General features: G+C 41.3%; 9 protein-coding genes across 15 annotated transcripts; 1 reads left to right on the forward strand and 8 right to left on the reverse strand.

The window, feature by feature from the left end:
• Window positions 1-6491: 6491 nt before the first annotated feature.
• Window positions 6492-31444, reverse strand: hace1 (HECT domain and ankyrin repeat containing E3 ubiquitin protein ligase 1). Of its 3 annotated transcripts, XM_083917958.1 has the most exons (25): window positions 31202-31444; window positions 29588-29642; window positions 29271-29360; window positions 28841-28945; window positions 27072-27147; window positions 26790-26921; window positions 26057-26139; window positions 25433-25529; window positions 24591-24692; window positions 24383-24489; window positions 23933-24083; window positions 22542-22616; window positions 20764-21044; window positions 19165-19233; window positions 18903-18990; window positions 17264-17375; window positions 15791-15888; window positions 15544-15631; window positions 15296-15445; window positions 14811-15007; window positions 13436-13567; window positions 10772-10870; window positions 10572-10642; window positions 10369-10482; window positions 6492-9176 (listed from the first exon to the last, which is right to left on the reverse strand). In XM_083917958.1, the coding sequence occupies exons 1-25, from the start codon at window positions 31290-31292 to the stop codon at window positions 9074-9076; spliced, it is 2766 nt and encodes a 921-aa protein (XP_083774084.1). In that variant the 5' UTR covers window positions 31293-31444; the 3' UTR covers window positions 6492-9073. The 3 variants fall into 3 exon arrangements, with proteins under 3 accessions (XP_083774084.1, XP_083774085.1, XP_083774086.1); XM_083917959.1 differs by lacking the exon at window positions 22542-22616; XM_083917960.1 differs by lacking the exons at window positions 29588-29642; window positions 31202-31444 and having other exon boundaries at window positions 28841-28961; window positions 29271-29305.
• Window positions 31445-49794: 18350 nt separating this feature from the next.
• On the reverse strand, window positions 49795-59808 carry popdc1 (popeye domain cAMP effector 1). Its single transcript, XM_083917702.1, has 8 exons — window positions 59708-59808; window positions 57126-57372; window positions 55573-55697; window positions 54555-54742; window positions 53198-53306; window positions 52926-53093; window positions 51747-51888; window positions 49795-50857 (listed from the first exon to the last, which is right to left on the reverse strand). Exons 2-8 carry the CDS (start codon window positions 57346-57348, stop codon window positions 50736-50738), a joined length of 1077 nt encoding a protein of 358 aa, XP_083773828.1. The 5' UTR covers window positions 57349-57372; window positions 59708-59808; the 3' UTR covers window positions 49795-50735.
• Window positions 59809-60870: 1062 nt separating this feature from the next.
• Window positions 60871-66600, reverse strand: popdc3 (popeye domain cAMP effector 3). The gene is made up of 3 exons (XM_083918756.1): window positions 65941-66600; window positions 64449-64557; window positions 60871-63677 (listed from the first exon to the last, which is right to left on the reverse strand). Exons 1-3 carry the CDS (start codon window positions 66441-66443, stop codon window positions 63399-63401), a joined length of 891 nt encoding a protein of 296 aa, XP_083774882.1. The 5' UTR covers window positions 66444-66600; the 3' UTR covers window positions 60871-63398.
• A 4455-nt stretch (window positions 66601-71055) lies between these two features.
• Window positions 71056-78872, reverse strand: stx12l (syntaxin 12, like). Its single transcript, XM_083918757.1, has 10 exons — window positions 78856-78872; window positions 77274-77419; window positions 77005-77074; window positions 76785-76884; window positions 73359-73496; window positions 73150-73193; window positions 72493-72592; window positions 72323-72395; window positions 72128-72210; window positions 71056-71182 (listed from the first exon to the last, which is right to left on the reverse strand). Exons 2-10 carry the CDS (start codon window positions 77371-77373, stop codon window positions 71090-71092), a joined length of 801 nt encoding a protein of 266 aa, XP_083774883.1. The 5' UTR covers window positions 77374-77419; window positions 78856-78872; the 3' UTR covers window positions 71056-71089.
• A 1638-nt stretch (window positions 78873-80510) lies between these two features.
• Window positions 80511-83051, reverse strand: pigv (phosphatidylinositol glycan anchor biosynthesis, class V). The gene is made up of 3 exons (XM_083917921.1): window positions 82773-83051; window positions 81388-82554; window positions 80511-81286 (listed from the first exon to the last, which is right to left on the reverse strand). Exons 1-3 carry the CDS (start codon window positions 82833-82835, stop codon window positions 80999-81001), a joined length of 1518 nt encoding a protein of 505 aa, XP_083774047.1. The 5' UTR covers window positions 82836-83051; the 3' UTR covers window positions 80511-80998.
• Window positions 83052-84051: 1000 nt separating this feature from the next.
• Window positions 84052-101659, reverse strand: LOC310950870 (AT-rich interactive domain-containing protein 1A-like). Of its 4 annotated transcripts, none has more exons than XM_083918887.1 (21): window positions 100498-101659; window positions 97843-98061; window positions 96985-97716; window positions 96790-96885; window positions 96298-96351; window positions 95662-95902; window positions 94062-94151; window positions 93800-93970; window positions 92947-93277; window positions 92662-92807; window positions 92486-92571; window positions 92134-92343; window positions 91823-92027; window positions 91494-91647; window positions 91180-91343; window positions 90179-90371; window positions 89158-89283; window positions 88620-88713; window positions 87574-88417; window positions 87311-87441; window positions 84052-87218 (listed from the first exon to the last, which is right to left on the reverse strand). In XM_083918887.1, exons 1-21 carry the CDS (start codon window positions 101428-101430, stop codon window positions 85338-85340), a joined length of 7101 nt encoding a protein of 2366 aa, XP_083775013.1. In that variant the 5' UTR covers window positions 101431-101659; the 3' UTR covers window positions 84052-85337. The 4 variants fall into 4 exon arrangements, with proteins under 4 accessions (XP_083775013.1, XP_083775012.1, XP_083775011.1 ...); XM_083918886.1 differs by having other exon boundaries at window positions 91180-91346; XM_083918885.1 differs by having other exon boundaries at window positions 91180-91349.
• A 3185-nt stretch (window positions 101660-104844) lies between these two features.
• gpn2 (GPN-loop GTPase 2) lies at window positions 104845-109169 on the reverse strand. Of its 2 annotated transcripts, none has more exons than XM_083917947.1 (6): window positions 109108-109169; window positions 107941-108423; window positions 107680-107836; window positions 107423-107583; window positions 105497-105627; window positions 104845-105350 (listed from the first exon to the last, which is right to left on the reverse strand). In XM_083917947.1, exons 2-6 carry the CDS (start codon window positions 108355-108357, stop codon window positions 105278-105280), a joined length of 939 nt encoding a protein of 312 aa, XP_083774073.1. In that variant the 5' UTR covers window positions 108358-108423; window positions 109108-109169; the 3' UTR covers window positions 104845-105277. The 2 variants fall into 2 exon arrangements, with proteins under 2 accessions (XP_083774073.1, XP_083774074.1); XM_083917948.1 differs by having other exon boundaries at window positions 107941-108368; window positions 109108-109151.
• Window positions 109170-109467: 298 nt separating this feature from the next.
• gpatch3 (G patch domain containing 3) lies at window positions 109468-113371 on the reverse strand (the record flags this gene model as incomplete). The annotated part of the gene is made up of 7 exons (XM_083917883.1): window positions 109468-109685; window positions 109806-109933; window positions 110014-110135; window positions 110231-110290; window positions 111489-111663; window positions 111791-112257; window positions 112996-113371. The coding sequence occupies 7 exons, from the start codon at window positions 113369-113371 to the stop codon at window positions 109502-109504; spliced, it is 1512 nt and encodes a 503-aa protein (XP_083774009.1). The 3' UTR covers window positions 109468-109501.
• A 6096-nt stretch (window positions 113372-119467) lies between these two features.
• nr0b2a (nuclear receptor subfamily 0, group B, member 2a) lies at window positions 119468-120361 on the forward strand (the record flags this gene model as incomplete). Its single annotated transcript, XM_083919058.1, has 2 exons — window positions 119468-120002; window positions 120120-120361. The coding sequence occupies 2 exons, from the start codon at window positions 119468-119470 to the stop codon at window positions 120359-120361; spliced, it is 777 nt and encodes a 258-aa protein (XP_083775184.1).
• Between the last annotated feature and the right edge of the window lie 1535 nt (window positions 120362-121896).

Here is a 121896-nt window from a genome sequence, read left to right on the forward strand (position 1 = left end):
AAATATTAAAAATAAGTGTCAAAGGCCTGACTATAACTGAAGCAGCTAATCTAAAGACCAAGGTCAAGAAGATCAGCACCAGTAGGCTTTTTGGGTCTATCTTCAAAAGAGCGTTACCCACTTCCCCCTCCAGTGAGAAGACGAAAAGACAAACTACAAGGATTTGTGTCATTTGAGAGCTCTAATCTTGGATGGAAGGTCTCATTTTGGTTATGTTGTAACTACCAATTGGTAATGTCTATAGGATTTATTATATCTGTCCTGCATTAATAAAATGATCATTAAAGGCATTACAAATGTCATTTATGGAACCAGAATCAGACAGTAACTGAAGGGGAAGAGCTGGGGTGGAATTATTCTTCATTGATTTGATTGTTTTTGATAATGTAGCTGAGCACTCGTATGTAAAGAATTAGGATAATATGCATATGTTTTAGCTCTCCTGATCAAATGCATTAGTATTGCAGTGGGCAGTAGTGGTGTGCTGCAGATGAATCCCAAGAGAAACTTTTTTGTTGAGACCATGACGGACAATAAATAATGACCGTCATCCCTGAGATATTTTGGCAACTGACAGCTTTCAGGTTAAGTTTGTGGCCATGCAAATTACAATGGCTGACTCCAACATAGCACATGATGTGCCCGCTTTGGTCCCTGTGGGGAAAAAGAGACAGAAGATCATCAAGAGACTGTGCATACTGGGCTGACAGTTGTGCAAGAACAAACAGATAACAGATAAAGATTTGATTTAGACCTTATTTGATGATTTGAACCTTGAAGCTTGAGAGATAGATCCAGTCAGCTTGAATATTATCATCCAACTAAGAGAGTTTTACCTTTACCCTACTTTTTTTACAAGCAAAGTAAGGAAACGGCCGTTTGATCACCCGTCTTCCTCACTGTAGCTGACTTGTACATGGAACATTTTGGACATTGCCCTGACAATGGCTTCTACCCACCTGACATCTGGAACTGGTACAGTAAATGGACAACAAACAGCACATTTTCATAGCTTCATACAACCCCCAAGTGTGAAAACGGGGGAGCATAAAGGCCACAAACCCACTCAAACAAACCAATATCTAAATTCTAACTCTATCCACTACTTACAACATTGAAGGCCAGAGGTGGATCCTCCTGCACAGAGCACAATATTTTATCGATGAGGAAGAGGATAGTAAGAGGGTGCATCAGGTCCAAGTGTGTCTCCTTTACATGGATGTACTATGAGAGCATCTAGCATTGAGTCACCAAGTCACAAGGAATCATGACTTACCACAAACCATTCCACACAATGAGTTTTGTGCTGTTACACCCTAAAGACAGTACCCCCACCAGAGAGGAAGACTGGCGTGGTGTGGTCAGTATGATGTAACAGCTGCGAGGAACACTCCATCAGTAAAAGAAATAGGACCCTGGACAAGAGGATGAATGACCAACAACAACAAACAACATCAGCTATCAAAGCAAACCCGGAGTCAGTTGGATAAATATCAAGAAGGAGATTTACGTGTCGTATATAGTTTATGTAATGGAACCAATGCTGCCACAGCAACTGTAACGCGGAGCACTTAATATCATTAAAGTGAATATAAACTGATCAAGCCGACCCTCATTTTACAACATGTGACACCTGTTTTTTATTCTTTTTCTTCATTGCATATTCTGACTTTCATTTTTGTACATCTTGGAAAAACACTATCTCAGTGTAAAACAGTAATTGGAGAGCACTGTATGTAGCTCTACATAGTACATTGGTTCTTTCATTGTTCAGTGTTTCCCATTGTGGCCACTGTAGTCGTGGGATGACCCTGCAACTATGATCAGTGCATGCACATTTAAATCAGACGGAAGTTTCCTACTGACTTTCTTCTCTCATCTTAGCCTCCTTAATGCTTACTAAGCTCCGATGAGTGCAAGCACCTCTGTGTCTTTCACCCATAAACCAATCGAAGGCACCAAACGGACAAGGTGAGTCCTAATACCCATGCATTCTTACCCAGTGGGGACAGAGCTGCCTGCAGTAACAATTTTGTGATGTGAGACTATCAAACCTAGCTATTAATGCATTTTAACATGGCTCTCTATGGGGATTAACTGCCTTTTGGAGCCAACCTCAAGTGGTCACTCGACCAGGTAGGGTCTCACATGTTTTTCCCCAGTTAAAGGGTTCTTTGGGGAGTTTTTCCTTTTCTGAACCGAGGGCATAAGGCAGGCCTATTCAACTAGCGGCCCCTGGGTCGGATACCGTCCTTTTGATTTTTTTCTATGGCCCACAACACTATCTGCAAATCATGCTGATATGCGTGTGTTATGATAAAACTATATTTCTGAGGTATTTCAACTACAGTGGTGGAGTATCAATAGCTCTCATCTGAATTTGATGCGTCTGTATGTCACGTTATGCACCTGATGATCCGTACACATTTGGCTGTGATTGGCTGCAGGAGGATTCACCTGGTCTGCACTTGCACTCTACAGAAACACTGTAAAGCCAATGTGACGAAAAGTGTAGGGGATATGCTGTATACGTATATGCTGTTTCTGTCAAGCTCTTTAAGAAAAAGTTATTTGAAATGTTGAAAAGATCTATATGAATAAAATTGACTGGACTGAACTTGACAATGAAAAACATTGAATACCATCTAGTAATGCCTATATTTCTAATATAAAGCAAACAGGGAGCTACATTAATAACATATTGGGCAAAATACTGAATTCTTTGAGAAAACAATACATGAGAAATGTGTTAATTGAATTTTACTTAATATAATATATGAATGAATATAATAATACAAAAATGTTGACCCTGCAGCTTCAAGCAAGCTTAAAGTGATCTGTATGCGTGTTTGTCTGACTCTCCTGCTGTTAGGTCATTGCCTTTGTGAAATATGCCAAAGTCTTGCTGCTCAGAGGAGGGAGCTGCATCGTACACAACCACATTTGCAGCCTCATTGCTTTGTAGTGTTCCAAGCAAAGGGGCCATACGTGTGCAATGAATATCTGGTGTGAGCGAGACTCGGTGCATGTGTGATGAATATTGAGCATGTGTATGTGTGTCTGTGTGAGCTGCAAAATTGAGGAGGGGCAGCGGAAAGAGAAAGTCAGAAGATAGGGGATGTGGTGAAAGAGGCAGGACAAGGTGTTTTGCAGAATGAAACGAGGTGTTGTACAGGAGAGTAGCAACCCAAGTGTGTTCCTGTGTGTGAGAGCGTTGGGTTGAACAGATATAATCAGTGTGTGTGTGTGTGTGTGTGTGTGTGTGTGCATGCGTGCGCGCGTGTGTGTGTGTGTGTGTGTGTGTGTGTGTGTGTGTTTGTGTGTGTGTTTGTGTGTGGATGCAGAGGTAATAACTCCACAGGGGGAAAGCTGGAGGAGTGAATCTATCTCTGTCATGAAGACATAGAGCAATCAGCAAAAACCTCAGCCAACAGATAAAGAAGCAGGAGTTTAGAGTTCAGGCACAGGGAGTGGATCACCTGTGTGGGATTTACAGCCAGAGAGGAGCAGATGGGCATGGTGAGCACAGTCAAATGATTATACTGTGTATTGTTTAAAAAATGTGGCAAGGATACACAATGTGTTCCACAGAGAAACGCTTCTCTAAAATATGCTAAAAAAAAAATACATGAATGTTCTATTAGTCAATATAAGTCATGTATAAAAACGTAATTAAGGGCCATATTAAGTTAAGTAAATAAATGAGACCAATTATATCAAGAAATATGCATAACATACTGCTTAAATATGTCTACAATTAAGTGACACCCTCTAGTCCATCAAAATCACCAAAACTCTTTTCCTTTGCGAAGACAGTTCATTAGGCTAATGGGGTATGTACAGTACATCTTCCCTTGTGGGTTGCAAATGGTATCAAAGTGGGCTTTAAGTTTGGCCCATGTTAGAAATCATCCTCAAACCCTCTAAGGCCCCCCTTTGGTTTCCTTGGTCCAGACCAGGTTTTTTAAAAAATGATCTGTTATTGTTTAGGTTCTAGTCCTGTTAGTATTCCTACTTACTTTTGGCACGTTAATCTAGAAGAGTAAACATGAAGTCATATTGACTGACAGATTGCAATTGATTGGTGATCATCATCCTGCATCATCACCATGACATGGACTCACGTGGAGAAATTGATTTGGGGACTTACACCATGTTACACATCCATTCAAGGGATATTAATGAGCTATTTGCTGGGGCACATGCAATATCATGGTTACCACCGTCACTAAAACATGTGGTTAGTCTGCTTACACAGCCCATATGAAACTGCACCAGTTCAGTCAGAGGCAAGCAAGGACAACGTTTAAAGCGGTATGGTTATTTGGTTTGCAATTCCTCTATTCAATCGACAGCTTTTACACCACCCTAAGCGAACCAAACCGCCCTTGAAAACACTCCAGAGTTCATTTGAATCACATCAACATGAAGTGTGCTCCCTTATGGTTTATGCTCTGATTTGGCCAAGCTTATGACAGAACCTAGGATGACTACATAGTCAATCAGTCATAATCAGTAAATTGATATACTCTGTCAAACAATCATTACATAGATATGTTGGCTGGGATATGTGTTTCTCAACTGTACATTTTTTTAAAAAGCTTCACTGATTAACATTTTATGTAATAATTTATTTGCTGATTGATTATCTTTGATCAAGTCCCATACACATTATTTTAGCAGGAATTGCGTGAACATATTTCTTTTGTCAGTCGCTATTCAAAAAGTACACTCAGGCAGGGGTATAACATTAAATACAATGTGTCTCATATGACTTGAATATGGGATAATTAGAAAACAAAATGTAAGTGGTAAATTGGGCACAATCTAGAACAGGTACATTATGTGGGGCTAAATACCATGACGCTTAACATCAAATTTCCTTTACCATTTTCCATATGTATACCGTATACGTCTTCCACTGTGCAGTATACCCATCTATAAAGTCAGACAGATGTGTTTCGGATGAGTTGAAGGGCTACACTGTGGAAACAGAAAGAATTTTTGAATTTTATATGACTACATAGAACAGCGCTGTGCTGTTGAACTCTACAGAACACATTACAGTAGGTAGAGAGATTGGTGTATGCCGTAGTAATTGAGTAGAGCTATAAAAGTGGAGGTGAACTATGCTGGCTGTGATACTGTGACAGGGCCTCAAAGCCAATGGTAAATGTCAGACCTCAGTGAAAGCCTGGCTTTTGTGTGTTTTGTCTTTCAGGCCTGCCAGCAGGAAACAGGTAGCACTTAAAAAGCTGTGACCATGACAATACCAGACTAATGTTGTGAGGAAGTTGTTGCCATGGCAAGCATCCTGTGTTTAAAGAAGAGTGCAGTCCATTATTGGTGAGGGGGAAGGGTTGCCATGGGGACCAGGTACTGTGGTGAAGAATAAGGTTAGACCAGAGCAGCCTTTCATCAGAAATCAAATATCATCCGTTTGGTGTCGCCCATGGTGATTCTTGTGTGTGCGGTCACTACGTTGGTCCAAACCTTTGATTCTAGTGATATCATTAGATCATACCACGAGAGAAAACTTGACTTATTTCGGCATGATTATACACTTAAATAGCTTTCAATGGAGAGTTTCTGACCAAAATGCCATAAAGGGACAATCTATTTTAGATTTTTGAGCATGAAGTTACATTACATTAAAAGATACAGTGATTTACAGCATTACAACACCAAAAACATTGCCAAGATTTATTTGCAGCCATTAATAAAACCCCTCAATAAAGGACTATATGATTAAAAAAACATTTATATCATGGTCAACAAAGCAAGTCGTAAAATCTTCAGGTTGTCTTATGAAGTAACATTCTGTCAGTCATGTGATTCAACTGTATATTCTAGCAAAAAGATGAAGAGATTAATTGTTGAATATTTCCATTGGTAAGCCATAAAACATTTCAGAGAGGGAAAATAAACCCACACTACTTCAGCTAGAATCTAGCTGCTAAAAACAATCTAGCTGCTGGATGTTTTTAAAAATAAAATATTTCAATGGTACTTAAATTTCAACATGTTATTAGTACTCGAAGTGTTTTCTTGCAATGCACAGGATAAACCATTCTGTTCCAAGGCACTGATTAGGCTTGTAGTTGATGTTGTTTTCTGGAGTGCCATCAATACTGGGCTTCAAAAAGACAGACTTGTCCGATACTATAACACGGTGAGGAGCGAGGCAGAGGTTGCAGCCAGTGTAATATGCTTTTAGGACAAATCTGCAGCAGATGTCTGACTCACTGAATGCCGGTTAGGGGCCATTTAGCACCAGTAGACCTGCTGCTCTAAACTGGTGACCCAACACAGCACTCACGCTGTGGCCACATATGTTTACTCAGGCAAACACAGCTCCGTGTGCACACACACCAGAGGGCTGCACATCAGCTCCTTCTACCTTCTCCTTACTCTCAATACCTCCTTTTTTTTAATCCCCGCACAAACATGAGACGTTTTGCAGCACGCTGGCAACATTACCAAATCACCTGGATTGTCAAAACAAGTTTTATTGGATAAAATCTCAAAGCACAACATATATTTATGGTAAAATACATAATTTGATACTGTAGACATACAGAAATATCTATAAAGGCTCCTTTTTTCAATAAACATTAACAGCAGATTAAAAAGGCATTTCAGGCGAGGCCTTCAAAACAATACTGATAAATTATCTGAAATATTAAATCAACATGTACACTCCCTTTACAAATAGAAAGAGGAAAATAATCATGGCATGATCCCCATCTCTTTTACAATAAAAACACATTTTCAGCATGTTTGTGTAGAGAAAAATACAAATTAGAGAAGGTTTGTAAAATTATTTCATGTATTTTTTGGCACTGCGAGCCAAACATTTATCATGTACATATATTGTATTGTTCCTTGTGAAAGACTACAGGGGACACATACAGAAACAGAAAGCTATCACTATTCATTTAATGAGCACAAATACAGATGATAGTAAAATACTCACAAAAAAAATTACAAAATGAGAATTTCACCTAGTTAACAACATGCATTTTATGCTACGGAGATGGAGGGGCCGTTCATGCAGCTATGTAGACGAATATAACACTTCAGCCTTAGAGTATTTTCAGTACCTACATCAGTCTATTTAGTTTCATGTTCAATACCTTAATTTGTCCCCGAGGGGTAACTGGTTGTGCGGTAGCAAATGTATTTGGTTTACAGTTTCTCTTCTGCAAACACAAGTCTCATCACAGCTGAATAAATCCAGTTTTAGATACTTTAAACTCCATATTCAATTAAAACAAATTTTTAGCAAAAAAATCAATACATACTTTTTCTTGTTAATAATTCTAATATGTGTAGTTTTTCTCCTGCAATGACAGCATCCACTAAATTGGCATTTGCCAGTGGGCGTTATTAATTTGATTGGTAAACTATATTTTTGAAATAATAAGGTCATGAATTGTTCACCACACCACCCCAACTCACACAAAGCATAAAGGTCTAAATGCTGATTTAAGCCCTTCATCACTCAGGACAAAAAAAAAGGATTTAGTATTTTTCCGCCATATTTTTTGTCCTGTCTATTCAGACTAGAAATACTGGAGTCAACCTATAAAACTTTTCAACCTAATTCCATCACTAGGCAACAGCCTTGGTCCTTGTTAACTTCCTGTCAGTTGATGTTACTCACATTTACTGCAACAGGAAATTAACTAGGGCACATTTAGAATGTTTATGTTTACATCTTTAAAAAAAGGTCCGTAAAGTACCAACCATGTGTTAGTTTGTTTTAATTACAAAGTAAAACTATAGAATAAAATAATAATAATAATAATGAGCAGAATTATTATTTCCAGCTTCACATAATAAGTATGTTAACACGCCGGCCCATATACTTTTTGGTCTGGGTCTGTGGCTCCTTAGTTCCAGTGATGGTAAATATTAATACTACAACATACAATGATAGACAATAGTATTCTTCCAACTTTGTTTCAACAGTTTGTGTTTGGCTCTTTTCCAACATGTACAAAGCCAGCTCCTTTTTTTTCTAGTTTGGTGTAGAATAGCTTGACTGGCCTGCACAGAGCACTGACCTCCACCCCATCAACACCTTTGGGATGAACTGGAACGCTGAATGCAAGGCAGACCTTAGTGCCCACCTTCAGCATTGGACTGCACTTATGCTCTTGTGGTGGAATGGGAGCAAATCCCTGCAGCCTGAATCCAGATGGGTGGAGGCCCATTAATGCCTGTGGTTTTGGAATGACTATCATGCAGGGCTTGCAATGTGGCCATATAGTGCATTGATTTGACTGTTGTTGGGTTTTTTTTGCTAAAGAAAATAAAATAAGTTTTTTCACAGTGAAATAAGGTATGAAAAAAAAGGCATGATACATAATCTCATCTTGAACTTGTGATAGTACCCAGCTCTGATGGTTAGGTTTTAGTAGTGGAGAAGAGGTTCTAGCCATAAACAAAAGGACTGTTCAAATAAGGAGATGGAAACAAAAAAAAGGCTTAAAACATAAAATGAGGCAAAAACTATATTTTGATTTGTTCTATTATATTAGTGTGCTGGTAAAAAAGACCCTTTAGGAAATCTGCACTGTGAAGCTGTGATATGAATATGATGCAGTTGGATTGATTCTATGTTCGAAACAGATCAATTCTACACTGCTTTGATATGTCCTTTAAACAAATGATGTATGGCATTCAGTTAGCATGCATGAATATGTGATTATTATCCTGTTTTAAGAGAATTCATGATAGAAATGTTTATAAATGCTTTTTCTTGAATAAATGTATGCATGAAAATAGCCATGTCTAGAAGATATTAAATTATTCTTTGCATAAATTACCAGATACCAGCTTCAATAAAAAAAATAAAGAGTTCTGGCACAGGTATGGAGATCCAGAACATGTGGTCTCTATTCAGTCTGTTGTGCCTCACCAGCAGCTCATTAATAAGAATCTGGATTTCCCTTTTTTTTTGTCCAGCAAAAGCAGCGCCCAACTACAAAAAGAGTGTCTGTGGAGGAGAGAGTGTTGCATGACACTGCAGAGCCTCACCGCAGCAGGAACTGCGGGTAAACGGTGTTTACGCCATGGTGTAACCGTAGCTTCCACAATGCAGCGCTACAAGCAGCCGGTCTCTCAGGACCTCCTGGCTCGGGTATTCTGGGAGTTTCAGCATGTTGATACTGGAGAGAGGAGAATAAAGGAAGGGGTTAGATATGACGACTCATATCTAACTGGCGGAAGAGTTCCGATTTCTTACACCCTCCTACCTATCGAAAAGAAAGACCTGCAGCGATATGAATTACCTGTTGCACATTCAAGCATGCAGAGATGGTTTTTTTTTTTAAACTGTGCCATCAAAGCACAAGGACGCCACTACCCAGTGCCATCTACACGGAAGAGACATACTGCCCTCTAGTGCTTAGTAATATTTGTCAAATGCCCCTCAGTTAAGGCTTGGAGAGCGTCTTGTGCCATGGGTCAGCATGCCTTTTTATTTCATCTGTAATCATTGAAAGGGTCGGAGGCAGAAAAAGAGTGATCATTACAATGTTTAGTTTCTTCCAGTGAATATTAAAATCACAGCATGCTTGCCAACACAGCTGGATGTACGGAATGGAACTAGGGTTGTGAAACTGAGTCTGAGAGAAGTCCTCTTGTGAGCACTTTGGAGAACCAGTCATGACTAAGTTCAAAAAGACAAAACAAAGTAGTCCTCATTTAATATTCTTCATGCTGTTGTTTATAGTGAGAGTCAACTGTGATAGAACTCAACCTCTTGAACACTGGAACAGGAAACAACTACTGCTGTAGTCTGATAAAATACTGTGTATGCAGAACAGAATCAACTACTTTAACTTAAAGGTTAAACGGTTCATTTCAGGAAAACAATTACATGAAGTAAATATATATATATATATATTTGGGTTCAAGTTGATATTCTATTTTTTCAGTCATCAAAATGTTAACAGTTCTTATAAAGAAGTTCCTCTGGAAATTAACAACTGCTTATGTCAACTTTTCAAAAATAGCCGTCTTAGATGCCAATAATATGTCATTCATAACAAATTAAAATAGTTATTTTAATAAAACTACCAAGGCAATTATTATTGCTGTGATATTTCATACAAAAAACGCAGCACCTGTTACTCTATAAAGATGTTTGAAAATGTAACGTCGACATGGGGGACCAATGGCTGACGGTCTGCTACGAGAGTGTCAAGTGATGGTAGGCAGGAAAAGGCAAAAGCATTATAAGTCAAGGATAAAAGAATAAACACACAAAAAAAATCAAGACCAAGACCTCATGCACTTACCGCATGTTTGAATAGAACTAAGTCAACAGAATGAGTGACAGAGAAATAGAGTCATTACCAGGTACTAGAGGTAGGCAGTAGGTTAGAGGTGAATGGCAATGCAGCAACGGTGAACTTCTGTAAACCACTGCCACCCATCAGGTAGGCAAAGCCACCATGAGGAACCCTAGAGCTGATAGAAAGGGGTGATTTATCACAAATTAATAGACATTCACATATGTTTCTATACCAAGAACTAGAGTTATAATCTGGCAGACAAACCTTCCAGTGACAAACTGAAGAAGAAGAACCCGTTCCTCCTGGGTCAGGCTGTTCACCACCTCCCAGAACCACTGCAAAACAAATGCAGACAGATAAGCTGATGGCAAACAGCAAGAGAAACAGAAACTGGTGAGGTGGCTCTGTTTGTGCAGAAAGAAGTTGTTGCAAGTGACAATACATTTTTTTTTTTAAAAGCCCACCTGGATGACTGGCTCCTGAGGGTCGTAGCCACTGGTGTACTCAGTGTTCCTGCACCAATCCTGCACATCGATCTCTGGCATCCCTGACAGCAGGAGCTCCTGAGACAGACACACACACACACACACAAAATGAAGAAAAACTACAGCTAAAAACACGTTAAGGTTGTTAACAGCATAAATCCCACAGTTTTGCAGTTAATTTACCATGCTGTCCACCTCTGATATGATAGATAAAACGTTGCTGTTTGACTGCTTAACTGGTTATCTAAGATAGCCCTTTATCTGCATTGATTCTTAGGGATGCACAGATCCGATTTTGCCTTCACAATACCAATTTCCTGGTAGAGAACCCGGCCCTTCTCTCTCACCCACCGCATCGAGCGTTTCTTATCCTGGAAGCAACGGAAGCGGACTATTATCACCCTTGGTCGCTCGCCTGGTGTTCTCTGTCTAGCTGCAGGGGCTTTCTCGAAAAATGCTGTCATCCATCACTTTCATCAGGTGCTTGAAAACAAACTTAACGGATGTTTTTCTAGTGCTTTCAGGCACATCGATAATAGGGATATTTTGATGCTGAGAACGATTCTCTAAGTCCTCCACTTTAGCCTTAAAATAAGCGTTTTCAGTCGTAAACTCAGTTAGAGCTGCCTACATTGATGTTATTCTGTCACTGTGATCCGCAAGACAGGCTTTAATGGTTTTCTGAAGTAAGACGAATTGCATCAGTGAAGCTTTAATTGGAGACAGAGAGGTTGACAGTTGAGAGGTCTCTTCTGAGTTTGTTGAGATCGGTGATTAGAAGGGAGGCTGAAACAGGCTCAGCTGCCTTTTTCCTCAGTTGTCAAACAGACCTGTAGCTCTTTAAATCTCTCTGGAATTAACTTCTTCGGTTGTTTTTGCACCATAAATCTGGAGTAGTTCAAGTGTCAATTCCTTTAGACATATGTAGAATCAAATGAAACAATAAATGGTGCTAGGAATTTAAAGGGATAGTTGGCTTTTCTTGAAGGGTTGTATGAGATACTTATCGCCAGTCAGTATATAACCTACAGTAGATGACGGTTAGCACATCACCAGTTTAGAAAAGCAGACAGGAGTACGTGCTGTCCCCGTCCACAGCAGTACATTGCTTAGCTTCCACGTCGGGACTCCTGCCTGCTTCTCTAAATTGTAGGAGTCCTCTGTTGTACACGACTATGGATAAGTACCTCATACAACCACACTTCAAATTAGCCGAACTATCCCTTCAAGTGATTTGTTCAGGCGTGACTTGCATGTCTGCTCTGTCCTACACCCGGTTGCCTTCCACATGATACCGATTTTCTCTCAACGCAGATATCTGCCAACACTGAGTAATGATACCAGTGCTCTATTTTTCTCACATTTCCATCTGTAAACTTCACTGTGTATAACTCATTTGGATTTTTTTGGAAGGCAATCTGAGGCCAGGAATGCTGTGGCTCTGAAAGCTGAATTGGCTGTCTGCTGTGACTTCAGAGTGTTACCACTGAATTTTGGTAATGACTGACTAAAAAACAGTATTTAATGTATTTACAAACCTGAAAAAGTATTGGTATAGACCAAATGTGCTTGTGGGAGAACTGTGGCTTCTTTTGTGAAATTATTAGTCTAGTGTTATTCTTTATCTGTCTTCAACAAAGAATCCCATGTGCAGACCAACACCAACATGTGTTAGCCCATCTCTCAATACTTATTGGCTTCTCTACCTTGTCTGTGGCACTCATGTTCAAGCCTTTTGGTTCCTACTGAAGATGTACCTTTATAAACATCCCACAATATATAATTTAAATATAATCATTATTTTTTTCCTAGAACAGCTAGACAGTGATGCTATTAGCAAAATTACCCAAACAGGAGGAAATACTGCATTTGTTGGGCTCTATTTTCAGCAGCCGATTAATCCACATTTGGTGCTCTGTGAGTATTTGGGGCTGCAGGGTGCTGTGTCTGAGTCTGAGTCAAAATAAACTAGTTTGTGTTTTCATGGTAATGAAGAATGAAACAAATGAAAATAGCATTCACCCAGTGCAACACCGTGGCTCATTGATGTGTTTTAATAGACAACAATGAAGCTCTAAGGTGCAGAGGAATACGATCTATCAGGCTTTGGATTCACACACACTCTTGTTGTAAGTAGGATACATTCATTGTTGGTTTGACTTGGCACATGGTATTTTGTTGTCCATAAGAACAATATAGAATATTCCCATCCTTATCCTTTAAACTCTATATACACTTACAGTGCTGGTAGCAGCTAATTAGCATTAGTGAAACAGCTGTTTTGCTATAAAACAGGCTATTAAGTTTTCAGTTGCCCTGCACTGAAAGCATGACCGAGCCATGTCCAACAAATACAAGTTGGAATAATCATCATGCTACTATTGATCTTTGCTCAAGCGAGGACATGAAATCTGCCGACACACACAAAAAAAAAACCTTCTAATAGAGTTGGAGAAGAGGGCTGGGCTTCAAGGTGACCCTAGAAACCCCCCTCCCCTCCTTTTTCCAGACATGGCTAATCAATCCCTGCGCCAGAGCCGGCAGTCGAGGGGGAAGAAAGAGAAAGCAAACACTAAAAGACGATTGATAACAGGAAGAGAAAAATCAGGAAAAGACAGGGAGGATGGAGGAGAGATAACTAACCAATTCATATTCGTCGAAAAGCTGGATGAGCGAGGGGGGGATAAAGGTGTGGAATCCTTGTAGGAACGCATTTATCTGAGGCTGGATGGCTCGCGTCATCCTCAGCTCTGTCACCAGCTGGACGTACTCGGCCTGAGAGAGGACACACACACATACATCAATCAAGTCCTCAATAAATACTGATGGAAAAGAGAAAGAGACAGAGCTCATACATACATAAGGTGTGCTTCCACTATGGTCGGCTAGCCTGAATGAGGCGGGTCTATTTCGCCAAAAACGCCCCTAATTTGCATGTGAGTTGCTCAGGAGGTTTCCTGGAGGCCACTCTACAGTCGTTATTACAGTAGTGTAGTTATTCTTTCTTTTGGACTGTTTTCTGCTTTACAAGACAGTGTCATCTGCAGGAACACTGCAGTACTGCACTCTTTCTCTCTCTCCCTGGAGGAGAGAGATCAATCGCTCATAGGAGACCAACTATGGATGAATATACGGTAACTTAAACTGGTCATTAATTTTTGTTCTGACTTTATTTTGTCATAAACAACATACATGTCCAAATATTCAAACCAAAACCACCGTCTTTAAAAGCTCTATGATATTCGGAGAATCTCACACATAGCTGGATTAGGAGCGGACCAGTGGGAGTGGGCCAGTGGGGCCAGTGACCCAGGGTCTCAGACTGCCAGGGGACCTCCAAGCCTCAGGCTGCACGTGGTGTGTTGCCCAGGAGGAGTAGAATGCCACAACCCCTTAGTGCACTCTGTGGTGAATCTATAGTTATATATATGATTATATTCTGTTTTCCTTATATAAGTTGTCTGTAAATTATTTTTTCCAAGACGGAATTTGCAACGAAAATAATTATATATATTATTATATATTATAATTAATATTTCTGATTCTGATTCTAATGCACACAGCGCGAGCTGACCACTAGACCCCTGGGTACTTACCAGAGTTGGGCTTACTACTCATATAATTGACTTATTACTCCCTGCCAGCAGTAACTTGTTAGATTGTTCATTATATTACTTTTCCGTTACACCCCACAGAGTTAACGGATTGATTCAAAATTTAGACTTTGTATGTGCACCCTTGTGTGAATGTCAGGGAAGTCGTCGGAAAGCACAGCTAAGGCTTCAAACTAGCCCTTTTTTCCTGCAGCCTATGAATCCATGAAACTTACAGGCCAGATGAAAAGGAAACCTGGCTCCAATTGATAACTGCAATGTTATTACTGATATTGTGTTAGTCATTCGTTACACTCATTAATGGGGAAAGTAATAGTATACTAATAATCCCGGGACAAAAATTACCAGGAACTTCTAGATTGAAACATCGGCTAATGCCTCTGACTGTGTCTATGGTAATTGACCTTGTTGTCCTGGGTGACCAGGATGCTGATACCCCCAGGTTTGAGCGGCACTTCCTCCATCGCCCCAAACACGTCTGTCTCTACAGAGAAGGTGAGCTCCAGACCCAGATCACTGATGTCGTTGTCCAGGATCCACTGCAAGTTCTTTGCATACTCTGGATCGATAGACGACACGTCCTGGTAGTTCACCGGGATACCTGGAAAACCCATACAAACATAGACACACATTAGATATAGTACGGAAAGTATAGGACTTTTTAATTTATTCTTTTTATAATATACTCAAATTTTGACTTTGATATTCACTAGGGCTCAACATTTCTTTTTCTCAAAGATTTTTTTAATATAATCCTAATATGAAAAATGGAGACTGAGACAAGTTAATTTATAGGGTCAACAGAAAATGATCCCATATACTGTATCATATATTATCAATTAACACACTAGCGTGACTCTTATCTGCACATATGCCTGTGTTCTTTTACCCAAAATGTGTTTGTAGAAGGAGCGGGTGAAATAGATATTGACCAGCTGTCGGTGGTAGAGAGCCAGACCCAGGATATGACCTGCGAACTGGAAGTAGTTCAGATGGTCTGGGTTTACGGAGGAGTTACTGTTTGGCTGAAAAGTGGTACCTGTAGATCACATACAGACAAACACACACCTTTATTTCACATGATAGAGTTCTGCCTGTAATACTGAATGTTATCACAGCAAGGAAAACGTAATTTACCATCAGCTGATTGAGTGAACAAAGCATAGTCTGGGTTAATGATCTCATTGGACAGGATGTCAAACCACTCCCGAACCACACCCTGGCCCTGTAACACAGAAACATTCAACACAAACTCGCTGCTGTGGATAATAAGACATGGGGCCGGAGTACTGCTGATCCACCAGCTGACAGCTCAAACAGGCCAACAGAAAGGGGGTTTTATTACTAATAACTCATGCAGCGTCATATGAATTTAGAAACCCACCATCCCCTCCTCGCCATGAAAGCGAACAGCGATGCCCTGTTTGAGTTTCTCATTGGTGGACTTGGAAACCATCTCACAGCTACTCCTGAATATAGACTCTGTTAGTAAGATTCAGAAAAATAGAATTAGCATACTGTAGAAAAATATGTGGAGAACAGATAATATCAGGAAATATGGTTCTTTTGCAGTTGGATCCTACCACCATCCATACTGAATGTTGTTGGAAATCAGTTGCGTGAACAGCACACAGGGTAGTTCTTAAAGTTTACATTTTTCTGAAAGTTTTATCTTTTGAATGTTTGAGGGTTGTCACTCCCTAGGTATTGTGTCTTAGTTACAATCCACAAGCCCTTTGTTATATCAAAAGCCATTTTTGATAACTTTTATGATTGGTATCTTTTCAGCAATGGCCTTTCATTGTATTTATGTTCTGTAATTGCCTCTTTATTTCCTAGTCTTCATTCTTAGTGTCTGCCTTTCCTGAGTGGGATTTAAACTAGTACCCACACATGGCCTTCACAGGAAAGAATTCATACTGGATGTGAAGCAGGTGACAAAAGCTAATGCATTTCAAGACACGCAGAAGACTTCAGTTGTTTCTGTTTTTTCTGACAGGAGCTGCTTAAGGCATTTGCTGCTCCCAGTTGTCAGTGTCATAGTTAACAGACCATTGGAATCTGTTTTATCAAATTGCACTTAACGATACCACCAATAACCACAGGTTTCTCCAAATAAATTAGGACTGAGATCTGAAGAATTACAACTCTAAGGCCTTTGGTTTTGTAAGATCGTCATTTGCAATGCATAAAAAATGCAGTCCACTCATTCATTTTTATTAAACCAATGTCCATTTCTGTTAGGTAACAGCAGTGACAATATTCTATGAGATGTCTGATGAAATGAGAGTTAGAGCGCATTAACCGCTTCACAGGAAGCTGTACACCTGTCCAGTGCTCTCACAATAGGGCAATAATGTAACAGGTGAGACTAAAGTGATAAGATCCAAAGTATTATGAACAGACTGATGAAGGCACACTTGCCATTTGTGTGCTCCATCATACTTTGGATCTTTTCTCCCAAGTCTCTCCTGGTACTATGAGATGTGTTATATTATTATAAACTCATGGTTTAATTACTCAAACTTGCCTTTCTTGATCCCTTTTCATCATCTTACCGGTTCCACACTACTGTGGCCCCTAGCATTGTTTTAAACAGCGCCTAAAATAAAGCATGTCTCAACCTGCTCAGTGCAGCTACAAATCCAACCAACAAGGCTTCTTTCAGGAAGGAATTCTGTTGTCTATGTAAAATTAGAATAAATTATCACGATGGCATATAGCCACCTTCACTTGTTCTGTGTCCATTTTCCAAAAAGCCAGCAAGCAGTAAATAACATTTGTGAATGGATTTTGGTGTGATCTTCTCACCACCATACACTTCCTCTGTTCACGTATAAATAGAAACCTTTTGTACCTCTGTGGATGAGCAGGATGTCGTTCTCGTTGACGGGACGATGAACCATGTCTGAGTCCGGCTGGCCGGCCAGCAGATGCTCATAGAACCACTCACAGCGATCCTTGAAAGGCTGAGGGAGAAAACAACACTTCATCCCACACTGCACAGCACTTTCCTAAACTAATTACCACTTCCCTGTGCTTTCAAATCTCAGACTGTGGATTTTTCTGTCTCAACCGACGGCTCGGAAATCCTTCAGAGCTGAAATACTCATCTGTAATACAGAGATGAGGCTGCGGTCTATTTGCATAATATATGCCTTTGTTCACTAAGCGTTGGAGGTAGAGTGAAGGATGAGCATGGAAGAATGAGAAAGGCTTTTCCCTCTGGGGCTGTGGAGCGTACTGAGAGAGGAATCAGGAGATGAAATCAAATTCACCGGGTTAAAGTCTGTAATTAAAACAAGGGCCTACTCCCAGGTGAGCCATAATCCATGGGTAACGAGGCTAGATGGTGCTGCTCAAATATGAATACTGAAGAGTGAGGGAACAGCATATAACTTGGAGCAGCACTTAAAATTTATGAAGCCATATAAATGGAACTTAAGACAAGTGTTACCACCGTGGTTGTAACACTGTTAAATGATCCTGAAGTGAAGACAGGGGACTTTCAAAGTCACTTTCCATAAAGTCCCTGAAAACACACAAACATAAAAGCACAGGGGGACTTATCTACTCATTAGAGTAGAGAATGAAGAATAAGGTAAATACTTTTTGCAGGAGCCACAGTGTAGTTTGCATACAAGAGAGACAAAACAAGCAATTTGGGTTGATGTTAGACATTTTATGTATTTTACTCAGTTTGAGAGATAATAAATTACGGCTGATTTCACAAGGTCCTGATGGGGTACCTAGGTGAGCACCTTTATTTACAGTGCTGAACATAAGCCAGACCGATAACTTGGAAGATTTGATATTATATTCGTTTTTTCACAGATTCATCAGTATCAGCGCACATGTTGGCCAAAATGTAACAAGAAAGTGGCAAAGGAATGTGAAAAGAGGTAATTCATTACTTTTTAAAAATCTGAATGATATATAAAGTGTCATAAACACATCAAATAAACAAACATTTCTTATAAGTATATCTTGAATTCATTTTGTAAAGAACTGATCATGAAAGCATCCGCTGTTAAGCCACAAATGATAAGGTTTGTGACCAAGTTGAGCCAAAACCAAGCACCGCCCACCAGCCAACATGCAAGACAAACTTTCCAAAAACACTGTTTGCGAGAAATAGCCAATACAGTATAACAGAATCTTGATTCATATTTGATCTGAGCTGCCTAGTTTTGACAGACGGTTTGATCGGAGTTCACGAGCATTCGCTGACACTGCGGCTGGGTGTGACAAAATCTTATTTTTTATAAAGGTTACCTACATCAGCTTTAATAGGTAATACAGAACATTAGCCATTAGATGTAACCCTACTTTGGGATTCTTGGAATGTGCAGGGTGCATATGTTTTGTCATAAATAGGCTGAAATGTACAGTGGTTATTATGGCTAATTATTAAAATCAACATACATATGAGAAAATATTTATTGTTTTAATATAATATTATATAATAATATAGACAATAATTCATCACGTCTTACCTGGCCCTTAATAATATGCATGAAGCGTGACATCAACTCAGGACACTCCAGGAGGAAATGGAAGTGGTTAAAGATGATCTTTGGATTCCTGAAAAAGAGGTGGCGGAGGAATGAACAGGGCGAGAAACAAGACGAGGGGAATGAGAGAACAAAGCGATGAAAGTGGAAATAAATGAAGAAGAAAGACTTTGCTGGATCAATACCCAGTCTCTGGGTACTGTGTGGGGAGGTTGAAGTATGGCAGAGGGCCACATTGACTCACCTGGTTACAAAACACTTGAGCACCTCGTCATGCTTGCAGACAAACTCAATAAAGCGAGGCGATGTCATTCTGGGTGAGAAAAGAGAGGGAGGTGAAGAGTGAGAAAGATGACGTGAGAAGGCAAAAGAGACAGACAGCAATACTGTCTCAGCAACAGCATCTGTTTCACAATCACATCACTCATTTCTGTCAGAAATGGCACAATCCTCTAAACTGAAAATGATGCTGGACCATAATAAAAGACGCCTCTATTGGCTGTTTAATAAGCCTCTTTAATGATCAAATTGCATATAATTATGGATAATGATTTTAGGGTTTAAATAAAGAGAGCGAAATGAGCAAACAGGAAGTAGATGAGGCCTCTCAAGTTCAAGAGAAATAGTGATACTTTGGAATAGCCTGATATAAAGTATATGACTTTGTCTACAGCCTTTTACTATTACATCTAGATGACACTTTTACTGTTATGTGTGGTATTAGTAGTATAAGTAGTAGTAGGAACAGTAATAGTACTAGTAGTTTGCTGCATGAATGCAGAATATAAACAAGATATTTATGCATCCTAGGCATATATCCATCCTTGTTACTTCCTGCAGCTCATCACCACAGAGACTGGGGAGGGGGTCTGCAACCTTTACTATCAAAAGAGCCATTTTGCCCCCTCTTCCACCATATAGAATTTGTCTGGAGCCGCAAAACATATTTGATGTCACAGCTTATAAAGGTTTATATATAGTTACTGTTACTTGGCATTGTTACCTGTCCTAAAATTGTGGTTGTTCACTTATTTCTCACCACAATAGAAGCATACAGGTAAGCCATAATCAGAAGCCTCTTTTAATAAATAAGAAATTCGCTAACTACGTTGTTGGTGCTTCGTTTTATGTGAAATGATACTTATCATGCTACTGTAGAGGTTTGGTGTTGTTGTGAGCAATATTGGTGGTTAAAAAAGCCATTTTAATGCCTTCACCATAATGCCCCGAGCTAATCAGTGTAAGCGACTCCGATTTCTCCGTTGATAGTTGTTACGCAAAAAAAACTGTCTCGATGGCTTATTTGATGTATGCGATTGCCAAAAAAGACCATGGGATGATTTTGCGCTGGAATTAGACTTTAAGTCATTCAGACACTTCAAATGACCTTCATATAAATTCATGAAACAACCTTTACTATAACCTTCTCTCAGCAGCCGCAGTAGCAGTACATGCTAGTTAGTTAAGAGTCCAACCGCAAAACCCAAATACAACATTTAGATAATATTGCAGATCAGTCAACAAGGCGAATATCCACTGATACCAATGATCGATCGATGAATTGGTGTATCCCTAAGCAGTTCAATAGAAGTAGTAGTAGGGATAATTGTACTAGTGTCAGCAGCTGTACAGCAGCAGTAATGACAACATTAGTAGTGGTGGCTATGGTTGTAGCAGTAGTGTGAGCCCTCAAAAGATAAGCATGATTTAACATAGAGTGCATTCAATATCCGCTGTTATCTAAACAGACCTCCAGAGGTTTTACCAATATGCAGTACCACAAATCACATGTTCTTTGTACAGTATATTGATTAGATAAGAAAGATGAAGCCTTAGCACAGACCCTTGTGGCATTTGACAGGAGCAGCACATATAGAAGGCCTGGATCACAGCACTGAGCCGACTGGCTGTCATAGAGATGACGTCCTCCCCGTCCGCATACACTTCTGTTTCTATGACAGTCTGGGGGTCCAGCAAGGAGTGGTCGACCTCCCGTTGTTTGAGGAGAAGAGAGGCTATCTCGCTGCTGGAGGAGGACGAAGACGGGTTCTTCCTGTTCCTGTCGAGCTCTGTGGAAATAAGCACCAGCCACTCGTCCAGGGAGTGCCACAGCAGCTCCAGCGGCTACAAAGAGACAGACGGGATGTGAGAAGCATACAGGAACAAAGAGAATACAAAGGGAGTGATCCATGAAGACATTACAACAGAGAAGTGACTTTGGCCTTCAGGGTGCAGGTTTTATAAAGCTTCATGCAGGCTTTAGCACATTTTAAACTAATTTCTGAGAGTAAAAAAACTCCAGAGAATGACCTTTGTCCAAGCCATGGAATTTCTGACACTAAAGATCATTGTAAGCAAAGTTATGAGGATTTTTAAGGACCTGAGGACACCCTGTCAGTTCCACCAGCATAGAAGTTTGCTTTTACATATACATATAATACATATTTCCTTACTTACCCCTTGTGCTATCTAGCAACAGAATGGTGTTTGATTTAATTATATATAGAGATATTTGTTTCAGATAATTTTTGTCAATACCACAAAAAAAGTCATCAGCAACACCTTGTTTCAGAAACAGTACACCTCACACCTCTGCACAATCCACATTCTGTGTTCTGTCGTTCATTGAACTTTCTATAGAAGAAATAGTGTAGTCCCTATGAAAACTCTTCAGCTTCACTGTATTGGAGGGGCGGAGGCCGAGTCTTAAAGACAGGTTTCTTGAAAGGTTTTTTGTAAGTTTGATGAAAAAAAAGAATCCTGTGTGATTTCAAAGTGTTTTAGGTTTATGCCAGTCCAGAATCCAATAATGTCCTTCAACAGTATTTTTCATCATCAATCATCAAAACAAACTAGTTTTAAGGGATTTCTAGTTTGCTTCCTTTTCTCAATTCAATCAAAATGTTTTGAGTCCTTACAGTTAGCGAATGGATGTGCAGTCATGTGCCTTAGATAGAAAGCCCAAACACTACAGCAGCTGCTTCCTCCTCACACTGTGTTAAAAGGTATTTTAGAAGTGAAATCGGGTAGTGTTAATACAAACAAAACAATCGCACAATCCCAACACCAAGAGGATGAAGACTCTATTTAGGGTTGGGCAATATTAAAATATATGGTATACTATTAAATGTGTCATATTTACAGAGATTTTGCCATACCATCTATAGCCAAGTCACAGTCCTCTTAACAGTTTTTAATGTGTTAGGTGATTGCAGGCAGTGTTGCAAATCACAGAGAAAGCTGCTTTTTTTATTAGTTTTACAAGATTGGAAGGCCCTTGATAGATAAATATTCTGAAATAAATACATAACGTCATAGATAACAATATCATGACACACTGAACTGTATATCTACAGTATATTGCAACATAAAATTACATGTAGAATGAAAAAAGATTTTATGCATATTGCCCAACCCTAACTCCGTCCCAAATAAAGAACAGTGAATATAAGGAAAAAATCAACCAAAGCATTAAAATACCCAGCTACCTTGATGATAGGAAGTAAGAGATTATTATGAGATTGCAGGGCTCCAAAGATTCCCAAATTTCAACATGTCAGTGTATTTGACATGCAGAGGTTTGATGATTCACTGCAAATGATAAAAATGTCCATGGCTCACATCAAAGACAGCAGAACCTGTCCAGGAACATTCATCTTTTTGTTCCGTCTTCACCTCCATCTGTCTCGCACACATCTGCAACCAATGGAGTCAATTCTTATTGGTGTTGTTTTAGTTGAAAGGACATGCAATCAAGTCAGAATGATCATGTGCCAGTGCTACCGACTATCTTCCAAAAAAGAAGTACAGTAGTAACTTCACAATGTTCCACTATTTCTCCCTTGCTGTTTTTGATACTACCGCCAGGACTTGCCAAGCTAGACATTCTCAAACCCAACACATTTATGCTTTAAAGCTGCAGTAATCAATATTTTCAAAGGCTTACATCACTACGTGTTATACGAAAGGGGTCACTTGTAGAGACCAACTGCAAAGAATTATCACCAACTTTGGAGCTTTGTGTAGCTTTTGAAGCTCAAAAATTCACTGTCAGTTAAATTTTCACTATATCAGTAAATCTTTCCCTCGTAAATCAGTATTGGTCTCAAAAATCCCAAATCGTTCAGGCTTTAGAAAGGGCACTGCACTACGATCCATAATAAGCCAATATTGGATGACATGTTGGTTAGACTGATAGACAGCCTCTCCTCAGTAAGATGATTTATGTTGCCTTCAATATATTTGTATGTATAAATAGTTTGTTTAGCTGTATTAAACAGCCCATTTGTTTATCGTATTGTTTAACTCTCAACTGATTGATGATGATTATTATTATTATTATTATATTGTTCCTTACCCGTAGCTGATTGGGCAGTTTTAAGAGTACCTGTTGCCTACTGCCATAGTTTTGAGATACAGTATGTATAAATTACCGTGTTGCTTTGTGCTGTTTTATGCTAAGTGGATATCTTTGACCTATTATTGCACTACGACAATAAAAAATATTGTAGGAGCAAAAAACAGTGTGTAGATTTTTTTTGCCTTGATATATACTGATTTGTGGATGTGCATACTTTTCTTATCAATTTCCCAGAATTAGCATTAACTGAATCATTATTTCAAGAATATAATTGAAGGATGATCAATTTTGATATATAATTACATTGACAAATGATATGCAGCTAGAGATGTTTTGACACCATTTTTATCTTCCTGATACCTATTCCAATACAATTTTTTTTTTTAAATGCAGCTGTATAATACTGACCCTGTATGGATGTTACATGAGTGATATCATTGTGTATGGCCTGCCTCAGGTGAAATTCTTTATAAAGCATGAAAAAATACATACAGAGAATGAATACCACATAACTTCCTTTCATTATGTAGTTAGACTGACAGTCAGTCATAACATAAAAAGAACATCAGTGCATAGACTTGTGTAGCCTACTTGCCAATACCAGCAAATTAGGGATTGTATCAGAACGACTCTATATACAGCGTCCACTAACCTTAAAGACCTGGTTGCGAGGTGTCTTGTTGCCATTGTAACCCATGTCATTGCCATTGTTGGGTGATGAAGGTCCCAGGCGGAACACATGGCAGAAAATACGAACGATTCTCAGCAGACTCTTCATCTGAGCTTCATAACTGCTGGACAGGCTGAGGATGGACAGAGGGGAAATGAGGGACTGTCAAACATAAAATTAAACACAGACAAGACAGCTACGATGTAGAGAGGCGTGACATCAAAATGATTGCCATCTGTGACTGTTTCTGTGTCATAAGTCTGCAGTCAGTGAAGGAGAGGAGTACATGGACAAGCAAGACGTCTCTGTGGCTATCGTTGATCTTTGGAAACTTTCCTGTGAGAAGCTGACGGTCACAGTGTTGTCTAACATAAAGAAATATCTAAGAGGGATAAACGCTACCTACAGTCTATTAGTCATCAACAATTATACCTTAGAAGTTTATGTCCATTGGTGGTAGCCACTTCAGCAAGACTGGTCAAGATCCTCTGGTAATGACTGTCACTCTGCTGAGAGACATGCTCCAGAACCTGCCTGAGCTACGCACACACACGTACACACACACAGTAATTGAAGTGTATACAGTCAATAGAAGTGTATACACGGATTATTAATGACAGTAGTGACAAATTGGTCATACCATGTTCTCTTTTATATCATCATTTTGTGTCATCTGGATGAGGGTCTGAAATAGTCTGCTGTGGTGCTGGATGAGGATCTCACAAGTCTCCCCATATCCACCCTGAACACACACAAGGAGGAACAGTAACCACATAAACTGAACAGCACAACACTAATGCTGTGTTCACAAAGAACTAGGAAAGAGATTACATACAAAGTCACTGCAAAGATGTGAATAGTTTGATCCAGATCTGCATCAGCAAACTGTTGCTGCGGGTAAGACCCAGCGGCCACTGGCCACAGGCCTGCTGGGTCTTGCACTGGCTGAATTTTAATCTGCTAAAGGCGCTAACTGAGGCAGCAAGTACTAGCCAATTACAGCACCGTCGCTGCTGTGGAAAAGTTGGTTGCTTGTCATCTTGCGGACAGACCTGACACAGCAGCATGAATTCAGACTTTTCACAAACCTGCATCAGGATGTAGTTATTCCGGCATATGTTAAATCTGTTTATTGCAATCATATAAAACATAACATTACATCCTTGAGAAGGCAGTGAAATTAATAGCTGTGTGCAATTCAAGATGATGCTATGTATCTAGACACTACGCCATTTTTCCAACTTAGAAAAGCAGCAATAGTGGTTACTTCAGCCATGGTAATGACCGAAAAAAACATTGTTGGTGCCTACAGCTCAGCACCGGCACAAGTAAACAAATAAACGTGAATTATCCCAATATGATCCCACACTCAAACTCATGCAAGTAACAAAGCAGATTTTGCGCCCTATGTGAACACACCATAAGAGGAAAAAGTGTAAAGTGCATAAATAATGATAAATGAAGGAGGTTAAAAAAACGCACCTGCACACAGAGATCCAGAGGAGTTATTCCATTCTTGTCAGCGACGTATTTGGCACCTCGAGAGAGCAGGATCTGTGCTGTGTCTCTTTGGCCATGGCTACAGAATAACACAGTAACAGACTGTCAAATATCTGCACTCCGATATGCAAGATATCCATGAGTATGTTACTGTAGAATATTACAATCCCTAATATTCCAGGTTATTTTCATATTCTGACGTGTGAAAAGCCAACTTCTGTCGGCCAGTTTCTAAATAAAAGGTAGAGTCTGCACCAGGTGTTGAAACTCAACAATATTTAATTATCATATATTTCTGATAAAAGTCTGGCCAATCATTTTATTCTATTTATATTATTATAAAATGATTTGCCGAGCCTCCAGCCTGTCATCCATCGCTCCGTTTCACAACTTTCTCACCGCACACTTCCGGGGATGAGGGAGTGTCAAAGGTTAGGCAGGGTGAAGAGGGTGAGACTTTGGAGCGAGGCGGAGTTGTTCATGTTCAAATTTTTACTAAGTGCTGTGCGACATGCCAGAAAGGTAAGAATTGCTTTAAGAGAGGTGAGTTGAGACCATACTATGAATTATCAGCATTACAAGGGCACTTGTCACTGATGACATCACCTGCAAGCAAAGTAAAGAGGCGTGGCTCCAGAGACGTTCGGCCGGTTGATGTCAGCTCCACTGTCCAGAAGACACAGCACCGTCTAAAATGACACAACACGCAATCATATCACATACTGGGATACACTGTATTTTGAACTGGAATACTAAAGTCAACGAGACTCTGAATAATGATTTCAAGATTTTCAAAAATCAGTCGGATATCATGACAATTATGAAAGGAGGGAATGGATAATATCTCATATATAATTCAAAATTCTGGAGGAGGAACAAGCTTGGACATTTTCTAGGTCCACTAGTGTGTGGACAAAGTGTTCGTGCCTTCCGCTGTGCCTGGCTCGTGCTATAGTCACAGTAGGAACTCAATCCGAAGGCTGCCTCTTTGCAACAGTGTGACAAATGTAATGTATTTAATGGTTATAACAGATTGACATGGATGTGTTGCCTTAGCATTGTGGGGAACCCCTTTCTAAACACATACATCTGTCATGACTTTTCGAGTTGACATCCTGGCAGGAATGCCTAGCTTTACAACACTATCCTGGCAAATTGTACAACCTTAAGTGCTGTAAAGAGTAGCCAGCCAGTCAGAATCACAGCTACAGTCATAGCCAAGTTGCGTTTTATTTCCAAAACTACAGCCACGCACCCGAAAAGAAGAACTTTGAGTCCTATGCTTTAACTTGTGCACGAATATTTTTTCAATGAAAGAGATATTTTCAAATGGGCTCACAGTTTTGTGTCCGTTCTGACAGGCTACATGCAGAGCTGTCTGCCCCATGGCATCCTCCACATCCACGTTAGACACATGCTGGACCAGATCATGGAGGAGCTCCGTCCTCCCATTCACTGCCAACCAGTGGATCTGCAGCAGAGGTTCACATGGACAATCACTATCGTGACTAGAGGAGTTAATTAACCACCAGTCATAGAGAAAAACACTTCAACAATTGAATTAGCAATGATGAATACCATGATTTTATGAAGCACAGCCAGAGGATTATATTGTACTCACAGCAGTCAGTCCCTCATTGTTGCAGATGTTGACATCAGCATTATATTCCAGCAGTTTGCCCATACACTTCTTCTGTCTGAGGGTACAGTGGAGGAAAGCGTGAAGTATTAATATCATCACACACACACAGTCACTCTCTTTCATACCATTTCATACTTCTAATTACCATGACTATACTGAAGGCCTATTGACTACAAGTGACTACATTCGAATAACATCTACAAGTCTGGTAAGCAGACATTATAAAAGAAAAAATCTGAGTAATGGATCCATCCAGTTACATTCTCACTCATGTCAACGGTTTGATAAGGTGATGACAGTAGACTCAAGCAGCAGAAATACAGGAAAGACGTAAATGTTTAAAATGTTATGTTAGCCTTGCCCAGTTTGCTGGAGTTTATGTATGGCTCGGCGGGACTCGACAGGGCCCATCAGGTCAGGCAGGGTTCAGACTAATGGGCTGCACAATATATCGTTTCAGCATTGACAGAGCAAAGTGTTCATGTGCAGTAGTCACAAACCTTGTCTTGTGATGTAAAGTAAGGCAAAGGCAGTGTTGGGCATGACACAAACGGCCTTAGGGTAGAGGCCCTGTCTACCAGATAGAATGTCTACTAGTCTATCTGGTAGCTTCTTCAGGTCCTCAACAGGGAGAAAAGGCTGTTCCTGGGTGGTTGCGATTGATAATAATTCTCTTAGTGTGCACTCACACTTTCCTTTCGTACCATACCCAAGCACGAATGACGGCTAAAGTCTAGTTCGTTTGACCAGTGTGAGTACAACTGTTCTGTGCCCAGGCACAGCACATTCGCAGGCCACTGTCCGGTTAAAAGAGGAGGGCTTTTGTTCGGAGCTCGGATGTACATGTATGGGCACGAGCAAGCTCACATGTATGAGCATGAGCACGAGCATTGACGGCGGTCCTGATGTCTATTTATATACAACGTATTAGCAAGCAGCATATGAGCTAAGGCCTGGATCATTTCAGGTAATGTGAGTGCAAGTGGGCCTGAGCTGTGGAGGAAGAGGGGGTACAATCACGCTAAAGCACGGCACGGATCTTCTGGGCCAAGTGTGAGTGCGCCCTTAGCCTTATTCGTGCAGAACCTGCTGTAAATATCCTTTAGGCATGGCAGAGCACCTATTGTTCAGCCGAATGAACCACTCTTTGCAGGGCCTTGCAAAGAGTGGTTCCTTCCCTGCTTTTTTTCCATAGTCCACTATCATCTCCTTAGTCTTGCTGATGTTTGTAAGCAGGTTGTTGTTGTCCTGACACAAATGATCAAGTCCTCGACTTCTTTTAGGTAGACCCGGGTGAGGCTGGAAGAAGTGCGTCCACCCACCCTCACCACCTGGGCTCTGCCTGTCAAGAAGTCAAGGAACCACACGCACAGTGAGGTGTTTAATCCCAGGTAACTGAGCTTTGTGATGAGCCTGGAGGGAACTATGGTGTATGGTATGGTGTATTGTAATCTGTCAAAGTTCTTAGAATTTGCCACAACCACGGAGAAAGGCCAAACACCATTGATCTAAACACAATGTCCTCATTGCCCTGACACAGACCAGATTAACATGGGTCAAGTATCTTTAAAAAGAAAAATTCACAAAACTGGCTTTGCAAATTATTTATATGGAATGTAACACATGTCATGTCACATCTCAAGGATTCACAAAATATGTCAATCAAATGTTAAGTCACCTGACCAAGTATCATAAGACCTCTAAAAAATTTGAACACACAGAGATTACATGTGATATGAGGCTCATACCCGTTCCTAGCAGCAAGGTGCAGAGGGGTACAGCCTGAGATGTCTTGGTAGTTTGGGTTGGCTCCTCTCTTCAACAGCAGAACCAGACACTCCACTGATCCACAGCTGTACAGAGAGAACACTGAGCAATCAATCTATCAATCAATTTGTCCTAGTAATGGACGTATGGGGTTTGATTTGCTGAAAAGCTGCCTCCATATACGTCATCTGCCACTAGGTCAATTGAAAATTAAATTGCAATAGCCAGGTTTTAACCAGTAGAGGACATATAAATATATATATATATATATATATATATATATATATATATATATATATATATATATATATGTTATAAATATTATATGTTTTATACGGTCTATGGCTAGAAAGGAGGGTCCTGGCATGATTCATGGGTGTGCTTACTCTTAAGTGATAACAATGTACTTACTTGGCAGCGATATGTAGCAGACTTCTCTTCACTCGTCCAAAGGCATAGTTCACATCAAACTTGGAGTTGAGCAGTAACTCTGACACTGACCTTTCAGAGACAGGATGGAACAAGTGAATAATTTCCTCTGGAGACAACAACACAAATTCACTATACCTCAGTCGTAGCAGATTTGAAGAAAATAGTAAAGACAAGATAAGACTTACAAGTATCAAAAGCAAATAAGCATGTCAAAATACATGTGTTGGTCCACAAGAACAAAGATCACTGTGTGCCAACACTTGTACACTTCTCATACAGTCTGGTCTGATGCTTACCTGTGCTGGTCAGCCATGACCATTGGCATAAGTGTGTACACTGCAGTTTCATTGTCTGAGAAACAGAAGAGGAATAAAAAAAACTTCTTGAACTGACAAAACTGGACAAATGTAACACTTCCAAACAGACAATGTCTTACAACTAAGGTTGCTTCAAACATGTTTGCTAGAAGCAGCATCATCCAATACTGATCTAGATCACAGGGTCTATTTGAATCATTCCATGTAGCCTTATTTATTGAAATATTACTATACGGTTTTGTATGTGCATGTTATAATAAACTTAGACAACGCACGTGTATATCAAGTGCTCATATTGAATTATAGCCCAGCCTTATAACGTCGTCTAAATTGACATTCACACTGAACCTCAAGTTATTGATTATTTGAAAGAAAACTGATTGAAAGTAGATGCTATATTGTTTATTGATATTATTACTATGAATACTTAATTTCTTATTATTACTATATTATTATTATTGAGTATTTTATCTTTCCTATTCCGTTAGTTCACCAGCCCCACACCCTCTCCCACCCATCTACACATTGACAGACTGACTGTGTTACACACATACACGACATAAGATAACTAGTCCTGTATTCAATGTTCTTGTTTGTTTTGTTCTGTTTTTGTTGCTCTGTCAATGTTTTGTCTTCTGTCTTACCAAAAAAAATGTTGTTATAAGCAACCTAGTGAAAAACAGAGGTCCATTACATAAGTGTGGGTTGAATTATGCTTTTGTAAGCGCTCCTGCTAAAAGCTATAGCCTAGTTTCTAAAGTTAATGTAGACAAAACGTGTCAAATAGAAAAAGAATATTGATAGCATGCCTATATTTCTTTCATAATTCATGGGTTGATGCTGTTTGTGTATGATACAACATTGGTTTGGCCTAATTGAAAAACCATAGCCATATGTAAGATGTTATACCATTTCAAAACACTAAACTTATGCAAACTAAGATTGGTTTCTATATGTTTATATAAATGCATTCAGTACAGGCCAAATATTCCAGAATAAAATCATCAGTCAAAATAAGACATATGGCAGACTAATATAAAGTAAACAAATCTGCAAACACCTTCTCAGTAACAGCCAAGTAGTACAATTACTAGGGGGTTGACAAACTTTAAACTACAGCAGTGACAATGTGTAAAGTTTGCAGTGACAGTAGGAGACCTGAGCTCCTACTAATGGTGATGAAAGCTGGCTCGAGGGGCCCCCTGTGGATTTTGCCCAGGGCCCCAACAGACTCAAGAATCGCCTCTGATTGCTGCTGTCAAGTCAGACTGAACAAAACACTGAAAGCCCACCTAGCTGCCTGCTACTATATGTATGCTAGGCTGTAAAAGCAACAGTCACAAACTTAAAAAGGTGTACCGTTGTACTGACTAATTTGATGACTAACGTCACAGGCTAACGTTACGGAATAAAATCAGTGTATGACTGACAGTAACAGGCTGGGGCAGGGTGCTGTGACCATAGACATGTAAAGAGTATTCTTTATAGAGCACTCTTTATATGTCTATGGCTGTGACACCCTACTATCATGTGAACGCATTGTTTATGTTACTCGTTAGCTAATTCCTTTAGCACCCTGTATGGTGAAGTTACCTTCCGGGAGTTCCACGGTCCTGGCCCGGCGGAGGGAGCGGGTCAGCCGGCTGAGCTGTACGTTTAGCTGCTCCATCGCCCGTTCCATCATATGTGAACGGTCCGCCGAGATGAACCGGGGGAACAAAGCCTCGCCCGTCGGATTTATTTGTTCCTACCAGGGGTATGTTGTTCTTGGGCGTCGTCCATGGACGCTGGAAAATGGGGAACCGTTTCCCTTCGTCACTGATTTACAGTAACGTATCTTTTCCTGCCACACTGCTGCTCATACACCTACAACGTTACTGCCCAGCCTCACATATTTCCTGTTGTGACGACGTTTAAGCGCTATGCAGTGTGGGGGATGTAGTTTCGAAGGCCATTGTGAAGGGAATGCCATTTGACTCAATATTGAAGGTCCTATATTGTTTTTTAATTTATTTATTATAAAACAGGTTGAAGTGCTATATAAATAATGTGATAGTATCAAAACACTTACTCTGTAGATCAAGAGTGTATTCAGGAACTGCGTTTAAACCAAGCCTCACCCATGGACACAGACTAGGTGCTTGAAGACTGCATTGTTATAAAAAAAAGTTTTAGTTGTTATTGTACAGTTTGATGGCATGTTGCAGGAAAGATTTCAAATTTCTGTCCCTTCGACAGCAGAGCTGGAGCAGCCTGTGTGAGAGGGTGCACCGCTTTCCGACCACTGTGTGATGGAAAGGGTGCTGATCATTGTCTATGATGGCTAACAGTTTATTCAGCTTTCTCCTCTCCACCACAGACTCAAAAGACTCCAGCCTGAGAGTACAGAGCCAGCCTTCTAAATGATTTTATCAAGTCTGTTGGTGTCACTGGCTCAGATGCTGCCGCCCCAACACACAGCAGCAAAGAAAATGGTGCTGGCAACAACCGACTGGTAGAAGATCTCCAACATCTTGCTGCACACGTTGAAGGATCTCTGATTACTTAGAAAATAGAGTCTGCTCATCCCCTTCTTGTACACAGCCTCGGTGTTAGATTTCCAGTCCAGTTTGTTGTCGATCACCACTCCCAAGTATTTGTAGTCCTCCACCTCCTCCACCACCTCCCCCCTGAACCATAGTGGCTGTGAAGGCATCCTCATCTTCCTACCGAGGTCGATCTCCATCTCTCTGGTCTTGATGACGTTCAGCCTTTGGTGATTCTGTTTGGACCACTCTTCAAAGTTGTCTACCAATGTCCTGTACTCACCCTCTTCCCCGCCCCTTACACACCCGACAACAGCTGAGTTGTCAGAAAACTTCTGCTGATGATTAAACACAACAGCGGCTCTCCCTTTCTTTTTCTCCGCTGTTGGTGTATTTCTGTGGCAGTTACAGCACCACATCCAGGCCTGGCATGTGTATGTAGATTAAGCATACTAAAGAAGACGTGTCTCTTTAGAAAAGTTGTTAATTTTGACAAAAAACAACAATAAAATGTACAAATTCTAAAATCACAACATTTTTTTAAGGCATGCAAGAAGTGGTGCCAGTTCTAGACCAGCAAAGAGTTGGTGCCGCTCTGAACCCATTTTCCTGGCCAAGAGCCAGTTCTTTGGCTGTTGAAACAGGAAGAACCAGTTCAAGATTGGGCACCAGCTCTGAAACCGGCCCTCAACATGTCTTGGTCTAAAAGGGATAACAATGCATCCCCCACCATGCAGATGTATATGGGCTTGTTGTAGCAGGTAGATGACAGTCATCGACTCCTCACCTGTGGCCTCAGCTGGGCCACAACCAGTCTCCTCATGACCTTCATCACATGAGATGTTAGAGCGACTGGTCTATAGTCTGTCGGGTCGGATGGCCCTGACTTCTTGGGGAGTAGGACCAAGCAGATCTTCCTCTATTAAGAAGAAAAAATGCGGCCATTCATTCCCATGGAAAGCTGCTCAGTGGCTTAGGCTCCCTTAAGGACGCCGCCATTTTTGGTTGTCGTGAACACGACCAAATACTGCAATGGTAACTGTCAGTCAAACTCCTCTTCAATACTTGTTTTTATGGTGTGATTTGCCGGAGAGGAACAGGCTCAAACACACTCTGGTCTCCTGTAGGATACTGGGCTGGGTCTGACTGACCTGGAAACCTGAGTTCTGGAATTATTTTTGGTTGTTGCGACTACGATCTTGAGACTCTAGATGTCGGTGTTCTGCTCATTCTCCATATTCAACCTTTAAGTGTTTCTCATATTTGCTAAAACTGTCCCTATATGCGATCATTTGATTATTCCATTCAATCATCAAAACAAAAATGAGAAAAAGAGTCAATATTTTGTTTTTGTATGCACCAGAAATTGAAAACTGGTGTTTGTTATCCCCTTTCCAGCTCAAAATTGAAAATCTAATAAACCAAAGAAAACAAAACAAAATAACAAATATAATTTAGTTTTTTTGATATTCGTTTTCCCACTGCCTACAGTGTCATCAGTTTTGATTACAACGACCATATAAAGGATGTAAATGTTTCGGGTATAGTAGCATGTGTGCTCTATTATTTTTTTTCCCGCTTGTCTACAGAACAGTGAAGACTTGTCAGAAAACGATAACGTCTTCAATGCCTGGGAGTGCTAGTGGACCAGGTTATGTTACTGTATGTATAAGTATAAAAAGGTTTTGAAGTTTGAAGGACTTAAGATTGTCAGTGCAATCTGCATTCCACTAATGATTGTTAATTTCTGGATTAGGTTGAACTTCCAGTTTGATTATGAGAAGAGCTCAGCCTGATCAAACAAAGGAAAAGACTCGGCCCAAAGCCTGTTTCTGGCCGCCTACGCCAACGATACATTTATTGAGAATAGTCAATGTCATAATCTGAACATGAGTCAATGCCCTACATTTAATTGGTTCTCCATGTGAGATTTTTTAATAAATTAAAGTTTTTCATTTTTTATAAATTTTTCTTTATTCATTTCCTTTATCAAGTATTTCATTTGATGGTCACACGTTTGATCCAATTAACCTAGAGTACCTACCAGAGTAAAAAGTAAATAGTGAAGATGGCTGTGGATAATGAACAGAGGTAGTTTGAAAGAACTTTGGCCTTGACTCTAAATGACTAGGACTTAGCTTTTGTTTTTTTTTGTTTTTTAAAGGATATGGCAAAAGATGAATTTACCAGTTAGCCCAGCTGGTTGCCAAACGTAGATTTGTCACCTTGTTGCATGCAGTGGTATTCTGATCTGCATGTGTTGGGGCAGCCCCTTGAGTTTTGGAGGTCTGTTGATCGTTTCCAGACCCTACGTCTGGACAGATGTGGGTCTGGATTTCCAAGCTTTAGCTAGTCCCAAAACTATCCCCGCCTCCTCCCCAATTCTTAAAAAAAATTCCATCTGCACAGTATCAACATTTGCTGCGTACACACAAAACCATTGAAACTGACTCAACCTATATGTTGCACTGTAACTCTGCCACAAAAATACACCATAACGAGGAAGAAAAGATGAAGCATGCTCATAAAGCTTACGCACTGTATACAAGCAGTGTTGCCAACTGTAACAAATTGCTGTAAGAAAACAGACAAATTACGACAGTAACATACTATTTACCATTAAAAAGGTATTATACTGTAGAAAACAATGAATTCTGGGCAATATTGGTAGGTAGCTTGCCGTTTCCCATAAAATGCTGTAATAAACCGTAAATAGCATTGCATTCTGGGAGTGATGTTAGAATCAACAGCAGAGAGGCCGCGCAAATACAGAACTCTACTGTATTTCTAGAGGAGACATGCTACAACACATGGGAACAGTTGGAGTCATCAAGCCAACTCTGGTCTTTCCTTTCTTGGAACATCTATTTTAATCCTGCATTTCATGAGCAAATCACAGGGTAAGTTAAACTATATTTTATTTATTTGATGATGTTTGCTTGCTATCATACTATGATTTTATTTTAGTTAAACTGTGATTAATCAGTATATGGTCATCTTAACTTGCCATGCGGTAACTGGACAGCTACAGCAGGGACATTTAGCATGCTATTTTATAGTTCTTTTTGTCAGGAAGGCAGATATCTACATTATTCATTTTGGTTCTTATTTGTTCAGTGAGACCAATGAGAAGCTGTATACAACCTGTTTGATTTCATGTGCTGATGTTAGCCTACAGAGGGAGTTAGCCAACCTTAACGACATAGTGAGGCTGCTTGAACTACTTAGCTCTTTCTTTTAATGTTCGCAGTGCATATTGCATTTCCAAGAATCACACTTAAACATGAGCTTAACCTTTTTTTGGTGTGTGTGTATTGGCATTTTTTTCTTATCACTGTTGGATTTACTGTCAAAATGTTCCCATACCAGAGATGCGCTCATCCTTCTTGCGGACATAAGTGCCTCTTCTTTCTTAATTTTTATTGATTTATTGAATACGAATAAATAATAATATAAATAAAGCTAGTAATACAAATTAATTCAATTTAAAAGTATTCTTTCTCAGACTCATGGACACTGTACATATTAAAAAGTTAAATTACAAAGATAAAAAGGTCAGTAAAAATAAGACCAGAAGTTGAAAAAAGAGTGAAAAAACTCCATTACAGTAGTTCTTACGAAACTGTTCTCACTACGATTAAATTGTCTGTGCCCTACAGTTGTCTGCCGCAGTTGATGACGTCGAGAAGACCCTCACCTTACCGGCAACTCCTCGTCTAATCCTCCTCTGTATGTATTCAGTAAATGGACATACTGTCTATTTCATATCAGATGAGCTTTACGTTGATAAGTGAGTTCTCTGTATCACAACAAAGCATTAATGTTCTTCCAAGTAGAGATATTTATCCAGGATTTTCAATCAATTCTGATATTACTCTTATTTCACGTTTCAGGTGGAAAAGAGCGTGTGAATATTGGACACTGGATGATCAGCCTTGAAGGTCATGCCCTGTGTGAGGGCACCCAGCCCACCTTTGTGACAGGTCTTGCTGCTCTGTTTTCCCTGTACTAACTCTCAACCTGCAATACCAAGATGAGTCTTGAGTTAATTCAAAGGTAAGGCTTGTGTTACCTAACAGTCCTTTTTCAAAGCAGTCATTCTGACATGAAATTGTGAGTGAGCACTCTTTTCGGGTTGTCTTTGGTCAAAGGAATTTTGATTTGATTTTGTCCATATCACCCAGTCCTCTTTATATAGTAGCAGACATTATTGCTATCCCTCTAATCTACTGGTAGAATGCTGGCAACCCCGCTGCCAGTATTTGACTGTGAAATCAAGGAGATACAGGATTGTACTGTAATTCATTATGTGGTTTTTATCACAGTAACATACTGTAAAGTAGATAACAGTAGGTGAACTGTAAAATTAACAGTAGAATGCTGGCAACCCTGCTGCCAGTATTTTACTGTTAATTTACAAGACAATTGTTTACAGTGTAGGCTATGTCACTCAATTTAGGTGTGCGTCCACGCCTGCACGTAATTACGCATGGAGCTGGGAGCTGGCTGGCTGACTCCTTCCAGATTCAAGATGTGGTTCCCTTCATTGTGGCAGATTGTTCCAATCCTCTCTTTAGTCAGTTTGGGCTCCTGGACTCTAGGAGGCGATACAGAGTCCCTCTGGCAACTTAAAATATATTTTCAAAGTCCTTTATCCCCAGTGCCATTGACATTCTGAACAAATGTATGTTGTCAATTCCTTTCTTGTGGACCTTCTGTCCACAAGAAAGGAATTGACAACATACATTTGTTATTGTTCATCCCGGTGGACAATAAACAGCTATTCTATATTATTCTATTCTATTCTATTGAATATAAAAAGGTCACCTCACCCTTGGTCCTCTTAATGGTGGAGTGGTTAGCAAAGCCTTGGCTGAGGACCTCAGGTTGTTGCGGGGCATTATGGTTAAAAGAGAGGTACAATTTGTCATCAGCATAGATGTCAGCATAAAGCTCACATTATGCCTGTGGATGACTTGCCTCAGGGGTAACATGTAAAGAGAGAAGAAGAATGGTCCACGGACAAACCCCTGAGGTACCCAGCAGGTCATCTTTGCAGAGGGTGACCTTGAGTTACCAGTGGATACACTAAAATATCTCTCTTGTAAGTAGGAATAAAGAAACCTTTAAACTGAACCAGAGATGCCATCTCAGTCTTTGAGACACTCCAAATACAATGTTCAACAGTATCAACTGCAGCACATAGATATAACAAAACTAAAACTCCTGAACAGTTCATTCACAAGCAGTACAGTCTGTGTTTTCATTTTATTAATCGACTCAGTGATTCCTCCTTCCTTGCAGGAGGAGGAATGTTCATTTTGATACTACTGACTTTGTTGACGAAGAAGCTAAAAAAATCTTTACATTTCTCAGAGGAGTGGTTTATACTGACACTAGGTGCAGGCTCTCTAGCATGGTTTATTACATAGAACCCTTCAATTGTGTGGGTTCTCTGCAGTAACTTTAGAAAAATACTGGCATTTTTAACATCTGTATTACAATTCCTCATAAGGCTCTGTGTACCACAGGGTTGCTCTTTTGCGCAAAATTTGAAAATGCAAAATAAACAAAAAAGTGCGAAACCTACCTTTAAATGCCTGAGTCTGCGGATATGCATGCTTTTGAAGACCATACCACAGCTTTACACCAGTTCATCCCAGAGAAACCTGATTGTTTTGAGGATCCATCCCACACCAACCTAAATTGAACTGCAAAAGCAAAAAGGGGCTTGCCGCTCATTCAAGCAGCAGCTCGTGCTAGCGAGGCCGGATTGGAGGAAATAGCTACACGGCAAAACTACCATCGCTGCTAACTGGTAAGCTTCCCTACCTAGCCTTATTGCAAGTGTTTGAAAACAGCCCTTATGTATGTTAGTCCTCGCTTTATTTCTCGTCAATTCACTCGAAGGTAGGACTAGTGATAAGTTCAAAGTCATCATTTGTGAATTCATCACAGCACACACAGCCTTGTAAATCTCCAAATTTCATGTTTATTCGTTTAATCATTTAATCAACATCACATTAATTGAGCTTAACTAGGGCATGTCTTTGGACTGTGGGAGGAAACCGGAGCACCCGGAGAAAACCCATGCAAACATGGGGAGAACATGCAAACTCCACACAGAAAAGATCATAGCCATATCAGGCACACGATCTTCTGCTGTGGGGCCACAGTGCTACTCACTGAGCCTCCATGCTGCCCATAAAGGTGTCAGTATGCTTCATAGTGCACCCGCTTCACGCAGGGCAGAGTTACAATGTCAGCATGATTGAACATCTCTCTCAAGCTCAAAGGGAATGTTGGCATCAGCAAGAGCTCCCCTCACCGACTCCAACTGGTGCAGAAGGCACCAAAAAATAAGAACACATTACCCCTGTGCGAGTTAAGACACTTTTCCCACCTGGTAAAAATCACCCGATCTGAGTGATTTGATCACAAGTGGATAGCTCTCAGTCTTTGTTCACACCTGGCAGCAGCCTATCCACATGCACCTGCAGTGACCACTTGTGATGTGACTTCACTTCCCCGCTCTGTATGTAAATCATCACATACATCATTTCCGTTAAAGATATAGTTAACCTATATATTTGAATTAAAAGTCCTTTTCTTAATGTGGTGTGTGAATTACACCTATCATATAAATGGCTATTACAGAAACGTGAGATGACTCATGAAAGCGCATTTTCCTACTTCCGACTTTTCTATCACAAATGGTGGTGTGTGTGTTTGTGTAATGCGTGTGAGGGAGAGCAGAAAGAAAGACATTTTAAAAGTCTATGTATTCAGCTCGCTGGCTGCTGTAATTTCTTGTCATGTTAGGTTACTGAACATGAAGCCCATTTTCTGATTCCACTGCTTCACAATAAAAGTATTTGAATAACAAAACAACTGGGGTCTTTTATTATGAAAAATGTATAGGGAATAAATGTGTTTATGCATTTTACAGCTGCTCCGACTTGTCAATACAACGGTTATAACTCACATTCCTGTTCTCACAACTATTAGAATGTGGACGCATGCGGCCTGAACCACCTCTGAATGTGTTTTTTGACATCCCATCTCAATGTGTCCTCAATGCGTACTGAGAGTGTTTTCACCTGTACTTAGAGCTGTCCACTTGTGATCGGATTACTCAGACTGCATGTTACTGCCAGGTGGGAACTGGGTTTCAATTACACTGGCTGCCCATAATATATTGAATTTAACATTTTAATAATTTAGTAATAAATTAATTTTGAAGCAATACATGGCCTTTCTCTAAATTATATCAGGGATTTGTGCATGGGCATTCAGTGGGTGCAGCTCTGCTGATTGTGCCAAGATCCTTTTGACTAAAGGTTATGGGGCTTTTAATGAGAGTCAGACGGTGGAACTTTATCTTTTAAATCCCTTCTTAAAGTTATTTTATAGAAAGGGTTTGTGAATATTTCATATGTGGCTAGGTTTATCATCACTGGCATTTTATATATATATATTTTAATTTTTTTATCATCCAATGTTTATGTTTTATGTTTTCATAAACCCATTGTCATGACATTGTCATATAATCTAGTTTGAATCCAGCATACTGACACCTATAACTTCACCTTCATAGAAACAATCACATGTCCAAGTGTCCCACTTTGCAACTTCTCCTTCTAATCCAGGAGAGGAAGCGATCAAAGCAGTTCTTTTTCTTCTTCTTCTTCTTCTTGGACTCCCTGTCATCTGTGTCGTCTGGTTGCTTATTGGCCTTTGTGTCCTCAGCCATGGGAGCCGCTGACAACCTTAAATTGACGGACTTCTTATCAGGCGTCTCTTCCAGTGGGCTGCTGTGCTCTGGGGGAGCAGGTTGAACCACGATGATACCTGATGGCAGCACTGTAGAAGTTGGACTGTAACGACAACACATACAGTAAATAACAGGAACTATAGGCAGTTGCCTACAGCCTCATAGCCTTTTCAGACAAGACGCAGTCTTATTGCTGCTCCCATTCGTGCTTTGCATGACGAAGCAAAAAGCAATTGTCAAAGCCCAAAAATAACTGGTTTCAGAGTGCAGTGGTGCTTTAGATACATTGTGTCTGAAAGGGCCTCTAGCCATCCTGCAATTTTCCTATGTAATTTAAGTGATCACGAAACCAATCACTAGCAGTGATTCAGTGGAAAAATGACACCATCTTATCAAACTCAAGGTAACACTTACTTATCTACATTGGTCTTCTCGGACTCCCCCTCATCTGTGTCGTCTGGTTGCTTATTGCCGTTGGTGTCCTCAGTCATGGAAGCCGATGACAAACTTAAACTGACGGACTTCTCATCAGACGTCTCTTCCAGTGAGCTTCTGCGCTCTGGGGGAGCAGGTTGAACCATGATGATGCCTGATGGCAGCACCGTAGAAGTCGGACTGTGTGTTTCACATGTTCTGTTGAATGAATACATATATAGTCAATAACACTATAAGCAGTTGCTAAAGCCTCGTGGCCTTTTCAGACACAACGCAGTTTCATCACTGCGTTCAGTGGCCCCCTGCTCGTGCTTTGCACGACACAGCGAAAAGCTGTTGTCGAAGCCCAAAAATAACTAGTTTCAGAGTGGTGCCGTTGTCACATTGTGTCTGAAAGGGCCTCTAGCCATCCTGCAATTTCCCTATGTGATTTAAGTGATGATGAAACCAATAACTAGCATTGAGTCAGTGGAAACATGACACTGACTTGCCCAGCTTGAGTTGACACTTACTTATCTTCTACATTGGTCCTCATGAGATAGCTGCAGTTGAGGAAGCTCTTTGTAATAAATGGGTGATTGAGAATACCCTTAGGGGTAATCCTCTCCCTCTCATCCCACTCGAGCATTGCCTTCAACAGCTCAATGCACTCCCTCCTCTCATCAGCCTCTCTGGCATTTTTGCTTTCCTCCAAACGGACCTAGTTTAGGAAACAACAACAGGGGTCAAGTCATCTTCCTAAATTACGAAAACACAATCAATAAAAGTCACATTTCAGCAGCTATAACCTACTCAATGACCTACCTTCTTCATTTCGTCCAGAGAACGGTAGGGGTAGTGCCTGTTGTCGTAGATCGTATCCCAGCACTTCCCAGGTGTCTAAAAGAAGGTTGAAAATATTTAAGATACATGTATTTATCAATAAATGTCAGTGATAAACAGAAAATGTTTAAAGTTATCTTTATTTGAAGAGAAAATATAAAAGATCAAACCATCACAAAAGTAAAAGCATGAGTATCGTACCTTGTACGTTGTGAAATATCGCTTTGATTGACTTCCAGCATTGATGACACGGTGTGGTGCTGGACCCAGAATTTCCATCATGTACTGTAGCTAAAGATAAAATAAAACATCATATTAAGACAATCAACTTATTTACTGTTGCACAAAAGGAGCAAAAAGGACTTTGATGTAAGTCAGTTAATAAGCTGCAAACTGAGGTTGATTGTTGAATGAGGTTACATAAGTGCAGCAGTACTTAATCCAGTAGGAAAACAATGGAAAGCAAATTGAAAATTGTGGTAAATTACTTACTAGTTGATGGTTAGTGGTCCCCGGGAAGATCAAATAGCCAAGCACCATTTTCCCCATCACGCAGCCCAGCGACCAAATATCTACAGCCTCGGAAAATGGGTGTTCAAATATGATTTCAGGAGCCCTAAACGAGGAAGAGAAGTGTGAAATGCAATTAAGAACTTTGTCACGGGTTGGCTGGTGGCTGAGAAGTTAGAGCAGTCGACCCATGTAAAGAGGCTGAAGGTTCTCGAGACAGTGGCCACAGGTTCGACTCCAACCCTTTGTAGCATGTCTCCCCCTTTTTCTCTCACCCCATTTCCTGTCTGTCCTATGTAATAAAGGCTTGAAAAACTGCCAAAGAACTTATATTTTGATGATTAGAAACTTAACAAAAAGTTATAGACTGAATAATAGCAACAGTACATTCACATTCATAACATTTTCACAGCAGATAATCACCGCATCGTTCTTACACACGTATGGATAAAGTATCAACTGTAGACACTCCAGCACAGTAATGATCAGTGTTTCTGTAGTCCTCACCTAAAGCAAGGGGTCTGCCTAATCCTAGTGGTCTTGGCTTCAGATGTGAAAATAGCCAAGCCAAAGTCAATCAGCTTCAGCTTGAACGGCTGTCTCACGTGATCCACGAGCATGATGTTGTCCGTCTTCAAATCCGCGTGGATCACTCCAACGGTTTTTAGACCATCCAATGCTGTCGCCAGCTGTGAGTGGAGATAATAACAATGATTGTAACATTAATGTAACACAAAGATCTTTAAATCATAAAAGAACAACAATAATGACATAAAATAAGTATAAGGTCACAAACACAGTTCATATATTGACACCAGTTTAAAGTTGACAGTGTTCACTGCTGATGCCATACCTGCTGGATGACGCTTCTTATGTCTTGTAGAAGCATTGGGCCCCTTTTTTTACAGAGGTAGTCGTACAGGCTGATGTCCAGATTCTCAAACACCAGACACCTGTTCATCCAGAACCCAGTGTGAAACTTGACAATGTTCTGCTGGTCCAGGTTGTTCTTCATTAATGCTGTAAGTATGGACCCCTGGAGATATGGAAAAATTGACAAGATTAGATGTGGAAAGACAGAAATAAGAATAATTTAAGACACTTTTGAGGTGAAAAAGAAATTACAAGTTGTCCTGAAATCCGACAAATACAGCTCATTCTTAATGCTGTTCACAGATCTTTCCTGAAAGACTGGACAGGTGTATCAAAGGAATGATTTTAAAATACTGTTGGTTGTCTTTCACAAAACTGGATGGTATTGGGACTGTGGTTAACTTATTGCTTTGAACTACCTTTCGTTTTCCTCAAATATATCTTTGGTAAAGTTAGTCAATGTAAATGTAAATGTAAAACCAACAAGGTGACCCACCTCATCTTCTGTTTGTCGATCACTGCCTTTGGCACATTTTATTGCCACCATCTCCTTGGTGTCCCGGTCCAAACATTTCAGTACGACTCCAAAGCCGCCCTCTCCCAGAACCTTCAGGGGCTTATACTTAGGGGGGAGGGGGTACAACTCTTTAAGGTTGGGGCGAGGCATGCATGTATTTCCCATCTTAGAAATATTTTCTCACAGGAACCTGAGATAGAAATGGGGGCAAAGAGAAAAAAACAACAGGTTAATTTAAATTGCTTTAAAGAGATAATCATCTTAAACATTAAGATGGTAAATGAGACAACATCTTAAGTGTTCCACCCTGTACTCTCTCTCTTTTTCTTGATTGGGATAAAATGTAGAATTAGGAAAAGCAGGTTGCTACTTTCAATGACTGACTTAAATAATTTTGATATTATATATTTCTTTCCTCTTGCTGTTTGTTAAAGAAATGTTTCAACTTCCAAAAGAATGAAAGACGGACATACCTGTTATCCACAGTTTGGTTTTAAACCTTCTTCTGATTGGATTTGTTTACTATAGTTAGTTTACTTGAGCTAGACGCCGCTCTTGTCTCTCTCCGGTTTGTCTCAGTAGAATGACCAAAGTTCCTTCAGACCTGTCTGTGTGACATCAGCTCTGGAACATCATTGTGATGTAACAAACAATTCTAAAGTTCTGTTCAAAGAATTCTCACAACAACATCCATTTAAATAAAAACAACATGCAGTGAAATATAGTCAGTACTTAAAACTGTTCACTTTCCTAGAACTGTGGGGAAAGCAGAAAGCAGACAGTGTGGGTTTTGGGGCAGCACTGGGTCAGTAAAACATGCAGGAAGAATAGTGTGGTCCATGCACACCAGCTAGATCTTACTAACATGGCATAACAATTAAAGATGCCAACATGACTATCCATTAAAGTGCCTTTTGATATTCAATTACTGATCATAAACATCATACATCTGCCTGTGTGAACTATGAACCTTTCTTGTTGGAGAGTCAAAAGTCCTGAAAAACATTTACTTTTAAGATGTCACAACAAAGAAGCTATCATGACACTGTTGTGAATTTTGCTTTAATTAAATTGTATTTATTATTATCTCAATGACTCATTACAAGCAATAGTTTCTGGTCACTGCATCTGCTTTTCAATGTATTTCTCTAGAAGACAGTACATAAATCTCTTTTGTTTTATATAATTAATTTTGTCTAATGTTTTACTTCACTAAGTATATGTTTTAATTTCTGGTGTGGACGTGGCTACTGTTGCTATGTGAATGAGAACTTGTTCTCAGCTTTATGGTTTAATAAAGTTGTACTCCATAACAAGCGGCCTCTGTGGCAGTAAGATGTAATTGCAGGTGAGCCTGTTCTTTTTAAGCCTCTATCTTGACACGTTCATGGTCACTACATGTGTTGACTATTTTTTTAATTATCTTTTTGCTGTTTTGTAAACTTTATTGAAACACATTCCCCCTCTACTTCCAGTCCGTCCCCTGTATGTAACCCTCTTAAATCCATACGCACACATTCCTATTTCACTTCTGCCCTCACTACAAGCCTGACTCAGAAGTTGGAAGTTCCCGATTTCTGATTTACTGACGATCTGGGCCAACAGACCAACCGCTGTCAGAAGTCACTAACACGGTGGCGTATTTACATCTAGCCCTGGAACGTCGCCACAGACACTCAGATTGTAATACTCAAGAAGAAGTGTTCTCATTAGTGTGTCATATGATCAATCATGATTGTTTTAACTCACTCTTTGATAGATAGTAACTTAAAAGACATTTAAATAGGTGAAACAGATTACAACTTTAAAGTGAAATAAAAAATGAATTAGCTAATTTTTGTTATGAATGATACACGGAAATACAGGACCCAAATGCAAGACACAACAACAGAGTCAAATTAAGTGATTTAATGTGCAACTATACTATATACAGTGCAAAGTGCACAGGGGTAGTAGAAGGGGTGTGTCCCATGATGACTGTTGAGGAAATCCAAATCCAGGTGAGGCATCCCTCCTCGTAGTAATGGCGTCCTCCGGGGAAACAAACGATTCTCGATACAAGAAAAGACTAGAGGAGACAGGAGACAAGCAGGTAGGCAGGTAGGAATGGGGTTTGTAAATAGCAAAGGTAACTGCAGCAATGAGACACAGGACAAGGTTAGCTCAACAAGCCAAAGACACGGGGAAGCCAATAAACAGAAGGACAATTAAGATTAAAATTAAAGAGAAGGAGAAAGACCAAGAGATCAAGTCCCTTAGGGACAGTGTGAATAAACAAATGCCGATGAAATTTCACTGGAGTGCCGACTTTCTCTGCTTTCTGTAAAGAAGAGAGCAAAAAGATCACAGAGACCCGGGAGAAAGAGATGAATGATATTAAATGTTCCTTGGGCAGCAAGAATGTGATTGATGCCAACCTCAAACCTCTGCAAGAGGACTTCGACATGAACATGAGCGAGGTTCTCAAGCAAAGGGATGATGTGATCATCAGAGTAGCCACTGATAAGTTGGCTCTTGAAGTCAAGCTCATGGATCTGGAAGATGAGATAAAGTGTAGGCTTGCTGCAAAGGAGGAGAGCTTGGAGAAAGTGCAGGAGCTGCTAAAACAGAGCAGGAAGATGGAGCAGGAGTGGCACATGGAAAAGAGCCAAATGGAGGACAAGATCCAACTCCCGACTCAGCAAAATAGGGACCCCCAGGAGCATAGCCTCAGCCTCCAGGAGGTAAACACCAAGCTCCAAACTCTGCAAGACGACTTGGAGATGAAGTTGAGCCTGGGCGTCCTGGAAAGGGACGATATGATCGCCAGAATAACGGCTGATAAGAAGGTGCTGAAAAATGAACCTGGATAGGGAGGTTGAATATTTGAAAAAACGGGTCGACCTGCAGGCCAAAGAATATAAGATCATCCAGGGCAAGGCAGAGTGGAAAATAAAACTTGCTGCTCTGGAAGATCAGATGAGGTGCGAGCTGACTGCAAAGGAAAAGATCTTGGAGAGAGTGCAGGAGCCTCAGAGACAGGGCAGCAAGATGGAGGACCAAACTACCTGAAGATTCAACTCCTGACTCAGCAAAATACTGACCTCCAGGTCCAAAACCTCAGCCTCCAGGAACTCCAGAAAAATGGTCAAAGAGAAGGCGAAGATGAAAAAGGAGGAAGAGAAAACCAAGTGCAGTGTGGCTGTCTCTCTGTCACATTTCACCAACCTCCTCCAAGGAGAGGACAAAATCCTTACGCCTCCCAAAAAACAGCTACGCCAGAAGACACAGACATCAGATCTCAGAGTTGAGAAGTGGAGGAAGTGTGATGAAGTGACGTCACACAGGCGACATGAAATGTTGCCCTTCTTATTATGGTTTTTCCAGAGGCTTTTACTGAACAATCTTACAATGAAGAAAATAATTGTTCCATTGCAATAAACACCAACAATGTTTTCGGGAGCTGAGGTCCCATGGGGTCTACCAGAAGCCGTATTACAGGGACGGGACTCACCAACTCTGTAGACATTTCCCTGGCCGGTTATAATCTCTGCTCACCTGTGGTCAGTGATGCTGCCGGCTCTCTGTCCTGACCCCTGTGAGCTGCTTTCTTATGGAAGCTTTTATTGAACTTTTTAATCCCTGCTCCGTCTATTGCAATAAAACAGAGAAAAAACAGAATTGAGAATAGTAGTTGTGAAACAGTTATGGTAATTCATCTTCAAGTCACTTTAATGCTATAGATATATTCTTATCTCCTGCATGACAGTCAGTGTTTTATTCTGGTGCACCTTCTCCTCTCTGCTCTTTCTATAAAGATTTAAAAAATATATGCAAAGAGATTTATTCTCAAATAAAAATTAAATCACCCATTTGAATGGTAAGGCAAAGTTTGTTCATTATAGAGGGGTATGATTGAGACTGCACTTCCCCCTTAGGCATATTCTTAAATACTGGAAAAAATATATACTTCATTTCAGGGCATCGTTTGGATTTTAGAGAGGAGATTAAAAAGGTGCCTTAAGATTTGTTTTTTACATTTCTACTTAAAAGGAGATAAATTACCTTAGATTGATGTCTTCTCACTGGATCTGCAGGTGGTTAATAAGCTTCACTTGCTACTTCACTGACTTTACTGTAATGAAACCAGCATGGAGGGCATACTTTAGCCACACGGGGGCACTCCACTCTAACAGATACTAGAACATCACACACCTACCCTGACTTTGACAATTCATTTCCAACTCAAAGGTTATTTATACTGTAGTCCAGTAACTTTTACTACTAACTACTTCTAACTTGTATTTCCGTTCAAAATTCAAACTAGGGAAATTATAAACTTGTATTTTTTACAGATCACTTTTTAAAAATGGCGAATTTTCTAAATACTTTTCTTCAAAATGTCTGGTTCCAAGTCAGTGGCTAAACATTCAACTTTTTTACTCTGTTTACATTTCTATTCTATTTAAGAATTAAAACATCACGGGGACACGCCTTGCAGTGAACAAGGCATGTTGGTGGAGGTTTCTATCATGCTGCATGTGAACTTGGTGGCATTGGAGTAAGACTTGCTATGCCAGTGAGCATTTTTGCTCCTCAGAGGTTCTGTTGTGCTTGTAGGCTCCTACAACTCCCAGAGAATTCAGCATCATCCAGTAATGCTCGCTCTTCGACTGCAAACAACAAAGGAGGGTCAGAATCTAAACATGGCTACACCATCAACGGGCCAGTCTCTTTTGGTACAAAATGCAGTAAAAAGCAAAAAAGTTTAATTTTAATCATATATATTACGAGGGATGCAGCTAAAATCAAGTTATGGTTTGTCGCCATTTTCAAAGTCTATGATGGCCTCTGCTGGGACTAAGAAAAAAGTTTATTGGTTTTGGGGTTTATCACTCTCTAAACTTGAATAAATGTATAGATTATAATTGCCTCAAAGATTTTGAACAAAGGTTTTAATCAGGATCCCGTGAACCCGTTCATTATCTGTGAGGGAAAACAATTGAAGGAGATAATAGATCACATATATTTAAAAAGTCACAATAATAACATACAGCCAGGGCCGCCCCTCCCAAAATGCAGAACACGCACTGTGCTTAGGGCCTCATGTTATGCACAAATGCGCCACAAATATGTGCAGGAGGCCCCAAATCTGATCTGGCAGGCCGAGCGCATACAGATGACATTACACATCTTGCGACAGCAAACGCCCTCCTCTTGGTGTGAAACAAACTCCGAAATGGGGAAAGTTTGCGGACTCCTGGTTTGAGATGCCTGGGTTTAAACAATGACTGGAGCCTGTTGCTGAAAACAACCAGGAGGCTCACTATACTGGCCTGGTTCTCCATATCCTGAAGGTAGAGTGTCTGGCCAAGACTCGCTGTCTATGACTTTGGTGTCTTCAAGCAGTTGGGTGTATGCTGTCTGTGAGTGAATTTGCTGTGCAGGAACAACCACTGACTGCTTTTGTGGTGAACATGCGATTCTGGATGTTGCTAATAATAGCAATTGATTGATGCTTATCATTTTGGCATTGTCAATTAACTCTGCAGTTTCTTTTTGCGCATCCCTCCAGCAACGTGATCGATGATCTGTGCAGCGCTGTACCTACAATGGGGATGATTTAGAATTTCAACCCCATTTAGTTTCTGCAACTCAAGTAAATCTAAATGTTCTGAGTAAGGCCGCTTTTTTGGGGCAACGTGGTATGCTGTCCGAAAGATAGCAGTTGTGGCTTATAAGTATGTGTGTGTGTGTGTGTGTGTGTGTGTGTGTGTGTGTGTGTGTGTGCGTGCGTGTGTGTGTGTGTGTGTGTGTGTGTGTGTGTGTGTGTGCGTGCGTGCGTGCGTGCGTGCGTGCGTGCGTGCGTGCGTGCGTGCGTGCGTGTGTGTGTGTGTGTGTGTGTACACACCGTGAGTGGCCTCATAGCAAAATTACACTTAGGGCCCCAGTTTGGCCAGGGGCGGCATAGCGTACATCAAAAAATATTTCACTTCAAATGTTTATTTAACACCCAAAGTGCACCGCTCTCTGTTTCAAACATTTTAAAAAGAATACATTGTTAAATAAAATCATTTTTCCAAAGAAAATGCTCACTAAAAATATATTCCGTTGTGAACATTGTGAAGATGGATTTGCATCAATGCGGACCACTTAAGACAGACAGGCAGTTAGCAACTAGCTGGTGAACATAGTGGAGCATTTTTCAGCTGAAGATCCAGATGTCCAAGTGGTTAATGAAGACTGCTCCACTCCCATTTGTTGTGTTGCATTAGAGATACCAAGTGGTGGTAAATTCTCTTGCATCATATTTAATCCTCCTCTCTTGCCATAGTTATTTGACTCTACTTCAAGGACATGCTGTAGTTAGTTTTCAACTTTGATATCCTTTGAAGGTCTGAGTCTGTAAGTATTTCTGTACAGCAACATGTAAATATCTACTTTGATATATATTCTATGTGTATTTTTTCCATTTTAGTGTAATATTTATGATGTATTAATAGATGCTAAGATTGCTAATAACGTTTCTCAAATGACATCGATGTTAAAAGAGATGCTAACTAGTCCTCCTCATGTTAATGGCCACTCATTTTAATTATGTGATGGCTTTATACTAAATATGAGCAGTATATTATTATATATTATTATAGTGTGTGCGTATGTGTGCATTTCTTAATGCCATATTTTCCCTTAGGTAGCCACAGCTGTACATAAAAAGGTAAGATCCTAACTAAAAGACATGAAACATTACTCGTGATCTAGGTCTTTATTTCATGGCTCTAGTGTCCGCTATCTGCGAAGCTAACCTGTACAAAGCAAAAGCACATAAGAGGCAAAAACGGAGCTAAAAAAGAGTGAATATTGGATTAAAAACCCAAAGACCACTTCATGCTGATAATGTTGCTTTGTGTCTGATGGAGGCTGCCCCAGTGGAATGAAATGGTACATACTTCTCCTAAATGGGCGCAGCCTCGTTTGAAAGTGTAGTGAAGGTCATGTGGATGGATGAAAAGTTATATGAACATAATTTGTCTATATTTTATTTTGCTAACATTAGATATCTACACAGCTAACAGCCATATTTAGCATTACAAAAGTTTGTTATCTGAGGCGTTCTTAAATTGACCTTAGCTTAACTGTGTTGCCAGATCTCACAAGAGTTTGTTGCTGAGACGGAAACAGGTCTTGAACAAAGTAAATTTTCTCCTGATCTGTCCGTCTGACAGAAATGGCCATTTAGTGTCAGAATGGGACATATGTGAAAAATGAGTCCAACATTTACTTCAGAGGGTATAAGGTAAAATAATCCGTCATCATCTGTGTTCATGTTCATTTCTCCCATTGGAATCAATACATTCAGGACCTGTCTCACTTCTAAAACCTCTCTGGTGAAATTGAGTTTTGAAATATTGGATTTTTACATAAACAACCATGTTGTTTTGTTGTTGTTTTTCAAATAATTGTGACCAAGATATGTACTAACATTTTACAGTGTGAAACTAAACTTGTCAGTGCTCTGTAGTGGACAAACTATGTAACCACAAACATATATTTGATATTTCTCAACTTTTTTGAGATTTTTTGCCAGCACATAGGCAGATATCCATTTACCTATGGCTAACCATGTTGTCAGGCTACTTAACAAAACAGTACAAAATATTAATGTGATTATGTGTATTCTTCCCCTGCTGGTTACACTTCCTTAGTGGAAGTGCTACGGCGAGACTTGGATGGAGTGGATTCTTCGAAAACGTCGTCCTCCATGCCCTCTTCTATAGGCTTCATCTTTGAGGTCTTGGTGCCAGGTGATTTTTCTAAAAATATAGAAATAGAAATATACATGTATCTGAACTCAATCAATTAGGTGTTTTTAATAAATACATTTTAGTACACTCAGAAATGAAAAATGCATCATCCTGGCTCAACCAGAAGTGGACACACGTCAAAAAGGTCACAATTATTAAATGTATTAAAAGCTGTCGCTACAATACACTGCCGGTTTGAAAGTTGAATAACACTCATAATGTATGAAAGATGTTGAATATTTTTAGGTATCTTGAAAAGCTGCTTTGCCATCAGAAAAAAATGAATGATGCTATAAATTTTGCACATAATAACTGTGGGAGTCGCCATCTTGTCAGACTTTAACTCCTCCTCATTTCCTCTTACCTAAAAAGGGCATTGATGTGACGTTTGGGGGATGGAGATACAGCCATCTGGCTGACGTATACCTCTGCGGCGAAGTGAGGGCCAGCGGCTAGCTGTTTTTCATAAAATTTAACCTCCAATCAAATAAAAACTAGCCTGGTACAAAAAAATGTACCCCCAGTGTTGTCGAGGAGATATGACCTAAAAAAAGGCCTTAAATTGGTTTAATAATGCTGTGAAAACGGCCGATTTAACATGGAGCTGAATGAGAAATTGCTCTATTCTGAAACCTAGTGGCCACTTGGTGAACTGCAGTTTTGGCACTTCAGTATTGGATCAACCAGGAAGTCACCGTGGTTGGGGCTTGATAATGACTAATATAGCTCAATGGCTTCAAAAGCACATTTTGTTATAGAACCATCTGATCATTTTGAGGTTAGGGTTTAGATTAGGGAAATCAACCTAAGGAATGCACTCCTGTACACTTGTCCGCTTTAAGGCTGTCATAAGCTGGAAACACATTAAAACAGCTTGCTGGATGATCATGTGACTTACGGAGGGACGATCCAGCAGATCCCCCTCGTAGGATCTGGTTGAGGACATCATCAGTGTCACTGGTGCTTGCCATGCTGTTCCTCATCATAGACATAGACAGTTGAGAGCACAGGCTGGGCTGACGGTCCATCTTCTTCACCGCCTGGGACACATCCACCATCATCATTATCATCATTATTAATCATCGTCATTAATAGTGTGTATTTTCACTTCTAGGGATATCGTACTTCAAGGACTGCTTGTATTGTGTTGAGTATATCTGCTTTCTTAAATAGGCATTCTCTGTTTGACTAAGCTCTATGCAAGAGTATTTTTGTAGACTCAATCAAACCTGGTTTCGGTATAGGGCTGTGCAACAATGGTTTTGGCAAACTAATCTTATAACCTATGTAGGGATAAGGGGCCTTTTTAAAGAAAGAAGAAATAACTTTTTTTGAACTGTCAGTGAAACACAGTTTCTATTGCTCAGCCATCAAGTTCTTTGGATACTACTATTACTACTTATTGACCTGGGTGGGTGTGGTTAGCACTTTTGTAGCCAATTGAGCAATTAGCACTTGTGTAGGTAAGTTTTCTCCTACTTGCTACCAGTGGTGGTTCGAATCTGATTCAAAGCACTGCTACTTGCCAACCATGCTGCGAATGGCTCAGGCCCATCCTGCATTCAGTACATTGTCAAACCATACACACCAGAACATCAACTCTCTGCTACTGCCAAATGGCTTGGTATTCTCTCACTATGAGGGGGGCAGCTATGGCTCAGCTTAATCCATACTGTTTGATGTCCTGGCTCCACAACGGGCTCCCAACTGACAGAAACCCTACACATCTTCCATCGCAGACTGAAAACTCACCTGTTCAGACTGCATCTTGGCCCATGAATCAAAACTAATAGTAATAATAATAATAATGATAATAACATTCTCTATTTCTTTCTCTAAAATGTAGCATTTCAAGCAGTTTTTGCTTTTGCCTATGTGATAAATCTTACATACCCACATGATTCTTGCAAGTTTTTGGTAGTATGGTCATTGATGAATGCACTTATTGCAAGTCGCTTTGGATAAAAGTGTCTTCTAGCTATCATACAATATGGCTTTGATTTGTTAATATTTCCAGTGTATGTGCTACTAGGCTACAATGGTTTTCATCATAATTTGAACGCAGAACTGGACCCACCTTGTCACTGAGTGTGGGGTCGTTCAGAGAGTACAGTTTGTTGGTGATGTCTTTGCCAATGAGGTACCTGAACACCTCATTGAGGAAAGTATCTGACTCCAGGAAGTAAGTGAGCCTCTCTCGAGACCAACACAGGAACTTACAGTTCTCCTCTGCCATGATGGTCACCTGGCGAGGAAACACAACATTTGTTTTTAAAGAAATAAGGATCGTATGATCTATCCATGAAACAGGAAGAGAAGTGGGTTAAAGCTCTGAACAAATCGTATTACCTGGAACTTCTCTCCTCTGTGCATCTCAGTGGACCTGAACTCTGGAGAGTCAATAAATGAATTGGTATAGATGTTGTGGAGGAAATGGCCTCGGTATGATACCTTCATCCTGTCACAGAAACGCCAAAGTCAAAACTCTGATTAATCTTAAAAAACAAAAACATTCAAGTGTTTTTGTGCCTTAAACCTTCACCAATCAACTCAAGTGAAAGACACTTATGTTGAGTGGTGGAAGTCCCTTAAAGTCCCAGTTCGCTTAATGGCCACCTAGCCTAAGCCCTCAATTACTCTCTCTCTTCTTATCAAAATTGCTCAAACAAACACCCACAACATGATTTAAAAGAATGTCTTTCAGTGTCTTTCACTGCGATGAGGTTAAAAGTCAAAACTTATCTAAAAGCATCGATCATAATTTCCCAAAGGTCAAGGTGAGGTCTTTAAATATTGTTTTGCTAACCAGCAATCCAAACCCCATACTGTCAGATGTGGATATTTAATTTTAAGTTATACACAAAAAAAAAAAAGCAAATATAGTAAAACAATAAATAAAAAAATAAAAAAATTAAATGAAAAAAAGGTAAATCCTCACGTTGTAGAAGCCGGGAAAACATAATTTTGAACAGAATGAGCATTTGTGGTTGGAAGTCAATAAAATAATAAATCAGTTATCAAAACAGCACACAGAGCAGCATCAAACCATAATATTATTAACAGTGATAAATAAAAAGATGATATTCCATGCACATTTCCATTCCAGTGAAAACTTGGAATCTATTCATTTAAATTTGTGTCACAGACAGACAGTTTCTACGGTATGAATCAGTGAATCAGTAACAGAGACACATACAGTATGTCAGGATTCACGCCAAAAGTTGTTAAGAAGTTTGATGCTCCTGATGTTGATTACTATGTTTGGAGCATGGAGCTTTGATTGAATTTATTTTGATAAAGTTTATGCATTTTCTGAATATTTGTCTAAGCCTGGGATGGAGGAGAAAACTTACGTATGAGAGAAAAACATGGAAAAACTCCTGTGTGTGCTGTGTTGTTATTTAGGTGGCCTGTGAATCCTATTCTATTTTATGTTTAACTTATTTATTTTACATTTATATAAAATATATATTTTACTATTTATTTTTTTCTGCTTATTTTTTGGTTGTGGTGGACGTATGCTCTGGTACGCTGGAAAGCTTAGTTGTTGTACAGCTGTCTGTATAATCCTGTATGGGATAGGTCATGGCCTACATGGCCAGACACAAAAATAAAAAATTCATTCATTCGTTCATTCATTCATATCTAGTGAGGATGTACAACATAGAAGTGTCCCAGTGCCCAAAGTCAAACAAACAGCACATACTTTCCTTTGAGGAGAATGCTGAGGCGTTCGTCCACAGAGGTCTTGTCCTCGGCAGCGTAGGCCTGGCCTTTCTTCAGTGTCTGTATGGTGCAGAACTGTCCCGTGAGCCTCTGAAACAGAGCCTCCTGCACATGGAGAGGCTCAAACATCCGCTTGTAGACTGGCCGCAGCTCCCTGTCGATCTTAATCTGACAGAGCAGAGCCACAGCTTTAACACGTTTCCAATAAAGATCTAACATCGCAACGTCAGTAGGCTAATTGTGGAGGAGGAAGCCCCCGGGGTACACTTGTCTAGATTTGCGATGTAATGGCGTGGCTCCAGTCAAAGAGTCAGGAAAAAGATTTTATTAGATATATCAGATATCACCATGGAGTAGATTACATCATAAATGTCAATGATTAACCACTGGTATATTATTATGAACACAATGAGACAGGAGTGCACACACAGGTCAGCTGGGGCAACTAACCACCAGGTGTAGCAATGACCGATTGGATCTGACTTAAACACCAATTAAGGGGTGTTGCAGCACAGGCTTTCCTACAGTAATGTTGCTGAATGGAGTCGGTGAATTGCACTGACAGAGGACAGGTCCCCTGTGTCATAATAAAAAAAAGTCCTGGTCTGATTCTATCAGCTTGCTGGAGGCCCCGTTCTCACATTAAATCCCCCGGTGGCACCCATTGATTTTATCAGAATCAGAATCAGAATCAGAATCAGGTTTATTGCCAGGCAATTTTCAATACAAGGAAATTGACTTGATTTGACAGTGCCTACATAAATATAAACATGAACACAAGCAAACTAATATATGCACCTCACTGCCATAAAGCAGGACCAAGCCCGGAAGGATATGCTGCCTCCTGCCTGAGACTAACTCTGAGACTCAACATAAATGAACACACTGTCCCCCCAACACGTGGGGCCAGTATTTCGATTGTGTGAAACACTCAAACGGCCTGAATGTAAAGCGACTGTCAGAATGTGAATGAGGGCATGCCAATATATGGAACTCACCGGCCTGCGCTTGTACAACAGGAAGAACAAGTGCATGAAGTTGACCACCAGAAATACCACGTTCCAAACCATCACATCCAGGTTGCACCTGTACAGAGTCGCCCACAAAATGAAGAGACCACATCCTGTCAGGGTTAGAGACAAAGTGGATTTAGGGTGAAGATATCTAGACACTGAATGTAAACACTAAAAGTCTAAATTCCAAGTTGAAAAGACTACTTAAGTTTAATATCCATTCATAAAGACATATATATATATATGCAAAGATATGCAAAGGTGTGGACAAAAATAAAATAAAATAAAAGTTCACACAAACAAGATGATATCCATCCAATAAAACGACATCATTCCATCCTGTTATTTGTACACAAAATGTGGATAATTTGACATCCACAAGTCTGGGTTTTTTTTTTTTTTCAGATTTTCAAAACTGTCTAACCAAACCTGAAAAAGTGCAGTTTGTGTACAATTTTCAAGGTGAAAACAGATAAAGCCCTTTAACATATGAATGAGTTCCTTTCCTCAGGAAGAAAAAAAAAAGAGAAGAATGTGGATATGATTGTGCTGGTGTATTAGGGCCCCGAATGAAAAAAAAAAGTAGCAAATCTCATAAATCTGTGACTTTTTTCTCTAAATATTACCCCTCTCCGGGGTCCGTCAGGGTTTTTTTTCATACTTGGCCCTAATACACCGTCGTAGACTTCATACGGAAATGTGTAAATGATTTAGTTATCAAGATGTGTTCTTTTTCCACAATGTAATAAAGTTGTTAAATTCTAATTGTGATTCAGTGTCTTCCCCACACTGCTTAACGGGAACAAAGGTTTGTAGGGAAATTGCTGAGGCTTTTATTTATTCATCTACTGCATCATTTTGTTGGCTTCATAGCTGTACAAAAATGAAACATACATGGGTCTAAGGATACATCATTGTATTAACATATTTAACATATTTATTGTTCGTATGACCTGATTTGTTTATTTAATTGTCTGTTTTATTAATATATTTATGACCCATGGAGTCTTTAGTAATCAAACACCTAAGATGTTTTAAAAGTTACCTTAAAAGATTAATTACTGTAGCTGTGTTCGCTTACTTTTCCTATTTCCTCTGTTTGTTTCTGTTTCACTGTAAAAACCTTCTGAGATTCCTTTGTGCCAAAGGGCACTATAAATAAATGAACAGTCAAAATGTCCCATTAATCTGACTGCTTCCTGTCTCCACTCTCCTTCCAAACTGAAGATAAACATGTTGGGAGTGCTTTTTCCATTCGCCATTCTCTCCTTCCTTTATCAGCCATTGTCAAAGCCTTTTAGGGCCTCAGCTCTGTTGAAGAGGCCTCTCTTGGTGCAGGACAGCTTTTAAAAAGTCCTAACCTTTCCCAAAGTTACTAAACTAAACCAAACCTTCAACAAGCTTGTGGAAATAATGTGCCTGGACTTTGGACACTTCTGATTATAGTAAAGATCTGTTGAGGCTGTGATGAACGTATATTCCCAGCTACAGTATTATCACCGCAGGAATGCCTTCAGCAGGGGGCAGTGTGGAGAGACCTGTCATCAGGAGGAGGCGCAGCAGGATCATGTGCAGGCCCATGGTGGTGGGGATGATCAGACCCAGCAGCAAGGACAGGCTCCCCAGATGGAAGAGTAGGTGGTGGGCCTGCTCCCACTCCTGGCAGGAGGTGGCATTGAGTTCCGGGACTCCTGGAGTGGCCGAGGGTAAGGAGGGCAGTGTGGTGAAGAGGAAGGGGGGCAGCTCTGGTGTGGAAGACATCCTGCAGCAGGGTCACCTTGAAAGCTAGGGCAAAGTTGGAGAAAATGTGAGTGGAGGATGATGAATTGCTCAGGGTGGGTAGCTAACAAGCTGGTCACACTGTGTTTCTGCTCATTTAAAAAGCAACATTTTTTTTTACTAAATTTACACTTAACCTTTCTTGAAAATGACCATTTGAAAAGTAAATGTAGGACTTTATATGGTTTACAAGACATATGGGCCTGTAAAAGTGGCTGTTTTGAGCAGTGCCCTTTTTTGACATCATACGCGTCATTTTATGTAGGAGAAGGGAGTTGCGTTCTTTGACTCTGACTAAGCTCAATGCACAGTAGTACATCGAATCCATTGGAGCAAGTTTTTGTGCCTGGATCCGTTTTGTACAGGCTAAGAGACGGGACTTTGTGCTTCTTTTTTGTTTTGCTTTATTGAAAAACAACATCACGTGTATGATCGCCTAATAAGGATGTTATTAGCATATTCAGCAGCATTTATTCATTTGGAGTTGGGTTTGTTTCACCCTAGATGAATGTCCAATATCACCTTTTCTTTTAGCATTGGTTTTCTGGTTTGGGTTTTGGTGATTATTTTTGCTGCATCAGTGCAATGCCAGCAGAACAGAAAGAAGAGGAAATCCTCCCATCAACCCAAATTGAAAGTAATCTCAAAAAAATATCTTAAATAATATAGCCTTGCAGTCACAGCATAGGCCTAGGAACAGTAGTGTAGTGGAGGGTATAGGCAGGTACCCACGTGAGGTTTCTCTGGCGGTTTGCAGTAAGCCCACCTATCAGCCGAAGAGCCATTGGTAAATATAGAGTAAACCCACTTCCTCCACGGTAATCTACCAATTTTCCTTTGTAGTACGCCCAACTCATCGACTACCACTACACCACTGCCTATAAATAACCTAAATTGACGGTATTCTAAAGCTTCATTTTAATTACTTGAATGGAGTTAATATGGCTTTTTTGGGGGATGTAACTGCCAGCAATTACTGACGATTGCAATTAAATGACACATATATGAAGATTTAACCCCATTTTCGTGTTTGTGCTTCTCACTTAACGAGACTCTACTTCACTCTATTTATTCATTTAGTTGGCTTTCCTTATGCTTCTTTCCTTTGTGTGTGTGTGTGTGTGTGTGTGTGTGTGTGTGTGTGTGTGTGTGTGTGTGTGTGTGTGTGTGTGTGTGTGTGTCTGTGTGTTTAAAGGAATACTAAAGAACAGTTGACGTCCCAATGTCCCCTTACAGCCTGCGCTCATCTCATAACAGACATGCAGAGGGAAGCTCCTGTATAAATATTTGGCTTTATCTTTACTCCACGATTAACTGAAGTAGCGGAGAGCGGAGGCAAATGTAACATCTCAAACTGTTCCCGTCAGAAACAGAGCAGAGCCATGAAACACACTATGCACATGGAGGATCTGTGATGATCCCTCTCTGACTCTCAAACTCATGTCTCGTACAAGGTTTTTCTGCCAAATCTCATTTTTGTGTCAATGAACAACATAAAAACATTTAGTTTAAACAATATTTTACAGTTTAAATATCTATTTATACTCAAGTGTTATGTATTTTGTAGCATAATCCAGTGGATACGCCTTGTGCTTCTCAATCTGGGGTCAATTCACACCAAGAGTTAATTTGATGCCTTATCTTTCAATTCTGTCATATTGGCTGATAATCAATACGGCCTAGTTTTCAGCTATTGTTTTTGGTTTGTAATAGCAGAGTAGCCCTATTCAAACTCATCAGTATTCAAACTCAGATTCAAAACCTGGTTGGAGCTCATTTGTCACATCTTAAATTGCACCAATCAAAAACTCTGCTCCTGCTCTAATGTGATCCAATCTCATACCTATCAATGTTTTTATATTTGCATAATTATATGACTAATTATACCGTTTTAGTTAAACAGGAATTAACTGATCAATGTATATTACATTGTTTTAACTGTATCTATTTTCTGGAGTGTATTGTGGTTCTTGGTATTCATGAGGGTAGGCTATTAAATGTGCTGTTACAGGGGGGCAGATGTAACATTTGACAGTTGTAACAAAAATTGTTACAACTGCCCCCGGTCTCCCCTACGAGTGCTCACGGAATAATATTTACAGTTTGTTTAAAAAAGAAGAAATATACCGTATACTTTACTACTGCAAACAACATGATATTCTCCCATTGAGTATCAGCTGCTGTGGTTTTTCCTCTGTCAGGGTGATGTGCTCTAGCACTGGGAGGGCTCTCGTGTAAAAATAGATGTGGGAATAAACATGCAGCCTGCTCACAGAGGAATTTCCGCCAGCTACAACTTTCTAACTGCTCGTCAATGAAGGGGGAAAAAACGTCTACTTACCGATCCAGCAGCAGCCGATGGCACAGCGAGGAAAAAAAGAGGAATGACTACTGTGACACAGTTGAGACACTGCTGGTGACTGCAGGTTGGACCCTGTGGGGGGTGGGGGGCGGACAATGTGCGCATTCCTCCCAGCTGACAGAGACTAAAATGGGCAGAAGGAGAGAGCAGCGCACCTGCAGGGACTGAGAGCTCCGGGAGGGGGAGACAGAGCACATAATAACCCCGCAACTTCACTGGTACAAGGAAGGCTTCCTGTGTGACCAAGATTGCTGGATTAATACTGTGTATAATAATTAGTACTATTTTTTTTAATCAAAGATAGTGCGACTTGTTGCTGCCCATGGAGGAATTCTTAGGTCTCTGTAAACATGAATAAGTCACAGTGTGATCTAGACCTACTCTAAAGTGTCTGGAGATACATTTTAGTTATGATTTGGCACTGTTAATTATTATTAATTATTATTATTATTAAATTGAATTAACACCGACAATTAATGAGTCACCAGTATCAGTAAAGGCTTGAGTGATATGAAGAAATATTGTGTGCTTCCCTTCAAATAGACTAGGGCTGCGTTAAGATTCTTCATATATCCTCCTCTTATAAAAGAAAGCTACCCAGTGTTTGGAGAAAAGCCTGTGGCAGTGTTTTTTGGACTGAATCAACAAAAAGTATTTTTTTTTTTATAAAATTGGCGGTAACTGAATATGCAAATGTATTTGAAGTTGTGCTTGAATTTTATTTATTTTAAAAGCATCAAATGTTAAATAAAACCTACACAGCAGCTATTGGAAACAGCATTTTAATACACTTTTCTTCATTTCTATTTTGATTTTTACACATAATATAAAATATTTATATAAATATAAATATTTCATATACAGCATATATTGCTATTTTAACAGACATTTGGTGTGAGGGTTTCATTTCCTATTATTTTGACCCACATACTGAGCCATCTCCATGACAACTGAGCTGAACTTCCCATGGTCAATTGATATGTTATATTCTACGCCAGCCAGTATTATATCATTTACATTTTGGGGGAGTAGACAACATATATGGGGTAAATTATTGACACTCATAAAAAAGATTTACACATTAAAATCAAGTATAATTTATTAGTAAAATATAGACACAGTTAGCCTATTTATAGCACACATTTTACATCCACACAATAATGTTACAATAACAACAGGAACTGATCCTATCAGTCAATATTACACATTAGAAGACATCTGCAGCCACCTGTTAATTTATACATTCATAATGAAGCCATTCATCAAAGTAGTTGTTTTTAATTGAGTTGTGAAGTAAATTAATACATTAGTGCTTTTCTTAAAAAATAAAGTTGGTTTATTATAGTTGTCTAGGTTCAGTTTCACATCGTAAACTAAGTGTGTGAGCCTAAAATCATTTCAATACACACACAAACTCTTCTCAGTTATATTCACTACTTCTTCTACTGTGAGACTGAAAACGCCAAAATGCAAGAACCCACCCCCCCTGTGAAGTAGTAAAAACCCTCTGAGTGAGTTTGAGTTCTGCTGCTGTATATCGTTTAAACCCCAGAGAGCAACAGCAAGTTCTTGAAACCGTCGATACCAGCTGCAACTCTGGACTTCATCTCATCTCACTCCAGAAGTCCACTGTGTTTTTAATTTCCATTCCACCTACGGAGATGGATGGCAAGCCATTGCTGGACAATCTTGTCTATCTCTGCAGGAGAGTAGCCAAGGCGCTCGGCTATTTTTGTATATTTCTCTCTGACACTTATTCTGCTTTATTTTCCTCTACATTGAAAAGTGACATGCAGTGCAATGCTTTGATGTTGTCTGGCAGTCTCACCCTCAACTCCTTAGTCAGGGAGATGGTGAAGGCCCTCGGACGTTGTTCTTGTCCTCAGGTGCAGGGTGGAGCTCAGCTGCCTTTGACTCTAAAAGGTAACCAAGGTACGGTTTGGGACTGATGTGTCAATTGGCTCTTTGAGTACATCAATATTTTCCAGTGGACTTTATCAGGCAATCCAAGCTGTCAAGAAGTTTAAGATGATCTACCTGCTCTCCCTCAAAAGCCTTGATGGCCAACTGTACCTCACCCAGCATTGACTTCAGAAAAGCCAGACACAAAATGTTTTGAGGGTCACTGTACATGGAGTAAAAAACCTCTCCAATGTAGCGGTGTTCACTGGACTTGGTGAAAGCAAAATGCAGTTTAAGCGCCTCCCACTAGTCCTTGGTTGTGTGTAAGGGTTTCTCCCCATAGTTGATGGTCTCATATGTGGCCTTTGGAGACACTGAAAACCAGCTATGAGTCCCCTGTATCAAGTCCTCCACACGGGGGATGGTGTCATTGGAAGCATGACTTACAGCAAGCTGCAGAGTGACACACACAGTGAATAAGAACGAGATCTTTGAGGCCATTCTCCTCCTTCTGCACTTTATGGACCACATTGTTAATCCTCGTCATAACGGAGGCACTGTCACACGCTATCCCAAGGAGTTTCTCTTTATGAAGACAACACCTCTCTAGGAACACAACAACAGCTCAGGCTATAGATCTGGTATCTTCTCGCTCCAACTCAACGAGCCACAGAAATGTTGAGACAATTGTGTGTTTGGTGTCACTAAGGTACCTAATCACAACCCCCAGGTACTTAGAAACACTTACATCTGTGGACTCATCCAGAAGAAAGCTGAAACTCTGGTCACCCACATCTGCGACCAACTTTTTAAGAAAGTTTGGTGCTAGAACACCATTAATCAGTTCCGCACACTTTGTCCTGTGCATTTTGAAGTGAGTTGCAGCAGTGGAGTCTGAGAAAGCAGCGCCAGTGTGATCACATGCCAGTATGGAACAGTGTTTAGCAATAGCTGATGCCGCGGTGGCTTCAGCCTTTTTTGCTGGGTCCATTTTTTTTTTACTCATTAAAGGCATGTTTTGATGGTGTTGTGTTTTTTGACCTAGAAATCTGCCTTACAATACATGCAGTATGCTCATGTATCATCTCCAATAAACTGCTATTCCTGTGATTTTTGACAACCATTCACACTCACATTCACACCTATGGGACACAGGGAGAACATGCCAAGGCAATACAGAAGAGCCCCAGCCCAGATTCCAAGCAAGAACCCTGTGTGAGGCGACAGTGCTAACCACCGTGCCGCCTTTTGTCATAGTAATTTGCTAATTTAATGGTCTGCCTCCAAAAGGTGTGAGAAACAGGTTTGGCGAGTTTTGTTTTATTTGGATTCAGAAGGTGTATGCTTCTATATTTCTATTTAGGTGTAAGAATATTTGCTTTTTTGACATTTTGCGAGTGGATTTAGTCTATTTATTGGATTGAAAAAGCTAAGAGAATTTGTGTAAAGTAGCAAACTTGCCGCTCGTGCAATGCATCCTGGTAAATTAAGGTCGTCAGCAGGAAAGATCAGCTTTCCCAGTCAATATAGCACGCACTTGGGAATTTATTCCTTCAATTGACTACATTTACCATCAGCACTGACCGAACATCCACATAAAAGGTGGCAGATTTTCCCTTTTAGAGAAAAAAACCTGAAAGTCATTTACCCTATATGGTAGAGACAATACCACACTTTGCCCTGCCTTAATGACACCTATTCCTACATGCAAATAATCAGTTCAGGGTTTATGGCTTGGAGCAGTGTTTGTTTGTGCATGTGAGTGTGTTCAGGCAATCTTTGCCCCCTGCACTGGGACTTGCAGGAAGACATCTGCCTTTTCTAATTCGGTCCCCGGCATGTGACAGTAACTCGGTAAGCGGAGATCATAGCGGTGCCCAGAACTGTCGAAAGCCTTGTCATTAAGGGAGTACAGCTTCTCCGCAATGTCGCTGCGCACAACCAGGGCAAAGATCTTAGCTATGTAGCGATGCTTAGCAAAAAGCAGATAGAGTTTCTTCCTCCTCCACGCCACATATCGGCAGGGGTTATCTGCACGCAGGGTCACCTGTGGAACGTAGAGAAAGAGAACGAGAAAGAATAAATGATAACAAAGAGATGAGGCAGAAAGGAAACAAGCAGGCATTCATGTGTGTCATTTAAAGGACATTTACAGTTCATTATAATGTGGGTGTAATAACCATAACTAAAGCAAATACTGTGATTCAATGGGGACAAATTGAATTTTATTTTAATAATTTAAGGCTGTTATTTAATTAAAAGGACCAATAATACCAATACAGATTATTCATTACGATTTGTTCCCTAAATCAATTGCTCTAGTTTGACTATCTTGTTGGTAAATGATGCATGGGATTGATACTTAATATATAGAGTAAATGGAACCAGGTTTTAAAATATATCATAATTTATCAGGCGCTCTCTCCGAGCTCGAGATCACAGAATATATAATACTGCACTGAAAGGATAAAGCAGGTGCTGTTCTCTGTTTTTCATTCGTCATCAAGTCCTGTAAGACCCAAACCAATGATTTGTTAGCTGGTCATTCAATACTATCTGACTTCCCTCCTCTGTCTTTGGGTCTCAGCGTTGAGCCCATTGATTCGTACTGAACACATAAATCTTAAAAGCTGCTATAACATTCATTAGGTTATGTGAGCCTTATCCTTTCACTGCACGTGCAGAATTCGTGTTGGGGTCAAAAAGATGTATTATCCTAAAATTGAGGTTATAGGCATGAACGCTTGCTGACAGAGGGTCCAGTGAGTTGAGATTGCTGAGTTATTAATGGCTGAAATGCACATGACTTAAAAGGGACCTGGAATACACCATCCTCTGCTGGTCGGAGAGAGTCCCACTCAGGTGAATCCAGAAACTGGAAAGGGTAGATGTAATGCAGAAACTCTCCTTTAACTGTCACACGGATTCTGTAGGAGAATGGATGGAAAGTTGATATTAACTGAACCGCTTTCCAATGGGAAATAAAAAAAAAAAAGGGTCATGTCAACGCTTAATCCGCCAAAACTTTAATTGGTGAGACTGTATCAGAGCAGTTAGCGTGATTAGCTGTTGAGTAAGGTAACCCATTAATGTTGGACATCTAGAGGCAACACCTCCATCATCAGACACCAGTAATAACACAGCCACACCGACTCCACAGTCCTCCAACAGCTTTTTCTAATTTTACATTGTAGTAGACTCGAACATTTCAACCATCAGTGATGTAACTTTCAGAATTAATGCTTTTGTTCCAGGAAATAACCTGGTCCCTGCAAATGAGCTGATGTTTGGATGAGTGTTTCTGCAAACAGCAATAAGGGAGGCCAAGCAATTGTCCCGTTCCGAACAGGTACCAGTGACCAGCAAATTCTACCTTGAACCTTGTACTTTATTCAAGTGTGTTCAATGTTTTGAGCCTTTTTTTCCCAGTACCTGCCAAAAATGCACTTCTCTAAGGCCCTGTTTACACGTATAAGTCATTTTTAAAAACAGAGACATTTCCCTGCGCGTGTGCCCTTCGTTTACACGGAAACGGAGAATTTGTCTCGTTTAGAAATGATTCTTTCTAAAAACTCTGGCCAGAGTGGGGTTTTTGAAAAACTTTGGTTTGCATGTAATCAGAAAAAAACTGAGTTTTCAGCAGCCGACGTCAAAGAATGCGCCAGAACTTGCACCTGCGTCATAGGTGCGACCTATGTTTATATTTACATTTGGCTGTGGGGATCGCGGATCATTGGCTAACGTGGGCTTGAGCTTCTCAACACACTGAAACTGCCATCTACGGGTTTGGCTCTTGATGGCATATATACATGGGTTAGTGGAAACACATTTCTTTTCTGAAAACGGACAGGTTTGGATGAAGTTGTCCGTTTATGAAAATCGCCAGCCAAGTGTAAACGTGGGCTAAATGTTAATGCACACATTCTTTATGCCGGTTGATATCTCTGCTTGTCTCAGTCCTGTTTGAAATGTAAATTAGAAATCGAATCCCTTATTATTATTATTTGTATCATTTGTTGTTATTAAACAGTTTTATTTTATCAGATGGAGGGGGGAAAGGGAACAATCTGCCAAAAGAAATCATCCAACGACAATCGGCCTCCTATATTGGCCCTGATTTCTAAAGGTCGGTATGACCGTATGAACCCATATCGGTCGACCGGTCGAACTACATTACCGAGGCGATAATGAGAAGCACAACTAAGTCACAAAAGTGGAAGTCTCAAGCTTTCGTTTCCTATCATCCTTGCTTTAACTTTTCGTCCACACAATGTAAGACACTATCAGGGATGTGAGGTGAAGTGAGTCACCTGCCGGACAGCAGCACCGACAGCTTGTCGATGGGGGTTTTCCCCTCTACGGCGAAGCAGTGGTCGGTCTCTATGGTGTGAATGTCTCCGTCACAGCAGGCCACTATCTTCCCAAAGTGTGTGAGCGACACTCCGAGTTTTTTAAACATGTAGTTGTAAAGCTCCAGTAATTCCTTCTCGAAGGAGACGCTCCTCAGCCGGTAGGCAACATACAGGACTTGACCCAAACACACCCCGAAGAGGGCGAAGCTCCACAGGAAAGAGTCCGTGGTGCAGGAGTCGGTCCATGCCCACAGAGTGGCGCAGAAGAAGCCCAGAGTGAGGAAGGTGAACAGGTAGATGAGTCCGTAAAAGCCGCTGCCGCCCATGAAGCCGAGGAAGAGGAAGATGTGGGCGAGGTGGAACACGGAGCCCTCCGCGGCGCCCCTCCAGCCCTCACACAGCGGGTGCGATGCCACCGGCTCCACCGTGAAGTTCATGGCTTCGAAGTCCGGAGGCTCCATGTCGACAAAAGTGAATCAAACTGCCGGCACACTCCACACTCAGTCATCCAGAGTGTCTCCGAGTCTGAGTGAGCTCAGAAACAACAGCGCAAACACAGCTGTCACCGAGTGTGTGGAGAGGACAGCTGTGAGGCGACCGGAAACAATCACGTGGATACACGAACATAAAAAGGACGGCTCATAGTTACAGGTGTGTGAGTGTTCTGTCTGTTATTATGAAATGATGTTTTATCTAACATTTTATAAGCTCTGTCTGAGCTTATAGTGAATGTTTTTGTAAAAGTACGGTGATACAGAGAGTGTAAAGGACATGTTTAATGGGCAGTTAGTTTTCTTTATTTTATTTATTTATTATCTTACATATGTTTTATTTGATGTCGCTCCGTAGGTTCTTATTTTTGATTTACCCCCTATATATATATATATATAAATTAAGGATATATATATACTGCATATATCCTTAATTTAAACTAGTGTACTGCCCGATGGTTAAGGGAAAGTGGTGGTATGGGGATATGTAAGGGCAAATATGGAGTGTACTGTCATACGTTTTTGTTTTTATTCACTTCTTTTTATTTTGATGATTACTATTATTATTATTATTATTATTATTATTATAACCACCACTATTACTGTTATTAGTAGTAGTACTATGGTTATTATTGTGAGCATACTTTTCTCTTTTTCGCCCATTTCCCTTTATCAAAAAAGAAAGAAAAATGTATGAGAAAAACACTGTCTGATGGATGTATGAATGTGTATCAATAAAAAGATCATTTATTAAAAAAATAATAATAAAGTGCTATGACTTAATCGTCGGGGGGGAAAATCTAGATTCCAAACTAAATGCATGTAACCTGTAGATTTGCAAAACCCTTTGGTCAATTAAATGAGTGGTCTAGAAGAAGATCCGGTTTTGTTGGGCTTATTGGAATGACGATGGTCAGGACAGAACAATCTAACATAATCAAAATAACAACTTTATTTTGACAGTCCAAAAGTCTCATTTCCGATGTGCCTGTCTCTCTGTGGCTTGACAGCAAGAAGACATGATCTAAATATGACAGCAGTGGTCCTCCTGGTGCTGGTGCCATCCTAAATTTAAATATGAAATGGTAAATGTGATATGTGGTTAAAAAAATATTTATATATTATTAACATTAGTAGTGTATTATTAATAAATGAACAAGCAGCAGTGTTTTTGCCTAAAAGAGGGTCAGAGAGTAAGTAAATTGATTTGTCCTCATTATTCAGAACTATGCAGGTTTTTAGGAGCGGCTGATCTTTTTTTGGACCAGAATAATAGCAGACCTCCTGTGTGTGCCTGGTCAAGGTGACTTTGACTATTTGCTGGATGGGGAAATTGAGTGTGTGTGATATATCTGGGGCAGCGGAGAAGGACAGAGAACCCCTGGGTGTGTTTCACATCATGTCAGACACAAGGATCTAGCACAGAAAAGAAAACATTTGCACTGGGTCCTGCCCTGTTTTTTTTTCCCCAGATGAAATGAAAGCAATAGGATAGGTATCAGATTCCAGTTTTGTAGCTATTTTTAATGAGGATGAGAGAACGTGATAAGCTTGTTGAGTTTGTAGGCTCATACACTGGGGTTTATCTCAATACACACCACCAGACACCTTAAATCATATGTTTTATAGAGCCTCTCCACCCTGGACAGTCACGTGTGTATGTTTGATTATGTGCACAATAAGGAAAGTATTTGTGTGCAGACTTGCAAAGCTGCTTTTTAAGTCTGGGCAATCAGCCTGAGAGATGGAAGTGACAATTAGCACTAATACGGATACTGTCGGGAAGCAGATGTGTCCAGTCACACACCACCTTCCCCAGAACAACTCCCGAGAGACAAACAGCAATAATTAATCTCCTTCAGAAAATGACCTGTGGTGTTTTCTGCCAGGGCTCTCTTATTTTTAGCCATCCCTGGATAGGACATTACCACTGTTGGCATGGTAGCAGTTGCAGGGATTCGTTCTGGTGCCAGAGGGTCTCCGGTTCCAGTTCACAAACGAGAGCAATCAGTGTGTGTTGAGCTGTCCTGAGCAACACTCTAAACTAGATTGACTCATTTCCAGCACTTTATTACTTCCAGCACTAACAGTAAGTCAAGACTTTATTACCACCAGATAAAAGTACATTCTGGGATTTTTACTCAGTACTAAATCTTGCACCTGACTTTTTGGGCAGGACACAAGCATGTAAAAATGTGAAATAAGTATACATGATATTCACAAACCCCACCACCAGACACAATGCCATTACTGACAGTAAACATTTCCAGACCTGGATGGTTGTGATTGGCTGACACCCCATGTTTAATAAGTTGTAAGGCCATTGTGAGCAAGTTCACAGCATCATGTTGAGTCACGGCAGCGGGGGTGCAGCAGAGCCGCCGCGACCTGCTGACCTCACAGAGATGTCGAGGACCACTCAGTACTCCTCCACAGCCGCAACACGGTGTGTAACCAAGACAACCCCAATGTTAGCGTCATTACATCCCACCACAGGCTCATTACCTGATTATTAGCTATTCTGTGCAAACTCATGATGCTAAGTGTCTCATTCAGACATTTCAGTGCCGTCTGCTATTTGGACATCTTGACTTTAACTCTGAAGGGCAGCAGCACTGATGTTCCGTGGAGATAATACACAAGGGCCAGTCATATTTAAGTCTGTGAACAGTGAGTGAACCCTGCGTAGAAAAAAGAGAATGTCTTCTTTATTTAAATAATTAATTCATACTTGAATTGCACTAGCATTTTTCTTTATTTTACAGTATCAGTACATGTTCTTGTACTACTAGTAGTAGTAGTTGAATAGTAGCAGTGGTTGAGACATCTGCGCCGCTAGTGCAAACATGACACAAGTTCAAAGGACTGGCATTTTTCTGAAAAGGTCGGTTCACCCAAATGACAAAAAAACCCTGCTTTCTCACCTACCACTTGTGATATCCAGAACAGCAGCATATTGCTGCCACAGGTACTCCATAAAATATTAAAGCAATGTTTTAAGACATATACAAGCTGTTTGGAACAATAGTGTGTGTCTGATGTGTTTCATTCAACTAAAATCCTTAAGAAAAGCATTTACTCCTTTTACCTCAAATTCCAGGATCTATGAACATGCAAACAGAGTCATTTATAAAGGTTTCCTGCTGGACACAAGATGTCTCCTCACTGCAAGTCTTTTTTCAGTGTGTGTGCACAGCCAAATTCAACTTTCTACATAACACCTGTATAAGTTGCAAATCGGCCCAGGATTGACTTTCAACCTAGTTTTGATGTCACAAATCATGCTCCTAGGCCCACCCTTTTAAATCAGATTTGAATGAGCGCAGAGAAACCTTCCACTTTCAGCAGGTTAAAACATGTTCTTCATGTCCAACTCTGCACATCAATCCGCACAGTGAATCTCAAACGTCCAACTGTAAGAACGAGACGAGGAAAACAGATTTTACTACAGTGGGACTTTAAACAAATAAAATAATTTGTTCTCATATAACTTCATCCATCACTTTACATGGGAAATATACATATATATATTTAAGAATACATCTCTACAGCCGATATCTCCAACACTGGGCAACTCACACCAAAACAATTTAGACTGATAAATAGCACTCCAGGTAAGAGAAAAAATATGCCTCTTTGATTTGGGGTGAACTGTCCCTTTAAGTATTTTTATGAGTGCAACTGTACCCAGTACGCTTCATCCGTAGGCCAGTGTTTATGTGCACAAAAGAAAAATGATTGTTATTTATAATATGAGGAAAGTTGGTGTCTCCTGCTGACTCAACGTGCTAAGCTCACCTCTGGTGGACAAAATGAGACATGACACCTGCAGCACTTCATCAGGAGGAACTGTATTTATCAGGTGGGCAGATCCAGTGAAGCAAACTGTTTAAGAGGGACAGACATCCTGCCAGCTGTCTACAGTTGATATTTTCTTTAACATTCTTTTAGATAAAACACTCCTTATATCAGAATACACTCTATATTCAAACAAGACAGAGTCACTTTCTGTATATAAAATTGTGCAAGATTGCATTTAATAATCCACAGTCCTTCAGTAGTGAGAAAATGCACAACTTGACTAATGCACACATGCAGCTCTCTTTCTCACACACACACACACACACACACACACACACACACACACACACACACACACACACACACACACACACACACACACACACACACACACACACGCACACACACGCACACACACGCACACACACGCACGCACGCACGCACGCACGCACGCACGCACGCACAGCATCCTTCCACACTGGAGATAAATATTTTGTGCATGTACTGTATGACCATCATCCAACATTTATAATGAAGTGTTATTAGTAGCAGTAGTCTTAGAAAGAAATACAAATAAAAAAATGGAATATGATCACAATATTGGCAGATTAGTTATACCCAAAACAAGAAACATGACTGTTGTTCCCACGCACAGTGACTGAATAAAGGGGCATACAGTAGGACAATTTAGATTCTTGTGCTGTAATGTAGGATTCATTTGTCAAACTAATGTACAGGCACATGCACATACATCCCTCTCTCTCTCTTACGCACAAACACACACACAGTGGAAGTCATTTGAAGTTGTGTTTCTCTTATTTGAGGGCTTGCCAGATGATGATGACGAGGATGATGAGCACCAGCGACAGCACCATGGCCAGCATGCACATCCTCTTACGGGACTTCCTCTGCACACAACAAAGCATAACGTCAGAGTTAACGGATGAAATGGAACTAAACTGCATTAGTGTTTTACATGACAGTGGTAGCAGCTTAGCACTGGCTTGGGACAGGAAGTCATATTAAACTTGCTAATACTAGTATACCGCATGAATCCATCCTGATGTTGTTAACATTGGGAGAAAGAAAAATGGCCACAAATGTATTTACCACTTGACAACTATTATGCTCTCTTTCCCCTAGCTGCTGACACTTCAGCCAGCGATATCATCAAAAGTGTGGCTTGGTTACAAAATGTAACAAAAATGATATCGCTAGCTATTCACAACGTAGCCATAGAAAGGTGAGCATAATAGGAGCCACATAAAAACATGCAAGCTAGAAGTTACATTGTTACCTTAGCTAAACCATAGGTTGTTGGTGTAACTAGTTTGTCCGCTTTGGATGGAGGTGAAGGGCCGGTGGGTCGGCGGCAACAATGACAGGTATTTCTCCAACAAAATGACAGGACACAGCGGGTTCACTGGCTGCTCAAACACAAACCCCCATAGACTCTCCATGTTTCTTTTCCCTCCACCTTTGTGGGTGTTTTTGTGCATTCATTGAATGACACCATTGCATACTTCTGACATTACCATCTTGGCGGACTAATTGGCGCAGTAATACTTAATACTGAAAACTGTCATTGTTCCGCGGTGTGTTTATAGAGTATGTGTGTATGTGTGTACAGCAATGAAGGCACATGTCGCCCAGTGATGTGTTTTTAAAAGACACATAAGGCACAATACTTCATTGTTGGTTTGGTATTTTCATGGAATGTAGAATATCCCCATAGTCAACATGCTTGAAACTATTGTGGCTTATTTATTTTATTGACTTGAATCTTTAGCACAACATGGAAATTGTATGGTATTGTCATGTTTCCATTATTTTGTTCAGCCCTTCTGTCTTACCCGGTAATAGGCTGCCTTCTGCAGCTGGACGGCCCCTCTGTCTACGTGAACCTCAGCACTCTCCACATTGGCCTCAATGGTGTCTGTTAATGAGAACACAGGAAGAGTTTCGGTGTGAACACACATGCACTCTCACTTGATCCAAATACATAAAAGATCAACTTACTGCTCAGCTCAGTGTTTCTTCTGACCTACCAATCATTTCTCCCTGATTGTGGATCATCACAGCCAGGTCCTTGAAGATCTGGTTCACGTCCATAATGTTGGCCTGGAGAGGAAAGGAGGAAGAGGGTTAGCTGGTGAACAGAACCTCACATTAATATCAATATTACAGTATTCCTGCTGCTGTGGGATACGGCTGGTACCTCCAGCTGTTTGATGTTCGTCTCTCTCTCCTTGATGATATCCATGTCCTCCTCTGTGATGGCGGGCTCCTCGGTCTGAGTCTGACCCAATTCATCTTCCCTACACAAACATCCAGGTCCAACCTTATTTTACGTACAGCTCAAAGTAGCATTTAAAAAGGGCCTGGTTTAAATAAAACTTTGAAGGAACAATATACCATCGGGCTGATAGATAGCCAAGCTTGGGGAGTAACAGAATACATGGAACAGTCTATACTTAGAAGATAAGGCTCCGTAGTCTGATCCAAGACGACAAACTCTTTAGTGACTCCCACATTGTCAACGGCAGCACATTATCTATAGGTTGCCTGAATTTGCTTGCATTAAGTTTTTCTTATTTCTTCATTTTATAGTTTAAAAAAAACGTCAGCGCCCTCTGGTGGACAAGCTAAGTGATGGAGACACTGTTTCTAAATTACCTAATTTTTTAATGATTTATTGGCCAGAAGACAGCCTTTATTTTTTACGAAAGGGTAAAAAACTGATAACATCGTAAATGTTTAATTTACATTTGGATACACAGAGTATAAAGTGTGCAGTCACTCAGACGAGGAACATATTTGTGGGTAGAGAATGGACTGAAGGTAAAATATATCAAAAGACACTGAAGAAACCTACTTTTCAAATGAAACCAACAGTTCATTTACATCTTCTCCGTCTCCCTGTAGACAGCAACAACAAAGATTAACAAACATCAGCTCGCATCGCTTTTTCCACCATGTATGCGAATATATTAGAAGTAATTTAATGAATCACTATAATACAAGAGTAATGCTATTGGATGTAAATGCTCTACAGCCCTTGTCCAATGAAAAGCCTGCTACTACCACGACTCTGGATCCAGCTCGAGCTCTGGCCACAGACTCCTTCTCTTTCTCAGCTGCCCTGCGCTGCACCACCTGGAAGTTGTTGAGGGCTGCAGAGAAATCGTTCATCAAACGCTCCTTTTGCAGCTTTTGTTGCCTCTGGAAGAAAGAAGAAAGGAAGGAATAAAGACCATTAAGATGGTTTTAAATCTCCCTAAATAGGAAGACTTACAAGTAAAGCGTTACACCTTTGTGTGTTGGTAATGGTTTCATCGACAAACAACTTGCATCATCACAGATTTTGAATGCTCCATTAAATGTGTCATGAATTCTAACATGACTAATGTGGCATTTCAATGCAGGCTGACTGTAGAGACATGTTGATGAAAGGATCTGGTTCTGCTCTTAGGTGGTGTAGATCCTATTTATCTAATAGAAATTTTCATTGGAAGCTGGTGGTGACATGTCTGATGCTGCTGTTGGGAATTATGGAGTTCCTCAAGGGTCTGTTCGGCCCTATTTTATTTCTATCTCAAAACTACCTGCTAATAATCTAGACTAGTCATTACCCGTTGTTCATGTGGAGTGTATTGCAGTAATTAATTAATTAATTAATTAACCATTTTGATCATTTTAACCTTTAATCAAGCAGAATGATGATTCTTTCAGCTTCTCCAATGTGAATATTTGCTGCTTTTATAACTGAATATATTTGGATTTTGGACTGTTGGTCGGACTAAACAAGTCATTTGAAGACCTCACCTTCTGATGGGTAATTCTCACTATTTCCTTATATTCTATTGATTAAATGGTTAAGCAATTATTACCAAAAAAACTGGCAGATAAATCAAAAATGAAAATAAAGAGAACATAAATGCAGTATTTGCAACTGCATCATGAATCCCTCTATGGTGAGCTACTTCAAGAACACAGAATGATTTCTAGGCATGGAACCAGTCCAGCTCACTCCCACCAGACTGATATGATACTGTGATACTGATACTTTATATGTCAGTAAAGTTAACATCATTATCCCCACATTCCTTCCATGATGGCTCACATGATTAATCCAGAATTGATCCATAAATGCAAAGCACCAACTTTGTGTGTCCCAAAGCGATTTTCCTTCCATTGTTTTATTTGTGCTTTGTATGATTGCTTCCTAATATGACATTTACACTTCAATGTACTTTAATAAATGTATTAAACTGGCGTGTCCACATACTTTTGTTCTAGGTCTGTTTTTCCTGCTTTGGTTGTTTGGAGCGTTGTCAAGTCAAACTGGAGTTCTAATTATATATAACTAGAAAATAATTTCATATGTACTATTTTATTAATAAATATGGCTATAAAATGCTTTACGTTAAAATTCAATAAAATACATGTATCACCTGATGTTAAGAGAATAGTTATGGCGGCAGTGGGTTTGGCTTTAACTGCATTTAAATCATTTTTATGTAAAAAGATATAGATTAGATGAAATAAGGCACTGATGCTTCACAGGTTTTCACAATATTTACAATGTTTATATTTTTCTGTTGCCTATATTTATTTACAGTAACATGTTTACATTATTTTTAAGGTCCTTTACCCCATGACAAATTAAACAAATGGAACTATCTGATTGACTTAACGACCAAACTAAACCGCTGAACCTGCAAAAACTTAAAGGAAAAGCTGTTTGGCTATTGAGTGAAATGCAGATAAAAAACCTTCAGTCGACGCTTTAAACTCTTTCAGACGGGGGAGAACAAATTCTTAAAACATACAGTACTATAACCTGCTAGACATGGCTATACCATACGCAGATAACATGTTGGTGCAGGGCTATTTAAAATCAGCAGGGATGAAAACAACAATGCTGGAACAATTACATTCATTTGGCTTTTGGAATCAGTGAGCAGAAATACCAGAGAAAATGACTCCACTGGCCAGTATTTGCCATTTCTATGTATTACTACTGTAAAATTTTGTTTTTTTTAATGTCACTTCCCTTTAATGTTATTTACTTAGAGATTATTATTAGTAGTAGTAGTAGTTTCCCACTGGTGTGTTGTATATAACATGAGTGCCCTCTGCTGGGGCCACTGCAGACCAAACTGTAACCAACCTGCTGTATATTGTCCCAGTGGTGGGTTGATCTGTAATAATCTCTGTTAAGATACTTTAATAAGTTTGTTGTTGTATTTTCTGCATGTTGAATGTTAAAGCAGACTTCTAATTGCCACAAAAAATGCTTTTGCGATGACAGTGGTGGTGAGTAATTTGTTATCGGTGACTTAGGAGACTCTCTCTGTGTGCTAACCAACAGTTAGCTAAATTATTTCTTTCTTTGTTTTATTATTTTCTGGAGATTGTTTCCACAAAGTTATCTGTGAGCGGCCTAATATCATTCTGTTGTTATCAGGTACATGTACTGTCATTTTGTTTTGTGTACAGGTCAAATTATTAACAATCTGCTGTATCCTGTCCCTGTGTTTTCCTGCCCTGGTCAGTGTGGCTGACTTTATTTTCTGTCAGTAATGTGTGTCACATGATTCATATGGACATGGGGGTTTGTATGATTATGTGTTGTTTTGTATGGCTCTGCGTTATTATTGTGCATGGATTTTTTATATAAGATCACCAACTCTCAGTGAGTTGCGAGATGTATAGCCTCCACAACACTGAAATGAGCTTACCATGTTGTATTTCAGCCTCAGGCCTCTGTGCTTATGAACACTACCTTACTATTAATCCAACGACAGGAAATCATAAATATTCAGCATACAACGATATATTCATTTAAGATTTTATATATATGATTATAGAATGGGTACCTCAAATCAAGCAGCCTGATTAATGTGATGTATTAATCACATATAACACAGGGTTCTAACTATTTATACTATTCCAACTCATTTTTCATTCAAAAATGTCTCTCAAATATGGAAATCTTCTTTTCTCTGTGTTATACCACATAAGCAATCCCATATAAAATACATTTCAAGCAGTTTCAAGCACTTTATTCAATATCCAAGCACTTCTCGGACCTTAAAAACACAACACTAAAATTCTAATGTTTTCAAGGATTTCCAGCACCCGTACGAACCCTGATAACAGCTATGATGTCTAATTCTTTTGCACCATTTTACCATTCTGAGAAAAAACAACGTTAGCTTGCTGTCAGACTGCTCTTTCCGACAGGCAACTGAAGTATTCATCCATGCTCTCTTCAAAGCGGCCAGACTCCTTTGACAAAAACAAAACCTCACAGAACAAGGAGCTGCTGGTCTGCCGCTGCCTCGATTTGTTAGTTTGTGTTATTGTGTGACTTTGGTGAATGCTAGCTGCTATCGAATAACGTCCTTTAGTTGTGATAGAATCACAACAAACCTGTACCACAGCCTGTCGTGAGCTATTGCTTAAATATAATCTGATTTATACAGTGATTAACCATAGACCGACCTGTTCTGATGGAGACAGTGGTGGGGGCAGTGACCCCAGCTCCTTCAGGTGTCTGTTGGTTTCTTTAGCCAGCTGGTTGGTGTAGTGCTGGAGCTGTTGGCTGCAGGGGGACATAAACAGTGCTAGGACATCGCTCAAAAGGTTTTCCTGGTCACACACTTCAATTCATGACAGTATTAAAGATTACGTGGGATACTGATAATCCCAGGCCAGTACTTACAGCCTTTCCTGAAGCTCTGAGGTTTTCTGTCTCGTTCCCGGTTGGTTGAGGAGATTTTTGATCTGACCAGCTGTGGAGAAAATGAACCACTTCAGTTAACATGCAGATCTTTTAGGGAAGCAATTCATGTGTAGAGTGTGTAAGATCACTAGTAAAGTTACAAGTGATAACATACTCGTGACTACCTGGGATACTCCCAGATACTGGCCTTGGATTATCACTACATCAATCACACTTTATATTTCCGATCACCCACAGTCAGCACTCACAGTTTTGGCTGATCTTCTGGATGTTGGAGCTGCATGTTTGGATGAGGCTGCTGAAGTCCCGGGGCTGGGACCAGCTGCTGTGTGCGCTCATATAGGACATATCCTGGCCGTCACACTGCTATAAAGGAACACACCCTAAACACAACCTGAACACAGTTACAATGAAGAGAAAAATGCCCAATTAGTCCCATCAAATTATTTCTTCTATTTCAGGGAACGCTTTTGTATTCTATTGAAACTGTTTTAATTACTTATAGTGTTAAGTCGCCCATATGTATACACAGGTATATATATATATATATATATATATATATAAATTGATCGGCTGATTTAGTTATGCCAAATATGTGGTAGTTTCGCCTTCTCAAATGAGGAGGTCAAGGACCGTGGGTTAAAAACAAAAGCAATTTGAAGACTTTAATATCAGTAGGCTGACTGCAAATTTATGTTGTTGTTGTTTTTAATAATAAATGTCTTTGTTAACTGGCTGCAACCAAATTTACCTTGGTGGGCTAATAGAGTTTGACTTAACTTGAAAGTTACTAGCAGGCCAGGCCTACTAACTGCAGTATATAGCGGCCCGCTAGCCAGCACCCACGGCAGGCAACTGGTCAGTAGGGGGCCCCTCGACGGCTGACAAACTTTAAACTACAGCAGCGACAATGCACAAAGATAAGACGGTAGGAGACCTGACCTCCCTGAAGGGCCCCACCTGACTCCACCCAAGTTTTTATTGTTCTGTTTTTTTTAAATGTTATTCATATTTATATATTTGAATTGTTTTAATGGTTATATTCATATTTCAAAAATAACTAACTTTGTAAATAACTAAAATGTGCACTGTTTAAATAAAAAAATGTTTAAATTTCGCAAGTTTTTTCGTTGGTGTCATTATTTATAACATTAAGTTGATGAACATTGGTTCGTGGGGCCCCCTGTGAATTTTTGCCCAGGGCCCCATCAGACTCTAGAATCACCACTGGTATGCATCACACCCTGTAAAATCTGCTTTCAAACCTTTACATTTTCACATCTGGTCACAAACTTCCATCCACGGGAGGCAACGTGATCTTTTTTTTAGTTATTTTATATCCACGATTCAGGATTTCTGCAGAGCCCAGGAAATCCACCCAAAATGTGAAGTCATTGTCACTTTTTACTCATTCATTCGTCTAGTGATGGAGTAGCTGTACCGGTTTCTTTCCGCCGCTGTGTGAAGAGAAAGAATCTCCCGTTATGTTCCAATAAAAGAGGCTCGCGCTAAATACAGAAAACAGGGGCAAGCGCGAGCCTAGTCATCGCGTGGATTAAACTTGTGACGGACAATTGTGGACAGACAATAAACCCAAGAGCCACATTGAGTATAGCCAACTAAAAACCGCCATCCTCTGGGTACTTAGTCGCAAAAGATGCCTCAACCTGAAACAGAAATCAATCAAAGCCTACACAGTCGTGTTCGCCGGTAAATACAGCGGTGATACGCGTCTGTGGTCGTCGCGCATCAGTGTTTTAAAGGCTGCAGCGGAACAAACGGACTGTCGCTTAATACAAACGATAACAATGTTGACAGTGCAGGTCTTACTTTGCGGTGAAGCTGACGTCGGCGGTGTCTGTTGCTCCAAATGCCTCAGATAAGTCCTCTGTTTATCGCTGTGTGAGAATTACGGCAGACCCAGCCCGTCTGGGGCGTCACACGTTCAGAGCACAGCGAGGTTCACAGCGCTAATCCGACGCTGCATTCAGTGTCGCCAGCAAAGGCTGTCACCGCGCGTTTCCAGTGAGGTTACTGTCCCCCCCCTCCTACTGATAGAAACACTTTCTAACGGTGTCGACGGCCATTCTAGCCTACTTTGAAATATACCGTTTTGTAAGGACTTTGAAACTCTTTGGGACCGTAAATGACACACACAAAGCTTCCAGTAGAGTAATAGTATGCATACATATTTTTTTATTTTAAATCGTAGATAGTGCTGGAGTCTCCCCCTGTGATTTGGAGACTTGATGTACTCAACTCTGACTGATGGGCCTATCCCTGGGAATAATCCCGTGCCTGTCCCATGACTTTCACACTGACTCTAATAATAATCCTGAATGCAGCAGTGTATGCTACAGTCCTCCACGTGACAACAAACAAAAGTAAACATAGAACCATGAAAAAAAAGTATTATTGCATATATAATTGTAATTACACCAGTAGGGCTCAATGCAGAAATGTTTTCAAAAATGATTACAACATAATATGCCGATAATTGGTTCATCCTTGCAGGCGTTTGCTCTATTGAATATGTGCCTACTTTTTTTTTCATTTGTAAATTATGCAGATCCAGGGCCGTATCATGGTCCTGTAAGGTCCCTGGGCCCCTCTCATTTGGAGGCACCCCTTTTATCTACAGGCTTTAATGGTGTTTTTCTTGCCTTCCTGCTCCAGAAATCTACTATATCGTAAAAATCTAGCTGTCTGACAAGGTGAGGTCAATGGTCTGTTTATGTTTTAAACGCAGAGCTGTCTTGGGGGCCTCAAATTGTAAGCACTGAGGGGTTTTGTAGCATTGGCCTGGTCCAGAATCCAAGATAATCGCAACAACAAATCGGGCTGGGACGTAAAGTGGTGAGGCAACGGCCCCTTCCCTACTTTCTACTCCCTATTTTCAACACACCCTCGAATCCCACCCATTTTCGAACTTGGCCTTCATTTTGATCTCACCGAAACACTAAAATTTCAGGACTGTATCTGGCATGGTTGTGTTGTATCACGGTGACAAAATGTCAACAAGCAGACATAAACATTTAGCAAAATACACACACACACAGGTGAAAACAATACCAGCGCCACTGGTGGAGACAAATAAATAAATAAATTCCATCCTACCATCAGAGCGCGTCTGCTACCAGTGGGGGCAAGGGCACAGCGAGATGTCCCAGGAAACCTGAACGGGGAAACAAGTTTGACAGCCCAGTCCTGTTCACTGCAGCGACTGACTGGGTCCCCTGCAAATAAGGCTGAAAAAACTGTTTACGTTCATAAAGATATGCTGTTGTAGATTTATTACATTTAGTTTATTCAAGGGTAAACTTGCCAGCGACACTTTGGCAGTTAGTGTTCTTTAAACAAAACACAATATAGCAGTTTACAAGAGTGCCTCAAGAAACTTTACACTGAATTGTGGATCCGTTTTACACCAACAAAACTTTTATTTCTTTTCATTCACATCGAAAAGTCCCAAACTATAACTTGGAATGATTCATCCAGACATGCAGTGTAATATTAAATAAAATGTTGTGCTTCAGCAAGACCTCAGCACCTAATTTAAATTTATCTTTCAACCTCTTTCAACCAGTCTTCCCAATATTTTAAACTAACAGAGTTCAATGAAGCTTCAGAGATAGTGTACAGATGAGTTTTGTTGTTAACTGTTACAGACACATCACATGGAAATGTAGGACTGGGCAACACAAACATAAAATAAAAACAAGTTGTTTTCTTTTCTTTGCATTAGATGTATTTACCCAAATAAAAATCAGTCACTGACATTGACAAAATGTTCATGCATCATGTACACGATTATGTATTTTGTAATGCTAATACATGAACAATTGCTGGAATATATAGAATGGACTATTGTGTGCTGTGAAAAAAACTCCTGTGTTCATACGGTTTAAAACAAAGTATACTGCCCAGTCCTACATAGAAATATTGCATTTAAAGCTCAAAGTAATGTCGTCAGTCATGTCCATGGCAAGAAGTTACAATGCAGTGCCAGACCCAGCACCCAGTAAGAGAGGAAGTATCCCAGGATGCTCTGTGTGGTCGGAGAACATGTTTTAAAGTGTGGCAGCAGTGCAAGGATGGGGTTTTGAGGGGTGTGCTTGCATCCATTTCTGGAATTTGTCTGTAGCTGTACGTTGGGATTTGATGTCTTCCTTCGATGAAGAAGTGGCTCGTTGAGGAGGAGCAGGTGAGCACTTATCCAAAAGGGCACGGGAGACGAGGAGGCCATGAATCTGGTGAGGACCTAGAAATGTAGATTAAAAAAAGGGAATGAGCAAGAAATCAACAGTTGTTCCTGGCAGATTAAGAACATTCCACAGGAAGGCGATTATATCGCTTACTTACCTGCACGTGCATGCACAATGTTCCAAACACCAGGAGTACTGTTGAATGTACAACATACACAAACACTCTGGGGTTGAACAATCCCAGCGCAGGTTTGTCAAGTCCTTTGTTTGCGCCCGTCTCCCAAAGTCCGAGTCTCAGACACAGTTCTGGATTGGCTTGGAAATATGCATAAGATGCCATTATGCCGAGGGTAGCCATAGGTAGAGCCAGAATGAAATTGGGTATCTGCTTCAGCTCAAAGTAGCGGAGGAAGCCCACATCCCAATAAACATCCTGGATGTGAGAATACAGCAGGGGGAGAGGTCTCATGCACCAGAGGGGTGGTGGACCATTTTCATCTGGGACCCGGTAGCCCTTTAGTTCAGCCAGCGACAGAAGAGCGGGGGGGATCCTTTCCAAGGAGACAGATGGTGTGCAAAACGTCCTATACCCGTAGTACTGGAAAGCACAGAAGGGAAGGGCGATAATTGCGGTTCCCAAGAGAGAGGTGAGCAGGAGACGGATGATGGCCCAAATATAGTGGAAGACCTTACTATGGCCTTTTTTTGTTGTTCGATACACACGAATCTGTGAAATAGCGTGTAGTGATGGAAGATACAGTAGAAACCCTATGTTAACAAGTCCATTGGATCGTGCTGCAGTGGCTATGCTGAGAGCGAGGCAGGCTCGCAAGGTGAATCCCTTCTCCAGGAGGAACAGGCCGCCAAATGTGAGCGCGGCGAACAGGCTCTCTGAGTATCCGGTGGTCATGAAGACATTGGCAGGTGTGACGCAGTAGAGCAGGCTGGAGAGCAGAGCAAGACGCCTGTCCTGAAGAACTATCCTACTGAGCGCATACAGGGCGACCACGCTCAACAGGAAGAGGGCACTGTTCCCCAGAGCCACGGCCACCAGCAGACGCCCCCGCACGCTCAGCCAGCTGCTCAGGGGCCACAGCAGCGTCTCTGCCAGGCCCCGGAGGACGACGGGGAAGAGGGGGAAGAAAGCAAAGTTGTGCTCGTAAAGGTATCCCCTCTCGGCAATGAAGAGGAAATGCTCGGCATCCCAGTGAGAGAGGCCGCCCAGCAACCACTCCACTGCAGGGTCCAAGTACAGGGGCTCCTCTGTCCGCGGGGGCCTGAACGCATCAGCATCATGGTCAGGGATGACAGCATTGAAGACAGCCTGAGGAGAAACATTGAAGAATATTTAAATAAGCAGTAAAGAGAAACAAAGTATCCCCCTGAGCACCTTTTATTAGCCACCATACAGAAATATACTGCCAAGATGACTTAAACATCAAGGGAAATGAGGGACAATAACAAACCTAAGTTGTAGCTATGAAATGGGGAAGCTAGATAAGCATATTGTCAGTTTCACATCCAGCTTGTCTAAAAACGTACCTGTAAAAACAGTGACAGTCCCCTGGTAACTGTGGCAAACTCCAGAACCGCTCTGACATCCATAGTCACTGATGTGACGGAGAAAACGTGAAAGAGCCGGTGATGGCGGGCCTGAGCATCGTCGTTGCTACGAGACAGTCACTGCTGGAGTACCAGTCGTTGTGTCTATAAAACATAGCGAGCTGGACTTACTGAGCTCCGGAGGTGTCGCGTTCGTTTGTGGTTTAACACATTTGGGAGAGCAAACACTAATTTAGTTAGACAGCTACCCGTCGTCAGGTGCAATCTTTTGTCCTCACATCCGGATCTCATCCTGCAGCAGCTCAGCTTCCTTTCATTTCCGGTGTAACCGACTCATTTCAGAATAAAAGCCCCCTGAGCACCTCCTGAGTATTTTTCTGCTACATGCATGGTAGATTATAAGTGTACCAGTAGATAATCAGTCATAGTTGATATTTTATTGACTTGAGTTATTATAAGCTTTGATGGGACACGTTTGTAACGTGGTCTCAGATCTTTTGGTAATTAAATGAAATATGTTTTCTCTCCAGCAGATGGAGCTCCATATCGTCTGATGGATATACAGTGTGTTTTCTTCTTCGTTGAGTGAGCCTGTCTTTTTCACTGGCTTGGATTTAAGGTGATTACTTTTTACACAGGCCTTTATAAGTACCATCTTAAAAGTGCGTTTGATCTTTTTTGTTTCTCTGATATCTGATGTTTATTTAAATGGACAGGACATATACTCTTACCTATTGTTTCGCACACACAGACACTCAATTTGGGATAAACTTGATTTGTTTTTGTGCCGCAACCTTGACACATTAAAACTTAACACAACTGTACCATAATAACAAATTACTCACAACCGTTTCAAGCTATGGTTAGTTATGAGATTGTTTTCTCCTAAACTATTATCTGTGTGCATATATTGTCTTAACTGTTCTCTATCATTCAAACTGAGGGCATGCCCTGAATGATTCCTTGAGATTGAATAAAGGTTGAATGAGTTGAAATGGTTAGTTATACAGGAACATATTGCTGTTTGGATGAATATGAAAGGACCGTTACTGTTTTTCTTGTATAGAATAAAGGGTCTACAGCTCATTTTTGCTGTGCAACCCTGTTGTACAATGACAAATAAATGAAACCTGAAGTTCATGCAGAGAAAAGGCTCAGCTTTACGTCATGTGAATTCACACATTAGTTATGACTGTTTGTCCAGAAGAGGTCACCATTCCAGAAAAACAAAACCATCAAACAGCTTACGAAGATTTAATGTACATTTATTCTTACCACGTGGAACATATAGTATAAAGATTTCATACTGAATAAATGATATTCATTGAGCCAAAAAAGGGAAAGGGAGGAATTTACATGTCTTAGCTACATAGTCTGAAATACAAATATGCAGAATCCAGGACTGAAGAAAAATTGTCAAATGTGTACTTCATCTAGTTTATTTTTGTTGTACCAGGAGATAACAGGTTTGAGCCGTGTCTGCCGTACTATGGAGCTGTGGAGAGACCAGAAGTGTGGGTCTAATCAGTGGGGACTGGAGGTCACAGACCAAACTCGCATGTCAGCCTCAATCCCTCACCAATAACAAGTGTGAGAATAGTGACACAGACAGAGACAGACACAGAGAAAGGAAGTGTAATGTACAACATTATATATACACCACAGCAAAGCTGTATTTGAAGTTGAAAACCAGTCCTAAGAGGTGATTTCTTTTCATAAGGGTATTCATACAATCAAGGGATAAGAGGAGGTAAGGGTGTTGTAGGTTCTTGATACTTTGGGGAAGAAAGCCATTTTCTGTTGAACACCAAACTAAAAATGACCTCAAAACTCTAGAAGAGCTGCATCTTCTGCTTCTGTGAGAACTGTGTGTTACAGAATGCTTACACTCAAGAGCAGTACGGTACAGAAAATGTCCTACAATCTACTGCACACTGCACAGGCCTCCCCGGTGAAGGTGTCTATTGACAGCACTTAGTCTACCGTTGGGCTGACTGGTGAAAATCCATCTACAGCAACTATAACCAGTAGGCCACTTGTCAGTCTGCTTCACCTCTGAACGTCAACCGGTTACAGACTCATTGTGCCCTCAAGGGGAGAGCTAGGGCACACTGTGTCTCCCAAACTCACTGTAAACGAGACAGCAACTTTGGTTACAGTTTTTGTTTTTCAGCTATTTATTTATTTATTCATTTATTTATCTTTATTAAAAAGTACTTTCCCCCCCCCCAAGTGCAGAACAGTCTCCCAACCGTCGTGCTCTGCTCTGTGTCATCCAGTCGGCATTCATGTTGCAAGTAGTGTCACTTTGTGGGCATCTCTGGTTTGTAATCCACCACAGCTCTGTGATTACACTCCTCGAGCAAGGACGGCCTGGGGAGGGCTCAGAGAATGGAGTCTTAAGGATTTTCATAAATTAAAGACAGTCACTTGAACTTTCCTTGCCCTGTTACACACACACAAGCCAGGTTTCCAGGGAAGGGGGGATTGGGGATAAACCCCCCCCATCCCCCCAAAAAGTGGAGCCAAGGCTCCCTACAGCTGTCATGACTGGCCAATCAAAAAGAGTACATCACAGATAACATGAGAAACCAGCGAGTTCATTAGGGGAGACACTGAAAGGTCGAGGAGTCGGGACTCTTGTAGTGTGAACTCTGAGTGGTTCTCCTCCACCTTGGCTAAGGCGTGCAGAGCCCGGGCAGCTCGCCGCATCATGTCCGGGCTTGTGGGCTCGAAGTGCATCCCCTGTAGGTGTAGTAGAGAGCTCTGGCTCTGCTGAAGCTGTGTGGCTGCCAGACTATCCTCCAGGAAGCCCAGCAAGTTGCCCACACTGCCTTTCTGAACAGCGACTGCTCGAGCGGCCACTGTATCACCCTGGGCCAGATTGGCCAGTAGGACCACGGCCATCTCCCTGCAGACCGCGACCTTCCTGTCTCCGATTAGCCGCACCAGGTTCCCGTATAGCTTCTCCAGCCGACTGAATGGCGGAGTGGCCAAGATGAGGTCCACATTGTTGTCTTGGATGCTTAGTTTGCTTAGCGTCTCCAGGACCAGTCTCTGAGGTGACAAAGCACTGTGGGGGCCTAGGGTGGGGAAGGGGTCCTGGGCCTCTGCTGAAGGGCAGACGGCCCAGTGGAGAAGACCATCCAACAGAGGCAAGCAGATGCTCTCAGGGTAGATAGAGAGGTCCAGTTGGCCTGAGATGTTCGCCAAAGTGACCAGTGTGTTCTCCCTCAGGAGTTCCAAGCAGTCCCACCACCATTCATCCCTTTGGCCCATTCCCTCGTCCGAATCCTCATCTTTCTCGTAGGTGAGCGGAGCTTGTTTGCGCTCAGGGTGCCTGTGGTGGAGCAGAATCAGGCGTCCCAGAAGTAGTAGCAGCCCTGGATGTTTGGACATCTCGTGGTCATTTCCAGGGACAAAGGAGAGGCTGCGGATGATATTGGACACACAAACGCAGCGGCGAGCTAAAGAATCTTGCCAGGTAGCCAGTGCAATGAGTGGCCCCTCGTCTTTACTGTGAGGCTCGTCCTCTAGGATGGTGCCTGTCTGTTGTGCCTGCTGGGTTAAAACACTGTCAGGGGGGGAAATGGGTCTGTTATTCTCCTGGATTTTAGAAACTTTCGGAACTGTCTTTGTCTCAGAATCTGTTTTCCTCATCTCCTCGCTGCTGAGTGAGGGGCTGGCCTTCTCTGAGACTTCTGCTTTGTCTGAGGAAGATGTCTCTTTTGGCCTTTCTTCTTCATCCTGGTTCTTGCTTTTCTCTTCTTCAGTTGGCAAACAATTTTCCAGTAGCACTTCTTCTGGGACTCGTCGCTTCAGCAAATTTGAGGGCACAGATATTCGTTCTCGAGGTTTCAAGAAGTCTTTCCGTGGTTCAAAGTGAGTCTGGATGTGGTCTGTTGAGTCTCCCCCTCCAGCACTCCAGTGAAGTAACCCACTGTCAAACTCTTGCAGTTTGCCGTGATTATTGGACTGGCCAGCTGCAAACGGGTCTTTCTTTCGTACCACCTTTAGTGGAAACTTGTCAAACTTGCTGGCCTGTTTGGGTCTCTCGTGTGCAGCTGAGGATTGCGATGAGCCCATCTGTTCAGATGAGGAATCCTTGCTCTTCCTCTCCTCATCTTCTGTCTTCTCATCTCGACCCGGAGACTCAGAGCACTGCTTTTGCTCATCCTCCTCTTTCACACGAGCTGGCCCCTCTGTTTCTCGTTCCTCCTCTTCTTCATCATCTCCTTCCTCTTGTTCCATGTCCTCAGGCTGTGGTTCCTCATCCTCTGTGCTGTCCCAGTCTCGTTTCAAGGCATCAGGATCAAGCAGTGTCCTCTGGCCAGGGTCTCCCACCTCATACTCCCGCAGAATGCCAAAGATTTCAATGAGGCAGCGTCTGAAATACTCAACCACCAACTCCAGTAGGCCAGGCAACTGAAGAAAGAAAAGAAAAACAAAATATTAGATATCACTACGCATATTGTACGGTTATAAACCATCATTAAAGGCTCAATGTTTAGTCTCACCGTGTTGAGATCAAAGGTGGTAATACTGTTGTCATCATACAGGAGAATGTTGATGGTATCTAAAGCCCACGTACTCTCAGCCAATAAACCAGACTTTAATGACATCATGACCCTCCAGGCCTCAGGGGTTCCTAAAAAGTTAAGATAAAAAACACAATCAGTACCCTCTTAGCAACAACTATGAACATTATAGCTGGATTAAGCAGCATTAGGCTTAAATGTCAATAATTAAGGAGTACAATATTTATGATCTGTGGTCATACCAATATCTTTCACGGTGAGTCTCCGGCGTGGTTTCAGGACAGGATGGGACGCTTCTATAGAGCCTGGGGGAAAAGGCATGTCTCGCCTTATTAGAGGCGACTGCACTGGAGGGGGCACTATGTGAGATGCAGGCACTGGGGGGCCAGCCTTCTGCATCTTCATTACTCCGTGCATATAGGGAGATTTACTAGGTGATGTCCTGCTATCCATGGGGCGGGGCATGGAGGCTGGGCTGGACACCTGTGGAATGTGGTTCTGCACACCCTGAAGGGGCTGGTAGTTGGACTGTACTGAACGAGGCATAGGTTGACCGGGTCCCGCTGGACCGTAAGGAGGCTGCCTCGGGCCCATCTGACCCCCCCATTGGCCATCATGATTCATGCGCTGTTCTGATGACATCATCTCCTCTGAGCGGTTCATGCCAGGGTAACCAGGCCCCTGGGGTAGGCCCCCAGGGCCACCCTGCCGGCTGGGGTAGTTCTGATAGGTAATTTCTCGAGGTCCCTGCCACATACCTCCCTGAGGACCCTCAGGACCTGACTGCATCATCTGAGGGGGCATGTTGGGCTGAGCATTGGGCCCTGTCGCTCCCGGCATACGTTCACGACCAAAGGGAAAGGGAAACTGATTGCCTGGGCCAGGTGGACGGCGATCAGAGCCAGGGTAGGGTCCACTGCCACTGTACTGATTGTACGACTCTTGCTGTCCTGAAGAGGGTGCAGAGGCACCTACTTGCTGCTGCTGTTGCTGTGGTGGTTGTTGTCCACCATGGAAGGGCCCACTGTACTCCGTCTCATGACGTTTTGATGGAGGATAGCCCCCTTCCACAGGACGTTTGTAACTCTACACATCAAAAAGATACAGAGGGACAATTATCTCACCATTTCAGTAGAAATGTACAAATGAATACATGGCAACAGTTTCCTGCTCAAAACAAAACAAAATCTAATATGATAGCAGCTCAGTCAAAGAGAAAAAGATGTACTAAGCAAATACAGTGTAGTGAGCTTAGCGAGAGATGGTGTAGTGCAGATGGATCATTGACCTGTTGTTGTGGGTACATTCCAGGCTGCTGATTTGGGTAGGAGCCTGTAGGGGGCGTTCCCTGCCCAGGATACTGATTACCATAGGAATCATGCCTGCAAACATTAAGCCTCATTAGTTTTATCATGAAAATACTATGAATCTCTAAATCACTGGATTATGTCTTGGCCCGCTTTGACACAGGTGCAGTCATTTGAACAGTCAACATTATAGCTAATAGTGATGACTGTGTGACCAAAAGAAACCATGGGTAACTAACTAACCACCCCCCCACCCCCCCCGAGACAAGTGATTTGAAATGTTACCCATGAAAGGTGGTAACAAAATTCTAATGTTAATTCATGTTGATTTGTCAGGATAAAAAAATATTGAAATAATTCACATTGTGTCTAACTACATTGTACAACAGGAATAAGTGGGCTGGCTTGTGACGACACTGAGGAACTGAAAGCAATATGTTTGCTTTATGTGAAGGATGTTTCCATTGAGAGTAGCTTTAAAACTAAAAAGCTTTGCAAAAAAGCGCTATATGAACTGACCGTGGTTGCTGAGATGGGAAGCGATTTGGCGAATACATCCCTGTGTCTGCGTTGGCAGGTATCATTGGGTTTGGCTGAGGAGCGCCAGATACCATGTTGCCCTCTGGGCCCAATCCTGGCTCTGATCTGGGAAAACCAGAACAATAGACGTGGTTGGTTTTTTTTGTTTTTTTTATATTTTGACATACAAATTATGCTAGAGCTCAAAGAAAAAAACAACTAAAGGATAAACAAAGATCACGGTCAAAACATCAACATGAATACTTTGGTTGCAATCTGATAGCTATTGTGCTAGAGTGCGGTCTATACCTAGTCTGTAAAGTGTCCTGAGATAACTTTTGTTATGAATTGGCACGATAAATAACATTGAATTGAATATTAGCCCTCAATGTTTCTATCTGGCTCATAAGCCAGTAACTACTATCAGTCAAACAGGTAAAAATAGGCCAGTCTTTTTGCAAAATATTATTTCTGTTGATTTATTTTTCAGAGGAGCACAAATCCAGTGCACAACCCTTCTTCTATCACAAAGAAGACATCTCAGTTTTGTCAGAGCAACTTTACTATTTAAAATGAATAATTCAATTTAACACAAAAATAAGATGAATGGTTACTATTTCATAAAAAATAGAGTAAAGTTGACTCAAAGGATGAACAGAGACATCAAAGCAACATGATACACCTTTTTTCAAAAGCCACAACTGTTTTTCAGATGTTTGACTGAATTTGAAGATTGTATTTGCTTCTGGTTTCTATAACAAAACTATGTCAATCCCTGGCAGCTGCGCATCATCATCACCTCAAAACACCCGATAACTCTGTAAGAAGTCGGCTGATTCCATTGCTAACTTCCATGCATTTCTGGACATTCAATCAAATGTATAGACAGCCTCAAAGATACTTTTCCTGACCTATTATATAGGAACTTTGAGCTGTGACTGATCAGAAAAATAGCTACTGGTCATAATGAGCGGTGTTTAATGACCTTGAAAATTGCCATCTTCCATATGGTGATTCTTACCTTCTGTCGTAGCCTGGTCCATAGGGATACTGCTGTCGGGGCCCCATTGGCATTGTGCCCATGGCCCCGGGCGGTCCTCTGTTGAATGGAGGCTGCTGCTGTTGCTGCTGCTGTTGTTGTTGCGGTTGCTGCTGCTGTTGGTCACTTACCCCACTGTTAGGGCCCTGGTTAGCAGGTAGGAAGTGCTCCCCGACTGGAAATGCATTTAGAATTAAAGCCCATTAAAAACTGATTAACTGTACGGGTAAGCGAGGAAGTACTTAAAGTTGTACTCTATAAGATTTTCATCTATGTAATTGTCTTTTAAGTTACTTTCTCTCAAAGAGTGAGATTAAACTAGGGTGATTGATCCTATGACCCACTAATGAAATCACTTCTCCTTGCCTTTTTGAGCGTCATTGACGGCATCCCTCCTTAGATGTAAATACGCCGCCATGTTGGCGACACTGCTGACAGCGGTTGGTATGTCGGTCCGGATCATCACAAACAGTTATAATGCGTTCACTTGTAATCAGAAATCAGGAACCTCAACATCTGAGTCAGGCTTGTAGTAAGTGCAGTGTGATAGGAACATGTGTGTGTGTGTGTGTGTGTGTGTGTGTGTGTGTGTGTGTGTGTGTGTGTGTGTGTGTGTGTGTGTGTGTGTGTGTGTGTGTGTGTGTGTGTGTGTGTGTGTGTGTGTGTGTGTGTGTGTGTGTGTGTGTGTGTGTGTGTGTGTGTGTGTGTGTGTGGATTTAAGAGGGTAACATATAGGGGGTAGACCGGGCGTAGAGAGGTGAATGTGTTTCAATAAAGTTTACAAAAGAGCAAAAAAAACCCCACTAAAAATAATTAGTCAACACACATGACCGTGAACATGACAAGATGGAGGGCTCTGAAAGAACAGGCTCGACTGCAATTACATGATACTGCCAAAGATGCCGTTCCAAACAACATATCTCTATTCTTATGGAGTACAACTTTAAGTTTATAGGACAACATGATCCATTCAGAGTGCCTACCTTTTCGCATGTTAACAAAGGGGTCCTTGTTGGGTTCGTAGGTTCCCATGCGCCCTTGCATGTCTGGTGTGTTCATACCAGACTGATAGGCTGAGTTGGGCGTCATGTTCTTCCTGGGAAAAGCGGGGTCACTTCCTTCAGAGAAGGGGTCCTGCAGGTTAACGCTGCTCCTAAAGAGAAGCAGGGGTGAGAGGGCGGGGGGATTAGGGGATAAGTGGGAATGACAGAAGAAAAAGGCAGAGAGAAATTAATTTCTCTAACCAAAATGTCTTTTACTAGCTAGAATCAAATCAGAGGTGTTTAACTAGAGTCACCTGGACCCCGGTGGCATGGGAGGCATCTGAGAATGAGGAGTGGAGGCTGGGGTGGGGGGTTTCAGGTCCCCTCCCTCAGCCATGGAGCTGCTGGTGGACTGAGGTGTCTGCGGACCCTGCAGAGAGCCTGACCCAGCTGTGGAGCAGAGGGACGCTTCAGTTCGAAATAAAGAGAGGAGCAGACAGACATGTCATGAATTTAGGGACATTCATACATAGCAAGTTACATATATATTTGTTGCTTTTAAATTGCATGGTGTGTGATGCTGCATTGGATCTGCACTGAAACATGTGTTTAGCTGAAATGACGGCATGAGGTTGGCTCTTACCTGGAGAGGGTGGCTGGACCTTAGCAGCTTGGTTCTTTTTGTTGTCTGTAAAGATCTCAGGAGGAGGGTCCTCACCACGCTCAATTTTGCACTCAAAGGCATACAGACACTGGATGTACTGTTTCTTCAAAGAACTGGCAGCACTGCTGGAGGTACCCACATTCAGCGAAGTGGCCAGATCACGCCACTTCTTATTCTTACTAACCTAGGAGACAGACGCAAACGAAGAAATATTTAGAATAGAGATTACAATAGGGGAGAATCATAAATACACTCTGGAATGTTTTGCCGTTTACAAATGCCATATTAACCTGTGCCATGCTTCCTATCTCTTTGACTGACATATACAGCCGGAAGAGGTCGAGAGGTTTGCGTCCTACAGCAGGCAGGTTGGTCATGCCCATGGCTTTCTCTTCAATGAAGGCCAGATAACGGTCCACCCACATCTTCCTCTCAGGCTCTGGTCCCAACTCATACAGACGGGTTATCTTTTCATTGGTTGTGGTGGAAGAGTTGGATTTCTGTATTATGCAAGAGAAATACACATTTTCTTTTAAACAGAGTACAACTACTACAGATGCACCAACAGAAGACATATGAGGTGGTCATACTTTCAAAGATTTTCAAAAATACTGTTGTTCCAACATGCAGGTGACAGGTTACCTTAGCTTTGGGCTCTGGCTTGGGCGTTCCACTCCCATCTACTTTGTTATTCATCTTATTGTTCACCTCTGTACTGGGGGCCATACCTACACACAACGATAGGGTTTGGAATTAGCTGTGAAATTACCATAAAAAAAGAGAATAAAGCTAGGTGCATTTATCTCTTTAGAACTTACCACTTGAATTATTGGCCATGTTTGGCCCCATAGGATATGGTGATCCACCTTGACTGTTCATCATTCCTGGCATGTTGTTCATGGGAGGGCCGTAGGGTGGGCCGGAGCTAATCATGCCCGGAGACATGTTGGGGTAACCTGGCATCCTGGATGGAGGGGAAAATAAATGAGCCTCTAGTATTCATAAAAGTGACAAAGTATGATACAGGTAGCTCATATTTAAGCATATATGAGAAGTTGAAAATTTGTGTGAAGTAAATGAAAGTAGAGCCATCAGAAACCAACCTGTGCATGGAGTTAGTGGCAGGGTGCTGCATGGCTACGGGGTCCTGGGGCTTTCTGTTCAGGCCGGGAGGAGGACACATTCCTGAGCCTACCTGCGGTGGCATGTTGCCCATGTTAGGAGGCATGTTTGGAGCCATGTTGGGTCCCATATTTGGACCCATATTGGGGCCATAGGGACGTGCCCCCATTTGATTAGGAGGCATCCTTCCTGGAGGCATGCCAGCATATGGAGGTCCTCCACCCTGTCCTGCCATGGAGTTCATTGGGCCCATGCCCGGCCCGGTGTAGTTTGCATTGGGCATGTTGCCATAGCCAGGTTGTCGGGGATAACCTAAGGATGATATAAAAAAAATAATCAAGTAAAGTAAACGCTTGGCTTTAACTGTATACTGTTCTGGAAAAATCATTGCAACACCAGGACATAATTTGTGTTCAACACTAAAATTGGGAGTCGTTTCTTGAAGAGCTGTGTGAGGCAGACTTTTTCCCTTTAGTGTGCTAGCAGAGGGAGCTATGCACCCTGAGCAACAAGCCTTCGTTACAGCTCTACTGACAGGAGCTCTGCTACGTCAGCTGACTCTCTGCTACACAGCTATAAATAGCTGCAACAGAGTCAGAGGGAGGGACCAACAATTGCATGGTATTCCTATGAGGCAGGGGAGATATACTCCATAGGTTTGTTTAATGGGAAATGTACGGGAAAACTTCACAAATAGACAGTATCAGGTGACAAAAAATGTACCCTTTAGAAAGAATTTTACATTTTTTCTTTTCACAACATCAGAAGTGAGTTTCAAAATGAAATAAAACTCTATTCAAGTAAAATCATGACAGACCATTTTTAAATACACACCTTGGGGGCCATACTGAGCTCCCTGTTGTCCATAGCCACCCATGGAGTTGTTCTGCTGATATGGGCCCATCCCAGGATGCATCTGTCCCCCCGAGGACTGGCGCGGCGACAGCGCAGAGGCTGACTGGGGGGAGCCATAAGGGGGCATCTGGGGGTTTCTCTGCATAAACCCTGAAAGAGGGTAAGAAAAGGGAGACAGTGAGGCTACGGCAAACACTCTTGACATGTCAGTCTTTGTGAACACGTTTGAACTGCAGCATACCTCTGTCCTGGGCCATAGGAGACTGGCTCATTGCAGGATGGAGACTCCCATCTGACTGAACGCTGGATGGTCTCGGAGGCATCTGGGTCCCTAAACAATAATATTTAAGTTAAGTTAGTTTTAGGTTAAAAAAGGTACAATATAAGAACTGAGTTTCAAACCACTAAGGTTATAATGTAGCCACCATGGTTATACCGATTAGGGCCAGACCTTATATCCATTGGCCGATAATACCGGCCGATATTGGTCTATGCCAGTCATGTCTGCGTCAGCATATGTTTTCCAATATGAAAACCTTTTTTACAAAACATGCAGAAAATGATGCTTTGGGTGATTTAGAAATCTAGCTATTTTATCTTTATTTGTATTTATTCTTTATTCACAGGGGCAGCAATTGATTACTGAAAATGGTGTTTATCTAGCCATTTATTTATATACATTCTTCGTTTTCTCAGTTTTGACAATGTAATAAATTTCTGTATAATGATTTTAAATATTCTTTAATAAAGTTATGTGTTTCAGACAGCTGCCTTCTGAGCACGTTTGCAGTTTTGAGTCAGATCGGTGCAAAATCAACATAAAAAAGGTCCATTATTATTTCAGCTCAAAACTTCACTACATCGGTTCGCCCTTTCAGTAAACTGATTTTTTTGCCCTCTTAAATTGGTATCGGCCTCAAAAATCCCAGAACAGTCAGGACCTAATTCTGATTAAGGACAAAGGCTGATTTCCATTCTTAAGCAATTAACTAAACTGAACCAGAATGTGTATCCCACCAGCTCCTTGCCAGGTACCAAATTTGAGTAGGATGTTAAGCAGTAATTCTCTAATCAAACGATGTATTTGGGTGAAAAAATGGTTTTAAAAAGTGGCTAACAATTTTGTGGGTGCACAAAAACAAACTTTTCCACCCAACTTTAACCCTTTGAAAGATAGTGTTTGAGAAATTCAGTTAGGCCAACAAGAAAACCAGGGCAAGTAACACAGATAGCTTAATATTTAGCTCAGTTCTTTTTTTTCTAAATCCGACTTTTGTCAAACACGTCCAAGTTTCAACCTCCCTTCTTTCTCCAGACCTTATTTAACATTTTTAACCCTTCACGTTTCGAACACACACTGTCCAACCAACATAACTTAAATAAGTGTTGCAAGACTGTTTCGAGACCGCGAAGTGACAGAGGAAACCAAAAAAGGGCGTCTTTAATGTTACCAATTGGTGTGGTTTAAGGCCATAAAAGCAGAGTTTTATATAGAGAGCATTAAAGCTTCAATGAAGTTTCAAAAACCAAAGACAGAATGGCATTGTGACATTGTGTTGAACTATGTTTTTCTAACTTTAAAGATACTTCGGGGGGAATTTCAAAATCCGGAATTTATCAATCTTATAGTTCTTGTTAGTGTTCTCTATTAAATGTTAAGACAACATTCAAGAAGGTGAATAATATAGAACAGAATTTAGGTTCTTATGAAGTGCATTTTTCTTCTTCTTGTAATGCAAAAACAAAAAAGTTGTCAGAAGTCATCTGGTGTCTGGATCACAAATGTCAGAATTCAGCTGCTGACCATATGTCTCATTTCAGTGTGTGAGGGATCAGCCTACCTGGCATGTTGGCGGGTGACAGCGGTCCCGTGCGGGGTGTGCTGGCGCCGGCGGGGGAACCAGCTGGCGAAGGTGAGGGCCCTCGGATGCCTGGCAGGTGGGGAGACGTATGAGGAGAGAAGGGCGACTGAGCCTGGTTACTCTGCTCACCCTGGCTGCTCGACACACCTGGTGTGCTCACACCGGGACTCAGGGCGCCCTCTGTACCTGTAGGCAGGTCATCGATGGATCCTGACAGGTCCTGGAAACATGTAAGAGCAGAAGTCAACATGGTATATTAAAGAAAAGGAACCATTACAATTTTACAGACTGTATTTTCTTTCTTTTTTTTACGGATTATGCATAACTTTTTATAGTACTGTAATTTTAGCATGTTGCTATTCCTTCTCAGATGTGTAGATACCAGTGGCACACACACAAATACTACACGCACACACATAGACCCAGAGGCCTTTGTCCTTATTTATCTTTTTCAAAGAAATAATACGAGAGCATTAGTGCTGGGGGTTGTCATGGTAACCAAGGTTTTTAGGATGTGTGCGCTGAGTCAGCATGTAGCTGCAGCCTTGCCATGTGAGTTCAATACACAAACAAGTTCTCTTGTATTCATCATAGATTTACACATTTACACAGCACCTTTTCCACACCGCTGCCTGTCAACAACCACGAACGCGCAGCAGCACACAAGGTCTAAAATCAGCAAGGGACAGAAAGCAAAACAGAGCTTGAAACTTCACTTTACCTTGGTGGTAAGAAATACACGTTTCATGGTAGCATTATCTCGTGCAGGGACTGTATTTCTGTCTTATACATGTTCTTCTGTCCCTCACCGAGCATATATCAATTGGATGTGCGCCCTTTTGTGAATTTTTTCACAGAAAAGGCAGCAGCCACAACAAAAACACCCTTTTAAACCATCAATAGCTAACATTTAAGGGGGACATTTTAATGTAAAGAGCCTATGAAGAAATATTGTAAAATATTTGATAAGCAGTCAAATTAATATGTCCGGTGGGAGAAAAAAATACAAGACACATTTAGAAAGTAGCCCTCTTACACAAGGGTGAAAAGCAAAAACAGTGTGAAAAGGATTTTTATGTTCTAGCAGTGACATAACAAGCAACTGACCGGAAGGCTGGAGGGGCGGCCTTGACTGTCGTCTGGGCCAGATTTAAGCTGAGTGGATGGAGGGGCGTTGGACTGAAATGAGTCCTGGGATACCTCCTAAAACACATCAGAACACATGCTTAACATACTGGAAAGCATGCACACAGAGAAAGAGAATCCAGAGTGATGAATATGATCCCAGACTGAGGGAAGTACCTGCTGTGGTGGAGGAGGAAAACGCTGATAAGGTGACTGTTGTGCTTGCTGCTGCTGCTGCTGCTGCTGCTGCTGCTGAGGGTTCTGCGGGTACGCTGCAGGCGGGCCCTGTGGGTGTTGGCTGTGTCCTGGTGACTGCTGTGGAGGCTGAGACTGTGCCTGTTGTTGCTGCGAGGGGGGCTGCTGAGGCCCCTGTGTGGATCCTGGGTAGTTGGACTGGCCCTGTGATCCAGGGGGTTCCTGGGAACTTGGCTGCTGTGGGGCCTGACCAGGAGGACCCTGCTGCTGGGCGTAGAGAGACTGGCCAGATTGTGGGGCTGAGGCTTGGGCATAAGGGGGCTGAGACTGTGAAGGCCCTTGGGATGGACCTGGCAGTGGCCCCTGGGACTGTGGGGGCATGTGGGGCTGCTGATAAGGTTGACCTCCCTGGGTGTGTGGAGCAGAAGATGGCGGGGGATGGGTTTGCCCTGGGTACGATGTCTGGCCACCCGGTTGCCCTGGTGGGGGCTGGGAGTAAGCGGTTTGCTGTTGGCTTGGGTGAGGAGCCTGGCTTGGGTGAGGAGCCTGGCTTGGGTGAGGAGCCTGGCTTGGGTGAGGAGCCTGGCTTGGGTGAGGAGCCTGGCTTGGGTGAGGAGCCTGGCTTGGGTGAGGAGCCTGGCCGGGCTGGCCATAATATGGTGCCTGGCTCTGAGAGCCATAGCCTCCTGGTCCCTGCTGTCCGTAAGATCCCATCTACACAGAACACACAAACGCATACGACTTCAAACTCAACTTTCTATCATTATGTGGTATGCAGTGATGTTTTTTTAAACTTGAAAAAAAATAATATTTCTGAATAAGATAAACCATGTGAAATACCTGTGGACCATACGGCATGCTACCCATGCCTCCAGGGGTGCGTCCTTGCATTGCCACCGGAAATCGCTGAGGACCTGGAGGGCCATAACCCTGGCCAGGGTAACCGGGCCCCTGTTGTGGACCTGTGGGAGGCCCCTGCTGCGACTGCTGACTGTATGGACTGCCTGCTCCATATGGTTGACCTCTCATTTTTCCCATTGGATCTATAGGACCGGGTGGCTGGACATGGTAAGAACACAAGAAAATACATTGAGTAAACACCCAAACGGCAAAGGAGAAATCTAAAAAGCAAGTGCTACAACATGCATACAGCCCTCCTCCTTATAATATAACTTATTTGGGTAAAAATGGCGTCTATAAAAAACTTGAATGCAGTGTATAACTTATAGTAGTAAAAATGTAAAAGCAAACTTCAATGAATGCAGAAATTGTCCTTTATTCACCTTATTTCCCACGGCCTTTACCTTGATTTTATTCACCTCACTTTGCCATAGTTTCGGAAGTCAACAGAGCTATATATATCTACTTTCGAATGGAGGGCAGTCTGCCCAATCTTAAACATATCCCAGCTGTGCTTCTGTTTTGAGCCTGGTCCAAGTAGCTTTTTTTCCCCCTAGAGAAGGCAGTTTGGCTCTGGATGAATGACACCAGAAATGAATGAAGTACTTTCACAACAGCAGGAGAGAGTGATGCCTGAGAGCATACTTGGTCTATAACCCAACAGCTAGTATTTCTTTCCCAGGTAAAAAAAAAACATGTGCTACTACATCGTCAATATTGTCGACCTAGTCAACATAGTACTATTCCCTTACAGTGAGGATCCAGTTATTCCCTCACCTCTGCCTAAATTATTTGGGAATATTAAAACCATTTCAATAAATATCTACTTGAAAAGTGAAACAATCCCCCCCCTTACATTACGTCAAGCGAATTCTCACATGTGCACTTTGCTGAGAAGAGCTGAACAACAGCCCTTTACACAGTCTGCAAAATGCTTTATGTGACATTTAGCAGATCCAAGATAATGAAATGAAATAAATAAGAGCAGCACATGGCTAATCTGCATAAGACAGAGAGGAAACTCCCTTGGCCAGTGAGAGATGGTGGACTGCCTTTTGGGGGGGGGGGGGGGGGGGGGTCAAACTTGCGTGGCATGCCAAGCACAGTCAGTATTGTTCTGCTGTGTAACAAGACGATCTGTCCTTAGTTTATATCAAGGGAACATCAAAGATAACAAATCAGGTTTTATGTAAACCACTGTCAAGAAAACAGTGATGACCTGATAACAATATCACAACAGGTATTGTTTTAAGCCTTTATGTTAAACATCTGATGACCAAACTAGTGACGTTATGCGGTTTATAGATGGATTTGATACAAACAGACATGTTCTTGGTTTTTTTTGTACGTAATTGTACTTTAAGTGATTTTACAGTACTATACAAATGAAATGTATTATTATCCTCATCTATCATACATTGACGCAGAGTGCAGTTCACATTTAGCCATCAAGCTACAACGTATGTGATAGGACCGGTTCTGATGATGATATTAAAACAATGCTGCATACATGTTAGAACAAACCTGTAATAATTGGGGTTATTTTCTAATTTTGAGACACAGCTGCAGAGATAAAATGAAAAATATAAAACCACTTCATCCGTGCCCTGGCTGCTCCATCACCAGGTTCTGTTGAAAGTCAGAAGCAGAGCAGTGAAACACCTCTGGTGACCCTGTGATGAATTATTGCTGAGATCTTATCAGTTCTGTTGCCTTGCATCACATGTAATTAGAAGTGGCCATGAGCTGCTGAATGCGGAGCCAATCAGATTTCAGCTAGCATGTCAACCAAAGACCAACTATCTCCTGGCTTTGACAGCAGGATTTTACCTCCACAATTCAAATCCCAGTGCAAACTGCAATCTGCAGGCTGCAGCCACTCACTCACTCATCTGGCTGGGCTGACTGTTTACAGGCAACACACACGAGAAGCCCAGCAGCCTTTTCTACACAGGGAAACGCATTTAATTCATGATCGAAACGCAATAAGTTAAATCCTTCCCTGACACCTTACAGGGCATTTAAGAGATTTAAACTGAACCTACACAAGCCATTTAACTAACCGTGAGAGGCTGATTCTGCATGCAGCACATTCCTCCCGTCGTGGCCACAAAATTATAACTTATCGGAGGAAAACACTGACTGTGTAAGAACTATCACAAACTAATGTGCGTGGAAACACGACCCTTAATGTACCCGCATAAACACATTTACAGCATAATTCATCGTAAATTCAAAGTGTAACAGGCGGGTAGAGAAGCTATGGGAGAAAAAAACAAGCCGTTGGTCTTCGCAGAGTATTTTCACCTCTTTTTCAAAGTCGGGCCTTCTCGGCTCCTGGAAGTCCTTTACATCGTTTCAACTACTTATATTCCCTTCAAGCGGCACTCTTATATCACGACATACCTTCTCCGCAATATATTTTAAACAACAATTAATTTAACGGCCTAGTGTAAAAGGAAAAAAACACACGAGAGGCAGCCATTTTAGAGTCTTTGCGAGCTAGTAGCAGACAATGGCTGGCCTGCTGCGGTGTGAACTAGCTCAGGAGGGAAGAGGCTAAAGCACCGTGCTCCCGTAATAATGTGGCTTTACCTGGCTCCTAACTAGCGGCTGCCCGGCACTTCCCGGGCTCATAGGCGACGGGTGGTGGCTTCTTTGTTGCCAGCCCGGGTTGCTCCCTCCATACAGAGCGCTGCTGCCCATGTCCGCTGCTCCCTTCACGGCACCAGCTCCCTCCTGGCTGCTGTAGTCATTAGACGGGTAGCTCGGGTATCCCCGCGTGGAGCTGGGGGACGTGAGCAGCTTGTTGAGAGTCGGTGTGGATGTAGGTTGAGGGTTTCCAATGTTATATCTCTGGTTACTGTAAGATCCAGCCATCGCAGTGGGTCCTCCCGCTGCTGGCGGCGGTTGCTGCTTCACGTTAGCTGGCTGCCCCCCAGCTGTCGGCGCCTGGCTGCTGCGAGGGGAGTTCACGGCGTACGCTTGGCCGGGATAGGGAGTCCTGTTCGGGAACGGGTTGTAATTGTTAAACTGGTGGTTTGAAAAGCCATGCTCGTGTGAATTGGGTTGATACGGGTCCATCATGTTGCTCGACTGCACGACCGGACCCGCAGCAGCTGCCATGCCAGGGCTTTGTTGTCCGCCATGTTGATGAAAAGGGGCCCGACCGTAGTGCTGACTGTATCCGTACGAAGGTGGAGGGAACGCGGCGCCGTGGTGATGCACCAAACCGGGGTGGTTGTTTCCCTCCGGTCCAACAGAGTCATTCTGGTTATTATTGTTAGCCCTGGGCGGGTTCCCATTCCCGTTCTTCATCTCAGGTTCCCCTCCTCCCCCTGCATTTCCACCGTCGGCCCCGTCCTGCAGATCCCCCCGGCCCGGCGACCCGCCGTCCAAGCCCGGCTGCTTTTTGTCTGACTGCTTCTCCCCCGGTACCGACTCCTCCTTGGGGTCTCGATCCGGCTTTTTGAGTTCGGAAGGCGGGCTAGTGTTAAGAGTGGCGGCGCTGGCGACCTGAGCGGCCATGATATTACCCCCCCACCACCACCACCACCTCTCTCTCCCTCTCTCGGCGAGTCAGTCACAATCAAAAGCTAGCATTGAATATAAATAATTGTTTATAACCATTTATCCTTGAGCCGATTCATTCCCACCCCTTACACCGGACCGAGTCCGGCTGCCATTCCGGTTCCGGTTCCGTAAACGGGTTAGAAATATGATGGAAGTTCCATACAATGCGTAAAAAAAAGCGAGAGAAATTGTTGTGGGAGTTGTGTTACTGAGCCCGGGTAGAGGCAGGGAGCAAACCCAACCAACACGAGGCTCCGCTACATACAGCCATTTTACCGAGCCGCACAGGAGGCTACACAACACGGACTGGATCCGCTCCGCTGCGGACGGGACTGGGTTTTTTTTTTCTCTCCTCAACCCCTGTCCCCACTCGTAGGTGGAATATTTTCTCCACACGAGGAGTCTAAATGTTCACCCTTACTTAATGGCGTGTTGCTAACATATAAGAACTAGTTATAGTTATAATATTCATATGCATAATGAGTAATGGAGGGGGGGGGACTAATTCATAACTGTTCAAGTACTTGTGTGTTTGCACAGATGTGAATCCCACAGCTGCACGTGTAAAGAGCTGTACTGGGCTCACTCATAATATATATACATATTTAATTAAAATAGTTGATTTAGCCTGACTTGCACACAACATACTGTTATATTCTTTACTTTTATGGAGGGGGGAGATAATAAGCACATCTATAAATATAGTGAGATGATAAATCTGGCTTTGTGCACTGCTGTTGAGTTCATTCCCACCAGTGTTTTCTGAGTGTTATTTAGGCAAGCGAAGGCAACACAGGAGTAGAAGGAGAGGAAGCCTTGCAGCAAACGAGACTACCAATGCACATTCCCTCTTATTCCCTCCCCTGCCTGCTCTGCTCTGCTCTGCCACCCCCTCTCCTCTCCTCTCTGTCTGTCTCTCACTCCGGCAGAAACACTCCTCTACTGAGTGTGGGGGGATGGGTACAGGCTCCAGCTTTCTCCCTCTCTCCCTCTCCCTCTCCCTCTCTCTCTCTGCTAACATTGAACTACGCCAGTACAGAAAAAAACATACCTTATCTACAGACAGAGGATGCATAAACAGTTTCAAAGTCTCCCAACAATTAGAAAAATTTCCTCCTCTCCTCTGTCAAATGAAGCAGACATTTTTGGCATCAACAAAACGCACAGGGTGTGTGTGTGTGTGTGTGCACGGCATTGAGCAGTAATGAGAAGTGTGTGTGTGTGTGTGTGTGTGTGTGTGCGCGTGTGTGTGTTAGGCGGTGGGAGTTCTTGTTGAAAAAATAAACAAAATGTAAATGCGTTTCAATGTTTATGAGGCGTTTAATAGTTCGCTCGGGTATTGATTAAAATTCAGATTGGGGGTGTAAGTAGGCCGAGGTTACCTTTCGGTTTCTCACTCGACACACACGCATACACACACGCGCGCTCTACTCTCTCACACACACAAACACGCACACACACACGCGCGCTCTACTCTCTCTCTCTCACACACAAACACACACGCACGTAGACGCACACACATCTACCTCTAGGGGGCTCATAGGGAAAAGGCAGGAAGTAGCAGTGAGAAGGCATACTCGATCACATGTACAAACATCGGAACACAATTTAACATTCTGCCTGAGACACATACACACACGGACACACCCCCCTGATGCACGGACAGTGGAGCTGCAGCCACATATAATCCATACTGCACAGGGTTAACGTGATTTCCACATCAGCGCGAGCTCTCAAAGTGGACCACGCTTTATTTTAGACTACGATGCATGAGGGGTTGCATGCATTCGCACGAAGCCTCGTGTTTAATGTGCGCGCGCGCGTCTGTGTGTATGTGTGTGTCTAGACTTTAATGTTGGGGGTCCATTTATTATAATGCGCGTGTTGTGTTATTTTTCAAACTGGGTTTCACAGTGAGGAGAGAGTACAACAGCAGCAGTGGATAAAGTCGTCCACTCTAAGTTAAAAAAGAGAGTTTATGTGCTTTTGTAAAGACAAGAGGGGTCTTCCATCCAGAGACCAGACACAGGGCCAGTTGTGCAGAAACAGATTTAATGTAGCTTCCTCTCCCCGCCTGACTTAATTTTTCTGCTCTGGTTGGAGGGAAAAGTCGGAGCAGAGATTCGTGGATCCGGGAGGAGGACTTTCGAGCTCAATGTGCCACCTGCTGGACAAAAGACAGGTCCAAACACACCAGGACTCGCTTTGGCCAAAGTCATCACTACTTGTTTAAATCAAATCAAATCAAAAGCTTCATGGACATTATGCAGTCATGTTTTTACTTATGTCTTCTGTACTTTTATTGGATTTTACGCATCATGTTGCACAATACCGGTTTGCACTGAACAGGAAGCTCTGCAAATGTGTCATTCTGTTATAATAATTGAAAACAGCAGTTTCAGCTTATACTATACATGGTTATATCATAACATATCTTCAGGCACCAAAGCACTCATTAAAGCTTAGAAATCAAATTGTTTGGATCTTAACCTGCTTAGTATTTGACCTGCAGATAAGACTATTACAATTTGTTCTATAGGCCTTTTCAAGGGATTCAATTGCTAGGCAACAGCCTCGGTCCTTGCTAACTTTCTGTCCGTTGATGTCATTCACATTCACTGCAACGAGAAATAAACCAGGGCACATTTAGAATGTTTATGTTTACATCTTTGAAAAAGTATATTAACATACAATATTCAATTCTATTCATAGTGCCGACCATAAGTTATATCAGGACACTTTCCATACAGAGTACATGTAGACCACACTCTGATTTATTTAGGATTTGCAGAGACCTAACAATTCCCTCAAGAGCAAACATCAAATCGCATCTGCAACATCAGAAACTGTGGCGTCGAAAAACCTTCCCTTGGAAGGAACGTGGGTCACACCAGGCTCTATGGTCGGGCAGGCAGCCGACAGCCTTGACCCGTTGTGGGGGGATAGAAACCCAGAGATGCCCAGCAACCACAATATTAACTATGATAATGACAGAATCATTGTTGCAGTGGATATAGTACTAGAAGTATATGAATAGTAGCAATAATAGCAGTAATAACAATGGAATTATGAATAAATAATATGTAGTGTTGATGTGTACCCATCCACACACTTGTCTCTGAGGCACTGTCTGTTGTCAAGTTCCATTATATTCCACCGCATATCGAGGGAAATACGCCGCCTATTCTGTATCTTTCCGTCACTCCTCACTAATATGTGCACATAGCACAAGGGTAAAGTCCTCTGTATTATCTTCACCATGCTTCTCAAATTCTAAAACAAACAAAAAAAACCCTGAAAACTCTTTTGTGAATTAATTTATGCCCCAATAATCTAGAATAATCAACATGAATCTTTTATTTTCAGTTCATTTATTCCCACAGAGAAGACACTAAACAATGTTATTAATTGCAGTCCCGTTGTTTCAGAATGAATATGACGTATCCACGGATATTTAACCTGAGCCTTTACATTTGATATATTTTAAGAAAATGTATTTATGTATGTACAGGCATTTGTTGAAGATTCCCTTGTGAAAAATACGATAAATCACTCCAGTCTCGATGATAACTGAAGAAAAGCTCTGCATTTGCTCCCTTCAGTCGTCTTCATGGTGATTTTTCTAAGTTGTTGTGCAGCCTTGAAGCATCTACAGCACCCACATTTAGTTCCTATCTCTCCGCTGCTTTACTAGAGATGCTCAGAATTCAGGCCAAGTGAGATGGATGTTGCCAAGCCTCCCCTGGTATATTGAGGCTAAAAAGGCACCAGTTTTGTCCTTTTTTATTTGGGATTTTTCAATTTACAGATTCATCATTTCCTCCTCCACAGTCTTTCCACTGGTTTCAACATACCGCTCCTGCACTCCAAGAGTACTGAAGGACTGTTAAGGCAAACATCACACGTTTTAAGATTCAGGTTACTTTTAGCATAATCCTTTCTAAGTCACTATAAAAACCAGAGTATTCAGTTCAAGCCAGATGAGTCACAGTGAGTCACTGTAGTGACCAGGAAAGGATACGAGTCGAACTGGAAGTCAGCCCCCACAGCAGCTGACATCATTGCCTGCAGATTCCTCTCCTCCAGGTCTCCAAAGCAGTAACCATTGGCTTTGTCCACCGCTCGTAAGACCTGAATCATGCTGTCTTTGTCCTGGAGACAGAAAAGGAGAAGCATTTTTTCCCTGTAGAAGTTCACTGAAACTGGAAAGAGATTTGCTGAAGAAACTCTCACTGACGCTTTGCTGTTCAAAGTTCATTGCATTTTGTAGTTTCTGAAAATATATAATGTGTATATATTCACAAGTTAGTGATAGATTATGTCCTCATTCTCTTTTTTTCTACCAGGCAGATTCACTTCATGAGCAGCATACAGGCACACTTTGAACTCAAAAAGAAATGTGGCCTGGCAGCCCGTTCAGCAGTTTATTCAGCATGTTTATTAAGGTTCATCTGCATACACAAAGCCATACAGTCCCAAACTTCCTCAGATGCTCACAGTTTAGCATCTTGTCCTTCTCAAGGTCAAAAGTGTTGCTTTCGTCTTTTAAAATTTGCTGTGTTTAGGTACCATTGGTAACCACGGTAACTAGTGGCTGCTTAACTTAAAGGGGGTAGAAAACACAGAACTGCATCAGGGCTGCGTTTCACAAACCTGCCATTTGTATAAATTACTGGTGCCATATGCAGTAATGGCTCCTGTCTCTGGTATAATACAGTGCACACAGCCCACTCCATTTGACAGTCTGCTCCATGTGCAGAAAAATGACCCAGAGCTCAATTTCACATGCTAAAAATGATTTATGATTTACCTGTTGAAAGATACATAATATATCATCAGTGATTTTTAGACATTATTGAAAAGAGCCATTTTGCCACTTGTTTTTTTTTTTTAAGCAGGGTTTTATGAGGTACTTAAGGGCTTTTCACACAGAGATTCTGCACCAGCGCCGCAATGAAGGAATGGCGTTTTTTTTGGTTATTCACACAGATTAAACAAAGCCGCCCGTGCTGTTATTTCACACAGAACACCGGCATTCTGGAGGTATAAGAGGCGTCAGCGTCTTGTCTGCGCGCGGATCTACAATGCTACTCGACCGTTCACAGCCGACCCACAGACTAATAATAATAGTATAATAGACAGATAATAGTAGCACAACTGTCAGTAGAGAGATGGACAGAGACGGACTGCAGCGCTGTTGAGGCTCTGTGACTACCTCTGTTCTTTAGAGGCGCAAAAGATCTTTCCCCTTATTCCGATTGTATACCTTTCACATAGACAGCGGGGCACAATGAAGGCGTAAGATCCAAACATCCAAACAGGCTGTGTGAAAGGGGCTTAAGGAGAAGTACTAGATACTGGATTTAATCCAGTACCCCAGAATTTAATCTGGTCATGCTACATTAAGTCTGGGATTCCTGGATGAAGCTCAAAGCATACTTGATCAGTGAGCGATAACCGTTGTTTCTTTTAAGTGAGCTTTGTGTGTGGCCGAGTGCAATATGCAGTAGCCCTGTGTCAACTGTCCTGCAGCAGTGAAGCAACCACACCCGGCGCCTGGTCAGATAGAGAGCAATGTTTTTGTTTTTCTGTGTAACTAAATAGCTGCAGAGCAACCTGAGCTGTTAAGAGAAATATGTTACATTATACACCTGAAATACAGGCTGGTACACCATATAACCTATATAAATCATATAAAATCATTTCTGTTGATTTAAATGTACATTTGTCGTCTATTACCTAATCCCATTGTGAATCAGAAAACTACCTGTAATTACACTTTAATTTACCAATGCATATTTCAGTGTAGTTAGAATAATAATAATAATTTGTATTATTATTTATAGCTTACTGTAATGTACCACCAGCAGTATAAAATGTATGAGACTGAGGGTGATTCTTTGAAATGTATAGCAAGAAAGGATTCAAAAACAGCGAGCAGTGATACCTGTACGTTAAGGGGCACAAAGGAGACAAGGCTGTAATCTTGTATGACCTCTGCCAACTTCACGTTTAGATGGTGGAACTTTTTAAAGAAGGGGTCTGCAGCCAGGTGATCAAGAAGATAAGTCAGGTCCATGACCTCCGTGTAGAAGTCAAGGTTAAAGGCTGTGCAAGAAATAAAGAAGTAAATTAAACGATTATTATATTTGAGCGTGGCAGCATCTGTTTTGTTTGAGGTAAAGCTGATGGCCCTGGACGTACCCAGCTTTCCATACCGCTCGATCAAGTCCATCTTGGAGAGGATGTTGACGTGCGGAAGCTCCACGTGCAGCATGGTGGACAGCGAGGTGCACAGAACGGAGATGAACTTGGCCGGGTCGGCGCAGTAGTGAGAGTCCACAAGGTGAACTGCTGTCAGCTAAAAGAAGTGAGAAAGTCGTAACACCTGATATCTACATTATGTCATTATGGAAAACACACTATGAATGTAAAGATACAGCATAATAACATCATTACGCTCACCCTGAAATTCCACTTGGCCAGCCGTGAGAATATATTCTTTACTGAATTCTGGTGGGTGTAGAGCTCCACCTGTCCGGGACAGTCAAAAAGGAAGTAACAGTCACTGTGCTGCTTCAGCTTCTTCTCCAACCAGTCCAGATTGGCTTCAACATACTCCATACAGTAGAGGAGCCCCCCATTGGGCCCCAGCTTCAAGCCCTCCATGACGTCGTCCAGAGTGACCAGCTCGGAGATGTCCACCGCACAGGAGTACGGCAATCCTTCGTTTGCTGGGTCCATGTTCACCACGACCACCTTGCGTCCCAGGCGAGTGAGGAACTCCTGCATCCCCTGACAGTAAGTGGTCTTTCCTGACCCTGGGGGACCGATGACCACCTGGCCAAAGCGCAGGGGGGGTACTCCAATGTGGCTGGTCATGTTTCAGAGCCCTATAGGGACCGGATCACATCAGATGGATCAGGGTATCAGCATCCAGGGTGCTACCTGGCAGGTCAGATATTAGTAAGATAAGATATTCCTTTTAGTCCCATAAAGGCAATGCGGATAGCAAACAGTTTTATATGGATGGAGGTGGAGTCAAGTTCAGCCTTTCCAACATTTACTACTGAGGCAAAACCTCCATACTTACAGAAGTCATTGAAAGTAGTGCAATATTTCTATTTGCAGGATTATAAACTGAATGTTTGCAGTGACATCCCCCAATACAATGCTGAATTACATTGTTTCTCTCCATTCTTCAAACAATTAATGCACACACATTTGAAGATCATATAACAATAACAAGAGACTCCAGTCTGCTGAACTCTGGGCACAATGATGTCATCAGTGTCACTCAAATATAAATGATAAAACAAGCAGGACAGAGATCCTGCTAGAAAAAAAAACATTTGAACTATCAAATGCTGGGTTAAATAAAACGAATTAAAAGTCAATGTGACCATAGATAAGTCTAACTGACTTCAGCTACATGTTTTCTCCCCAAAGCAATTTCAGTCAAAAGCAACTGGACTTGGTTATTAACCAAATAACCAAGTCCAGTTGCTTTTGACTGAACTTGCTTTTGGATTTTCTCACCTGGACAAATGAGAATATTCACAGGCTACATGTTTTCTGTCACCACATGGAGGACTTTTATTAGAAATTGTAAAAAGTATCGATGATAATTACCGTCTGCAGCCGTTATGTTTGCATGCGCACCATGCTAGCTAACTGGCTAAGCTACTCTTAAGTACATCCGGGTTACGTAAATAGAATGTCAAAATAAAAGCATATATTTTATATTTGACATATACAGTCAATGCCTGGGACACTACACTAACTCACCTCTATGTACTTATTATTTCAACACTCCCTTTACATTAAATCCTATTCATACAGCTAAATCCAAACATGAAGCATTGGCATAGAAACACACCTTTTCTCTGATAGTGAATCAGCAATTTGAGGTATTAGATAATCTTATTAATGACAAAATCAGCACAAGTGGAATGAAAGGTGTGAAAAAAATTTAATAACACAGTCATACACATCTATACAATAAATCTTCAGAATTATATCAGAGTCATGGTCGTGGACCAATGATGCCCCCTGGGTGCCAGCCTCTGTACTTCATACTGGTGTTGGGATGACGTCTCAGTAAGGTGTCGCCTCCATCGATGTGTTTGGGTTTGTCATACACGGTAGTTATATGAAAATCTGTTCTGGACTTTTTTACAGGGTGGAAGACCAATTTCTCTCCATGATACCTGCAGAAAAGAAATACAATAGCATCAGGAGAGCACTAAAACAATGTCCACTCACTAGCATACACTAGCAAAACATGCAGACAGTTCTATTTTGTTGGTTGTTTTTGTGTTCATACGCACCCAAAGCCTCTTTTACAATTGGGATGTTGGCCATCACCCTCAAGGGCGTCAGCAATCCCCCTCTGACTGTGTCCCAACCCTTCACCGTCCGTCCAGCCTTGCTTTTCCATCAAACGACGACCAAAGCCCTGAAAATAAAAGACGTTAAATATCGCTAATAAAGGACATGGCAGTAAAGATGGAGTCAAACTATAGGCCACCCTGTTACCTTAGTGAACCTCTCAAATTTGCCGATAGACTGACTGTTTCCAGATCTGTCTTCAAGACCGTCCCTTAGCCTCTTTTCGTAGCGCATTTGGACATAGTCACGGGCGTCCATGTCACCTCCATCTGTGAGAAGAAGGGCTGGGTTAAAGAACAACCGATGCAGCAGAGATAATTTGGTTCTGTTCATCAGTAAAGGTAATCACAGATGTAAGACCAACCTTTATCATAGTAAACACTCATGTCAACATCCCAATCGTCTGCCGTTTGTTCATCAAAATCTAAAGAAAAGGACAGAAGGAGACATAAATGTAATTGATATTTCATCCAGCAAATACATTAAAATTCAGTTAGCTTACACTTTTTTTTCTCCAAAGCAACTTACAATAAGTGCATTAAACCATAAACATACCACGCAAAAGGATATAAAATCCTCAAATACGTTTAGGCAAAACTGCTTCCAGTGCTAAATTTTAGAAACAAGAGATAGAAAGTTTTTTTGAACTGATTTATGGGCCAAGATGCTGTCTGAACAGGTGAGTTTTCAGTCTGGGTTGGAAGATGTTTAGAGTTTCCACTGTTCTTTAAAGTAGTAGTAGTGATAAAACTAAAATTTAAAAATCGTATACATTTCCAGACTTCTCAGAGGATTTTTTTCAGTCAGTACTAAACATCTGAATGCCAATTGTTAGATGCTTATGTAAATGAATGGTTTTAAAATCAAAATTGTAACACGTATGTTAAATATTGACTGATGTATGCCAATATGTTGCCAAGTAATTACAAGACATTTTTACACACGTATTGCAGCTCATACACAACTCCAAACCGACACATTTTCAATGCACAGCATTTTTTCAAGCTAAATGCTAAAAGAGTGCAATTATTAACTGTGTACCAGAGACTACAGACAGTAACAGTAGGGATGCACAATTAACCAGGAACAACAAAAGAAAACACAAGTCCGTGCTTCATTGGCTTTAGATGGAGTAAACATACTGTAAAGAAATACAATTATAAAAAATAAAAATAAATCATCCCTAAAATGTAGACGACAGGCATCGAAAAAAATTCAATAGATAAGAATTACAGTCGCACGATAACGGTAACCATGGTAACCCGACACCATTCTACAGCCAGCTTGATTAGTTCCACATCATCTACAGGTCGGCTGTGTTTCTTTAGTAAGCTTGTTTTGATTTATTTATATTAATATATTTTTATTTTAGAATGTGTAAATAAGAGTCTGGAAACAACACAAACATTTCCCCAAACTTATCCAGGCCTCGAAATTACTTAAATGACCATTTCCTGAAATGACCGTTTCAGTTTGACTTTGCATAACAATGCTGCCTAATGTGGTTAACAGCATCAGATGTGTGATTTTATAAATGTATATTACTACATAATTCAAAGGGTATAAAGAGTGTCTTCTTGTTTAGTGTGAAAAACTGCATGACTTGTGTTTTTGTTCCATACCTCCTTCTTCCTCCTGCCAGTACTGGGCGTCAGTGTAGAACACCAGGCCTGAACCGCCCTTCTCCCACTTCAGCTCAATCTCCTCTTCGTACAGCCTCTCTTTGCTTCGCTCCTGGCTCGTCACATCCTCGTGCAAAGCTTCGTGGCGCTCCCATTCCTCACAGCGGTCATCGTCCTGTAGACAACAAGACTAATATTTGTCACAGTGATGGGGTGACGATGACTGTAACGCTGCCTACAGATGCTGTTAATAACAATGCATTTATATTTGAAACTAATAATACCAATGGATTCAAACCCACATCATCTGCATCTGACTGTGCATCCTCCTCCTCCTCTTCTTCTTCTTCCTCTTCATCTTTCTGTGGCTCATCAGTCTCTGTGTAACCAAATAGCTGCCTCTGTCTAGAGGGCGGAGCAGTAAAAGTGCCTGGTCCTGTAATTTCATGTCCAGTAGCTGTTAATACTGTCTCCTCTGTGGCTGGAAGAGTCCAACTGTCCTGATAATGGAAAGGCACATTCCCGTAACGACGGTTGGAGCCCGTCTTGGGGAAAGTGAGACCCAACTTCCGGATGAGGCGGGGAGGAAGTCGGCAGGACTGGATGAGCTGCAGGAACACTTTCACCGGCGTGCCTACATTCCCGTTCTGCATCAGAGCCGGTGGATTCAGCTCGGGCAAACTTTGGAGGTCAGCGTCTGTGAAACACTCCTTTAAGGACACCCGATGCCGCTGCTCGTACCTTGATTTATAGGGGAATGACCCATCATCTGAAAGAATAAAAAAAACACAAGTACTACATGTGATTGTCCATGTCCATATAGAAAATACAGTAGTTGATGTAAGTTTGTTTTCAACCTCACCTGTACATGTCATTTATTTATATTTATATTTACTATGTCTGACCTTTCTTTTATGATCATTTTATAATTAATATGTGCAAATAATACAACAATTAACATTTAATAACACTTCGCAACACAACTAAGCAACAATGAAAACAAAATAAGTAGTAACACCTACATAATGTATTATTGTCTCATTAAAGTATATTATCTTGTCTTGTTTTCTAACTGAGAATTAATCTGAATCAGTTTCCTATTTTAACAAAAAAAATAAATTAACTCTGATCATTTAATCATCAAGTCACTTGTCTAGAAAAAAAATATTAAGCATAATATAATGTTGTCTATATTCTATAATATAATGTAATGTTCCTTTTTACAGCAGCAAAGTGATTAGCAAACAAAGAAGCAGACTCACCACCAACCAATAAATTGTAGAAAATATAAATATAAGAATAACAGTAACAATATAAACAATATTTTCAAACATTTTAAATTCAAACTAAGGCACAGAGGAAAAATATTACTATTGCACATTGAGACTGAATCCACCTGAGTAAGTATTTCACACTGTGAGTGAACCCAGTTGGTGAACATTATAGCGCAGTTATTGTCATTATTTATTATTTTTAATTATCATAAATCATTTATTGTTTCACTAACCTTTGTCGTGTGAAACTTTGACTCTTTTAATAACACAGCGTCTAGACAGCCAGTTTCCCTTCGACTCAATCCAGTGGTTCCCCGCATACATGCGGATGAATCTGTCGGCATCTTGAGCCTGAAGAGAGGCGATACAGCAGCACGACCTCGCCGTCCGCTTCTGCTCCGTTACCCGGTCACTCTCTAACTCTTCACCGGCAACACACACGGGACTCTCCCTGAGGACCTCCGGTCGATGTCGGTAGTGAAAACACTGGAAACCGCCGCTTTCTATGAACTGACTGAAGTAATTCCTCAGGTCGGCCGAGCGAAAGGAAACGGGGATGTTGCTGACAGCCACATACACTAGAGGAGCGGCTCCCTCACAGTCCGCCATGATTGTTTGTTTCTAAGACAGAGTACGTCATCGCTCGGAATGGCTTTCAGAAATGACGTCAGTTCCGCTTCTTTTCCCCTTTCTTCTTCTTCGGAGTTTAACCGCAGCCGCAAACCGTAATGTTGCATCGCTGCCGCCTTCTGGAAATAGATTATATAATATTATATTATAATATTGATAACCTGAACTGGGGACATATCTGAAACATTCCTTACAAATACCTCCCTTCGAATAAAGTAAGAGTAGCTTTTCATTACTGTGTGCGACCCGGCAAATGTCCCTTAAAAAACAACAAAACAGTGCCACTTATTTTATGTCATAAATACAATCGTTGTATAAACATTACATATGCTGATAATATTTAAAGTAGGCTGAATGTGTTATTTTCATAAATGAACAAAGACGAGTTCCTTGCTCAGAAATACTAGGTTTAGTTTTACAGCACTATCTTTATCTTTCATAATAGCCTAGTGGAGATCAAAGTATGAATACTTGATTGGTCCTGAAATATTGTTATTTAATATTCTTCGTAATTTGATAGAATATCAGCTGTTGCCATACCACTGCTGTATTAGCATGTTTTTTAAGTAACCAAGGCACTTCAACAAAGACCTTTATTTTGTGAAAAAAAAATGCAAAATTAGAGAACAGTAACCATTGTGTCCCACAGGACATCACTAGTTTCTCACACTGCTCTGGTTTGATCTTGGTCCAATCTTCTTGCAGTCTCTTCCAGACAATTGCAGTGAAGGTAATGCATGTTGCTGAAGGAGGTTCACATCAACATTTGCATTCACTCTGCCTTGTAGCTGTACAAGAGGCCCAACTCCTGCTGCAGAAAACATCCCCCAAACCATGACACTTCCTCCTCCAAAGTTAACTGACTTCTTTGCACACTTTGGGTTCAGTCTTCCCCCAGTCCTACGCCCAACATAATGTTTCCCATCGACACAAATAAATTGAATGTACTCTCATTTCTGAAGTGCACTCTGGACCAGTTCTCCTCTGTCCACACAACATGCTCTTCAGCAAAGGCAAGTCTAGCCTTTTTATTCTGTCTGCTGATGAGAGGTTTGGTCACTGCAGAGTGGGCTTTCAGTCCAAACAGTCTTAAACGACGGTAGTGTGTGCCGAAACAGAGCCTTGCAATCCTTCTTTGCATAGTCCTGTCCTCCATCCTTCTCGTGCACTTGTTTTACATGGTCGACCGGCCTTTTTGAGGCACTTAAATGAATCTGTGTCCTTATAAAGTTCAAGATTCTTGAAATCACAGACTTGGAACGCCCAACCTTTCTCTGATGGCTGAGAGGGTCATCCCTTTGGCCTTCATCTGGATAACCTGCTGTCACAGGGTTTCAGTCATCTTAGAGCGGTTTGCCATCTTGCAAAGTAACCAGGAGAGCTGCAGATAAATAGGGTGTGTCCAACAATTAAGTAAATTGTCATCATGGGCCAGATTAACACCAATAACTGGGAGGTACTTGAAAGTGTTCTCTGATTTTTATCACTGCTTTTTCACAAAATAAAGGTTTTTGTTGAAGTGGCTTGGTTATTTAAAAAGAAAAAACATGCTAGGACAGCAGATATTCTATCAAATTATGAGCACTAAGAAATTACAGAAAAAAAACAAGAATGAATACTTTGTTCTCTAATTTTGACACTGTCATATTGGGCGGCACGGTGATATGGTGGTTAGCACTGTCGCCTCACAGCAAGAGGGTTCCTGGTTTGAATCCCTTCTGTGTAGAGTCTGTGCATGTTCTCCCCGTATCTGTGTGGGTTCTCTCCGGGTTCTCCGGTTTCCTGCCACGATCCAGAGACATGCACGTGTTAGGTTAATTGATGACTCTAAATTACCCGTAGGTGTGAATGGTTGTTTGTCTCTGTTCGTCGCTATGTGCCCTGTGATAGACTGGCATCCTGTCCAGGATGTACCCCACCTCACGCCCAATGTCAGCTGGGATCAGATCCACCCCCCCCCACCCCCCCCCCCCCCCCCCGCAACCCCGATAGGAACAAGCAGTCGAAGATGGATGGATGTATGTATCGAACCACAATAATCAATAATGAAAATTATCTCTGAAAGTTGTTTCTACACCATGAAACTGTTGCAGTCCAGTCCAAACTGAAATGATCTTTATAGCCAAGAAATTATATTTTGCCGAGATGGAAATAGAGGGAGAGTGAGCAGTTATAGAGCACCTCACTGTCTGTACAGACCCAAACCAAGCTCCTGACCAGGAGAACAAACAAAACCCCTTTCGAGAAAGGAGAAACCTTATACAGGCTTTTTAAGAGAGACCCATCTTCTCACAGTGACGTATCCAGACTTTTTTGACTGGGTGGCCCGAGTGCGGTCAAATTTTTAGGGGTGCCCCATGCTACACTAGTCCAACCCCTAGAAACGTCCCTGCATTTTCCAACAACTCAGGAGATTTACAAAAAGTGAACATAAAGGCGTAACAACCAACTCACAGAGCAGAACACTGATCACTTCTGCATCCTTAATAACACTCAACGTTAAAATGTTAAAAGCAGAAGGATGGAACTGTGAATAGACACAGTATTCTGTTGTTTTTTTAACTTTATACATCTATTATGGATTTAGGCTAGTGTCAGGCTGGTTAACCTCACTGAACACGACAAAATGTTGTAAAATCTTTCACATTACTACATTTGAACCTTTTTCAGAGAGACAACCAAGAAATGCATTGAGTCAGAGTTCATTAACCCAGAGGCTCACTCTTCCTCTGGCCTTCACCTCAGCTTTTATCACTGTGTTTTGATAGTAACAGGCAGTAAAACGGTGTCTGGACCCTGACATCACTTTACACATATTACACACTTACTGTGCGTGTGTCATCACCGTCCTGGATTGTGGAAGCTAATCCTCAACAGCGTCATATATTTTTGGAAATTAGAAATGTAAAAAAAGTACACAAATAGATGCAGTAAATACCCATCTGTGTTGGGGGGAGAAGGGAAAATGTTGACAAGACGAACCAGAAATCAAGGGTCATGGGTCACTGGATTTGAGGCCTTTCAGACTTTTATAAATGAAGATGGAGCTTCACAATTAAACCGAGGATTCAGTACTGTTTATATTTTTAGATTGCTATGCTTGTCACAATTTAATTTTTTTAATACTTCGCATTCGGGAAAATACCAAAGAAAAATTTAAACTCTCTTTCTGTTGAACAAAATACTTTCTCAAACACCTCAGTATACAATAGAGGATCTTTTGAATACAATACAGTGCAAACATACAAATGAATTCAGGATATATTCAATAAAAAATGGATAACTTAACAGAATCTGACAAAGTGTTCAGTACTTGGTTATTGATACCCCTACCTACCGGCACCTCTTGGTCAGTAGAAAGTATTGAAGTTTAGCATTATGTGAGTTTAATATGTGCTTTTCCACTTAAAGCTTATTTAGCGGTGCAGTATGTCATTGCAACAAAAAATGCATTTCATAACTCTGAAATTTTGGTGTACAGATTAAGCGCAGTTTTATTTTTGATGTGCTAACTTTATCTCAAAAGCCTGTAAAAGTAGATGAAGACGGACAATTTAATTTGAATCCAGATTAATTAGATTTCCCCTGTATTGTGTTTTTTCAGCAATTTATGAATTTTGTTGTAGACAAGAAACAATTTGAATTATTTGAAAAAGTTACCTGGATCATGCTTATACTGAATAATGACTGTAACTGTCAACTGAATTCCCCAAATCTGAAATTCCAGGATAATCAAAAGATTTGTCCCGAGGATTGAACCCTGGGGTGTAAGAATAACTCACCTTTGGGTTAATGACCTGAAATCAGAGGTGAGCAAATGAACCTCAGTTCTAATAGGGGCAGGTCAATGCCATGTACCAGACATTGTGTCCATCACGCACTGAGGGGTCAATGACCTGGGAGGGCTAAAACTAGAGGAAAAGCAAAAGTTTAAGGGAGAACCTTAAACTCTAAATAGTAAACTCTGTTTCAGTGTGTTGACACAGTTCCCAAAATTATGCAATGATTGTCCTATTATTTGTTATTACAGTCTTAAATCGACAATGCTATTACAATCGAGTGTCTTCACAAATCATTACAGTTTCTATGAATTATTATTATGCATTGGGAACTAATGATAAAAGGTTTGTACATTCAAGCCATGACATAATGCTCATCAGACCCGGACTGCTTCCCTTGCTCGATCTCAGAACGCCGCAGTTATAGTTAAAGCTATATATAGTTATAGAATGAAGGCCGTTTTAATTTTACTGTCTTGGTGGAGATAAGCACCTGTCCTCCGTGTCTGTCTCTGCCTGCTCCTAACCTCTATAAACACGAGCCTTATCACACGCGTTTACAACTGTCAGCCTGCTTCATGAAGCCGGAGGGCTTTCTGAGGGCATAACAGGTCACTCTGCTGAAAGGATCACATTGTCCAAGATAATGTAATGTGTTTTATCTTGCGTTAGAAGCCGGGGGGCTCATTATGTTGTAGACACATCACGTCTTCCATGAATCACTGTAGTTTATCGTAATGAGATCACTCCGGGGAAGAAAATGAGGCCTTGAAACCGACTCTGGAGTATTCTTTGAAGGGATGAGTAAAGGCAGTGATGAAGTAAAACAAACACTTGGTGACTGGTGCTGCCAGTAGTGTCTGGCTTCTAATCTCTTTATTGCAGCCATTCACTTTATGAACTGACCTTGACTCCACTGCTCTGGGGTTCAGATCTTCCTCTGGAACTTTCACAATGATCGTTTCAAGTTTTTCGTTTTTTTGCAGCAGGTAGCCTGACAAAAAAATGAAGAGAACGATGTGTTGTGTCACTTGCCAATACACAATGTGGTGAACATTGAATTGGTTAATGGTGCTCAGTGTCCAAACCAAAGGGCCTTGCCATTAAAAATGAGAGGTTTGTTTATTTGTAGCGACAATAAAGTAATTAGCTTATCAGTCTCAAGCCTCTGTGCCAGGCACGGGGAAGATAACAAATTAAGGTAAACACATTTAAATGACATGTGGAACATTGTACCGCCCGGAAAGGCGTGTTGAACAGGCGCCATAAACTGGAATTCCTTAAGTTTTCTTGGCCAGATTGTTTCAGAACCACTTTACGTCCCTGGGCTAATTTGGCGTCGTCATTTATTTACATTTAAGACTCATGACTACTAACCATCAGCCTTAGCTGTACTTTGTATTTATTGCTAATTAGCTGATGTTAGCATGCTAACATGCTAAACTAAGATGGTAAACATGGCTAACATTATACCTTTTAGCATCATGTTGTTTGCACTGAACAGTCGCTTTTCATTGCGTCACTTTCGAAGCCGCCTCAAAACAAACGCTGATCGGTTCGATCGCTTGGCAAACTACTCCAAATTTTCTCCGCCGCAAGTTACCAGACTGATCTGTGAGTAAAATACAATGGAGCTCTAAAAGGCTATAAATTTCCCACTTAGCTGAGTAAATAAAATATAAAAAGCCCAGCTTATTTCTCATTGGCCTCCAGTGTTTGGGTGTGACTAATGATCTCAGTATAAATCCTGGCTACAGTTCAGGCAAACAAATAAAAAAACAGGTTGGGTGTGTTTATAACGTCACTTAACTGCCAAATTGGGTTTTAAAAATTCCAGTCCTTTTCCAGTTAGATACATTTATTTGGAGAAGAAAACCACTTGCCTCATGAGGACTTAACTTAAAGGTCAATGCCCTCACTCTCCTTTGCTTTCCTTCCAGCTCTTCAGGTGTGGGGCTGATTACCTCTGCAGTCCTTGGTAGCTTGGCACTGCCTGGGTTAATGACACCAGCTACAAGATAAGGCCAAACCCTCTTGATATCCAGGTTACTCCACCAGCTCCTTTTCATTGAGAAAAGCTTATCAGTTTCCCAGGGTTATTCCATCAGTAACCTGGCAGAGCGCATGGTTGTTTTTCACTGTGTATTGACAAGTCAAGGTCCACTTAGAAGGATGGGTTGGCCTTATAAATACGAGAACACTTGCCGACGCACCGGCAGTAGTGCTCACGAGCTCTTGCAGAGCCCATCCTGTGAGAAGTCTCTTACATTTAACGACATCTCCTCAACCAATAAATATGGATACCGGGTGTCATTGTGCGGCCAACAGCAACAGGCTTTCCAATACTATCCTGTACAACATCCTGAGCCAAATGGATAACAGCAGACCAAGCCAAAATTGCTTCAACTACAATTCAATCACTCATCGATGCAGCTGTGAGATGCGACAGACGGTGTGCTTGAAAAGGCCATCTGAGATCTGCAAAGAAGCCTCAGCGGTTCTGGTTAAGACTGTCCATTTCATGAAGCACTTACCTGCTTTTAACCAGATGCCACCAAACGACCAATTCTCACTTCTCAAGAGCTGCTGGGCACCGCTCTTCATCTTGGGTTTGGCTCAGGAGCATGTGGACTTTGATGTGACGGACACACCCGCTGACAGCATGCTGAAAAAGATTCTCCTGAACCGTCAAGAGAGCGCCGAGACAGAAAGGGAGCAGCCCACCATGGCCGGTGTCAGCAAACTCAAGTCCTGCCTCAAAAAGTTTTGGAGTTTGGATTTGAGTCCAAAGGAGTATGCATACCTAAAAGGGACCACGATATTTAATCCAGGTATGTGTTAATCTGAGGTTGTCCATTATATAAGAAACACACGTGGTAGTAGACACTGCAGAACTGCATTATAAATGTCTGTAACAGAATCTAATTTCTTGTCTTTACATTCAACAGATGTCCAAGATTTAAAGGCAGCTCTGTTTGTTGAAGGCTTGCAACAGGAGGCTCAGCACGCCCTCAGTGAGACGGTCCAGATGCTTCACTCAGCCGACCAGGAGAGGTTCGCCCGGATCCTCCTCACAGCCTCAATGCTGCAGAGCATCACACCCAGCCTCATCACTGAACTCTTCTTCCGGCCTGTGATAGGTCATGCTGATCTGCTGGAGCTGTTGGTCGACATGCTCTTCTGCAGATAGAAGAGGACGGGGGGGACTTCATGGAACCGTCCTGGACATAGTTGAATTTATAACGGCGGTGATGCAGAACCTTTCGTTCCCGCCTGATGGTGTACTGCTGAAAAAGGCACTTACGATAGCCAAATGTGAATTGGTGAACACAAAACTATGGAGGACTTTTATCTGCATTGACGTGCAGGTCACTTTAGCCCAGTCTGGACTTCTTTTTATCCACTGAAGTAGAAAGATTTGACTTTCCACATAAAAACAGACTCTTAATAAACCGTATCGTACGTTGAAGATTTTTTTCGTACGCTTCAATGATGTAAATAAGTGTTGTCTGTACTTACAGAACATTATAAATAAATATATTTTTGTACATGAATGTACTGAAGATCTGAATCATTCTCACAAACTCACAGCAAGACAAAATATTAGTTTTATGCGCCAGGTATTGCACCTGATATAGATACTATTGCTCAAATTATTGTCAAGATACTACGGTTTCCAAAGATAGCAAATGTGTCAGAGCGAATTCCCTGGAAATGTGTAAAACATGATGCAAGATGCAATTTTAAAAAAACCTCTAAAAATTAGAGTAGTTCCGATAACAGTATTGGAAATGCCTCCGATACTGCCTAAAATGCTGCGGTCTGTACTGGTATCAGCGAACAAGCCAGTCTATGTACCAATTCCATACAACTCAATTCAGCACTGCAGAAAAGTATAATAGAGCATTCATCCTTTTTGCAACAGAAAGCTAAGGCTTCTGTATCTCCTGTGCTCACGATGACGTCATCACGTTACCTTATTTCCGGTAAGGTATTAAGCATTGGGACATATTCCAATCAATGATATCAGAATAAGCAAAAGTATCAATATAGGCACTGGCGGACCATGCAAAGGGTTTAATCTGAGCCAGAGCATACAACAATAATAGCAATCATATCACATCCACACAGGGTGGTTATCGGACCGGTACTCCGGTATTGGCTCGGTATTAATTCAGATATCGAAACATCTCTTTTTCAAAATAATGTGTGACTATGAGTTTGAAAACTTCTTTCAAGCATGTGTGGTGTAGCTTCAACAGAAAATGTATCCACGGGTTGTTTTTTCTTTATAAACGTAAGGTGAACAGTGGGACCTGTCTGTCCTATTTAGTTTTGCGTACAATTCATATCAACAAACATCTGAGTCATGCACACTGTGCTTTTCTTGTTTTACCAGATTGTGTTGAAACCAAAGCTAACCGTCAGTTCTGCACATCAGTGGTGAGTATTTTCTCTTGACTTCATAATCATGTGAAAGTTAGACCACTTCAAAGCCAGGCGAACTTTCATAATTCCCAATTATGACCACAATGTTGAGGCATACACATTGTACTTTGTCTCCCTCTCATGGAAAATAGTGGAAGTCACACGTTTACTCTGAGAAACTATAATCAGGCAGACACATTTAAAGAGATTTTTTTTTAAATCCTCACATTTCCACTTTTACAAACATTTAACAAAATAAAAGCCCTACACAAAACAATAACCACATTTTTCATGCAC

Source organism: Echiichthys vipera (genome assembly GCF_963691815.1).
Source record: "Echiichthys vipera genome assembly, chromosome: 8".
NCBI classification, from domain to species: domain Eukaryota; kingdom Metazoa; phylum Chordata; class Actinopteri; order Perciformes; family Trachinidae; genus Echiichthys; species Echiichthys vipera.

Bases quoted from the DNA above. Each gene is read 5' to 3' on its own strand.
- LOC310950870 (XM_083918885.1), bottom strand. From the start codon at position 101,430: ATGGCCGCTCAGGTCGCCAGCGCCGCCACTCTTAACACTAGCCCGCCT. The intron at 96,352-96,789 runs GTCAGTTGCTTG...TGCTGATTTTAG, and splicing joins GCCGCCCCTCCAGCCTTCCG to ACCTTGTGTGCTGCTGCGCG. The intron at 93,278-93,799 runs GTGTGTATTTAA...TATCATCCTTAG, and splicing joins AGCTCAGTATGGCCCCCAAG to GTTATCCCCGACAACCTGGC.
- hace1 (XM_083917958.1), bottom strand. From the start codon at position 31,292: ATGATGGAACGGGCGATGGAGCAGCTAAACGTACAGCTCAGCCGGCTG. The intron at 28,946-29,270 runs GTAAGTACATTG...CTCTCTGTACAG, and splicing joins CTGCTACATATCGCTGCCAA to CTGTGGATCAGTGGAGTGTC. The intron at 15,632-15,790 runs GTGGGTTTCTAA...TCTGTGTTACAG, and splicing joins TTCATGGCGAGGAGGGGATG to GGCCAGGGTGTGGTTCGGGA.
- popdc3 (XM_083918756.1), bottom strand. From the start codon at position 66,443: ATGGAGCCTCCGGACTTCGAAGCCATGAACTTCACGGTGGAGCCGGTG. The intron at 64,558-65,940 runs GTGACTCACTTC...ATTCTCCTACAG, and splicing joins TCGGTGCTGCTGTCCGGCAG to AATCCGTGTGACAGTTAAAG. The intron at 63,678-64,448 runs GTCCCTTTTAAG...TACGTTCCACAG, and splicing joins CAGAGGATGGTGTATTCCAG to GTGACCCTGCGTGCAGATAA.
- pigv (XM_083917921.1), bottom strand. From the start codon at position 82,835: ATGGATGTCAGAGCGGTTCTGGAGTTTGCCACAGTTACCAGGGGACTG. The intron at 82,555-82,772 runs GTACGTTTTTAG...GTTTCTCCTCAG, and splicing joins GACTGTCACTGTTTTTACAG to GCTGTCTTCAATGCTGTCAT. The intron at 81,287-81,387 runs GTAAGTAAGCGA...CTACATTTCTAG, and splicing joins CATTGTGCATGCACGTGCAG to GTCCTCACCAGATTCATGGC.
- gpn2 (XM_083917947.1), bottom strand. From the start codon at position 108,357: ATGACCAGCCACATTGGAGTACCCCCCCTGCGCTTTGGCCAGGTGGTC. The intron at 107,584-107,679 runs GTACGTCCAGGG...TTTCTTGCACAG, and splicing joins CGAGCGGTATGGAAAGCTGG to CCTTTAACCTTGACTTCTAC. The intron at 105,628-107,422 runs GTATCACTGCTC...TTCTGTCTCCAG, and splicing joins TTGTGCCCCTTAACGTACAG to GACAAAGACAGCATGATTCA.
- popdc1 (XM_083917702.1), bottom strand. From the start codon at position 57,348: ATGTCTTCCACACCAGAGCTGCCCCCCTTCCTCTTCACCACACTGCCC. The intron at 53,307-54,554 runs GTATGTGCTGTT...TTTCTGTGACAG, and splicing joins AGCATTCTCCTCAAAGGAAA to GATGAAGGTATCATACCGAG. The intron at 50,858-51,746 runs GTAAGTCACATG...CTATATTTTTAG, and splicing joins ATCTGCTGGATCGTCCCTCC to AAAAATCACCTGGCACCAAG.
- stx12l (XM_083918757.1), bottom strand. From the start codon at position 77,373: ATGTCCTATATGAGCGCACACAGCAGCTGGTCCCAGCCCCGGGACTTC. The intron at 76,885-77,004 runs GTAAGTACTGGC...GTCCCCCTGCAG, and splicing joins TCAGAGCTTCAGGAAAGGCT to CCAACAGCTCCAGCACTACA. The intron at 72,211-72,322 runs GTAGGTCAGAAG...TCTCATTAACAG, and splicing joins CAATCAGGGAGAAATGATTG to ACACCATTGAGGCCAATGTG.